At 42.1% G+C, this 144,179-nt stretch overlaps 3 protein-coding genes and 2 pseudogenes across 10 annotated transcripts; 4 read left to right on the top strand and 1 right to left on the bottom strand.

Moving 5' to 3' along the window:
• The first annotated feature begins 23,526 nt into the window (after window positions 1-23,526).
• On the top strand, window positions 23,527-25,472 carry LOC109438866 (phosphoglycerate kinase 1-like; annotated as a pseudogene).
• A 28,714-nt stretch (window positions 25,473-54,186) lies between these two features.
• Window positions 54,187-56,456, top strand: LOC109437761 (peroxiredoxin-1 pseudogene; annotated as a pseudogene).
• A 2,673-nt stretch (window positions 56,457-59,129) lies between these two features.
• COPG1 (coat protein complex I subunit gamma 1) lies at window positions 59,130-82,279 on the top strand. Of its 2 annotated transcripts, XM_019717192.3 has the most exons (24): window positions 59,131-59,283; window positions 60,231-60,283; window positions 60,725-60,805; window positions 61,074-61,145; window positions 61,334-61,413; window positions 62,581-62,656; window positions 62,921-63,013; window positions 63,457-63,543; window positions 64,831-64,988; window positions 65,097-65,230; window positions 67,192-67,259; window positions 67,507-67,695; window positions 69,085-69,180; window positions 69,798-70,041; window positions 71,250-71,325; window positions 72,433-72,536; window positions 73,007-73,132; window positions 73,436-73,504; window positions 76,435-76,577; window positions 76,901-77,072; window positions 77,767-77,864; window positions 79,618-79,756; window positions 79,964-80,062; window positions 81,780-82,279. In XM_019717192.3, exons 1-24 carry the CDS (start codon window positions 59,247-59,249, stop codon window positions 81,908-81,910), a joined length of 2,625 nt encoding a protein of 874 aa, XP_019572751.1. In that variant the 5' UTR covers window positions 59,131-59,246; the 3' UTR covers window positions 81,911-82,279. The 2 variants fall into 2 exon arrangements, with proteins under 2 accessions (XP_074196588.1, XP_019572751.1); XM_074340487.2 differs by lacking the exons at window positions 76,435-76,577; window positions 76,901-77,072 and having other exon boundaries at window positions 59,130-59,283.
• Window positions 82,280-83,752: 1,473 nt separating this feature from the next.
• Window positions 83,753-117,530, top strand: HMCES (5-hydroxymethylcytosine binding, ES cell specific). 7 transcript variants are annotated; one of them, XM_074340490.2, is made up of 8 exons: window positions 83,753-83,871; window positions 84,925-85,129; window positions 92,608-92,751; window positions 93,590-93,715; window positions 102,683-102,864; window positions 115,091-115,283; window positions 115,709-115,783; window positions 116,747-117,530. In XM_074340490.2, exons 2-8 carry the CDS (start codon window positions 84,947-84,949, stop codon window positions 116,981-116,983), a joined length of 1,140 nt encoding a protein of 379 aa, XP_074196591.2. In that variant the 5' UTR covers window positions 83,753-83,871; window positions 84,925-84,946; the 3' UTR covers window positions 116,984-117,530. The 7 variants fall into 7 exon arrangements, with proteins under 7 accessions (XP_074196591.2, XP_019572758.1, XP_019572755.1 ...); XM_074340489.2 differs by having other exon boundaries at window positions 83,832-83,968; XM_074340491.2 differs by lacking the exon at window positions 83,753-83,871 and adding an exon at window positions 84,325-84,453.
• Window positions 117,531-125,073: 7,543 nt separating this feature from the next.
• Window positions 125,074-126,786, bottom strand: H1-10 (H1.10 linker histone). Its single transcript, XM_019717194.3, has one exon. It carries the CDS (start codon window positions 126,084-126,086, stop codon window positions 125,454-125,456), a length of 633 nt encoding a protein of 210 aa, XP_019572753.1. The 5' UTR covers window positions 126,087-126,786; the 3' UTR covers window positions 125,074-125,453.
• Between the last annotated feature and the right edge of the window lie 17,393 nt (window positions 126,787-144,179).

The following is a 144,179-nucleotide window of genomic DNA, read 5'->3' on the forward strand; positions in this document are numbered from 1 at the left end:
TTGGAAAATATAATCAATAATGTTGTAAAGATTTTGTAGGGTATCCAATGGACACTTGTCTTATTAGGGAGACCACTTCATGGACAGTATAGATGCCTGACCACTGCACTGTACACCTGAAGCTGAAACTGAATAATACTGAATGTCAATAATAATTATATATATATATATATATATATATATATATATATATATATATATATATATGGTCACAGGATGTGGATTACAGCATAGGCAATAGAGTCAGTGGAATTGTAACAGCTATATACGATGTCAGAGAGGTAGTAGATTGGGGGATGGGGGTTATCATTTTGTGAGGGGTATAAATGTCTAACTATTACATTGTTTTGTACACCTGAAACTAACCAAAAAAAAAAAAAAAAGAAGAAGAAGAGGAGAAGGAGGAATAGGCAGAGGAGGAGGAAGGGGAAAAAAAGAACATAAATATGAGTAATAAAATGACAATAACTATATACCTATCAATAATCACATTAATTATAAATGGATTAAATGCTCTGATGAAAAAACATAGGGTGGATGAATACATAAGAAAATAAAACCCATACATATGCTTTATCCAAGAGACTCATTTCAGATAGAAAGACACACACAGGATGAAAATAAAGGGATGGAAAAGATATTTTATGCAAATGGAAATGAAAAATTAGCTGGGGTAACTATATTTATACCAGAAAAAGTAGACTTTATAACAAAGGGTATAACAAGCGAAAAAGAACACTACAAAATGATAAAGAGCTTATCAAACAAGAGGATATAACCCTTGCAAACATTTATGCATCCAACCTAGGAGCACCTAAAATTATAAAGCAAATATTGATGGACATAAAAGGAAAGATTGACAAAATAAAGTAATTGTAGAGGACTGTAACACTCCATTGACATATGGATAGACCTTCCAGACAGAAAATCAATACAGAAACAGTGGCCTTAGGTGACACATTAGACCAGATGGGCTTAGTTGATATTTTTCAGGATATTTCACCCCAAAGCAGCAGAATATACATTCTTTTCAAGTGCATAGGGAATATTTTCCACAATAGACAACATGTTAGGTCACAAAACAAGTCTCAATAAATTAAAGAAGGTTGAAATCATACCAACTACAATAGTATAAAACTAGAAATCAATTACGAGAAGAAAACTGAAAAACCCACAAACACATGGAGGCTAAAAAACATTCTAGTAAACAATGAATGGGTTAACAGTGAGATCAAGGAAGAAATCAAAAGATACCTTAAGAGAAATGAAAATGAAAATACAATGACCCCCAAACCTATGGGACACAGCGAAAGCAATCCTAAGAGGGAAGTTCGTAGCTGTAGAGGCCTACGTCAGGAAACAAGAAAAATCGCAAATAAACAATCTAACCCTACAACTAAAGGAACTAGAAAAAGAACAGCTAACAAACCCAAAGTGAGTAGAAGGAAGGAAATAATAAAGATTAGATCAGAAATAAATGAAGTAGGTCCAACCAAAAAATACAAAATATCAATGAAACCAATAACTGTTTATTTGAAAAGATAAACAAAATTGATAAACCTTTAACAAGACTCAACAAGAAAATGGGCGAAGACCCAAATAAATAAAATCAGAAATGAAAGAGAAGTGATAACTGGCACTACAGAAATACAAAGGATTATAATAAAATATTACAAAGAATGTATGCCAACAAATTGGACAATCTGGATGAAATTGATAAATTCCTAGAAACAATTTTCCAAGATTGAGTCAAGAAGAAACAGAAAATCTAAACAGACCAATAACTACTAATGAAATCAAATCAGTAACCAAAAAACAAAAGTCCTGGACCAGATGGCTTCCCAGGTAAATTTTGCCAAACATTCAAAGAAGAATTAACATCTATCCTTCTCAAACTATTCCAAAAAATTCAAGAGGTGGTAAGGCTCTTAAATTTATTATGCAAAGCCAGTATTATCCTGATTTCAAAACCAAATACATTGCGAAAAAAGAAAATTATAGGCCAATATCCATGCAGAATATAGATGCAAAAATCCTTAACAAAATATTAGCAAACAGAATCCCAGCAATATATTAAAAAGATTATTCACCATAATCAAGTGGGATTTATTCCTGCGATGCAAGGTTGATTCCATATGCACAAATCAATTAATGTGATACACCACAGAAATGAAATAAAGGATAAAATCGTATAATTATATCAATAGATGCAGAAAAAGCATTTGACAAAATCCAGCATCCATTTATGATAAAGTGGGAATAGAGGGACCATACCTCAATGTAATGAATGATATATATTACAAAACCTTAGCTAACATCACTCTCAATGGGCAAAAGCTAAAAGTGTTTTCCTTAAGATGAGGAACAAGACAAGGATGTCCCCTGTCACCATTTCATTCAACATAGTACTGGAAGTCCTAGTCACAGCAATCAGTCAAGAAAAAGAAATAAAAGTCATCCACATTGCAAAGGAAGAAGTAAAACTGTCATTATTTGCAGAGAGAAACCTGAAATCTCCACAAAAGTACAATTAGAACTGATAAATGAATTCAGAAAAGTAGTAGGATACAAAATTGATATTCAGAAATCAGTTGCATTTCATACAGGAATAATGAGCTATTAGAAACAGAAATTAAGAAAACAACCCCATTTACAATGGCATAAAGAAAATACCTAGGCATAAATTTAACCCGAGTTAAAAGACCTGTACTCAGATAATTATAAGACATTGAAGAAAGAAACTGAAGAAGATACAAATCAGTGGATGAATATACCCTGCCATGGGTAGGAAGAATTAAAATTGTTAAAATGTCCATATTTTCCAAGGTACATAGATTTGATGAAATCGCTATCAAAATACCAATGGCTTTTTTCACAGAACTAGGACAAATAAATCTAAAATTTATAAGGAACCACAAAAGATCCTCAATAGCCATATCATTCTTGAGAAAGAAAAACAAAGCTGGAGGTATCATGCTACCTGATATCAAACTATACTACAATGCTATAGTAATCAAAACAGTATAGTACTGGCATAAAAATAGACACATACATCAATGGAATAGAACAGAGAGCCCAGAAATAAACCCACGCCTAAATGGTCATCTAATCTATGACAAAAGAGGCAAGAATATCCAATGGGGTAAAGATAGTCTCCTCAATAAATGGTGCTGGGAAAACTGGACAAATACATGTAAAAAAAATGAAAGTAGACCTCCTTCCTACACTACATACAAGAATAAACTCAAAATGGATTAAAGGCTTAAATCTAAGTCCCCAAACCACAAAACTCTTAGAAGAAAACATACGCAGTAAAGTCTCTGACATTGCTCTTAGTAATGTCTTTTCCAGATGTGTCTCCTCAGGCAAGCGAACCAAAAGAAAAAATATACAAATTGGACTTCATCAACCTAAAAAGTTTTTGCATAGCAAAGGAAACCATCAACAAAATGAAAAGACAACCTATCAATTGGGAGAAGATATTTGCCAATGATACATCTAAAAAGGGGTTAATATCCAAAATTTATAAAGAACTCATACAACTTAACCCCAAAAAGACAAACAAGCCAATTAAAACATGGGTGAGGATCTGAATGGACATTTCTCCAAAGAGACATACAGGTGACCAAGAACCATATGAAAAGATGCTCAACATCACTAATCATCAGAGAAATGCAAATTAAAACCACAATGAGATATCATCTCACACTGTCAGAATGGCTGTCATCAATAAATCAAGAAACAAAAAGTGTTGATGAGGATGTAGAGAAAGGGAACCCTTGTGCACTGTTGGTGAGATTGCAAATTGATGCAGCCACTATGGAAAACATTATGGAGGATCCTCTAAAAGTTAAAAATAGAACTACCTTGTGACCCAGCAATTTTTCATCTGAGTATTTACGAAAGAAATCCAAAATACTAATTTGAAAAGATATATACACCCCCATGTTCATTTAAGCATTATTTACAATAGCCAAATATGTAAGCAGTTTAAATGCATATCAGTAGATGATTGGATAAAAAAAAAGATTTGGTACATATATACAATGGAATATTACTGTCATAAAAATAATGAAATCTTGCCATCTGCAACAACTGGATGGACCTAAAGGATATTAAGTTAAGTGAAATAAATCAGACAGAGTAAGACAAATACCACATGATTGCACTTATATGTGGAATCTAAAGAACAGAATAAACAAGCAAACAAAACAGAAATAGACTCAGATATACAGAGAAAAAAACTGATGGTTGCTAGATGGGAGGGGTGCAAAAGGTGAAGGTGTTAAGAAGTACAAATTGACAGTTACAAAATGGTCATGGGGATGTAAATGATAGCATAGGGAATATAGTCAATAATATTGTAATGACTATGTATGGTGCTAAACTTGTCAGCGGGATCTCTTTGTAAATTATGTGTCTAACCACTATGCTGTGCTTCTGAAACTAATATAAAATAATATTGAATGTCAACTGCAATTGAAAATAAAATAAATTCATGTATGGTAAAACAAAGAAAGAGACATGTAGAAATGTGTTCCTATTTTGGCATAGTAGAAACAATTGTATAGAGAAAGACTAAGATAGACTAAGTTCTGACAATGAAGTTTGTAAACTCATCCTAGAAAAAGTACTACATGCCTCATTGATGAATATCACTATGGTCACCTTCGAAGTACTCCCCTTGGGAAGCTATGCATTGATGCCAGTGCCTACCCTGTTCCCCGAAAACAAGACCTAGCTGGACCATCAGCTCTAATGTGTCTTTTGGAAAAATTATAGTAAAATAAGACCAGGTCTTATAACATATATAATATAATATAATATAATATAATATAATATAATATAATATAATATAATATAATATAATATATATATAATATACCGGGTCTTATATTAATTTTTTGCTCCAAAAGACGTAAATAGAGCTGATTGTCTGGCTAGGTCTCATTTTCAGGGAACATGGTAATCCACCCTTCAAAGCAATTTTGGAACTCTTTTTCTGGAATGGTCATCAGAGCTGTCGTCGTATTACCCTTGATGTCCTGAATGTCATCAAAATGTCTTCCTTTCAATATTTCCTTTATCTTTGGGTAAAGAAAGAAGTCATTGGGGGCCAGATCAGGTGAGTAGAGAAGGTGTTCCAATGCAGTTATTTGTTTACTGGCTAAAAACTCCCTCACAGACAGTGCCGTGTGAGCTGGTGCATTGTCGTGATGCAAGAGCCATGAATTGTTGGCGAAAAGTTCAGGTCATCTAACTTTTTCATGCAGCCTTTTCAGCACTTTCAAATAGCAAATTTGGCTAACTGTTTGTGCAGTTGGTACAAATTCATAATGAATAATCCCTCTGATATCAAAAAAGGTTAGCAACATTGTTGCAACAAGTTCGCGAATTTAATTGTCAGCCCTTGTATATTTAAAAATGATTTTTTTTTTTTTTTTATTGTGGAATATTGGGGAACAGTGTGTTTCTCCAGGGCCCATCAGCTCCAAGTCGTTGTCCTTCAATCTAGTTGTGGAGGGCACAGCTCAGCTTTAAGTCCAGTCACCGTTTTCAATCTTAGTTGCAGAGGGCACAGCCCACCATCCCATGTGGGAATCGAACACGCGACCTTGGTGTTTAGAGCACCGCACTCTAACCTGGTCGCCCCTCTGGAAGCTCAGCAGCAGCTCGTTGTCTTCAATCTAGTTGTAGAGGGCACAGCTTACTGGCCCATGTGGGAATTGAACTGGCAACCCTGTTGTTCAGAGCTCGAGCTCTAACCAACTGAGCCATTTGGCCCCCCTAAAAATTATTTTTAAGTGACTTGATTTCAAAGCCACTATTAAGGATTCTTTTTACTATCCCTATTTATCCATATATAAGATGACCACAATATTAACAATTTTAAGTGGATTTGGAAACAAAGCCATTGACAGTAAAATTGTTTGCATTAAATTTTGTAATATTTTTTAAAAAGCATAGTACAATATTACAATCTGGATATTGAAATTAATACAGCCCACCAATTTTGTTCAGATTTCCCCCGTTTTACTTGCATTCTGTGTGCGTGTGTGTGTTTTACTTAGTTTTATACAATTGTATCTCACATGTCGGTCTGTATATCCACCTCTACACTCCAGATACAGAACAGTTACACCACAACATTCACTCCTAATGCCCCTTTATAGCCACGTTCCTTCCACCCCCTCCTGTTCTCCAGTTCCAGTATGTCGTCCTTTCAAAAATGTTATATAAACGGAATCATGCAGTATGTAACCTTTTGGGATTGGCTTTTTTTCACTCAGCATAATTCCCTGGAGAGTCACTGAGTTGTGTGTATCAAGAGTCCATTCCTTTTCTTGTTGAGTAGTGTTCAGTGGTATGAATCGACCAGTTTGTTTAACCATCATCCATGGAAGTACTCCTACGCTGTTTCCAGTTTTTGGATATTACAAATACAACTGTACAATATTCGTGTACAGTTTTTTGGTTTGGACATGAATTTTTATTTGGTATCTCATTTTTTCATTTATTTCCAGTTACCAGTGAGGTTGAACATCTCTTCTTATATTTGTAGGCTATTCAAGTTTCCTCTTTTGAGAAGGGCCAATTTTGCTCATTTTTTTCATTGGGTTATTGCCTTTTTCTTACTGCATTGAATGAGCTCCTTATATATTTTCGATACCAATCCTTTGTCAGTTATACAAGATTGTATGTGTTGACATTTTGGTGAGCATTTTTTCTCAAAGTGATGTGAAGTTTAGGAATTGACAGAGAATTTCTGAAACTTGGATTTGGATCACTGATGATGAGACAGAGAAGTTCCACTTAGTGAATGTCATTCAGGGTTTCCCACATTGAGTTTGGGGAGACTGCTGCACTCCTACAATTTGTAGCATTGCCTTCACATCTGTTAAATGCCAGCAATGTGCTTAAATGGTGGCATGTTGGATGCTAGGCAAAACTTATCAAAACTTCTGCCTGCTTGAGGACAAATGCCATGAGCCCTTAGGTTTGTTTTTAGCAAATCCTTTACATAATTTTTGGAGGACATTCAGATGTATTTACTGCATTACATAACCATATTTTTCAACATTTTGACCAGCCCTCAGAAACTGCTGACATCGTGATTTACTATTTCACTGGTGTTTCCATTTTCCCAGCACTGCAGGCAGAATTTAGAATTCTGACTCACCCTTCAGAGAGCCACAGAGAATGCCAATTATTCTGGTATGGTCAATGCTCACAAAGCGACTTTGAAAGGGGAAATCACTCTTAGACATGCCAAAGTCAGTGCAATTTCAGGTAATAGTGAGGCTTTTTCTTTTCTTTCTCATCTGCTCAGCGGCTTATTCTTTCTCCCTTGACAGAAGCAGAAGCCACGTTTCTGTAATCCTGGCCACAAAGCTGTGGATTATACAAGCTGGCTTGGCCAGTACTGTCCTGAGCTCAGTGAGTTGTCTTTTCCATTTAAACCAAGAGCACACTGAGTCCTGCTGTGGCATGATGCCTACAGTAAAATGGTCTGCACAGCTCAGTTAACAGTTCCAAATTTAGCTCTCATTTTGATATATTACTTTATAAAACTTTCCCTGATAAAATTATCTTGACTAGTTTATTTATATGAACATTGCAATTCCCCAAATTACTGACAGAAAAAACTGATATACAAAGTTTCTTGTAATTCCCCTCAAACCAAAGCAAAAACTATAGCAAGTACTAGGATTTCTAGGAGTGTGAGGTTTATACCTATGTTATACAAATAAATGTTAAGGAAAACAGGCTTTGGACATTTTCAGTAGATTGTGGTGAGGAATAAATAAGGTATAATACATGAAAATCCTTTGCAAATTCCAAAGTGTTTTATGAATGTAAAATAATATTAAGATCAGTTTCTGTCAGCCTGCTACATCTGAGTCACACAATTCCTTTTATCCACTGATTTATTATATATAAAGAAAATACTTTGGACACATGAACAGTCAAGCATAGTATTTCTCTTGCATATGCAGAATCATTAGAAGTAATTTTTCCCTTTATTTAGATGTTGCTTTCCCCATTTGAAGCAATAAAAGTTCTCAGGGAGACTAAAACTGACTCTAACAGCCAAAGATTTATCCAAAATGAAGTTATCTTTGGGTGATACAGAATTCAAAGACAGCTCTGGAGTAAACTGGATAGTTAATTTGATCTTTTCTGTGCTTACTCTTTTCTTCCTTTTGGCCACTTCAAATACACGTCTTGTTTTCTAGGGATTTCCTGAGTTGATCAGGGCCACTTCTTTCTCTTTTCAAGGTTGACCTGCCCTGTTCCATCACAGACAGAATCGCACAGATTCAAGCACAACCTCTCTGGGTAAGAGCTATATATTTAAGTAGGAGGCATTAGTATCCTAACCTACTGTTTTTCACAGGGTAGGATGCATGTAATGCTTTTAGGTTGTATATGGCAGAGCATCAATTAAAATTGCATTACATAGTAATAAAGTCTTTTTCAATCCTCTGATCCATCTCAGGGAGAAAGTCTGAGTTTGCTGTTTACCAACCTTTAACTCCTTTATAACTTTTCATATGGAGGAGAGCATAGGTTGAGTAGCCATTTAGAACATTCATTTTATTATGATAACACAATATACAAGTTATACTGTTTTCTCACTTGTACAGTAAAGTTTCCTCTTTTTTGCCCATACACACATACATATTTTATTTTATTGCTAAATAGCTGAAAAGTGGCAGACTTTGTGCATTTTTAACAGATATTATTGATATATAAAATTATATTAGTTTCAGGTGTACTATATAATGATTCAATGTTTGTACAAGGAGTAATCAAGAAATACAGTGAATGTTCAAATTTAAAAATTTATTACAGTAAAAGACACATTGCCATTAATCCCCCTCAAAATACTCCCCCATCATTTCAAACATATTTATCCCGTCGTTTTTGCCACTTTCTGAAGCAGTTCTGGAAGTCCTCTTTCATGAGTGTTTTTAGTTGCACTGTTGTGACTGCCTCAATGTCCTGAATCGATTCAAAATGTTTACCTTTCATGGTCATTTTGACTTTGAGGAAGAGCAAGAAGTCGCACGGTGACAGATCCAGTGAATAAGGTGGATAAGGACACACCATGATGTTCTTATTTGACAGAAATTGCCATATACTGGAAGCGACATATGATACAGAGTCTTTCCTTGTGATCAAAAACTACAGTGAATGCTGCTGCTAAGTGCCATCCAATGGAAAGGCAGGGATCTTCAATACAGGAAGTGGCACACTGAACCTTAGTAACAGTGTGTGACAAGTTTCAACTTGTTCAGTGCAGTCGGCTGGGTGTGAGCTACGGTTGAGAGAAGGTATGTTTTAAAGTGTGCGGTAGGTGACGTCATAGGAATGGCAGCAGCAAGGTGGTCTGCTTGAGTTCTCCTCCGGAAATTACCACAAATTGAACATCTATAACCCACCAAAGGACTTTCTGCTCATCACACAGAACAGCTAAGAGACTCATACAGGATTACTTGAAGGTGGGCAAATTGGGCGAACAGGGGAACAGGGAAGGGAGCTGAGTGGAAACGCTGCCCACACCCATGGGTACAGAGACACAGGGGTTCCCAGGACAGAACAGAGACCACAAGAGCTAGGAGGTGGGCTCTTTCCCTGCATCCCACAGCTGATCTCTCCTGCCGAGAGAGCAGCATATCCAGCATTTGAGGCAGTAACCTCAGCTGAAACCACCAGCTGGGCTCTAGGTCAGACAAAGGACATAAACATCATATCTGGGCCCCTCCTCCCACTCTCCTAATCCTACCTCCACCCTTCCAGAGACTCAAACTGGCCCCTGAACTGAGGAGCAGTGTCAGATTACAGAGGAGCCACAGTGCTCAGGATCTGGGAAGACCTGGCTTGCAGCTCTGACCCAGGGAAGAGGCTGGGAAGAGTTGACACTGCTGGACTGGGAGAGAGAAGACTCCTCCATCCCCAGCGCCCACCTTTTCTGGCCTGCCTAGGGCAGGGCAATTACACTGCGGAGATACACCTAGTCAGCATAAGGTGGCAGATGCAACTCTGGGCTTTCAGCAGCTCAGAAATCTCCCGCCCTCCACACACACACACACACACACACACACACACACACACACGGAAGAAGTGCCCTAAGACTCAGGAGACCTGGGCACAGGGCTGGTTGAGTTACTCTCAGTGTGCATATGTGCAGGCAAGAGCACAAACTGCACTGACTTTGTAGAAACTACCATCCAGACCCCATAGCCCCACTTGTCTAGAACTGCAGTCCCAGGGTCACTCTGGTGACCAGGTGACTGGCTCTGCCTGCACAAGAGGCAGAGGACTCTGGTACAGCAGAGGACAACTTGGAGATTACTTGGTGGGCTTGAGCCAAGACTGGCACTGCTTTTTTTGTTTTGTTTTTGTATTTTTGATATTTTTGCCTGTGTTGAGTGTGGGTTATTGGTTGTTTTTACATGTGAGTGTATTTGGTTTTTTCGTTGTTGTTGTTGTTGTGCTTGGTGATTTGCTTTGTTCTGAAATTGCCCTACACCAGGGCCCAGCTCAAGAGGCAGAAGATTCAACACACCCAGAGGCCAACTCCAGATCAAACCACAGTACTACCGGGTTTGAACTACAAGTGACACATCCAGAGGAAGTTCTCTACAGGCAAAAGAGCCCATAGGGGCCAAGCCTCATTTGAGCGGTCAATCCACATGCAGAAGAACATCCGCTTTGGGCAGAGCTAAGTCTCACAACTAGTCAGCCTAGGAGTCAATCCCACCTACTTACAAGCCAAAAGCAATTAAAGATCAACTTTAACAGGACAATATACACAAAAGTCACCTTTGGAGCACACGCACAGGAGAACAAGCAAGTGGTGCAAGTTAAATATAAAGGTCACATACTACATAAGATAACCCAGCAAAAAACAAAAACCCTAAGGGACCTACTTAGTACATCGAAGCAAACACAGAGAGTCAGCAAGAATGGGGAAACAAAGAAACATGTCCCAAATAAAAGAACAGAAGAAACCTCCAGAAATGGAACCAAATGAAACAGAGGTAACCAACCTATGAGAGACAGAGTTCAGAACACTGATGATAGGAAAGTTCAAGGAGCTTAGTGACGACATAAAGAAGGATAGAGAAATCATAATGAACAATCAGTTAGAACTAAAGAATATAATAACTGAAATAAAGAACTCACTTGAAGGAATTACCAGCAGGTTAGATGAACCAGAGGATCAAATCAGCGACATAGAAGACAAGTTAGCAGAGATCACCCAAATGAAACACCAAAAAGAAAAAAGAATAAAAAACAATGAAGATGGTTTAAGAGACCTCTGGTATAACATCAAGCGCAACAACATGAGCATCATAGGAATACCAGAAGGTGAAGAGAGGAAACAAGGGATTGAGAACATATTTGAAGTAATAATGTCCAAAAACTTCCCTAGCCTGATGAAGGAAACCATCATACAAACCCAGGAAGTGCAGAGAGTTACAACCAGGATAAACCCAAACAGTTCCACACCAAGACACATTATAGTTAAAATGGGAAAGGTTAAAGACAAAGAGAGAATCCTAAAAGCAGCAAGAGAAAGACAGCACGTTACATACAAGGGAACTCCTATAAGACTATCAAATGACTTCTCTACAGAAACATTGCAGGCCAGGAGGGAGTGGCAGGAGGTACTCAAAGTAATGGAAAACAAAAATGTACAACCTAGATTGCTTTATCCAGCAAGGCTATCATTTAAAATTGAAGGAGAGATAAAGAGCTACCCAGAAAAGAATAAGTTAAAGGAATTCATTAACACCAAGCCAGCACTGCAGGAAATATTAAAAGGGCGTCTGTAAACAGAAGAAAGATGAAAACAATCTAACCACAAATTTTTAAAAATGGCAATAACTATGTACCTATCACTAATCACTTTAAATGTAAATGGATTAAATGCTCCAATCAAGAGACATAGGGTGGGCCGGCCTGGTGGCTCAGGCAGTTAGACCTCCGTGCTCTTAACTCCAAAGGCTGCCCGTTCGATTCCCACATAGGCCAGTGGGCTCTCAACCACAAGGTTGCCAGTTCAGTTCCTCAAGTCCCGCAAGGAATGGTGGGTAGGGCCCCTGCAACTAAGATTGAACACAGCACCTTGAGCTGAGCTGCCGCTGAGCTCCCAGATGGCTCAGTTTGTTGGCGCGCCACCTCTCAACCACAAGGTTGCCGGTTCGATTCCTGCAAGGGATGGTGAGCTGCACCCCCTGCAACTAGCAATGGCAACTGGACCTGGAGCTGAGCTGCGCCCTCCACAACTAAGACTGAAAGGACAACAACTTGAAGCTGAACGGCACCCTTCACAACTAGGATTGAAAGGACAACAACTTGACTTGGAAAAAAAAATCCTGGAAGTACATACTGTTCCCCAATAAAGTCCTGTTCCCCTTAAAAAAAAAAAGACATAGGGTGACTGAGTGAATATGAAAGCAAGACCCTTGTATATGCTGTATACAAGAGACTCACCTCAGATCAAAAGACACACACAGGCTGAAAGTGAAGGATTGGAGTAAGATATTTCATGCAAATGGAAATGAGAAAAAAGCTGGAGTTGCAATACTTATATCTGACATAGTAGACTTTAAAATGAAGACTATATTAAAAGACAAAGATGGGCACTACATAATAATAAAGGGATCCATCCGACAAGAGGACATAACCCTAGTAAACATCTATGCACCCAACAATGGAGCACCTAAATATATAAAACAGATACTGACTGACATAAAGACAGAGATCAACAGTAACACTATCATAGTAGGGGACTTCAACACACCTCTGACAACAAGGGACAGGTCTTCCAGACAGAAAATCAATACGGAAACAATGGCCTTAAATGACACATTGGACCAGTTCAATTTAATAGATATTTTCAGAGCACTTCACCCCAATGCTACAGAATATACATTCTTCTCAAGCGCACATGGAACATTTTCCAAGTTAGACCACATGTTATGTCACAAAACAAGTCTTGATAAATTTAAGAAAATTGAAATCATACCAATTGTCTTCTCTGACCACAGTGCTATGAAATTAGAATTCAACTACAGCACAAAAACTGGACGACACACAAATTCATGGAGGCTGAATAACATGTTACTAAATAATGAATGGGTCAAGCAGGAGATCAAGGAAGAAATCAAAAGATATCTCGAGACAAACGAAAATGAAAACACAATGACCCAAAATCTATGGGATGCAGCAAAAGCATTCCTAAGAGGAAAATTCATAGCATTGCAGGCCTACCTAAAGAAACAAGAAAAATCACTATCAACAGTTTATCTTCACACTTAAGGGATCTGGAAGGAGAACAGCAAAATAAGCCCAAAGGGAGTACAGGAAGGAGAGAATAAAGATCAGAGTGGAAATAAATGAAGTAGAAACCAGAAAAACAATACAAAACATCAATGAATCCAAGAGTTGGTTTTTAGAGAAGATAAACAAAATCGACAAACGTTTAGCCAGATTCATTAAAAAAAGAGAGACAGAGGACCCAAATTAATAAAATCAGAAACGAAAGAGAGGTGACAACAGACACCACAGAAATACAAAAAAATTATAAGAAATTACTGTGAGCAACTATATGCCAACAAATTAGACAATCTGGAAGAAATGGACAATTTTCTACAAGCATACAACCTTCCAGGGCTAACTCAAGAAGAAACGGTAAACCTGAATAGACTGATTACCACCAGGGAAATTGAATCAGTAATCAACAAGCTCCCAACAAACAAAAGCCCTGGACCAGATGGCTTTACAGGTGAATTTCACAAAACATTCAAAAAAGAATTATCACCTATTCTCCTCAAGCGATTCCAAAAACTCCAGAAGGAGGGAAGGCTCCCAAACACTTTTTGCACAGCCACTATCACCCTGATCCCAACATCAGACAAAGACACTACCAAAAAAGAAAACTGCAGGCCGATAACTCTAATGAATATACATGCAAAAATCCTCAACAAAGTGTTAGCAAACAGAATTCAGCAATGTATTAAAAAGATCATACACCATGATCAAGTGGGATTCACTCCTGGCATGTAACATTGGTTCAACATCCGTAAATCAATTAATGAGATACACCACATTAACAAAAGGAAAAATAAGAATCATGTGATCATATCAATAGATGCAGAAAAAGCATTTGACAAAATCCAGCAGCCATTTATGATAAAAACCCTTAAGAAAGTGGGGCTAGAGGGACCACATTTCAACATAGTAAAGGCCACATATGATAAACCCACAGCTAACATCATACTCAACAGGGAAAAGCTAAAACTATTCCCCTTAAGATCAGGAACCAGGCAAGTTTGTCCACTTTCTCCACTTCTATTCAACATAGTGCTGGAAGTTCTAGTCACAACAAACAGACAAGAAAAAGAAATAAAAGGCATCCAAATCGGTAAGGAGGAAGTAAAATTGTCATTATATGCAGATGACATGTTACTATATATAGAGAACCCTAAAGTACCCACCAAAAACCTATTAGAACTGATAAATGAATTTAGTAAAGTAGCAGAATACAAAATTAATATTCAGAAATTAGTTGCATTTGTATATACCAATAATAAAATATCAGAAGGAGAAATTAAGAAAACAATCCCATTTACAATTGCTTCAAAGGCTACAAAATACCTGGGAATAAATTTAACCAAAGAAGTAAAAGATCTGTACTCAGAAAATTATAACACACTGAAGAGAGACATTAAAGAAGATACAAATAAATGGAAACACATCCCATGTTCATGGATAGGAAGAATTAATATAGTTAAAATGTCCATACTGCCTAAGGCAATATACAGATTCAGTGCAATTCCTATCAAACTACCAAGGACATTTTTCACAGAAACAGAACATATAATCCTAAAATTTATATGGAACTATAAAAGAACCCGGATAGCCCCAGCAATCTTGAGAAATAAGAACAAAGTGGGAGGTATAATGACACCTGACATCAAATTATACTACAAGGCTACAGTAACCAAAACAGCATGGTATTGGCATAAAATCAGACCCATAGATCAATGGAACAGAATAGAGAGCCCAGAAATAAATCCAGGCCTATATGGTCATTTAATCTATGACAATGCAAGCAATAATGTATGGCGGGGTAAAGACAGTCTATTCAATAAATGGTGCTGGGAAACCTGGACAGACACATGCAAAAAAATGAAGCTGGACCACCTCCTTACACCATATACAAGAATAAATTCAAAATGGATTAAAGACTTAAATGTAAGATCTGAAACCATAAAATTCCTAGAAGAATATATAGGAAGAAACTTTACAAACATTACCTGGAGTAAGATTTTTACTGGTATATCCCCTCGGGCAAGGGAAGTAAGAGAAAAAATAAACATGTGGGATTACATCAAACTAAAAATTTTTTTCACAGCAAAGGAAACCATCAATAAAACAAAACGGGATCCTACTGAATGGGAGAAGATATTTGCCAATGATATATCTGATATGGGGTTAATATCACAAATTTATAAAAAACTCACTCAACTCAACTCCAAAAAAACAAACAAACTAACAACCCAATTAAAAAATGGGCAGAGGACACGAAGAGACATTTTTTTAAAATGGACATACAGATGGCAGACACATGAAAAAATGCTCAAACTCACTAATCATTAGAGAAATGCAAATAAAAACCACAATGAGATACCACCTCACCCCAAAATGGCTATCCTCAATAAATCAACAAACAAGTGCTGGCAAGGATGTGGAGAAAAGGGAACCCTTGTGCACTGTTGGTGGGATTGCAGATTGGTGCAGCCACTATGGAAAACAGTATGGAGGTATCTCAAAAATCTGAAAATGGAACTACCTTATGACCCAGCAATTCCACTCCTAGGTATCTATCTGGAGAAATCCAAAACTCTAATTTAAAAAACTTTATGCACTCCTATGTTTACTGCAGCACTATACACAATAGCCAAGACATGGAAACAACCGATATGCCCATCAGTAGACGACTAGATTAAGAAACTGGTACATTTATACAATGAAGTATTACGCAGCCATAAAGAAGAAAGAAATCTTACCATTTGCAATAACATGCATGGACCTAGAGAACATTATGTTAAGTGAAATAAGTCAGACAGAGAAAGACAAATACTATATGATCTCACTTATATGTGGAATCTAAAGAAAAGAATAAATGACTGAACTAATCAGAAACAGTTTCAGAGACATAGAGGAAAAACTGAGGGCTGCTAGATGGGCGGAGGGGGTGGGGATAAAGCAGAAGGTGAGGGGGTTAGAAAGCACAATCAGTAACCACAAGATTGCTACGGGGATACGACAGTCAATTTGGGGAATGTAATCAACAATGTTGTAAAGATTTTGTAGGGTATCCGATGGACACTTGTCTCTAAGGAGACCACCTCAGGGATGATGTAGATGCCTCATCACTGCACTGTACTCCTGAAGCTGAAGTTGAACAATAATGAACGTCAGCTACAATTTATATATATATATATATATATAGTTGAAATAAATAAATAGCATAAAAATAATAGAGTGTGCGGTAAATCATGGATTGCAAACAATGCATTAACATGAAATAGGCAAACAGTTTCATCCTCCATCATAGCAATGCTCTGTGTCACACATCGCTCCTGGTATAAGGCAATTTCTGTCAAATAAAAAAATTACAGTGTGTCCTCATCCACCTTATTCTCCTGATCTGGTACGATGCAAATTATGGCTCTTCCCCAAAGTCAAAATGATTCAAGACATCAAGGCACCCACGACAGTGCAACTAAAGACACTCATGAAAGAGGACTTTCAGAACTGCTTCAGAAAGTGGCAAGAATGATGGGATAAGTGTGTTCATAGTGAGGGGGAGAATGTTGAGGAAGATTAATGGCAATGTATCTTTTACTGTAATACATTTTTAAAAAAAAGACCTCAAAGAAATACACTATTACCATTAAAAGTAAAACATAAAATTGTTTTCTCCCTTGACTGTGGCAAGAATGCTGTTGAGTAATCATAACAATTTAACCAGCTATCCTTGGGGATTAACAATGTTTTTAAGTTGGGGGAAGACAGAACTAAGTACTTATTTCTGATTCCTTTTGTGTGCAGAATCTTCAGAGCAGAAGAATCTGGAGTACATGACGGATGCCAGGACATTTGAATGTCTGTAGACTCCCTGTTCAACCAACTTTTCCTGTTGGCTTGTTATTCTGAGGAAACTGTCTATGAGGCTTTTTGGGGGGGGTGGGAGGAGAGGAGGGAATGAAGGGCAAATAGAAGTGACATGTGAGAGTTTCAGTATCTGAATGGTATGTATGTCTTAAAAATTTAGTGTAGGTGGCAGGTCTTTTTAGCCACAGGGAGCATCCCAAGTTCAGAGCAACAATCTCACTCTGTGAGTGTGTGTGTGTGCATGTGCATGTGTGTGTGTGTTTGTGTGTACCTTCATGCAGCACCTTACATGCCCCTGATTATTGGAAGATTGGAAGAATAACACAGGAGGTTAAAGCCTCCTCTGGAGAAAAATAATCCCAAGGGTGCTGACGGCCTGAGGGGAATCTAAGACCCAATCGGGGGGTGAAAACTGTCTGTTATTGCTGTCCCTCTTCATGTTTTAAATTAGTTTCAGGTGTACAAAACAATGTAATAGTTAGGCATTTACATCCCTCACAAAGTGATAACCTCCCTTCCCCAATCTCCCACCTCTCTGACATGGTATATAGCTGTTACAATTCCATTGATTCTATTCCTATGCTGTACTCCACATCCTGTGACTGTATATATATATATATTAAATTATAGTTGATATTCAGTATTATTCAGCTTTAGTTTCAGGTGTACAGTGCAGTGGCCAGCCATCTACACAGTGCATGAAGTGGTGTCCCTCTTCCTTTTCACTACTCCCTTTCCCCTTATTAGTATCTTTCCAGTACTCGCAGGTAGTGGTACCAACTGAATACAAGCCAATAAATAACTTCCCCTTAAGAAGTTAGGGGACATTAGTCAAGGGTCTTAGCTTTTCCCAGTTTTTCCCCTGGGTCCTTCTTGAAGATTTCATTATGTCCTTTGTGGTAGATTTCATAGAGAGACTAATAAAGTACAGTCTTCTCAAGGTTCCTCACATCATATCCATAAACCTTACCTACTTTTTCCTCCTACCAACTTTTAAGACCTTTATATATTCCTATGTAAGGGACAATACATTGGGTTATTATATAGGACATAAAATATGAAACTATAGTTTAAGATCCACAATGGAGAAAAGAGATAACTCTGAAAAGTAAAATCACAGGAAATCTTTGAAATCATGCCTTAACTTCATTATACGATTCTAAACTGTAGATCCTCCAAGGTCAAGGTTTGGCAAGGTCTGACTAATTTTTATGGTCCCAGTACCTAACAGAGTACCTGGAACATAAGCCATCAATTAATTTTTATTGAGTGAATGAAAATTTCATTTTCCCTCTTGGCATCACACCTGAGATTGCCCAAATTGCTCATTGTCTTCAGAGCCAGCATTTATTATATCTCATTCTGAAGTTGCTAAGACAAGGCATTTTCCACAGGCCTGTCCTGTTTTCTAAATACCTTTAAACTTTGATTTTCTGGTGACAATATCATTTGGTATGTATTGTATGTGGGCCTTTGTTACAACACAGTAAACAGAATCTGGAATCTCCAGAATCAATGTTAATACTAACAGAACTACCACACACAGGGAAGGTTGATACTTATTTCACCAGAGGGTTATGAGTGTATGTAATTAAGAAGCACTTTTTTACACTGTAAAGTGCTATCTATATGTTAGTTATTATTACTAGCATATCAGAAAACACATAGGACCTGACAAAGAGCAATTATTTCAGGTCATTTTTACTCTATGTCACTAAGTAGTGGTTCTCCAGTATTTTTGGTCAGTAAATCATTTTGGCAAAATACCTCAAGACTTGCTATCTCAATTCACTCTTACTATCCAATCCAAAAGTTTTACCACAGTGAATGGGAAGGACAGAGCTCTTTTTCAGTTTCCAATAACCTTCTACTGGGAAAAACAAAAAGGAATAGACGAAGTGTGTAAAGACGTTCCAAGTAGAAGATCAACTTAGATTAGATTCTTGATGAACTCCTAGCTCCTCCAAGATCAACTATGATTAGATTCTTAATGAAGCAACAAGAAATCAAGCAAAGCATTAGGGAAAACTAGATAAGGACCTGAAAATGGAAGGACTAGCAAACACAAGACCTAGCACTGCCTGCTTTCACCTCTTAATCTTTAGTGGTTGGTGTTCCTGAAGGGTCCATCCTTGGCTGCTTTCTCTTCTCACTCCTTAATCTCCCTGTTTCAACTACCATCTACCTAAGATGAAAGAAGTCTACTAACTTTGGTGTGAGGTAGAATGAAAATGATTAAACAGACCTGAGCACAGGTTTTAAAATTTGGTCTGTTTCTGTTTTGTTTGTTTGTAATTGTTTTTTTGAATTCCATATATAAATGAATTTGTATGAGCATCTTTATAACCAGTGTTTTGAACTCTGTGTCTGGTAGATTCTTGTCTCTATCTCATTTAGTTCTTTTTCTGAGCTTTGTCCTGTTCCTTCATTTGGGACATGTTTCTTTGTGTCCTAATTTTGCCTGCCTCCCTGTGTTTATTTCTATGTATTAGGTAGATCTGCTATGTCTCCCAATCTTAGTAGAGTGGCCTTATGTAGTAGGTGTCCCGTGGGGCACAGTGGTGCAGTCTCCCTTGTCACTTGAGCCAGATGCTCCAGGTGTGTCCCTTGTGTGGGTTGTGTGTGCTCTGATATTATACTTGAGCCTTGATTGCTGTTGGCATGTTAATGGGAGGGATTAACCCTCAGGCTGTCTGTGAGGACTTGCTGTGACTACAGTGGACAAGATGTTGTGCAGGGGCTGACCCCATGGAGCAGGATTCACTTTAGTGGGGCTCTGGTGCCTGCAGAGTCCACTGTTTGGGTGTGTCATTTGTGGTGCTAATTGGGTGGTGCTGTAGTGTGGTCTGAAGTTGGCCACCAGGTATGTTGGTTCTGGGGCTTCTTGGGAGAGGTTCTGGTGCAAATCAAGTTTAGCCACTGCCTGTGTCTGGCTTAGAGCAACCTGGTAGAAACTACAGCATGATCAATGATTTATAGCTGTCTGTGCTAGGTTTGAGGCCACTTAGGAAGAAGTACAGGGCATGTTAAGTTCAGCTATTCATTGTTTGGAGTTTGTGGCCCTTCAGTAAATTTTAGGAAAGTCTGCAGCACAGGCCCAGGCCAGCTCCTTGTGTGGATTAGCCTCTGAAAGTGGTTTAGGCTGGTCCATGAATTGGGTGGAGTGGGGTCTCAGAGAATCACCAGGGTAGGGTGGAGTGGTGTTAGTGAGTTTAAAGGAGACTCAGTTGGTGCCCACCTGGGCCTGCTGGCTTGGTAGAGGAAGGGTTCAAAAAAGGAACAATGGCACTTGCAACCACTCTAGAGAGATCTGCCCAGAGAGATCTGCCCCTCCACCCCATGCCCTAAAGCCAGACAATTAATCTCCTTCCTATGTGTTCCTGATGCTTTTTGAGCTGCTGTCCCATCACTGGAGCTTAGGGCGAGTGTTTGTGAGTGAGTCTGTGTGTGGACACTTTAAGAAGATGCCTTGGTGTACAGCAGCCTCTGTCTCATTTGGACTGAGTCCTTGCTTATTTTCACAGCCAGCTATGGACTCCTCCTCCTGGCACTGGTGCTTCGGGTTGGGGAGCCCATTGTGGGGCTGGGATCCCTTGCTCCTCAGTGGGAACCTCTGTTGCCAAGATATCCTTTTGATTATTAACCACCACACATGGGTGTGGGGCCTGCTCATTTTCTACCAGTCTCCACCCTTCCTACCAGTCTCTATGTGGCTTCTTTTTTATATCCTTAATTATAGGAGTTCTGTTCAGCTAGCCTTCAGGTGGTTCTCAGGGTGGTTGTTCTGCAATTTAGTTGTAATTTTGAGGAGGTCATGGGAGAAGCCAAGCACAGTATCTACCTGCTCTATCATCTTGACCGGAGTCCCTGAAGTAGATTTTCTATCTAAATTTTTGTGTGTGTGATAAAATGTGCCTAACATAAAACTTACCATCCTTAATATTTTTTGGTATACAGTTCAACAGCTTTAAGTACATTCACATTGTTGTACAACCATAACTCCCATCCATCTCCAGAACTTTTCATCTTACCCACTGAAACTCTACACCCATGAAACCACAACTCTATATTTCCCCTCCCCAGCCTCTGGAAACCAGTTTTACTTTCTGTCCCTATGAGTTTGATGGCTCTAGTAAGAGAGTAGAATATTCCTCATATAAGTGGAATCATGCAGTATTTGTCTTTTTGTAACTGCTCATTTCACTAAACACAATGTTCTCAAGGTTTATCCATATTGTAGCATGAATTAGAATTTCTTTCCTTTTTAAGTCTGTATCTGAATTTTTATTTCTTCATTTTGTTTCAAATTAAAACCATAACAGTGTAAGCTAATCCTGATTTTACAAACAAACGTGTCCTGACGAGGTGATCTAAAGACACAGCACAGCCTGATAGGGGTATCTGGTATGATGTATCCACACAGGCTTTCTGGCCCTTCTTTCCAGAAGCTGCCTTTGCAATGATGTTCATTTGAACAAGGACCTCAAAGCTCTCTATTGACCATGGCTGAGAAGTAGAAGAGCCGTTATTTAGTTTTATTTGCCAAAGAGAATCTAAATTGTGTTGCATCAGAGTAACTATAAACATTGCTTGCTTTTAGATAGTTCACTTTACCCAGCAGGCCCTGAAATAATCAGACTGTGTTCTGGAGCTGTGTTTCTGAAAAATAGATACAAATGAGCTGGCAGAGTCCATAAACAACATATTTTAGAACTTCCCAATCTAAGAAAGACCAATTAATATAAACTCTAGATTGCTATATTCTGGTGCATTATTTTAATATTGTACTATATGTACTTTTTCATATAATACTTTCTAAGTACAATAATTTTATCACCTCTTCCTATTGTAAATTTATCACACTAAAGTCAAAGCAATAACTGCTGGGGCATCTAGAAAACAATCGAACCAGAAAACACTGCTTTCTTACATTGTGTTACTATAATGAACATATTCTATATTTATAAATATGTATAAGTAAAGTATATTATATATATTAATATTACTATAAAGAATATATATTTATATACGTAAAATTACATGGTATTTACTGGTTTTGAACAAATTTTAAAAATTATCCCCAAATGTATAAATTGTGACAAATATAAGCTGCTTTGATGGTCTTATGTGTATCCACCATAGGAGGAAAATTCAAGAAAAGATAAACATTATTATTTAAAAATTAATAATAATAATAGTAATCACATTTCAAAACCATGTGGAATGTGAATTTGAATGATTCCACATGGATTGTAGAAAAAATGTTTTAAGACATAAACCACCCTGGGATTTGGACATAAAAGTTTAAATGTAATTAGGACCTCAGTTTTAAAAGTTCAACATCAAGATTGAGAATATAAGAAGTATTGCAAAGATATGGTGGGAACAGAGCCCCAGAGAGCAGTTTCCAGGCTCTTGGCCTCACGTGGAAAGGTGCTGGCTCAGGTAGTTAGATGGCCGTCGGCTGTGGCTAGTTGGCTGGTTAGCCAATTGGCCACTGATATAACTGCCGCGTCTGTGCTGGTTGGTTAGTTGAGTGGAGTCGGTCAGTTGTCAGGCAGAAAAGCGGACAGCAGGCCGCACGTCATGTGAATCCAGCCTCCAGTGAGACTATAGTGGTATGACTCCCCTACCTATGGCTCTGTAGGTGTTCCTTTTTGGCCTAGCCACATCCTGCGTTCTTATGTGGGGAGCAGGAGCTGAGACCCCGCAGGCCGCCTCCCACGACAGATATACTATATAACTTTGCTCCTTTTATCCCAAGTTTTAAGATAGTCTTCTGAAAAAAGTCTTCAGACATCACATTTCCCAACATCCTCCACAAGGCAACAAGCCTAGAAAATTTCCGTGACTTGCTGATGGTCACAAAGCCAAGATACTAACTCTTTCCCTGAATCCAATAAGAAAGCTTTCAAGGAGAGGAGAAAATATACAGCAAAGCAGAAATATGCTAGAATGAGGGAGATCCAATTGTTTTGCTGAAAATTTTCATACGTTGGGATGTATTAGGATTAAGGAGAGAAGTAATCAGTGAAGAATTAAATACCTACACGAAAAAGAAACAATCAGGAGTGCATTGCAATAGCCCAGAAGCAGGCAGTTTACATAGGAGTAGTCATTTCCTAATCCCTGAAGAATACTGCAGCAGTCCAGTAGAGGAGGTGGCTTGTGGAGGGTTATCTTATTCCAGCATTGCTCAAACCCTTCCAGTGGTTCTTGTACATTGCTGGTGGGAATATAAAATGGTGCAGCTGCTGTGGAAAAAATTTTGGTGGTTCTTCAAAAAGTTAAACATAGAATTACCATATAACCCAGAAATTCCCCTCCTAGGTATATACTCGTAGATTCTGCACACAACCTCCAGTGCAAGTCAGCTGCTCTCTCTGCCGCTGTCTGAGCCCCTAGCCTCTCACCACTGCTACACAGTATATTGCCAAGATGTCGCTTTTTAACAAGCTGACTGTGGACAAGCTGGACATGAAGAGAAAGCGGGTTTTTTTATTTTTATTTTTAAATTTATTGGGGTGACAGTTGTTAGTAAAGTTACATAGATTCAGGTGTACAATTCTGTATTACATCTTCTATAAATCTCATTGTGTGTTCACCACCCAGAGTCAGTTCTCCTTCCATCACCATATATTTGGAAAGCGGGTTGTTTTGAGAGTGGACTTCAATGTTCCTATGAAGAACAACCAGGTAACAAACAATCAGAGGCTCAAGGCTGCCATCCCAAGCATCAAATTCTGCTTGGAAAATGGAGTCAGTTGTTCTTATGAGTCACCCGGGCCAGTCTGATGGCATCCCCATGCCTGACAAGTACTCCTTGGAGCCAGTTGCTGTGGAACTCAAATCTCTGCTGGGAAAGGATGTTTTGTTCCTGAAGGACTGCGTGGGCCCTGAAGTGGAGAAAGTGAAGTCTTCTGTTGACCCAACTGCTGGGTCGGTCATCCTGCTGGAGAGCCTTTGCTTTCATGGGTAGGAAGAAGGAAAGGGAAAAGATGCTTCTGGGGACAAGATTAAAGCCAAGCCAGCTAAAGCAGACAGATTCCAAACGTCACTTCCAAGCTAGGGCATGTCTATTCCAATGATGCTTTGGCACTGCTCACAGAGCCCACACTCCATGGTGGGAGTCAGTCTGCCACATAAAGATGTATGTTTTTATTTTTTATTGGGGAATATTGGGGAACAGTGTGGTTCTCCAGGACCCATCAGCTCCACATCAAGTCATTGTCCTTCAATCTAGCTGTGGGGAGTGCAGCTCAGCTCCACATCAAGTCGTTGTTTTCAATCTAGTTGTGGAGGGCGCAGCTCTGCTCCAAGTCAAGTCATTGCTTCTCACTGGGCTGTGTGGGAATTGAACCTACGACCTTGATGTTAGGAACACCATGCTTCAACCACTGAGCCAACAAGCTACCCCACCCCGGCGGCTCAGCTCCAAGCTCAAGCTGTTGTTTTCAATCTAGTTGTGGAAGGCACAGCTCACTGGCCCATGTGGGAATTGAACCGGCAACCTTGTTGTTAAGAGACCGTGCTCTAACCAACTGAACCGTCTGACCACACCAGTGGAAGTTTTTTAATGAAGAAGGAGCTAAACTACTTTGCCAAGGCCTTGGAGATCACAGAGCAACCCTTCCTGGCCATCCTGTGTGGAGCTAAAGTTGAAGACAAGATTCAACTTATCAAAAAGTCGTTATGATGATTATTGGTGGTGAAATAACTTTAACCTTCCTGAAGATGCTCAATAACATGGAGAGATTGGCACTTCTCTGTTTGATGAAGAGGGAGCCAAGATCATCAAAGACCTGGTGTCCAAAGCTGAGAAAAAAGGTGTGAAAATTACCTTGCTTGTTGGCTTTGTCACTGATAAGAAGTTTGAGGAGAATGCCAAGACTGGCCAAGCCATTGTGACCTCTGGCACAACGGCTGGCTGGATGGACTTAGACTGTGGTCCTGAGAGCAGCAAGGGCTAAGCAGATTATGTGGAATGGACCTGTGGGCGTATTTGAATGGGAAGCTTTTGCCTGAGGGACCAAAGTCCTCATGGACGAGGTGGTGAAAGCCACTTCCAGGGGCTGCATCATCATTATAGGTAGTGGAGACACTGTCACTTGCTTTGCCAAATGGAACACTGGAGGATAAAGTCAGCCATGTGAGCACTGGGGGTGGTGCCAATTTAGAGCTCCTGGAAGGTAAAGTCCTTCCTAGGGTGGGTGCTCTCAGCAATGTATAGTACTTTCCTGTCTTTTGGTTCCTGTTCCCATCCCCTAAGTCAATTCCGTATCTGCACTTGGCATTAGCTAAAATCTTCCCCCATGTCAAGATTCAGCTAGTGGCCAAGAGATGCAGCATCAGGAACCCTTACACAGTTGCACAGCATCTCAGCTCATCTTTACTGGATTTGCCTACATCCTTCAAGATCCCATTTGAATTTCTTAGTGACTGAACCATTATGCATTCTAAAGTGCATATATTTATATTTTGCCTGTTGAAAGAAAGTCAGCTGTTGGCTTAGTTCTGTTTTTGAAGTAGCTTATTCTGATTAGCTTTGTCATTGTTTCACTACTCAGCATGGAAACAAGATGAAGTTCCAATTGTTGGGAGGGAGGGAGATGAAGTTGGTGATCTATGAAATAAATAATAAAAGTATCCACTGAAACTAGAAAAGAAAATAAAATAGCAAAAATAGCAAATTTTATATATATTTTCCAAACAAAACAAACAAACAAACAAACACAGAAGCCCTTCAGTGGCTCCACAGCTTTGCAGAACTAAAATCCACACCCCTATGGCGGGAAGCAGGGCCCTCCATTCTGCCTTTCCAGACTTTTCTTCCACTAGACCTTCTTATACAGCTCCTAGGCTGCTACTGGCTTAAGCCCAATCCTGTTGGCCCAACTCCACAAGGCCTTCTCCAGTTCCTAATCTGAGAATAACTGGCCACTCCTTCACCACCTACCACCCAACCCTGACCCCTCCCAGGCCTCAACTCTGCATTATCTAGACTCACACAGGGCTGTCTACTCAGTAATCGTATGGACTGAGAGAGAAAGGAGCTGGCCAAGGTCACACCGTGGGAAAAACAGTGTGCTCAAGCAGAAATGCCACTGGACTTGGCATCAGAAGACAGAACTTCCAGTTCTACCTCTGCCACCAGCTAAGGATGACTGTAGACAAACCACTGCCCCTCTCTGGACCTGCTTTCTCTTCTGTAAAATGAAAGAGCTGAACTGGAATTTCCAAGGGTGTTTTCAGTTCCAGGGTTTAGGGACTAAACTTAGGTATAGAATGCAGCAAGATAGAAGTAACCTTCTTCAAACGAGAAAATTTTCCTAAAATTTTCAGTTGATGATTTTATTCTCATTGGGGCACATTGGGCAGTCTTTAAAGATTTCTTGAGAGATAAATGAAAAAAAATTAACACACCTACGTTAAGAGTTTTGAGCCTGACTAGTATAATAATTTGTGTTCATTATCATTTAGGATTTTCACATAAGAAATTATCCTCAGGAAGTAACAATTATTTTATCTACTCTTAGCCACAAACGTAAGTCTAACCTATTGAGTAGAATCTGGATATCAGTAACACATAGTTAAATGTAGAAGCAACTAAAAGGAGGCAGTAAAATAGGTGTGGCAGTGGAATAGTGGCAGTGGAATAGTATTCAGCAATAAAAAGTAACTAAGCACAACTCCCTGCCACAGCACTGATGAGTCTCACAGTCATTCAGAAGTGAGTGAAACCAACCAATGATGCTTTTCCTGATTCTGCTGAATTCCAGCTTGTGTGAACACTTGGTATTTAAAATGAAATATATAACAACTGCAAAAAATATTTAAGACATTATTTTATTTAAATCATCATGTTCACTTCTGGGAATTTATCCTAATGAAATATTCAATGATGTATGTAATTATTTAGCTGTAAGAATGTTCACTGAAGTATTGTTGTTAGGGACTGAATGCATCCCCCCCTGAAAAGCTCATATGTTGAAACCCTAATTCCCATTGTGATGGTATTTGGAAGTTGGTTCTTTGGAAGGTAGTTATGAGGGTGGAGCCCTCATAAAGGGATAAATGCCCTTATGAGAAGAGGCCAGAGAGCTAATTTGCTCCCTTTCTGCCATGTGAAGATACTATGAGAAGACATCTATCTGCAAACCAAAAAGTGGGTCTTCACTGGATCTGCCAGCACCTCTATCTTGGACTTTCCAGCGGCTAGAACTGTGAAAAATAAATATTTGTTGTGTAAGCCTCCTGGTCTACGATAATTTATTATAGCAGACCAAATGGACTAAGACTATTATTTATAACACTGAAAAAAGAAGAAACAAACTAAATATCTAGATATAATTAATTGATGTTATATATATAACAAATATGTATTGATATAATAGCATATGTATGAGTAAACATATGCCATTTATACATATGCCACTTATCGGTACATCAATGCACATCCCAGATATATATCATGTGTATAAATAATATATAACATAATATATATTTATAATATAATTACAATATAAATATAATATACACATTTTATACAATATAAATACCATATTATAAATATAATTTATAATTGTAACATAAATATAATATATTTACAATGTATGTAACATATGTCAGTGTATCAATACAATGGAATGCTATACAGCCATTTAATATTTTGGAGAAGAATATTTAATCACTTATTAAGAGTAACATTTACTGCACCCAAATTAAGCATTCCAAATGTATTATCTCCTTATAATACATTTAATCCTTACATTTAATCCTTACACTATAACTCCCTGTGATAAAATACTCATATTTTCGTTTTTATAGATGAAAACATTGAAGTATGGGAGATTAAGTAACTCACTCAAGATTACCTAGTTAATAAGTGGCAAACCCAGAAATATGTCCATTAATTTATGTTTAATTGAAAAAAAGGTATGCAACAGTATTTATAGTATTATCTCACTCTATTGCTATAGTTTTATTTTTTAAAATTACATATCTGCACAAATATATAAAACATCATACACACAAACACCCCACACACACACACATATCCCCCCCACACACCTCATGCATAACCTCAACAAAAGGCTAGCAGTGGTGGGATTATGAAAAATTGTAATTTTCTTCTTTTTTGTTTATGTGTATAGAGCGGGTATGTATATGAACTATGACTCTAAGTCCCAGTTCTGGGTACAGTAATTAATTACCAACATATATCCTATGTCAGGGAGGGTCAACACATAGTATTAGTACATATCAGCACATATTGGCGTTGCCTACTTGCATATTCATAAGACACAGCAGAACTAAATGTGCACCAGTCATACCTAGGATCAACATGCTAGGGTTTGCTCATTTGCATGCAGCCCATCAGATCAGGAAGGCAATAACCCTGAAAATCAATCTCAGAAAGCCTCCCCACTCCAGAGTACAAGAGCCATGAGCTTGTAGAAGTTGATGACATTTGTGCCTACTATGGCAAGGATGACATACTGTCCTCCCACTTTCTAGCCCTTGAAGGTGGAGGGATTCTCAAGCTGAAGGCTCTGGCCCTCCCCCTCTGATTGGGGAGCCATTATCCTGGATTCCAATCCACAGTGAACACCTAAGCAGCTGTGGGGAGAATGCATCCTAACATGACACTCACCTAGATGGTAAAGTACTATATATGGCCTCTGCCTCTCCCCCACAGAAATTTGCCTGTGTGGGCTGTTGTTTCAATAGGAAGCTTGGATAGATTAGATAATTTTATATTGCACAATCTTTTGTTATATTGAATAATTTTATAATAAATAGAAGTAATTTGAAAAAGTTGACTAAGTTTCCACATCATTCTATCAAAACCAGTGGAGTGGTTATAATTCAACTCACTAAATAGGTTTGACAATGTCTATTTTCTAAAGTTTCTTTAATAAATGGGTAAAATTTTTGCAATGAGTGTTTCTTAATAAAATAATAATTTTTTTTAATTTTATTAAATTTATTGGGGTGACAATTGTTAGTAAAATTACATAGATTTCAGGTGTACAATTCTGTATTACATCATCTATAAATCCCATTGTGTGTTCATCACCCAGAGTCAGTTCTCCTTCCATCACCATATATTCGATCCCCCTTACCCTCATCTCCCACCCCCCACCCCCCACCCCCCTTACCCTCTGGCAACCACTAAACTATTGTCTATGTCTATGAGTTTCTGTTTCTCATAAAATAATAATTTTAACAAAATTTTGAAAATATGTAAAAAATATTTTGGAAGCTTTCATTCATTTAACAAATATTTTGGAGCTGACCATCTGCTGGAAGAAATGAGATTTGTAAGTCATGAGTTTACAGTATGCACATTGAAAACCCATTTTTCTCTACTCCCCACAAACCCAGAAAGACCCTAGATTCTCTCTGTGTCTCTGTTCTCTCAGCAGACCCATCCCCTAAGCCACTCTTATGAAGTCTTTGGCTGCCCCAGACCAATGTGAGCACTCCCTTCTCTGGGTTAACTTGTAATATTCTTATAATCATAATAGCTTATATTTATTGAGTGCTCATTATGTTCCAAGCATTTTACATTCCTTAGCTCTTACTCCTCCCAACAATGCAATGAGATACATATTCTCACTTTAAAGATGAAAACAACTAAGACATAAAAAGGTCAGGTAACTTTCATGTGGTCATTCATCAGGATTTGAGCTCAGGTAGACCAGCTCAGAGCCTGCCAACATTCTCAACCATTTTTCTTGCTTTGCCATATCCATCTTTTTTTTTTTTTTTTTTTGATACAGTACTTCCTTATCATGTTGGATTTTTATTTTATGTTTTTTAAACTTGGTTAAACATAGATTTTAAAATTATATATCACTTGCCATATCGATCTTGTTTTGCACACATACACACCACCCTGGCTGGCTTGTAAAATTCTTGAGGGAGAAATAAGTCCAAATGATCCTGAATAGCAGTAGACACAACAGTGGCCAAGACTCATTGTTTCAAAATCCAGTTTTTCTCTGGAATCCAGACCTATATTTTTCTTTTGTCCCAGCTGCCTCTGCTAGGCCTTCACTCTGTCATCAGCCTGCACATAACCACCATTTACCCGAGTCTGATCATATTTAAGCCCCTCCATTGGCTCCACACTCAGCATGGGATCAAGTCCAGCCTCTTGCATGGCTAGTGAGGCTCTTGGTGACTCAGACCCAGCAAACCTTACGAGCTCCGTTGCCTACCTCTATCCTGCTCCCATGTGGATCTTACCACACTGGACTCATCACCAGTCTTAATTTGCAGAGACACTTCCAGCCCTTCTCATAAACCCAAAGTGAACAGAGGAGATAGGTTTAGTCAGGAAGATGGACATAAATGATGAATTAAAATATAGTGTGCTACAGAAGTAGAACAAATAATCCTAAATTTATATCAAACCACAAAAGACCCGATTAGCCAAAGCATCTAGAGAAAGAAGAACAAAGTTGGAGGAATCATGCTACCTGATATCAAACAGTACTATAAGGTTATGGTAAGGAAAACAGCATGGTACTGGCATAAAAATGGACACATGGATCAAAGGAACAGAATAGAGAGCCCAGAAATAAACCCACGCCTATATGGTCAACTAATCTATGACAAAAGAGGCAAAAATATACAATGGGGTAAAGACAGTCTATTCAATAAATGATGTTGGAAAACCTAAACAGATACATGCAAAAAGAATGAAACTAGGGCCGGCCTGGTGGCGCAGGCGGTTAGAGCTCCGTGCTCCTAACTCTGAAGGCTGCCAGTTCGATTCCCACATGGCCCAGTTTTCTCTCAACCACAAGGTTGCCAGTTCAACTCCTCAAGTCCCGCAAGGGATGGTGGGCTCCGCCCCCTGCAACTAAGATTGAACACGGCACCTTGAGCTGAGCTGCCGCTGAGCTCCTGGATGACTCAGTTGGTTGGAGCGCATCCTCTCAACCACAAGGTTGCCAGTTCGATTCCTCGACTCCCACAAGGGATGGTGGGCTGTGCCCCATGCAACTAGAAAATGGCAACTGGACCTGGAACTGAGCTGCGCCCTCCACAACTAAGACTGAAAGGACAACAACTTGAAGCTGAATGGCACCCTCCACAACTAAGATTGAAATGACAACAACTTAACTTGGAAAAAAGGCCTCGAGGAAAAAATAAAAAAGAAACTAAACCACCACCTTACACCATATATAAGAATAAACCAAAAATGGATTAAGACTTAAATGTAAGACCTGAAACAATAAAATTTCTAGAAGAAAACCTAAGTAGTAAACTCTCTGACATTGTTCTTACTAATATATTTTTTTGGAAATATCTCCTTAGGCAAGGGAAACAAAAGAAAAAGTAAACAAATGGAACTACATCAAACTAAAAAGTTTTTGCTCAGCAAAGGAAACCAACAACAAAGTGAGAAGAATCTACCAATTGGGAGAAGATATTCACCAATGATACATCTGATAAGGTGTTAATATCCAAAATTTATAAAGAACTCATACAACACCAAAAAGACAAACAAGCCAATTAAAATATGAGCAGAGGACCTGAACAGACATTTAACCAAAGAGGAGATACAAATGGCCAACAGACATATGAACAGATGTTCAACGCCACTAATCATCAGAGAAATGAAAATAAAAACCAAAATGTGATATCATCTCACACCTGTCAGCATGGCTATCATCAATAAATCAACAAAGAGCAAGTGTTGGCACGGATGCGGAGAAAAATGCAACAGTGTGTATTATAGCATTGCAAATTGATGCAGTCAGTATGGAGAACAGTATGGAGGTTCCTCAAAAAATGATGACCCAGCCAATTCACTTCTGAGTATTTCTCTGAAGAAATCCAGAACACTAATTTGGAAAGATATATGCATGCCTATGTTCATTGCAGCATTATTTACAATAGCCAAGATATAGAATCAACCTAAGTGCCCATAAATAGAAGACTGGATAAAGAAGATGTGGTACATACCGGGGGTACCAAAAAATATGTACACAAGTGGACACTTTGGTGAGTGTTGCTCAAGCAGTAGTTCGCCGTAATCAGAAGTGTTTGGATGCTGATGGTAACCACTTTGTAATTGCGCAAGTCAAACGTGACTTGTAGTCATCTTTTGTTATCAGTATACATTAAGTATTACAATTTTAATACAGTTTTTCTTTCTTAAAATGTGTACACATTTTTTTGCACCCTCTGTATATACAATTGAATATTAGTCATAAAAAAAATACAATGTTGGGGATGTCATCAAAATGGCGGCGTGAGGTAAGCATCTGGAAATCTCCCCTGGAATGTACAACAAATCTAACAACTATAACTCCACAAAGGACTCCCTGCACAGCAGACAGGCAAGATGAAGAGGCTCACTACTGAATTCACTTAAAGATGGGCAAATTGCGCAATCAGGGGAGGGGGAAGGGAGAAGTGCGGAGACGGAGACGTGCGGGTGCAGGACGCAGACCTAGCTCAGTGCTCCAAGCTCGCTGCATCCCGGAACTACTGCAGCTGCAGGAGAGGGAAGAACTCGGACTGCTAGGGCTCCGCTTATGGACCACAGGGCTGAGGGGACAGCATATAACACGGCTGAACCCAACGCTCACGGCAGAGACCTCAGAGCAAAGACTGAGGGAAGAACGCTGACGACAGAGATTTAAGCCTTTACTGCCAAGCAGAGAACGGAAGGCTTAGGCACTGAGACTAGCCGCCCCCTCCCTACCGTCCCAGAGTTTGGCCCTCCCCCACCTGCCCAGTGCTAGAAACAGAACAGCAGCAGTGTCTGATCAAAACAACAGAATATTTGCAGTTCTGAGAAGGGTGGTCCGCAGACACAGATTCGCAGACCAACTAATTCCGGCAAAGGAGAGGGAGCTGTGGAAGCAAGACCGGCTGTGGTGGTGGTCGCTGCCATTGCTCTGGGCCACCTCTAATAACCACCCCACCCCTGACCCCACCTATCTGGCCGGATTCCTGCAGGAGTGAACAGAACAGCTGAAACACACGGGCTCTGAATCTGGTACAGGAAGAGCTTTGGAACTTCAAAATCTCTCCACATCCCTACACGGATGCGGTGCCCTATGACCCAGGCGAACTGTTAACAGGAGAGAAGCCCGACTTCCAGGGAATCTTCCCACTCTGTGATAAGCTGGAACAGTGCAGAGAAAACGTAACACTACAGTGTGAGAGAGAAAATAAGGCTGCAGTTGGAGATAAAATAAAACATTCTACAACACGCACTGGAAAACAAAAGAAAGACCTCTTCCTATCAACCTGTTGCAGAAGTCAATCCTGTAGATGTCTCGGAAGAGAGATAATAAATTATTAATTGCCATGAATAACCAAGGCAACAAGACAGCTCAGAAAGAAAATGAAACGTCTCCAGAAAATGAACTTAAAGATATGGAAATATGTGACTTAAAAGACAAAGAATTCAAGATTGGAGTTCTGAAAAAACTCAACGAAAAGCAAGAAAACACAGAAAGGCAGTTTAATGAACTCAGAAACACAATCAAAGAACAACATGAACATTTTACCAAAGAGATTGAAATTTTGAAAAAAAACAACCAAACAGAATTTCTGGAGATTAAGAACATAATAGAAGAAATGAAGAAAGAAATAGCCAGCTGAGGTTGTAGAGTTAACCACATGGAGGAAAGAATCAGTGACATCGAAGATAGAAACCTGGAAATGACACAGATGGAAGAAGAAAGAGACTTGAGACGTAAAAGAAATGAAAGAATCCTACAAGAACTTTCTGATTCCATCAGAAAGAGCAATATAAGAATAATGGGCATACCAGAAGGGGAAAAAGGGAGCAGGGAACACAGAGTATATTCAAACAAATAGTTGATGAGAACTTCCCAAATTTCTTTCCAGTGGAAAGAACTGGATCCTCGAAACCGAGAAGCAAATAGAACACCTAATTACTTCAAACTCAACAGGACTTCTCCAAGGCACATTTTATCGAAGCTGTCAAAAATCAACGACAAAAAAAGAATCCTCAAGGCAGCCAGGGAAAAGAAGACGGTAACCTACAAAGGAAAGCCCATTAGATTATCATCAGATTTTTCAGCAGAAACTCTACAAGCCAGGAGGGAGTGGAACCAAATAGTCAAACTACTGAAAGACAGAAATTATGAGCCAAGAATAATATACACAGGAAAGATATCCTTTAGATATGAAGGAGGAATAAAGACCTTTCCAGACACACAGAAGCTGAGGGAATTTTCAAACACGACCTGCACTACAGGAAATACTAAAGGAGGCTATTCGACCACCATCAACAGGGACAATTTGTGGCAACCGAAACATAAAAAGGGGGAGAGTAAAGGCCTGAACCAGAACATGGGAATGGAGAAAGTAAGCGTGCTGAAGAAAACGGAATACTCTAAATATCAAACTTTCTTTTACATAAACTTAATGGTAACCACTCAAAAAAAATCCAGAACTGAAATATGTACTGTAATAAAAGAAGAAACAGAGGGAAACATCATAGAATACAACCACACAGAAATAATGAACAACAATAAAAAGGCAAAGAAACAATGGAGACACAGCCTTACCAGAAAACTAAAGATAGAACGATAGGAAAGCCTCCCATACCAATAATCACCCTAAATGTAAATGGACTGAACTCATCAATAAAAAGGCACAGATAGCAGACTGGATCAAAAACCTAAACCCAGCCATATGCTGTCTCCAAGAGACACATCTCAGCTACAAGGACAAGCATAGACTCAAAGTGAAAGGGTGGAAATTGAAACTCCAAGCAAAAGGTATCCAGAGAAAATCAGGTGTAGCCATAATGATATCAGATGAAACAGACTTCAGGGTGAAAAAGATAACACTAGACAAAGATGGACATTTCATAATGGTAAAGGGGACTATACAACAAGAGGACATAATAGTCATCAATATTTATGCCCCGAATCAGGGAGCACAAAAATATACGAAGCAACTAATAACAGAACTAAAGGGAGAAATTGACCAAAACACAATTATACTAGGGGATTTAATACATCATTGACAGCTATGGATAGATCATCCAAACAGAAAATAAATAGCGGAATAGCAGTCCTAAATGCACATTAGATGAAATGGACATAATTGACATTTCTAGAGCACTTCATCCTAAAACATCAGAATATACATTTTTTTCCAGTGCATATGGAACATTCTCAAGGATAGACCATACATTGGGACATAAAATTAACCTCAGCAAATTTAAGAAGATTGAAATCATACCAAGCATATTCTCTGTTCACAAGGCTTTGAAATTGGATATCAACTGCAAAAAGAAAGCAGGAAAAAACACAGATACATGGACATTAAACAACATACTATTAAAGAATGACCAGGTCAAAGAAATTAAAAGGAGAGATCAAAAGATACATAGAAACAAATGAGAATGAAAATACATCCTACAAAAACTTTTGGGATGCAGCAAAAGCAGGTTCAAGAGGGAGATTTATATCATTACAGGCTTATCTCAAGAAACAAGAAAAATCTCAAATAAATAACCTCACATTAACCTTAAAGAACTAGAAAAAGAAGAACAAATGAAACCCAAGGTCAGCAGAAGAAAGGAAATATTAAAAATCAGAGCAGAACTAAATAAAATAGAGAACAAAAAGACAATAGAAAAAAATTAATGTGACAAAGAGCTGGTTCCTTGAAAAGATTAACAAAACTAACAAACCCTTGGCTAGACTCACTAAGATAAAAAGAGAGAAGACACTAATAAACAAAATCAGAAATGAAAAAGGGGAAATTATAACGGATGCCACAGAAATACAAAGGATCATCCAAGAATACTATGAAGGACTATATGCCACTAAATTCAATAACCTAGAAGAAATGGACAAGTTCTTAGAAACATGTAGCCCTTCCTAGGCTGAATCATGAAGAATTGGAAAATCTAAACGGACCAATCACCAGTAATGAAATTGAATCAATCATCCAAAACCTTCCCAAAAGCAAAAGTCTGGGATCAGATGGCTTCACTAGTGAATTCTACCAAACCTTCAAAGAGGATCTAGTACCAATCCTGCTCAAACTCTTCCAAAAAACTGAAGAAGAGACAGTACTCCCTAACTCATTTTATGAGGCCAACATTACCCTGATACCAAAACCTGGTAAGGACAATACAAAAAAAGAAAACTGCAGACCAGTATCTCTGATGAATACAGATGCAAAAATCCTAGACAAAATTCTAGCAAATCAAATGTAACAATGCATTAAAAAGATTATAACCATGACCAAGTGGGGTTCATCCCAGGCGCACCAGGATGCTTCAACATACACAAATCCATCAATGTGACACATTACATAAACAAAATAAAGGACAAAAATCATGATTATATCAATTATCGCAGAAAAAGCATTTGACAAGAAATAACATCGATTTATGATAAAACACTTGATAAAATATATATAGAAGGAAAATACCTTAACATAATAAAGACCATATATGACAAACCCTCAGATAATGTCATAATTAACCATGAAAAACTGAAGCCCTTTGTTCTACATTCAGGAACACGACGGGGCTGTCCCCTATCACCTCTGGTTTTCAACAGTGTTGGAAGTCCTCGCCAGAGTAATCAGGCAAGAGAAAGAAATAAAAGGCATCCAAATTGGGAATGAAGAAGTTAAACTGTCACTTTTTGCAGATGACATGATAGTATATATAGAAAACCCTAACGACTCCCTCAAAAAGCTATTAGAAACAATCAACGAATACAGGAAAGTTGCCGGCTACAAAATCAACGTACAAAAGTCCATTGCAGAGACTGCCAGCTTCCCGGGAAGACGATGCCTCACAGGTAAAAAGCTGACTATCCTCCAGCCTTCCTCTCAAAGTCTCACAACTCAGTCTTCCCTCCATATGTCTCCAACAACTCCTGAATTATTGTCCCTCCACGGATGCTCAAGGGCCCAGCTTAAGAGGCACAGATTCAACACACCCAGAGGCCAACTCCAGACCAAACCAGAGTACTACTGGGTTTGACCTACAAGTGACACACCCAGAGGGAATTCTCTATAGGCACAAGAGCCCATAGAGGCCAAACCACATTTAAGCGGTCAACCCTCATGCAACAGAGCACCCTGCGGTGGGCAGAGCCAAGTCTCACAACTAGTCGGCCTAGGAGTTAACCCCACCTACTCACAAGCGAAAAGCAATTAAAGATCTTCTTTAACAGGACAATATACACAACGGAAGAGTCACCTTTGGAACTCACGCAGAGGAGAAGAACGAAGTAGTGCAAGTCAAATATAAAGGACACATAGTACATAAGATAACCCAGCAAGAACTAAGAACTCTAGGGGATCTACCTAATACATCAAAGCAAATACAGAGAGTCAGCCAGAATGGGGAAACAAAGAAACACGTGCCAAACAAAAGAACAGAAGAAACCTCCAGAAATGGAACCATATGAAACAGAGGTAACCAACCTATCAGAGACAGAGTTCAGAACACTGATGATAAGAATGTTTAAGGAGCTTAGAGACGACATCAAGAAGGATGTAGAAATCATAATGAGCAACGAGTTAGAAATAAAGAACACAATTACTGAAATAAAGAACTCACTTGAAGGAATTAACAGCAGGTTAGATGAAGCAGAGGATCGAATCAGCGACTTAAAAGACAAGTTAGCAGAGATCACCCAAACAGAACAACAGAAAGAAAAAAGAATAGAAAACAATGAAGATGGTTTAAGAGACCTCTGGGATAACATCAAGCACAACAACATGCGCATCATAAGAATACCAGAAAGTGAAGAGAGGAAGCAAGAGATTGAGAACATATTTGAAGTAATAATGTCCGAAAACTTCCCTAACCTGATGAAGGAAACCAACATACAAGCCCAGGAAGTGCAGAGAGTTCTAACCAGGATAAACCCAAACAGGTCCACACCAAGACACATTATATTTAAAATGGCAAAGGTTAAAGACAAAGAGAGAATCCTAAAAGCAGCAAGAGAAAGACAGAGGGTTACATACAAGGGAACTCCCATAAGACTATCAAATGACTTTTCTACAGAAACATTGAAGGCCAGGAGGGAGTGGCAGAAGACACTCAAAGTGATGGAAAACGAAGGCCTACAACTTAGATTGCTTTATCCAGCAAGGCTATCATTTAAAGTTGATGGAGAGATAAAGAGCTTCCCAGAAAAGGATAAGCTAAAGGAATTTATTACCACCAAGCCAGCATTGCAAAAAATACTAAAAGGACTTCTGTAAATAGAAGATGAAAACAATCTAACTACAGATTTAAAAATGGCAATAACTATGTACCTATCAATAATCACTTTAATGTAAATGGATTAAATGCTCCAATCAAGAGACATAGGGTGGCTGAGTGGATAATAAAGCAAGACCCTTGTATATGCTGTATACAAGAGACTCACCTCAGATCAAAAGACACACACAGGCTGAAAGTGAAGGGTTGGAGTAAGATATTTCATGCAAATGGAAATGAGAAAAAAGCTGGAGTTGCAATACTTATATCTCACAAAATAGACTTTAAAATAAAGAACATATTAAAAGACAAAGATGGGCACTATATAATAATAAAGGGATCGATCCGACAAGAGGACATAACCCTAGTAAACACCTATACACCCAACATAGGAGCACCTAAATATATAAAACAGATAATGACTGACATAAAGACAGAGATCAACAGTAACACTATCATAGTAGGGGACTTCAACACACCTCTGACAACAAGGGACAGGTCGACAGGTCTTCCAGACAGAAAATCAATATGGAAACAACGGCCTTAAATGACACATTGGACCACTTGGATTTAATCAATATTTTCAGAGCATTTCACCCCAATGCTACAGAATACATGTTCTTCTCAAGCGCACATGGAACATTTTCCAAGATAGACCATATGTTAGGCCACAAAACAAGTCTTGATAAATTTAAGAAAATTGAAATCATACCAATTGTCTTCTCTGACCACAGTGCTATGAAATTAGAATTCAACTACAGCACAAAAACTGGACGACACACAAATTCATGGAGGCTGAATAACATGTTACTAAATAATGAATGGGTCAAGCAGGAGATCAAGGAAGAAATCAAAAGATATCTCGAGACAAACGAAAATGAAAACACAACGACCCAAAATCTATGGGATGCCGCGAAAACAGTCCTAAGAGGGAAATTCATAGCATTGCAGGCCTACCTAAAGAAACAAGAAACATCACTAATCAACAGTTTATCTTCACACTTAAGGGATCTGAAAAAGAACAGCAAAATAAGCCCAAAGGGAGTACAAGGAAGGAGATGATAAATATCAGAGCGGAAATAAATGAAATAGAAACCAGAAAAACAATACAAAAGAGCAATGAATCCAAGAGTTGGTTCTTAGCGAAGATAAACAAAATTGACAAACCTTTAGCCAGACTCATTAAAAAGAGAGAGAGAACCCACATTAATAAAATCAGAAATAAAAGAGAAGTGCAACACGCACCTCAGAAATACAAAAGATTTTAAGAAAATACTATTAGCAACTATATGCCAACAAATTTGACAAACTGGAAGAAATGCACAATTTTCTAGAGGTGTACAACCTTCCAAGGCTAACTCAAGAAGAAACAGAAAACCTGAATAGACTGATTACCACCACGGAAATTGAATCAGTAATCAACAATCTCCCAACAAACAAAAGCCCTGGACCAGATGGCTTTACAGGTGAATTTTACAAAACGTTCAAAAAAGAATTATCACCTATTCTCCTCAAGCTCTTCCAAAAAATCCATTAGGAGGGATTTTTACGAAGCCACTATCACCCTGATCCCAGAATCAGACAAAGACACCACAAAAAAAAGAAAACTACAGGCCAATATCTCTAATGAACATAGATGCAAAAATCCTCAACAAAATATTAGTGAACAGAATTCAGCAATACATTAAGAAGATCATACCCCATGATCAAGTGGGAGTCATCCCTGGTATGCAAGGGTGGTTCAACATCCGCAAATCAATTAATGTGATACACCACATTAATAAAATGAAAAATAAAAATCACATGATCATATTGATAGATGCAGAAAAAGCATTTGATAAAATCCAGCCACCATTTATGATAAAAACTCTTAAGAAAGTGGGAATAGAGGGATCATATCTCAACATAATAAAGGCCATATATGATAAACCCACAGCTAACATCATACTCAATGGGGAAAAGCTAAAACCATTCCCGCTAAGATCAGGAACAAGGCAAGGTTGCCCACTTTCTCCACTTCTATTCAACACAGTGCTGGAAGTTCTAGCCACAGCAATCAGACAAGAAAAAGAAATAAAAGGCATCCAAATTGGTAAGGAAGAAATAAAATTCTCATTATATGCAGATGACATGATACTATATATAGAGAACCCTAAAGACTCCACCAAGAAACTATTAGAGCTGATAGATGAATTTAGTAAAGTACCAGGACACAAAATTAATATTCAGAAATCAGCTGCATTTGTATATATCAATAATAAAACATCAGAAGGAGAAATTTAAAAAGCAATCCCATTTACAATTGCTCCAAAGACTATAAAATACCTGGGAATAAACTTAATCAAAGAAGTAAAAGTTCTGTACTCAGAAAATTATAAGACACTGAAAAAAGAAATGAAAGAAGATACAAATAGATGGAAACACATACCATGTTCATGGATAGGAAGAATTAATATAGTTAAAATGTCCATACTGCCTAAGGCAATATACATATTCAACGCAATTCCTATCAAACTACCAACGATGTTTTTCACAGAAATAGAACATATAATCCTAAAATTTATCTGGGACCATAAAAGACCCCGGATAGCCTCAGCAATCTTGAGAAATAAGAACAAAGTAGGAGGTATAACAATACCTGACATCAAATTATACTACAAGGCTACAGTAATCAAAACAGCATGGTACTGGCATAAAAACAGACACATAGATCAATGGAACAGAGTAGAGAGTCCAGAAATAAATCCATGCCTTTATGGCCATTTTTCTACGACAATGGAAGCAAGAATGTACGGTGGGGTAAAGACAGTCTATTCAATAAATGGTGCTGGGAGACCTGGACAGACACATGCAAAAAAATGAAGCTGGACCACCTCCTTACACCATATACAAAAATAAATTCAAAATGGATTAAAGACTTAAATGTAAGATCTGAAACCATAAAAATCCTAGAAGAAAATATAGGAACAAACTTCACAGACATTACCCGGAGTATGATTTTTACTGATATATCCCCTTGCATGAGGGAAGTAAGAGAAAAAATAAACATGTGGGATTACATCAAACTAAAAAGTTTTTTCACAGCAAAGGAAACCATCAATAAAAGAAAAAGGGACCCAACTGAATGGGAAAAGATATTTGCCAATGATATATCTGATAAGAGGTTACTATCACAAATTTATAAAAAACTCACTCAACTCAACTCCAAAAAAACAAACAACCCAATTAAAAAATGGGCAGAGGACATGAAGAGACATTTTTTAAAAAAGGACATACGGATGGCAAACAGACATATGAAAAAATGTTCAAACTCACTAATCATTAGAGAAATGCAAATAAAAACCACAATGAGATACCACCTCACCCCAGTGAAAATGGCTATCATCAATAAATCAACAAACAACAAGTGTTGGCGCGGATGTGGAGAAAAGGGAATCCTTGTGCACTGTTGGTGGGATTGCAGATTGGTGCAGCCACTATGGAAAACAGTATGGAGGTATGTCAAATTTCTGAAAATTGAACTATCTTATGATCCAGCAATTCCACTCCTAGGTATCTATCCAAAGAAATCCAAAACTCTAACTCAAAAAACTTTATGCACTCCTCTGTTTATTGCAGCACTATACACAATAGCCAAGACATGGAAACAACCGAAATGCCCATCGGTAGATGACTGGATTAAGAAACTATGATACATTTATACAATGGAGTATTATTCCGCCATAAAGAAGAAAGAAATCTTACCATTTGCAACAGCATGGATGGACCTAGAGAACATTATGTTAAGTGAAATAAGTCAGACAAAGACAAATACCATATGATCTCATTTATATGTGGAATCTAAAGAAAATAATAAGTGAATGAACTAATCAGAAACTCTTTTGGAGACATAGAGGAAAAACTGAGGGCTGCTAGATGGGAGGGGGGTGGGGATAAGGGGGAAGATGAGGGGATTAGAAAACGGTCAGCAACCACAAGATGGCCACGGTGCTCTGAAAATTAATTTGGGGAATGTAATCAATAATGTAAAGATTGTGTAGGGTATCCGATGGACACTTGTCTCATTAGGGAGACCACTTCAGGGATGATGTAGATGCCTAATCACTGCATTGTACACCTGAAGCTGAAGCTGAACAATAATGAATGTCAACTACAAGTTTGTATGTATATATATGAGTGTGTATATGTATGTACTTAGAAGAAGCGGAGTACAGCATTAGGAATAGAGACAGTGGAAATGTAATGGCTCTGTGCGATGTCAGAGGGTTAGTGGATGGGGGATATAAATGTGAGGGATATAAAAGATAAACGTCTAAATATTACTTTGTCTTGTGCACCTGAAACTAATAAAAAAAAGTGGCTTTGGGAAAAAAAAAGTCCATTGCATTCCTATATACTAACAATGAAATCTCAGAAAAAGAAATAAAAACAACAATTCCTTTTGCAATTGCAGCAAAAAGAATAAAATACCTAGAAATAAACATAACCAAGGATACGAAAGACCTATATGCTGAAAATTACAAGACATTTTTAAAAGAAATTGAAGAAGACACAGAGAAATGGAAAGACATTCCGTGATCATGGATTGGAAGAATCAACATAGTTAAAATGGCCATATTACCCAAAGCAATATACAGATTTAATGCAATCCCCATCAAAATCCCAATGGCATTTTTTTAAAGAAATAGAACAAAAAAATCATCCAATTTGTTTGGAACGCGAAAGACCCTGAATAGACAAAGCAATCTTAAGAAAAAAGAACAATGCTGGAGGTATCACACTCCCTGACTTTAGCTTGTACTACAGGGCAATAATAATCAAAACAGTACGGCATTGGCAGAAAAACAGACACTTAGACCAATGGAATAGAATTGAGAACTCAGAAATAAAACCACATATATATATGGACAGATAATTTTTGACAAAGAAGCAAAAAACACACAAGGAGAAAAGACAGCCACTTCAATAAATGGTGCTAGCAGAATTGGAAAGCCACGTGCAAAAGAATGAAATTGGAATGCTATCTGTCACCGTGTACCAAAACTAATTCAAAATGGATCAAAGACTTAAGCATAAGACCTGACACAATAAACTGCATAGAAGAAAACATAGGTACTAAACTTATGGACCTTGGGTTCAAAGAGCATTTTATGAATTTGACTCCAAAGGCAAGGGAAGTAAAAGCTAAAATAAATGAATGGGACTATATCAAACTTAAAAGCTTCTGCACAGCAAAAGAAACCATTGACAAAATAAAGAGGCAACCAACTGAATGGGAGAAGATTTCTGCAAACAGTGCCTCTGATAAGGGGCTGATACCCAAAATATACAAGGAACTCATGAAACTCAACAACAAAAAACAAAAAACCCAATTTAAAATTGGGCAGAGGACCTGAAGAGGCATTTCTCCGAAGAGGACATACAAATGGCAAATAGACATATGAAAAAATTCTCAACATGACTAACCATCTGAGAAATGCAAATAAAAACCACAATGAGATATCACCTCACCCCAGTCAGAATGGCTATCATCAACAAGACAAATAATAACAAGTGTTGGAGAGGCTGTGGAGAAAAAGGAACCTTCATACACTGTTGGTGGGAATGCAGACTGGTGAGGCCACTATGGAAGGCAGTGTGGAGGTTCCTCACAAAACTACGAATAGAATTGTCATATGACCCAGCAATCCCTCTCCTGGGTATCTACCAAAAAAATCTGAAAACATTTATCCATCAAGTCATGTGTGCTCCAATGTTCATTGCAGCTTTATTTACGGTGGCCAAGACATAGAAACAACCAAAGTTTCCTTCGATAGATGAATAGATAAAGAAGTTGTGGTGTATATACACAATGGAATACTATGCGGCGGTAAGAAAAGATGAAATAGGACCATTTGTGACAACATGGGTGGATCTTGAGATTATAATGGGAAGTGAAATAAGTCAGACAGAAAAGCAGAGAACCGTATGATTTCACTGATATGTGGTAATAAACCAAAACAACAAAAGAACAAGACAAACAAATAAGAAACAGAAACTCATAGACACAGACAATAGTTTAGTGGTTACCAGGGGGTAAGGGGGGAGAGGTGTAGTAGATGAGGGTAAAGGGGATCAAATATATGGTGATGGAAGGAGAACTGACTCTGGGTGGTGAACACACAATGGGATTTATAGATGATGTAATACAGAATTGTACACCTGAAATGTATGTAAGTTTACGAACAATTGTCACCCCACTAAACTTTAATTAAAAAATAAATAAAGTAAATGAAAAATTAAAATTAAAAAAAAAATTTGTGTTGCAAAGGATACTTTAAAGAAAGTGAGAAGAAAATCCACAGAATGGGAGAAAATATTAGGAAATCATATATCTGATAAGGGTCTAGTATCAGAATATATAAATAACTCTTAAAACTCTACAATAAAAGGATAAATAACCCAGTCCAAAAGTGAGCAAAGGATTTGAATAGACATTTCTTTAAAGATGATATACAAATTGACCAGTAAGGACCTGAAAAGATGTTCAATTTCACTAGCCATGAGGGAATGCAAACCAAAATCACAACAAGATACCACTTTACCCTTACTATGATGGCTGTAATAAAAAAGACAACATGTGGACAAACTGGAATCCTTATACATTGCTGAAAGGAATGTAAAGTGGTACACATGCTTTGGAAAACCCGCAGTTTCTAAAACAGCTAAACATAGAGTTATTGTACAACCACCATTTCTACTCCTAGGTATATGCTCAAGAGACATGAAAACATGTTATACAAAAACTTGTACACAAAATGTTGATAGCAGCATTATTTACAAGAGCCAAAAAGTAGAAACAATGTCCATCAACTGATAAATGGATAAAGAAAATGTATATCCAGGAAATGGCGGCATAAGGAGTGCTTCTTGAAATCTCCTGTGGAAGTTAAAACAAATTGAACAGCTATAATTCAACAAAGGACTCCCTGCACATCACACAAGTATGCCTGAGATATTTGCACTGTGAATCAGCTGAAGGTGGGCAAATAGGGTTAGTGGGGGAGGGGAGAAGGGGGAAGGGCAAAGATGAGGGCCCCAGGCCGGGCCACAGGGCCTGTCATGCAGGGTGTCATGCAGGGTCTCAGCTCCCACTCCCCACATAAGAACGCAGGATATGGTGAACCCAAAAAGGAACACCCACGGAGCTATAGATAGGGGAGTCACACCACTATAGTCTCACTGGTGGCTGGTTTGGAGACACAGGAAGCCGGAGCCACATGATCCGCAATCCGTCATCCGCTTCTCTGCCAACCGACCTCATTTGCTAGCTGCAATCCACTCTTGCTAGCTCAGCCACCATCTTCTTGCTAGCCCCCATTTGCTGCTAGCGTAGCCACAGCAGTTATATTAGTGGCCAATGGCTCACTGGTTACAGCTGACGGCCAACTAGCCACAGCTGATGGCCATCCAATCACAGTTGATGGCCATTTACTACTCGAGTGAGCACCTTTCCATGTAAGAGCGAGAGCCTGGAAACTGCACGCCTAGTTCTGTCCCCAAAGGGCCCCATGACGCAGACCAGAGCCACAACCTCAGATGAGGGAAGAATTCAGGCTCCAGGCGCACCCCTTGTGACCCACAGTCCTGCCTGAGGGATCAGAATACAAGGCAGCCGACTCCAGAGATTGAACCAGAGACATCAGGTGAGAACAGTGGTGTCATTGTCGTGCGGGAGACCCTGCTCGCCGTGCCATTTTTCAGGCGGAGCAGCCTGCGGGGTCTCTGCTCCCGCTCCCCACACAAGAACGCAGGATATGGTGAGGCCGAAAAGGAACACCCACGGAGACATAGGTAGGGGAGTCATACCACTATGGTCTCACTGGAGGCTGGGTTCACCGGACGTGCAACCTGCCGTCCGCCTTTCCGCCAACCGACCGACCGACTCTCCTCTCCTCTCCTCGACTCTGTTCCTCTCCTCTCTTCTGCTCTCTTCAGCTCTCCTCTTCCGCTCTCCTCGGCTCTGCTCGGCTCCTCGGCAATCCTCGGCAGTTCTCGGCTCTCCTCCGTAGCCGCAGCAGTTATATCGGCGGCCAATCAGCTAACCGGCCACAGCCGTCGGCCAATCAGCCACAGCCTACGGCCATCCACCACCCTAGCCAGCACCCTTCCACGTGAGGCCGAGAGCCTGTAAACTACTTTCTGGGGCTCTGTCCCCACAGTCATGCAGGGTCTCTGGTCCCGCTCCCCGCACAAGAACGCAGGACATGGCGAGGCCAAAAAGGAACACCCACGGAGCTATGGATAGGGGAGTCATACCACTATCCTCTCGCTGGCGGCTGGGTTGGAGACACAGGAAGCAGGAGCCACATGATCCGCAATCCGCCGATCACTTCTCTGCCAACCAACCCACCAACGTAGCCACAGCAGTTATATCAGTGGCTAATGGCTAACTGGTTACAGCTGATGGCCAACTAGTCACAGCTGATGGCCATCTACTACCCGAGCCAGCACTTTTCCACGTGAGGCCGAGAGCCTGGAAACTGCTCTCTGGGACTCTGTCCCCACAAGTGGTATAAGCCCGCACCGCCAGGCAGAAATCAGAAAACAAAGTCACAGAGCCTGGCTGCCTCCCTCCCATCCTCACAGAGCTCGCCCTTCCCAAAGTTATAAGTAAGCTTCAGAAAAGACAGGTAGCAGTGTTGGATTAAAGAACAAAATATCGACAACCCTGACAACTGCACTGATAGTCCCATGCACTCCTGCGACAAGGAAATTGCTGCGGGAAGACGAGACAGCTCTGGCCTTGTGAGAGCCACAAACACCAGCCGCCTTTCCACACACCTCCCTACCCCCACCTTTCCAGGCAGTTCCCTGTGGGGTAATTAGAGCCTGGGAGACACACGGACTCAGCATTGAGCTGCAGGGAAAGCTCAATTTCAGAAGCTCTGGCCCTGGTGTTCTCTGTGTGTTTTCGAGGGCTGAGGCAGAAACTGCACTGACTGTACAAGCAACTAACCACACCCCATAGCACACTGGAAGCCCGCCCTGCCCATCTACAGCTGCGTTGCCAGGGGCACTCTGGGCACCTGGTGGCTGGCCCCGCCTCTGCAAGCTGCACAGAGGTTTGACATAGCAGAGGACAGCCTCCAACAGCCTGGGGAGACTGCTAAACGGTGTTAAGCCAAGAACTGCTCTGCAACATAGACAGGTGGTGGCTGGACTTAGTGTATTTTTTTTTCTCTTTTCTTTCTTTCTCTCGTTTCCTTTCCTCTTGTCTTTCTTTCTCTTTCTTTTTCTTCCTTTTTTTTCTCTTCTTTTTGTTGTTCTGTTTTCTTTGTTTTGTTTTTTGGGTGTTTTTTAGTTTTTTTCCTGTTTTTTGTTGGCTTATTTGTTTTCCTTTTGCTTTGTTGTTTTAGTATTTTTGTTTATTTTGTTTGTTGTGTGTGGTTTTTGAGTGTGTGTGTATTTGGTTTTTGTTGTTGGTTTTTGTTTTATCTTGTTTTGTGGGGTGGTCATAGTCCAGGAGACGAGATTACACCAAATTTGTAGAAACCACCAACCACAACCTGTAGCCCCTGTAACCTACAGCTGCGTTGCCAGGGGCACTTAGGGCACCTGGGTGACTGGCCCCATACCCACAAACAGTGGAGGATGTTCTTTATAGCAGCAAACAATCTGCAACGTCCCGGGGAGATTCTGGTGGTGAACAGTGACACAAACACTGCACCGTGGGGCAACCAGTTGCCTCAGTTGGTTAGAGCACAGTGCTCATGACGCCAAGGTCACCAGTTCGATTCCCCCATGGGCCACTGAGCTGCACCCTCCACAACTAGGTTGAAAACAATGACTTGACTTGGAGCTGGGCTGCCAGTGGGCTGCTGGTTGGCTCAGCTGGTTAGAGCGCAGTGCTCATAACACCAAAGTTGCTGGTTGGATTCCAACATGGGCCAATGAGCTGCGCCCTCCACAACCAGATTGAAAACAATGACTTCACTTGGAGTTGAGCTGTGCCCTCCACAACTAGATTGAAAACAACGACTTGACTTGGAGCTGATGGGTCCTGGAAAAATACACTGTTCCCCAATTTGAAAAAAAAAACACAAAAAACAAAACAAACTGCACCGCAACCACTAAGAAGCAGCTCTCGGGAATTTAGGAGCCTGAAGTGGAGGCTAGCGGCAGTGTCCTTGGAGCGAGATACAAGGTGGTCACAGGCCAAGTACAGGCATGAAATCTGAAACTCTATTAACATTGTAAAAACCACCGGTCACATTTTATGACTCACTTGAACTCCACCCCACCCAGCTAGTGCCACATCACCGAGAGCACTCTTAACATCAGGTCAACCAGCCAGACACACACTCCTAAAGAGCCTCTTTCAACAGTTGGGCCTTACGGGCAACTGACAGGTGGCAACAGGCATAGGGGGCCCTGGGCCTTTTGCTAAACTGCCTCAGGCCCAATATTGGTGGCAGCCAGCCTCAATTCACAGAGAGGCCACCTCCACATGCCTCCAGGTCCAGCACAAGCAGCAGCCAACCACTTATAGCTTTGAGGCACCTACCAGAAAGCCATGGGCTGGTAACAGGCAGGACTGAAATTGCCCTGCATGGGAGCCCCACCCAAGAGACACCAGAAACAATATACCCAGAGGCCAGCTTCAGACAACACCAGAAAACTACCTGGTTTGACCTACAAGCGGCACACCCAAAGGATATTCTCAACAGGCACAAGAGCCAGCAGGGGCAAAGCCTCCACTTACACAGCAGCTCAGGCACTGTGTGCATTGCCAGCTCTCATAGCTAGTCAACCTGGGAATCAATGCCACCCACTGACACGCCCAAAGCAGTCAAGGTTCAGCTGCAACAGGAGAACACTCACAACACAAAGGACACCTCTGGAACACACACACAGGACATAACCGTGTTTCCCTGAAAATAAGACCTAGCTGGACCATCAGCTCTAATGCATCTTTTGGAGCAAAAATTAATATAAGATCCAGTATTATATTATATTATATTATATTATATTATATTATATTATATTATATTATATTATAATGTTATATTATACCTGGTCTTATATTAAAATAAGACCGGGTCTTTTTTTTTAATTAAAGTTTATTGGAGTGACAAATTGTTAGTAAAGTTACATAGATTTCTGGTGTACAATTCTGTAATACATTATCTACATCTCACATTGTGTGTTCACCATCCAGAGTCAGTTCTTTTTCCATCACCATATATTAGATCCCGTTAACCCTCTTCTAGAGCCCGCCATCCCCCTTCGCCTCTGGTAACCCCTAAACTATTGTTTATGTCTTCATTTGTTTGTCTTGTTATTTTGTTGTTTTCAGTTTTATATACCACATATCAGTGAAATCATATGGTTCTCTACTTTTTCTGTCTGACTTATTTTGCTTAGCATTATAATCTCAAGACCCATCCATGTTGTCACAAATGGTACTATTGCATCTTTTCTTACTGCCAAATAGTATTCCATTGTGTATATATACCATAACTTCTTTATCCATTCATCTATCGAAGGACATTTTGGTTGTTTCCATATCTTGGCCACTGTAAATAAAGCTGCAATGAACATTGGAGCACACATAAAACCGGGTCTTATATTAATTTTTATTATATTAATATTTTATTAATATTAATATAACTTATATTAATATTAATATAAGATGCATTAGAGCTGATGGTCCAGCTAGGTCTTATTTTGGGGAAACACGGTAGGGAGACTGAGAAATTTTACTTCAAAGAACACATACTACATAAGGTCACCAAGTAAAGACTGAGAGACATAGGTGATCTACCTAATACATAGAATCAAACACAGAGCGACAGACAGAATGAGGAAACAAAGAAACATGTCCCAAATAAAAGAATAGAAGAAACTTCCAGAAATGGAACTAAATGAAGGCAGTCAACCTACCAGATACAGCATTTAAAGTACTGATAAGCATGGTGAAGGAACTTAGTGAGAATTTCAACAAAGAGATACCAAGCATAGAGAAGGACATAGAAACCATGAAGAGTAACCAGTCAAAAATAAAGAATACAATAACTAAAGTGAAGAATATGCTAGAGGGAATCACCAGTATATTAGATGAAGCAGAGGATCAAATCAGTGATTTAGAAGACAAAGTCGTAAAATTCACCCAATCAGAACAACAAAAAGAAAAAAGAAAAAACAATGAAAATAGTTTAAGAGACCTATGGGACATCAAGCACAACAGCATTCACATCATAGGAATACCAGAAGGAGAAGAGAGGGAGCAAGGGATTGAGAACATATATGACCAAAAACTTCCCTAACCTGGTGAAGGAAAATGGCATACAAGCCCAGGAAGTGCAGAGCTCCAGATAAGATGAACCCAAACAGGCCCACACCAATACAAATTATAGTTAAAATGGCAAAGGTTGAAGACAAAGAGAGAATCCTAAAAGCAGCAAGAGACAGACAGTGAATTACTTACAAGGGTGCTCACATTAAGACTATTAGCTGACTTTTCTACAGAAACTTTGTAGGCCCGAAGGGAGTGGCAGGAAGTATTCAAAATGATGAAAAACAAAGGCCTACAACCAAGATTGTTCTACCCAGTAAGGCTAGCATTTAAAATTGAAGGAGAGAAAAAGAGCTTCCCAGAAAAGAATGAACTAAAGGAATTAATCACCATTAAGCCAGTATTGCAGGAAATGTTAAAAGGGCTTCTTTAAGCAGAAGAAAGGTGAAAACAAACTAATGAACACCAGAAATATGAATAATAAAATGGCAATAACTATGTACCTATCAATAATCACTTTAAATGTAAATGGTGAAATGCTCCAATCAAAAGATATAGGGTAGCTAGCTGAGTGGATAAGAAAACAAGACTGTAGTATATGCTGTTTACAACACACCCATGTCAGATCAAAAGTCACAGACTGAAAGTAAAGGGATAGAATAAAATATTTCATGCAAATGGAAATGAGAAAAAAATTGGGGTAGCAATACTTATATCTGACAAAATAGACTTTAAAATGAAGACTATAATAAAAGACAAAGAAGGGCACTACATAATAATAAAGGGATCGGTCCAAAAAGAAGACATAACCCTAGTAAACATCTATGCACCCAACATAGGAGCATCTAAATATATAAAACAGATACTGACTATCATAAAGACAGAGATCAACAGTGACACTATCATAGTAGAGGACTTCAACACACCTCTGACACCAAGGGACAGATCCTCCGGACAGAAAATCAATACTGAAATAGTGAACTTAAATGACACATTAGACCAGTTGACTTCAGTTAATATTTTTAGAGCATTTCACCCCAAAACAGCAGAATATACACTCTTCTCAAGTGCACATGGAACATTTTCCAAGATAGACCTCATGCTAGGACACAAAACAAGCCTCAAAAATTTAAGAAGACTGAAATCATATCAAGCATCTTCTCTGACCACAGTGCTATAAAATTAGAAAATGAATTACAAGAAGAAAATCAGAAAACACACAAACACATGGAGGTTGAATAACATGTTACTAAATAATGAATGGATCAACAATGAAATCAGGGAATAAATCAATACCTTGAGACAAATGAAAATGAAAACACAATGACCCTAAATCTATGGGATGCAGTGAAGGTAGTCCTAAAAGGGAAATTCATAGCAATGTAGGTCTACCTAAAGAAACAAGAAAAATCTCAAGTTAACAGTCTATTTTGGGGCAGCCGGATGGCTCAGTTGGTGAGAGCATGAGCTCTGAACAACAGCGTTGCCAGTTCGATTCCCACATGGGCCAGTGAGCTGTGCCCTCCACAACTAGACTGAAGACAACGAGCTGCCGCTGAGCTTCCGGGGGGGGCGGGGGGGGGCGGGGGAGGGGAGGGCGGGGCAGCTGGATGGCTCAGTTGGTTAGAGAGCGAGCTCTTAACAACAAGGTTCCTGGTTCAATTCTGCATGGGATGGTGGGCTGCACCCCCGCAACTAGACTGAAAACAGCGGCTGGACTTGGAGCTGTCCCTCCACAAGATTAAAGGACAACAACTAAGGAAACTGGAAAAGGAAGAGCAAACTAAGCCCAAAGGGAGTACAAGAAGGAAATAATGATCAGAGAGAAAATAAATGAAATAGAGACCAAAAAAATAATACAAAATATCAATGAAACCAAGAGCTGGTTGTTTGAAAAGATAAACAACATCGACAAACCTTTAGCCAGAGTCACCAAGAAAAAGACAGAAATCACCCAAATTAATAAAATAAGAAATGAAAGAGAAGAAATGACAACAGACACCAAAGAAATACAAAAAATTTTAAGAAAATACTACAAGCAACTATACACCAACAAATTAGACAATCTGGAAGAAATGGATAAATTTCTAGAAGCATACAATCTTTCAAGGCTGAATCAAGAAAAAACAGAAACTCTGAACAGACCAATTACTACCAATGAAATTGAATAAGTAATCACCAAGCTCTTCCCAACTAATAGAAATCCTGGACCAGATGGCTTCACAAGTGAATTTTACCAAACATTCAAAAAAGAATTATCACCTATTCTTCTCAAACTATGCCAAAACATCCAGAAGAAGGGAAGGCTCCCAAGCTCATTTTATCAGGCCACTATCACCCTGATCCCAAAATCAGACACAGGCATTACAAATAAAGAAAACTATAAGCCAATATCTCTAATGAACATAGATGCAAAAATCCTCAACAAAATATTAGCGAACAGAATTCAGCAATACATTAAAAAGATTATACACCACGACCAAGTGGGATTTATTTCTGGTATGCAAGGGTGGTTCAACATCTACAAATCAATTAATGTGATACACCCCATTAACAAAATGCAAAATAAAAATCATATGGTCGTACCACTATATGTAGAAAAGCCTTTGACAAAATCCTGCATCCATTTATGATAAAAACTCTCAGCAAAGTGGGAATAAAGGGATCATATCTCAACATAATAAAGGCCATATATGATAAACCCACAGCTAACATCATACTCAATGGGGAAAAGCTAAACACATTCCCCTTAAGATCAGGAACAAGACAAGGTGGCCCACTTTCAACATAGTACTGGAAGTTCCAGCCACAGCAATCAGGCAACAAGAAATAAAAGGCATTCAAATTGGAAAGGAGGAAGTAAAATTGTCATTACATACAGAAAACATGATACTATATATAGAGGACACCAAAGATTCCACCCGCAGATTATTAGAACTGATAAATGAATTTAGTAAAATAGCAGGATGTAAAATTAATATTCAGAAATCAGTTGCATTTGTATACACCAATAACAAACTATCAGAGGGAGAAATTAAGAAAACAATCCCATTCACAATTGCTTCAAAAACAATAAAATACTTAGGAATAAATTTAATCAAGGAAGTTTTAGACCTGTATTCAGAAAATTATAAGACATTGAAGAGAGAAATTAAAGAAGATACAAATAAATGGAAACATATATCATGCTCATAGATAGGAAGAATTAATATAGTTCTTAGGTGGTCCATACTATACATAAGGCAATATATAGATTCAATGCAATCCCTATCAAATTACCAATGATATTTTTTCACAGAAGTAGAACACATAATCCTAAAATTCATATGGTACCATAAAAGAATCCAAATAGCCATGGCTATCTTGAGAAATAAGAAGAAAGTGGAAGGTATAATGCTACTTGACATCAGTTCACACTACAAGGCTACAGTAATCAGAACAGCATGGTACTGGCAGAAAAACAGACACATAGATCAATGGAACAGAATAGAAAGCCCAGAAATAAATCCATACCTATATGGTCATTTAATCTATGACAATGGAAGCAAGAACTTACATTGGAGTAAAGCAGTCTGTTTAATAAAAGCGTCTGGGGAATCTGCAAAAAAATGAAGCTGGACCACATTCTTATTCCATATACAAGAATAAATTCAAAATGGATTAAAGACTTAAATGTAAGACCCAAAACCATAAAACTCCTAGAAGAAAATATAGGAAGTAAATTTGCAGACATTACCCTTAGTAATATTTTTACTGATATATCCCCTTGGGCAAGGGAAGCAAAAGAAAAAAATAAACATGTGGGATTACATCAAACTGAAAAGTTTTATCTCAGCAAAGGAAACCATCAATAAAATAAAAAGGCATCCTACTGAATGGGAGAAGATATTTGTAAATGATACATCTGATAAGGGGTTAATATTCAAAATTTATAAAAAGAAACTCATACCAAAACAAAACAAACAACCCAATTAAAAAATGGGCAGGTCCTCTTCCTGACTGGTTTTGGTGCCTTAGAGCTGCTGATAGCAAGATGTCTTCAGGAAATGCTAAAATTGGGCACCCTGTCCCCAACTTCAACTACAGCTGTTATGCCAGATGGTCAGTTCAAAGATATCAGTCTATCTGAATACAAAGGAAAATATGTTGTGTTCTTCTTTTACCCTCTTGACTTTACCTTTTTTGTGCCCCACGGAGATCATTGCTTTCAGTGACAGGGCAGAAGAATTTAAGAAACTCAACTGCCAAGTGATTGGTGCTTCTGTGGATTCTCACTTCTGTCACCTGGCATGGATCAATACATCCAAGAAACAAGGAGGACTGGGACCCATGAACATTCACTTGTTGTCAGACCTCAAGTGCACCATTGCTCAGGACTATGGGGTCTTAAAGGCTGATGAAGGCATCTCGTTCAGGAGCCTCTTTATCATTGATGATAAAGGTATCCTTCAGCAGATCACTGTAAATGACCTCCCTGTCGGCCGCTCTGTGGATGAAACTCTGAGATTAGTTCAGGCCTTCCAGTTCACTGACAAACATTGAGAAGTGTGCCCAGCTGGTTGGAAGCCTGGCAGTGATATCATCAAGCCTGATGTCCAGAAGAGCAAAGAATATTTCTCTAAGCAGAAATGAGTGCTGGGCTAGTGGATAGCCATGAGACAAAACCTCTTGTACTACTGTCATGCTTAAAACACAAGTCCTTAGATTTAGCCCAGATGTGGTATGGGATAGAAAGGCCTTTATTCCTGTGGAGGAAATGGCCTGAACTTTGCTATGAGGCAGACCAATTGATATGTACAGTAGTGAGGCATCACTTTTGATCTTTTGTAGTTTCTATTAAACTGGAACTGAGACCTTGTTTCTTCATTTAAAAAAAAAATGGGCAGAGGACACGAAGAGACTTTTCTCTAAAGAGGATATACAGGTGGCCAAGAGACATATGAAAAAAATGCTCAATGTCACTAATCATTAGAGAAATGCAAATAAAAGCCATAATGAATTACCACCTCATCCCAGTCAGAATGGCTATCATCAATAATCAACAAACAGCAAGTGCTGGCGAGGATGTGGAGAAAAGGGAACCCTCGTGTACTGTTGTGGGGATTGCAGACTGATGCAGCCACTACGAAAAATAGTATGGAGGTACCTCAAAAAACTGAAAATGGAACTATTTTATGACCCAGAAATTCCACTCCTGAGTATCTAACCAAAGAAATTCAAAACACTAATTCAAAAAAATATGTGCACCCCTATGTTTATTGCAGCACTATTCACAATAGCCAAGATATGGAAACAACAGAAATGCCCATTGATAGACAACTGGATAAAGAAACTGTGGTACATTTATACAATGCAGTATTACTTGGCCATAAAGAAGAATGAAATCTTACCATTTGCAAAGACATGGATGAACCTAGAGTGAAATAAGTCAGACAGAGAAAGACAAATACCATATGAATCTAAAGAACAGAATAAACGAACAAACAAAACAGAAATAGACTCAGACACATAGGGAAAAAAATCTGATGGTTGCTAAATTGGAGGGGTGTTGGGGGACTGGGGGAGAAAGTAAAGGGATTAGAAAGTACGAATTAGTAGTCACAATATAGCCACGGCGATCCAAAATACAGTTTGGGGAATATAATCAATAATGTTGTAAAGATTATGTAGGTTGCCAGATAGGCACTGTACTTCATAGACTGTGTAATGCCTGACCACTGTGCTATATACCTGAAGCTGAAGTTGAATACTATTGAATGTCAACTATAATTAAATATATATATACCGTGTTTCCCCCAAAATAAGACCTAGCCGGACAATCTGCGCTAATACGTCTTTTGGAGCAAACAATATAAGACCGGTCTTATTTTACGGTAAGACTAGGTCTTATATAACACCGGGTCTTTTATTAATGTTTGCTCCAAAAGATGTATTAGAGCTGACTGTCCAGCTAGGTCTTATTTTCGGGGACACAGGATATATATGGTCATGGGAGGTGGAGTACAACATTGGGAATATAGTCAGTGGAATTGTAACAGCTATATTCGATGTCAGAGGGGTAGTAGATTGGGGGGTGTTATCACTTTGTGAGGGGTGTAAATGTCTAACTATTAAATTTTTTATAACAAAAAAAGACACTTAAAAATGTATATCCATAAAATGTAATATTATCCAGCAATTAAAAAGACTGAAGTACTGATTCATACTACGGCATGGATGCACCTTGAAAACATTGTGTAAGTGAAAGAAGCCAGACACACAAAAGGCCACATATTGTATGATTCAATTTATATGAAATATCTAGAATAGATAAATCCATAGAGACACAAAGTAGATTAATTAATAAAAAGTAGACACAAAGTAAGTTGGAGGGGGGATCTAGGGAGGGGTATGAGGAATGGAGAATGAATGCTAATGGATATGAATTTCTTATGATGAAAATATTCTGGAATTAGTGGTAATGAGAACACAATCTTTTGAATATACTGAAAACCACTGAATTGTACACTTTAAAAAGGTGAATTTTAAAGTATGTAGATTTTTGTCTCAATTTTTAAAATGCAGTAAAATTAATAAAAATAATATCACAGCTAGGATATTGATATTGGTATAATCTACCAATGTTATTCAGATTTCCCTAGTTTCTCCTGTGCTTTCAGTATTGTGTTTCTACAAAGGACTTAGCAATTATGAAGAATTATATTACTTTTAAAAATAATAAAAACCCTACTATTATACGTAAGCCCATACTTAGAGCTAGAGTTACAACCCACAATTCTCATTGTAATTTCATTACAAAAATTGCCCTTCATATATAGTTTTATAGAATTAATGTCATAACATAAAAGGCTATTTTAACCCAACACAATTTATCTGTATATCACGTTCTTAACACAACAATATAAATTTCCAGGGTTCTTTTCTGGTTTTTAACCATGAGGCATACTTATTTCATCTTAATTATGAAGACTTTCACACCCTGCTTTTCTTTTTTAATGTCTCATTTATTATAAGAAGTTTGCATATTGCCTCCCAAGACATTAGAAATATCCCTTTGTCTATTCACTACGTGTACACTTAAAACTAACATATTGAATGCCAACTATAATTTAAAAAAATAAAAACCAAATAAACAGAAAAGAAATACTCCTTTATAAAGGGGACAGAATATTTCATCCGATGGCTGTACCATAATTCCCAAAATTATCCCCTTATTACTGGACATTTTGGATGTGTCCAATTTTCTTGCTGCAAACTGCTGCAGTGGGCAACTTAATTTTCTTCTTTTGTGTGATTTCCTCCGGGTAAGGGGTGGGGTTACTGGTTCAAGATGTTGAACATCTTTTTGGCTCTTGGCTATTTCACCTTGGCGCATCATCTGCTCTCAGCCTCCCCTGCTTCCTGCTAGGCCACAGCCTCACGCAGCAAAGCATGACCCTAAAGGCTGGCGCCTCCCCCCACATACCCCTTTCTCCTGCCCTGCTGTCACCCTTACCTTCCTCACCTGCGGGCCTCTGCTCCACATGCTCAGCAGGGCTCCTTCTCCTCCCCGCAGGTCTTGGGGCTGCCCCCTCCCGAGGCAAGTTGGTGGTCGCAGCGCAGGGCTATCCTGACTCAGCTTTGCCATAACTAGTGCAATTTGGCACGTCGGTTCTCACCATCCTTTCCTTGGCCTCAAGGTGTCCCCAGGAAGACAAACCCTGAGTGGTGTTTCATTTTCCCCTTCCCATGCTTTCCCGCCCCCAGCACTAGGCATATCTAGTAGGCCGTCGATAAATACCCAAAGTATTTTAAAAGCACATTGAACTTTCCATGCTGATCTTTTACTTTAGTTAGATCCCTTAAAATACAAAACAATCTGCACCAGGAGCAGACATGAATTATAAGAGCAAGTTCATGCATTAATTCATTCAACAAGAATTTACTGAGCACCTACTACATGCCAACATTATCCAGGCCAGTGAATAAAAGACAGTAAAAGCAATATAGTGAAAATAGTGTGTTAGATGGTGATTCGAACTAGGGAGAAACATCAGGCAGTGAAGAGTGAGGAGTGGCTAGTGAGGCCTCCCGAATAAGGTGACAATAGTAAGAAATGGTAACATTAATTGGGGTCTATTGTGGGACAGTGTACTAGGGCCCTCACTTCCAAAAGCCGTTTAAACTCACGCCACAGCGCAATGAGGCAAAGATGACTACTACTCCCATTGAACAGATAAGGAGGGAGTAAGGGCAAAGCTGGGGTGCCGGTCAGTCCTGAGTCTAAGGCCTCGGCAGTCCCCCAAGGCCTCCACGTCCGCCTGTCCCCGACCTCCGGACCTACCCCGGCAGGGACAGGGTTAACGCCAGACGCGACCGCCCCAGCCGGAATCTGCGCTTGCGCAAAGCGCGGCGTGCGCCTGCGCAGAGCGCGGTGTGACGTGGCCGGCCGGAAGTGGCTTAAACAGAACTGTCACCAGACTGAGCTAGCCGCGGAAGTCCAGCACAGGGCTGCTGCTTTGCGCCCCCGACGGAACGACCATGCTGAAGAAATTCGACAAGAAAGACGAGGAATCGGGTGAGAGAGCCTAGGCCTGGGTCAGGCTGGACCATCGTGCAGGACCATCGTGTCAGCACCCTTCCTAGGAGCCCTCCTTTGGGATTTCTGTCCTCACCCGAGGTCGAGGCCCAGTGAGGCAGGGGCTTGGGCAAAGGTCCGCAGCTGGTCAGTGGCAGGCCTCGGAGAGCCCGAGCATGTTCCACTGCCCTCCTTTCTTAAGCTCGGACCGCGATTCGCTGGGTGACCATGGGGCAGGTCACGCGCGTCTCAGCGCCTTAGCTTCTCCATCCGTACGGGCAGTCGCAGGTGCTCCTTTATTACTTTCCCATCGACCTCTTGGGATTCGCCGGGGATATGTTGGTGCTGGCCAAACTAGTGTATTATCTGTGGAGCTAATGTCTTGTGGTTGAGAACCTTGACTCATTCATTTATTTAGCGAATATGTACTGAGCACTTCCTACATGCCAGGAATTGGCATGTGTCCAGCACTTAACTGCAGTGCCCTGATACTGCAGTAGGACAAGTGAGACACTCAATGCCTAAGCATGGACTATTAGAATGGTCACAGGTATAATGGAGGAGACAGACAGCAACCAAATAGTAACACATGTAATTAATTGCAAAGTGACATCTGCTGTGAAGAAATACTAATCACTAGGAGGTGGTGGTCCCCCTACATGGTAGGGACTCGGTTTAAGTACCATTTGCTTAAAGGAATGCAAGACATGACACTATGAAAGGCAAAAAAGGACGGTACCAGGGTTGTTGGGTGACTAAGTGGTTTATGGTAGAGGGCGCCCCCTTGCAGGAGAGTGATAAGATCTATATGCAGGTTGTGGTTGCCATTCTGAGTTTAGACTTGACTAGGTAGACAATAGGGACATCTGTCCCTTCTCTATGGGAGAGTTTTGCAATTCAGGGTCACAACTTATACTCACTCAGTCTTTTCTGCTCTCCAACCGCAGGTGGAGGCTCCAACCCATTCCAGCACCTTGAGAAGAGTGCAGTACTCCAGGAGGCAAGTATCATTTGCTCCCCTCCATCTTTCATCATAATGTTTACTATCGATGCAGTTTAAATACTAACACATTGAAAGTTCTGGTTTAAAGAATAATAGGAGAGAAAACCTGTTTCTGGAAAGACAGGAAAGCTGGAGAGAGTTCATCATGCTTACATTTTTGTAGTGGTTCTTCATTTCTCTTTCTAGTTAACAAGCATTTAATAATTATCTTTTAGTCAATAAGTCAGTACATTCTTAACTGATATTTAAATTTAAGGACGATTTCAGCAGTTGTTAATAAATTAAAGAAAAAAACTGTTTTCTTATGAAAATAAGCTTGTCTAAGCAAGTGTATTTATTTACCCTGGGACTTCCCAGCCCTTGAATGTGCTTGAGGGCAGTCAATGGAAGGGAAATAAATTGGGCTAGAAGATAATATCCTTGGTCCCTTCTTCTTAGGCCCGTGTATTTAATGAAACTCCCATCAACCCTCGGAAATGTGCCCACATCCTCACCAAGATCCTTTACCTCATAAACCAGGTAACAGGGTTAGGCTTAGGGGTGGAGAAATGGTGTTGGGGGATGTTGCGGGTAGGGGGGAGAAAGTCAAACAGCCCTTAGGCTATTCAACAGCCGCTGTGTGGTTGTAGCCAACAGCCTAGCTCTGGGTCCCCTCAGCATCCAACTCTGATGTTTTGGCTTCGATGGAGCCTCTGCAGGATCTGAGAATTTGGCCTAGGATGATCCATCAGGAAGAACCTTCTGGACCATCTGTTCGAAATTGAAACTTCTTTCTTGGTTGAAATAGGGGGAGCACCTGGGGACCACTGAAGCAACGGAAGCCTTTTTTGCCATGACCAAGCTCTTTCAATCCAACGATGTAAGTGCTCCAACCCCAGCTTTCCTTGAGAGGGGACAGCTATGACAGGGTGGTAGGAGCACCAAGGGAAAGTGACCCCACCAGTCAGTGTGGATGGACTGCCTTTACATCTTCTGGAGTTTTCTTTTCCTCACCCTGACCCTCATACTGGGCTAAATATTATAGCATGTTTCCTATCTCTTTCCCAGCACACCCTCCGTCGGATGTGCTACTTGACCATCAAGGAGATGTCTAGCATTGCAGAGGATGTCATCATCGTCACCAGTAGGCAAGTCTAGGGTCTGTGGATGGCTGTTCTGATGGGTTCCATTGATACAGAGGCCATTTTTTCTCATGTGTACTAGACAATGAGACTTTTGCTTGACATATTGCCAAGTGTCCTTTCATTTTCTGTCTCCCTCATTCTTCAGTTACTGCTGCCCACCCCATGGCAGCCTCCAGAGTGTGCTGTTTCCCTTTTAATTTTCTGGCCTTAGCTTGGGCACAAACCTTTCTTTCCCTTGAGTCCTCTTAGTCAGCTGAGCCAGACTGCAACTCTCACAACGACTTTAGTGAGTATCAAGAGAGAACATGAGAAAAATAGACATAGAGAATGCAAGAGGTATACAAATAGGCCTCCTTACTAAGTATGTCTTTCTACCGTAGGCTGAGTGATTTAGGAGACAGATGTGACTAAAGTACAATCCCTGCCTTTAAGAACTGGGGCACAATTCTCTCATTTCTTCTTGTCACAATTTTTTGGGGGGAGGAAGGAGGTGTTATATATTCATTTGTAGGTTCATTTAGAAAATATTTTTTTGACTGTCTACCAGTCCCTGTGTGTAGCTCTTGGAATAGAGCAGTAAACAAGACAAATATGGCCTCTGCAGCATCCCCAGAATTGACAGAGAAATAATCAGATAGTCAGGCGTTAAAATAGGATATAATATGGTTTACCATGGGATGTGTGATGGGCTGTGAGAGCAGATCAGAAGGGCCCCCAACTTGAATTTGGATCAGGAAAGGCCTCCTAGAAGAACTCTCTGAGTGGAGTCCTGAAAGGAGTGAGAAATAGCAGGCCAGAGGTGGGGGGGTCAAGGAGTTCCGGGCTAAGGAAACAGCATACCCAAACACCTGGAGAGGAGAAACACATGCCCTACTTGGGGACTTCTTTGTTGAAGAGTTTATGCTTAATGCTAATGGCAGTAGGAAGCCTTGGAAATGTTTCAGTAAAAGCAGGGGAGTGACCTGGTCAGTTTTAAGGTTTATAAAAATCCCTCTGGCTGCTTTGTGAAGTTTGGCTTAGAAGGGGCAAAAACAAAGAAAATAGTTAGGAGACTTGTATAGTAATCCAGGCAAGTGTGGTGCTGGGAGCTAGAGAGGAGTAGACCGGGACTTGGGCTTGGGGAAGGCAGGCCAGGCTCCTGTGTAGGGACAACACCTTCTCCCCCTGCAGCCTGACAAAGGATATGACCGGGAAAGAAGACAACTACCGGGGCCCAGCCGTGCGAGCCCTCTGCCAGATCACTGATGTGAGTCTGCTCCCCCACCCAGCCATCCTGCTCTTTCCCTGCTTTTCAGTAAAGGTTCAGTTTCATCCTTGGCACGCTTTAGGTTGTCCCCCACCTCCGGGGCAAAGCACTGAGCCAGGTGATGGGGGGTGAGAGTTGAGGTGCACAGGAAACGTGTTTGCTTCCTTCCTCCTTGCCTCACTCACCCACACCGCATCATCTGCATTCCTAAAGGTTGCTGAGAATTGATTGTGTCCCCTCTTGCCCCATTCCTTGTCCCCTCAGAGCACCATGCTGCAGGCTATTGAGCGCTACATGAAACAGGCTATCGTGGACAAGGTGCCGAGTGTCTCCAGCTCTGCCTTGGTGTCTTCCCTGGTGTGTAGCTGCAGCCAGGGCCCTGCATGGCTGGGGGTGGCGGTGGAGATCAAGAACTGAAGAAAATATCAGAGTCACTTTCCAGTAGGAAATAAAAAGTATTTCTGTATCCTCAGATCTTAGAGTCCCAACCTCCTTCTCAGTGAAGAGCACTAAGGAACTGAGTTGATTGAGGAGGAGCCAGTTGGATGGCCTTTGACCCATCCTTTGTGGTGACAGATTATTGGAGTTTGGGCATGGCAGGAAATCTGCTAGGGCAGGGAGAGTGAAGGTGGGAGCCACCCTATGCTTGTGTACCATCTCAAAGGAGCAAGACAATGGAGAGGTCCTGGGCTTTGTCTGAGGAAAGAACCAGGGCCCAGCTGAACTGCGAGCCGGGCCCAGGAGATGCGATGGGAGAGTCTCCTGCCTGCATGCTACTTAATGTACCCCGTTGCCCACAGCACCTGCTGAAGTGCAGCTTTGACATGGTCAAGCGCTGGGTGAATGAGGCCCAGGAGGCAGCATCCAGTGATAACATCATGGTCCAGGTGAGGTGTGAGTGGAGCAGTAATGTTTAAAATACTTAGGGAAAAAAAATACTTAGGCAGATGGCATGCCATTGGCCAGTCAGAATGGACTCTCACTGCAGAGATCCTGGTGGCCCCTAGACAGAGCAGGTTTTAAATCTTTTGTCATTGGATTGTGGCGAGATTTGGGAGGTTTGGGGAAAGAATCTAGGCCACCACTTGGGACGACCCAAGTGGAGTGCGGGGCTTGGGTTAGAGACTGCTTACCACTTGATGCCAAAATAGTCAAGTCTTTTGATAAACAGCTGAGTATTATTTTGAGGTATGTGATGTAGAAAACCTGACCCTGACAGGCAGAGGGCCTTTGCCAAGCTGGCTGTTAGTGATGCACGGAAATACCTTGGTGGGACTTTTGTCTGCCTAACTCTTCTTTAGTGAGCTAGGCCAGGAATGCCTTTTATCTCAGTTTGCTTGTCTATAAAATGGGAATAAAAGTTTCTGCCTCACAGAGCTGTGAGGATAAAATGAGACAGCATCCATAACATCTGACCCATCTGGAGTATACCTATAGGCGGTCCCTGTGTGTTTATCTCTTTCTCCTCACCCTCTGCACTGATTCTCATCTCCAGGGCCAGCTATGGCCCCTCAAAACACTTCCAGGGCCAGAGAAATTTCCCATATAGAGGGCACCCACAACATTCTTAGTGCTTAAATACTACTCTGGTAAGGAAACAGAAAAGAGCAGAAAGGACAGGAAATAACTCTGTGCACCTTACATATCCAGAAGGGAGTCCCTGGATTTCAGGTCCTCCAGACCTTGCTTTGCTAGTACCTGCCATGAGTCCCGGGGCGAGTCAGTGGGCTAAGAATATGTACCTTCAGGGGTGTCGTAGGGTTTATCATGGTAAGGTCTCATGTCTGAGGTGTCTTGCATAACACCTTATGTACAATACATGTCCATGCTCAGGGCCCATTCCCTCCTTTTTCCTGTCGAAAGACACCAGGTCTCCTCCCATTTTTTTCATCTCTGTGGTGTCTGTTGTCTCCCTTCACATCTGTACTCATGATGCCTGTCAGGGCCCTTGCCAGAATCGGAGGTGGGAACAAGAACTATAGATACACTCATGTGATTTGTTGAGCACTGTGCCAGGAGCTATTTGTACAGACCATCTGGGGGAATTGTCACAGCCACTCTGTGAGGCAGCTACTATTTTAGCAATGAGAAGGCTGAAGCCCAGAGAGACACAGTGGGCTGCCCATGGCCACGCAGCTAGCAGACCTGGGCTTCACATGCATCCTGTCCTCTAGTACCATGCACTGGGACTCCTGTACCACGTGCGTAAGAATGACCGCCTGGCTGTTAATAAGATGATCAGCAAGTTCACCCGACATGGCCTCAAGTCTCCCTTTGCCTACTGCATGATGATCCGGGTGGCCAGCAAGCAGCTGGAGGAGGAGGACGGCAGGTAACAGCTTTTGTCTTCCCTGGCTCGATGGGACCTACCATGGGGCATATCATTCAACCTACCATGCTGAGCCATTTCAAACTTCTTGCTGCCTGTGTTCTTTCATAGTCGTGACAGCCCAATGTTTGACTTCATCGAGAGCTGCTTGCGCAACAAGCATGAGATGGTGGTGTACGAGGCCGCCTCAGCCATCGTCAATCTACCAGGCTGCAGTGCCAAAGAGCTGGCCCCGGCTGTGTCAGGTTACCAGACATTCCTTTACCCTAGCCTCACACATTTGTGACTTCTGGGAACTAGACCCTGAGCTAGGGGTCAGGAGGAGAAAGAAAATGCCCTCAAATAGGCCACAGTCTAATGTTAAGAAAGGGAGTCAGTACCTACTAATCACCTGCTCTGTGCCAGGCACTGTATTGGGGACTCTCATATGTGTTACATTTTGGGGATGCAGTACTTTTAGTTCCATCTTACCATTAAAGAAGCTGGGACTCTGGTAAGTGACAGAGGTGAGATTCACATCTGCTCTGCAGCCTGTCTGGCTGGGTAGCCTTGGCAAGAGGGCCTGGTGGAGGAACCCAGGAATTATGAAAATAGTACATGCTCCCTTGGGGCTGAGCTATCTCAGGTAAAAGAGAATGCAATTCAGAGGGGTCATTCAGAGCCTGGACACAGGAGCCTGATAGCCCAGGTCAGAGTCCTGGCTCCACCACTTAGCATCTGAGTGAGCTTGGGCAGGTCATCCATCCTCTCCATACTTCACCTTCTCTGTAATGTGGAGAGTAATCATTCCTGTTACATAGGGTTACAGTAGGCTGTAAACTTGTGTGATCTATACAAATAGCTTAGAATAGTGCCTAGCACCAAGGTTCTTTGCTATTATTAAGAAGAATCCACTGCCTCAAATTGTTTCACATCTAGTCATTCAGCATTCTGTGCCTTGTTTGTGCAGGTCCCTGTGCTAGGTATTGAGATCTCACTATATGTCAGAGTAGCAAGCATATGATGATGTACTAAGTGTTTGGTACCAGAAGTGGGCACATTGAGAGGTTAGAAAAGGAGAGGTTCTTAGGGGTGCTAAACCTAGATTCAAAGAGTAGGAGAGGGGGAGAGTGTTCTAGGACAAACCCAGTGAATGATAAGATATGGCAGGAGAGTTCAAGTTGCAAGTATTTTAGAATTAATGGACCTCCTGTTTTTCTAATCTCCATAATAGTGGAGCAACCTGGTCAGGCAGAAAGATGGGGTTCATGTTTAAGAGATAAGTCTCCCTTCTTGGAGACAAAAATACAAGAACTAAATGAATTCATTCACTGATTTGGGTGTTCGTTCATTCTTATTGTATTCCCCATATTTCCAAAATAATGAAATACATAAATAAGATAGAGCCTTCAAAATAAGAGTTATTTTAAGAAAAACAAAAGTAAGGCCTGAAAAACTATAAAAGAATAAAAGCCAAATTATATAAAGGAACATGGATACTTCAGAAAACAGTAGTCATGTTCACTACTACGGCCAGAACAGAATTGAGCCCTGAGATTCCTGACAACCAAAGCACAGGGCCAAATATGCTGCCTGACATGTGCCCATGTTGTATAGGAACCGAGGCTGTTGTTTAAACCAGGACTGAGGAAGTTCTGTTAGTTTCTGTGTGTACCTCAGGAGAGTGGAGTGGATTTCTATTTCACACAGGTCCAGGGGTCAGGCTTCAGATTCAGGGAGTCCTGGATTTCAGTCCTGGTTCTGCCATTTATTGACTGCTAATGTGGAGTTACTTTAGTTGCTTTATCCCTGTGTGCCCTAGTCTCCTTATCTGTTAAATGGGGATAATAACAGTAGCTGCTTCATAAGGCTGTGAGGAATCAGTGAGAAAAGGTACAGCAGCTTCTCAGCACAGTGCCTGGCACACAGCAGGTGCTCAGTAAATAGCAGCTGTCATCATTCACGAGACCCACTGGGCTGTCATATGCATATTAAGAACTCTGTGCTCATGGATCAGGTACCAAGGGAGAAGAGAGTTCGCTTCCTTAGTTGAGGTGGGGATGCCAGCAGGGAAATGAGCTGAGCAGAGGATTTGGGTATGGACAACCTCAGAGCTCTTGTACACAATCAATGCCCTGTTCCTGTCCCTCCCCTGGAGGCCTACCTGGGTTTTCCCAGCAGCTGAACAGTGAGGGCAGCCTGGCACATAGCATCTGTCTCCCCACAGTGCTCCAGCTTTTCTGCAGCTCACCCAAGGCTGCTCTCCGCTACGCTGCTGTCCGCACCCTCAATAAGGTAAGGGTTCAAGGGTAAGCAGAATGCGAGCCTGGCTTTCTAAGAGGGTCGGAGGAGGTGGCTTGATCCAGTTGGAGGTGTTTCCTAGCTCCTGACTTGACCTGGATGGGTGTAACCCTGGTCACTGTTACTTTCCACCAGATAGTGAGATACACTCTGACTGAGCCAGACCCATCTAGTGGAATGACAGAAGTTCTATTTTGTATCTTTTGTCCCTGTCCTCTTTATCTCCTTCCTCCCAAAACAGGTTGCCATGAAGCATCCGTCAGCAGTGACAGCCTGTAATCTGGACCTGGAGAACCTGGTCACAGATTCAAATCGCAGCATTGCCACACTGGCCATCACCACCCTCCTCAAGACTGGCAGCGAGAGCAGCATTGACCGCCTCATGAAGCAGATCTCCTCTTTTATGTCAGAGATCTCAGATGAGTTCAAGGTACCTGGGGTACCTTGGGAACACCCACAGTCCCCAGAGTCAGGAAGATGCTCTGTGCCCCCTCTCCATGTTCCCTAGCCTCTGGGCTAGTACTGACCTGACAGATTGTTCAGGCTTGAGGCTTCAGTGGAGAAGGCTGGCACATCACCTTTCAACAGGCACCCTGGGAGATGTGCACAGCCCTGTCTCTGGTGTTTGTCTGTATTGTTCCTTTGTATAGTCAGTTGGCAGGGCATGATATAAGGGCTGAGGGAGTGAATGTTGTCAAATGTGATGCTGTTTTTCAAAGTCTGGGTGATGGTGGTGCCGTTGATCAGTTTGGGGAAGGAAGGAGAGGGTCAGGTCTTGGAAGAAGGAAGGGGAAAGGTAATGATGGTGACTGCAGAAATGTTGAGTTCGTGAGCACCATGTGGAGCTCAGACAAGAGATAAACATCTGGGAGTCAGTGGCGAAGCTGAATATTGAATGTCAACTATAATTAAATATCGGCGGTGCCAAAAAAATGTATACAAGTGGACATTTTAGTCAACGTTGCTCAAGCAGTAGTTCGCCATAATCAGAAATATCTGGATGCTCGTTGTAACCACTTTGAGCACTTCTTGTCATTGCAGAAGTCAAACGTGAACTTGTATTCATCTTTTGTTTTCAGTATATATTGAGTATTACAATTTTAATACAGTTTTCCTTTCTTAAAATATGTATACATTTTTTTGGCACCCTCTGTACATATATGTATGCATATATAGTTACAGGACATGGCGTACAGCATAGGAAAGATAGCCAGTGGTATAGAAACAGTTATGTATGATGTCAGAAGGGTAATAGATTGGGGGGGGTATCACTTTGTGAGGGATGTAAATGTCTATTGCTTTGTACACCTGAAATAAATAAATAAATAAATAAATAAATAAATAAATAAAACTCTAAAAAAAAAAACCACACACACAAAAAAACCACGGGATGAGATAAGATTGCCAAAGAGACTGTGTGAGAAGAATAGAGGACCAAGGACAGAATACTCAAAGAGGAGCCAGAAAAGCTGATGGGGAGGAATCACAGTGGAGTGTGATGGGGGATAGGAAGAGAAGCAGGATAAGTGGATGGAAAGGGGGCTCATAGACTTACCTTGAGGTCTGAGTAGCAAAGCAGAGTTTGGGGGACCTAGAGTCTGGATCTGGGACTGTTGGGACTGCTCTGCCTAACACCCTGCGCTGGATGGGCTCAGGGACTGCGTACTCCCTGTGGGGATGGAGTTCCTCTGTCTCTCTGCTCTGTGTCATGTCCAGAACCTGGCCTTGCCTACGGAAGGACTCCATTGGCACTTAGTGAACTAAGTAAATTGACTCTGGTGATAGGACGCTGCTGCTCACACATATTTGTTTGACTCAGGTGGTGGTTGTCCAAGCCATCAGTGCCCTGTGTCAGAAGTATCCTCGCAAACATGCTGTCCTCATGAACTTCCTGTTTACCATGCTACGGGAAGAGGTAAGAATAGGAGGCATGCAGGGCATGCCAGGGCCCCTGGTGCAGGAAGTGCCTTGGCTGCTGGCTCTATGCTCAGCTTGGAGCCAAAAGACCATTTTTGGGTGTACCATGATCAACCAGTTAACCAGGTAGATTTCCTGGTGCCTCCGGTCCCTTAAACTTGTCATAGACTAAGAGATAAACATGCAACAATTACTAGTAATTACAGTAATAACTATAATGACTCGCTACTCTGGCTTTAAAGACACAATACGTGCCCTGAGGCGATGCTTGTGCAGAAGATGGGAAACGGTGTTCTATACTATTTAAAAAAAATTTTTGAGGAACCCCCATACTGTTTTCCATAGCATCTGCATCACCCATTTTGCCTTTTATCTCAAAGTTGGGAAGATAATAAGACTCAAAATGTTTCTTTTAAACCAAATACTGTTGGAACTGGAAAGACCCCAGTGAGCATTCCATCCAAGCCTTTTACCCAAAAAGGAGATTGAGTACAGAGAGTCAGGTCCCTTGTCTCCAGGTTCTGTGTTTGGACCACTGTCCCTGGTAGGCTCTGAGCCTCACAGCTCATTTCTGGAGAGAGCAGTATCCTTGTTCAGCTCAATCTCCTGCTGCAGGGTGGCTTTGAGTACAAGCGGGCCATCGTGGACTGCATCATCAGCATCATTGAGGAGAACTCAGAGAGCAAGGAGACGGGGCTGTCGCACTTGTGCGAATTCATCGAGGACTGCGAATTCACTGTGCTGGCCACCCGCATCCTGCATCTCCTGGGCCAGGAGGGGCCCAAGACCAACAACCCCTCCAAGTACATCCGCTTCATCTATAACCGAGTGGTCTTAGAGCATGAGGAGGTCCGGGCAGGTGGGTCTGAGCCAAGGCTGAAGTTGGGCTCCTAGCTTGTTCATGAGTAGACAGCCTTGGCAAAGGGGCCTAAGCCACCAGTGGGGAACAGGATACTTGGTGTTCTTGCCTCATAAGCTCAGTTTTTAATAATATTGTAGAAGGACCTGAGATGCTTGGAGGTCATCTGGTTGAATGGTTCTTAGCCTCTCATTTGTTTTTTAAGTTTCACCTTATATTAGTGTCTAATTTCTTTCTTTCTTTAATAATAGCTTTATTGAGATATAACTCACATACCATAAAATTCACTCTTTTAAATGAGTGTGCAATTCAATGTGTAACCATCATTATTTATTTATTTATTTATTTTTATTTATTTATATTTATTTATTTTTTTAAGGGGTATAGGACTTTATTGGGGAACAGTGTGTACTTCCAGGACTCTTTTCCAAGTCAAGTTGTTGTCCTTTCAATCTTAGTTGTGGAGGGTGCCGTTCAGCTTCAAGTTGTTGTCCTTTCAGTCTTAGTTGTGGAGGGTGCAGCTCAGCTCCAGGTCCAGTTGCCATTGCTAGTTGCAGGGGGCGCAGCCCACCATCCCTTAGGGGAGTTGACCCGGCAACCTTGTGGTTGAGAGGGCGCACTCCAACCAACTGAGCCATCTGGGAGCTCAGCGGCAGCTCAGCGGCAGCTCAGCTCAAGGTGCCGTGTTCAATCTTAGTTGCAGGGGCGCTGCCCACCATCCCTTGTGGGACTCAAGGAATTGAACTGGCAACCTTGTGGTTGAGAGCCCACTGGCCCATGTGGGAATCGAACCGGCAGCCTTCGGAGTTAGGAGCATAGAGCTCTAACCGCCTGAGCCACTGGGCCGGCCCCATCATTATTTATTTTTAATTTACTGTTATTTTCTCCCTATGCCCACTGGACAGATTTTCCGCTTTCAGCAGTTGATAGTCATTAAGTATTGATTTTCCCATTGATATTAATCTAATGCTTAACTGTGAATTAAGGCTATTTGGATACAGAAGCTGAGAAGCCTGACATTGTGGCCAGCTCCTGGGGGCCTCATCATAGTTCATGCTGAAAATGCCTCCTGGAACTCTACATTGAGTCTGCATTCTCCATGAAATAGACAAGGAAGTTGAAGCTGGGTGGTACCAAGATCCACCTAGAGCCACTCGTGGCATTGGCTCTGGTGTATCAAGTATTTCATCTGTGCTTCATAAATACAGGTGCTGTGAGTGCTCTGGCCAAGTTTGGAGCCCAGAATGAAGCGATGTTACCCAGTATTTTGGTGTTGCTGAAGAGGTGAGTCTAGGCCTGAGGACCCCGATGGATGACATAGTTCCCTCAGGCCCAGGCAGCTTTTTTTGTCTCTTTTTTAACTAAAATGGGGTGGTGATGGGGAGGTGAGTTATACAAGTATGGATTGTAGGGGAAAAATAGAAGGCACAGAAGAGCATGAAAAATAATGTCATATAAAAATCTCTTCACCCAGATGTGATTGTTGTTCATTTGAGTTTATTTTTTTTAAAACAGCCTTATGGAGATACAATTCATGAACCATACAATTCACTCATTTAAAATGTATAATATGATGGTTTTTAGTGTATTCACAGAGTTGTAACAGCCATCACCACAATCTAAAGTTTAAAAGATTTTTATTGCTCCAAAAAGAAACCCCGTGTCCATTAGTAGTCATTCTCTAATCCCCCTACTACCTCCCTGCCACACACACACACACACACACACACACACACACACACACCAGCCCTAGACAACCACTAATCTACTCTCTATCTCTACAAATTTGCCTATTCTGGATATTTCATATAAATGTCATCATGCAATTTTACGGCCTTTCATGTGTCTGGCTTCTTCAAAATGTTTTCAAGGTTCTTCCACGTTGCAACATGTACCAGTGCTTCATTCCTTTTTATTGCCAAATAATATGTCATTGTATGGCTATACCACATTTTATTTATCCATTCATGAGTTCATGGATATTTGGGTTGTTTCTACTTTTTGGCTCATGTGAATAATGCTCCTATGAACATTCCTATACAAATTTTGTGTATACATAGGTTTCCAGTTGTCTTGAAAATATAACTAGGAGTGAAATTGCTGTGTCATATTAAATTCTTTTTTGACATATGCTGTTGGATACAGAAGATTGCCTCCCTCACTGGGTGGCCTTTAGGAAGAGGATCCAGGAAATATGATTATGTTTACCTCCTAGTTAGAGTCTTATGGACTCTTCTGTGGGTTTGATGGCTGGATACCACATCTGGGGACTGAGCTTTCAGAGCTTTAAGAGACCTTCTTTCTCTTACCACCCTCTGATGAAGCCCTGCAGGATCCCTCCTGCCACCCCTGTGGGCCCCGCATCAGGGCTACCTTGTGTTCTGGCTGCAGGTGTGTGATGGATGATGACAATGAAGTCAGGGACCGAGCCACCTTCTATCTCAATGTTCTGGAGCAGAAGCAGAAGGCCCTCAATGCAGGCTATATCCTAAATGGTGAGTCTTTCCCTGTCTGTCTTTGACCCAGCCCGCTACCAGAGCTGTGACCGTTCTTGTCACTCCAGAGTAGACACATCCTCCCTGGTTCGGAGTAATCTGAGGCAAGACACTCTTAGCTGCACTTCCATGGCAAGTTCAGGGCATCCCTGTGACCTTAGGAGATCTCAGGTCATGTGGTTCACACCAGTGTGCGTAGACACAGCCCAGTGAATGGAAACACTAGTCATTAATATAAACCTCTATTTGTATAGTGCTTTACCCTTTATCAGTCATTCCTGTGTGTATGTTTACACAGCAATCCCATGAGGGAGGGTTTGGATGAGGAAGTGGAGGCTCAGAGAGTTAAGTGGCTTTCTCAGGGTCATACAACCTAGACGCCAGGACCTCAGTTTTCCATGAGAGATTCCTGGTGTTCATTCTGTCATACATGCCAAACAGAGTGACCTCTCTCTCCCACTGGCCTCTAGGTCTGACTGTGTCCATCCCTGGTTTAGAGAGGGCTCTACAGCAGTACACCCTAGAACCATCGGAAAAACCTTTTGACCTCAAGTCTGTGCCCCTGGCCACCACACCCATGGCAGAGCAAAGAACAGGTAAGTAACACCTATACGCCTTTCAGAGGCCCTCAGGTTCAGGCCTCCATTGGAGGGTCTGCAATGGCCACAAAACCACTAAACCTAACCTGGATGGTGTTTTGCTGGGTGGAGGGATCAACCCCTTCTTGTCTCTGGCTCTAGGAAGTGGAGACACATACACACAAACACTTGCTCTCTTTATCATATGTTCTGTATTTCATACTCTCAGGAAATTACAATCTCTAAGTAGCAGCACCATGCTCAACACGACACTGCTCCACTACTGGAGTTGTTGGTCATAATGTATCTTTGCTTCTGCAGAAAGCACTCCCATTACAGCAGCCAAGCAGCCTGAGAAAATGGCAACTACCCGGCAGGAGATCTTCCAGGGTGAGTAGCAGTGCTTGGTGGAACTCTCAGAAGCAGGGCTCAGCCTCCTCAGCTTTGGAATAGTTGCTCTCCTCAAGGGAATTCAGAGTAAGACTGTTGTTTATCAAGTCTGTCCTGAGTGCTAGGCCCTGAGAGTACTTTAGACAGCACATTTGACCCTCATGTGGAGGATATTAAGTCCATTTGGAATCTGAGGAATTAGAAATTCAGAGAAAGTAGTGATTTGCCCAAGATTGTACAGCAAGGAAGTGGAGGGGCTGGAATTAAGATTCAGCTTAAACTGGCTCAGAGCTGCCTGTCAGCCTTGGTTCTGAAATCTTAAATCCCTGGAGGACAGGCCAGTTCAGGATGTCTGATTTAGCATACTTGAGGTCCAAAGACATTGGAACTTTTTCTTGAATTCCAGATGTATTCCATCCACATTGTATTGTAACATTAGTTTAAGTACTCATCTATTCCTTTGGTCTTGCATTTTTAAGGGGCGAGGCTGTGTATTTAATTGCCAGATCGTCTTATCCGTTGAATTCCTACCTTCAAGGGCTATTACATACCTCTATGCCTTTGTGAAGCTCTCCCTGATCTACTAAGCTCTTCTGTCCAATCACTTCTACTGCAGCTCTTCTGTCTTCTCTTAAACAATTCTATGTGGTTCTTCACATGTTCTGTCTTTTATTTTCTCTATCACCGCACTTAGCACAGTGCCTTCCTTCCTCAGAGTAGGCCCAGTTATTGTTGAATTGAATTAAATCCCCCTTTTCCATTCCATTCCAGAATCCTGTCTACTGTCAACATATTATCTTTCAGATTCAAGAAAACTAGGATCTTGAGCTCACTGGGATCACTCATAACCTGAAACTTTTCATTCTGTATTAATTCCCTCATGCTGCTAAGACACTGAATCACCACAAATTTAGTGTCTTAATACAAGACAAGTTTATTATCTTGGGTCACAAGTCCAAAATGAGTTTCACTGTGTTGGCGGTGCTGAGCTCCCTCTGGAGGCTCTGGGGGAAAATCGTTTCTGCATAGTGATCCCTTTCTCCATCTTCAAAGTCGGCAGCATAGCCTCTTCAAATCACTCTGACCCCCCCCCCGCCTCCCTTTTATAAGGACCCTTGTGATTACATTGGGCCCACCCAACTAATCTAAGATAATCTGCCCATGTCAAGATCCAACTTAATTATATCTGCAAAGTCACTTTTACCGTGTGTGGTAACATATTTACAGGTTCTGGGAATTAGCACATTAATATCCTTGGGGTGATCATTCTGCTACTCCCCCTAAGGTCTTCCTCCAAGGAAGACTCCTCCTAAGCCTCCTAGAGTGTATTGATTCCATTTTTAAACAATCTTCCAAAGCCTAACATTTATTGATCACATGTTAAATTTCAGGAACTTTGCTAGATCTTGACATTTATTGCCTCATTTATCTTCGTAACAACCCTGTGAGCAGTGAGAAAGATTATTGCATCTATTCTATTGATGAAGACTCTGAAACTCGGAGACATTAACTGATAGCTACTGAAAGAATCCCCCAGGTAGTGTAAGGTCTAGAAACTTGAGGCCCAATAAAATGAATTCCCATAGAAAAGCACTCTGTTGGCTGATGATCATGATCATGGTGACCTACATAACAGTTCTTCCTAATAGCTAAGCTGGCTCTTTCTGGGCAGCTGGTAGGGCCTAGGCCTATACCACACAGCCAGGATCCAGCAGTGGGCTGGGACCTATTGCCTGCATATTTGTTAGATAGGGTCCTTCAGGCTTCAGAGGGCTGAAGCAATCATATAGGCTCTTTGTGGTGGAGGGGAAGCAAAATAATAATAATAAGGCCTACTTTCTGTTTCTGTTCCTCAAACATGCATTAAGTGCCTACTAAGTACAGGGCAAAATAACAGATCTCTGGCCTAAGAGTATAATTCCTGTCCTTACAGAGTTCAATTTAATTGGGGAGACAAATTGAAAATATTAGAGCAGTGGTGTTCAAATATTAGTAGACATCAGAGTCATTTGAGAAAAATTGTTAGAAATTCAGATTCCTGGGTCCCAAACAGAGATTATAATAGAGCAGATTTGTGATAGATCCAGGAATTGGAGTTCTTAATGAGCTCTCACACTAGGTAATTCTGACACACATGATCCATGACCCATAGTTTGAGGAATCCTGTCTCTGCTGTAGAATAGGAAGGAGAACAGCAGCTTTAGCCATCATAGGTGGACGCCCTGTGCAGACAGCTTCCAGATGCCTCATTCACCTGGACAGGCCAGGGTGGGGGCCCAGGGGTCAGACCAGAAGACCCAGCCTACTGCTGGAACCTGGCTGTGGAGTGTAGGGCTAGGCCTTACCAGATGCCCACAGACCACTCTAAGTTGAGTTTTCTGCAACACTCTGAATCTGAAATATCTCTTTTTGTTTTATTTTTCAATTATAGTTGATATAAGAATGTTATATTAGTTTCAGCTGTACAGTGAAACTTTTCTTCATTGGCCATTTGTCTTAATGACAAATGTATAGGACCAGATTGTTCTTTTACCCGATTCTAGCTATAACAACATCCAACTCTTCCTCTTAGTCTTTTCGTACTCTTCATCTTAAGAATCCTTGCTGAGCTTCTAAAGTTGAGGGGGGTCTCCAAATGGATTACACCTAGGACATTGGGGTCTCCCAGTCAGTTTATTGCTTCTGAGGTCTTTTCGGGGACAGAGGGGAATTGAGTATTCATGGTGGGTGGTACAATGTGAGCAAAATTAGGGAGATGAGAAAACACATCAATATATTTAGGAAATAGTGAGTAACCAGTTGTACATACATGTCCACCCACTTGGTAGGATGAAAGTCCTTGATAATTGGGCATGAGCATTTACTAGAAACTATCACAAGTTGGTCTGGGAATTGAGAAGCTGAGTAAATGTGTGGCCTGTGGTTTTCAGAGCAGTTGGCCGCAGTGCCAGAGTTTCATGGACTGGGGCCCCTCTTCAAGTCCTCGCCTGAGCCTGTGGCCCTCACTGAATCAGAAACAGAGTATGTCATCCACTGCACCAAACACACCTTCACTGACCACATGGTGTTCCAGGTGAGCAGGAAGAGCTGAGGCCCTGCTGAGGCCTCCTAGGACCAGGGTGTGGTCCTAGGTCTGATGGGTCTTATAGGGTCATGTCATCCCCCACACTGGGTTAGTTGGGAACCCAATTTGATGATGGGGTCTGTCATCAGCTGGTATGTCTCACACACACTTGACCCAGGACTTTTCTGGCTTCTGAGTGTCAGCATGGAGACAAGGAGCCTGGGCAGGGTGACTGGCCCACGGGGTGAGAGATAGAACCTCCTGGCTCTTCCACTGCAACAGGGCTTGGACCTAGAGCAGTGTCTAAGCAACCCCTCTCCTCCCTGCTCCAGTTTGACTGCACGAACACACTCAACGACCAGACCTTGGAATATGTCACGGTGCAGATGGAGCCCACTGAGGCCTATGAGGTCCTCTGTTATGTGCCTGCCCGGAGCCTACCCTACAACCAGCCTGGGACCTGCTACACGCTGGTGGCACTGCCCAAGGAAGACCCCACAGCTGGTGAGCCCCTTTCCAGATACCAACCTGGCTTCGTGGCAGCCCGCAGGATCATAATGAAGAGGGCAGCTTGTGCACCAGCCTTTTGTCACCTGTTAGAGCTTTAATTCCTTGATTTCAGTCCTGAGAAGAAGAAGAATGGCTAAGTGCTGGGTACTTTTCATACATGATCTCATTTCCTCCTCATGGAAGACCTATGGGGATAAGTACTGCCATCCCTATTCATAGATGAGGAAACTGAGACTCAGGTTAAATGACATCTAAGTTCAGATGGCTGATAAGAGGAAGAACCCAGGTCTGTCTGGTCCTCAAACCAGTACCCATTCATCATGCCATGCAAAAGTACAAAGATAGGCACAAAGACAGGCACAAACACTGAAACATTCCAAATCCACTACTCCCAAGGAAAACACCGGCTTCTTTTTCTAGGCCTTGGACAGTGGGCCTGTGACTGTTACATGGATGTAGCTGTCCTGTGTCATTTCTGCTTTCCTCTTCTTCCCTCCCCCACGAGGGGATTTCTTGAACCTATGACTTGACTCCCCTGCCTTTCTACAAGGTCGTGCCTTCTGTCCAGATTTGTAGAGTTGGATGGCATGTTGCCTGGATAATGTGGCCGAGGCCTGGACAGCCAGCTGTGGCTACCTGCCCTATGGAGGAACTTGTACCCTGACCACCCAGCCTTTCTTTCCCACAGTGGCCTGCACATTCAGCTGCATGATGAAGTTCACAGTCAAGGACTGTGACCCCACCACTGGAGAGACCGATGATGAAGGCTATGAGGATGAATATGTGGTAAGAAGTTAGTGTCAGGAGGCTCAGTTTTGTGCCTAAAACTGAGAGCAACTCCCTCCTGGAGCTAACAACCAAATTTGAAGTATTTTCTTGCTTTTTTTGGCTTTATAGCTCTCTTTGAAATAAATTTTTTTTTTAACTTGAAAAAAATACATGCTTATATGTAAAAAGAAAACTTGGGAAATACAAAAATATAAACACACAGGAAAACATTACCCATAGTCCTTGTGAGTTATTTTGGGGTGGGGGGAGAGTTGTATAATTGAGGTCATTCTGTACATTATAGATCTTGCTATTTTCACTTAAAACCATAATGTATTTTCCTGTGTCATTACAAATGCTTCATAAACAGTTTTTAATGGCTTTAAAATAATCTGTTATATAGCAATATCATAACTCACTTGATTCCTTTAATGTTGGGCATTTGGGATTTCACATTCTCACTATTTATAAATGCTGCATTAAACATCCCTTTGGATAAAACTTTTTATCTGCGTCCCAGGTTATTTGCTTAGGATAGATTCCTAGAGGTAGAATAAATCAAAGGGTAAGCATGATTTTAAGACTTTTCAATTCTTTTCAATACTGTCAAATTGCTTTCTAGAGAAATTGGATCAGCTTGCATCTGCCCAGGGGTGTCCAAACTGCGGCCCATGGGCCAACTGCGGCCCGCAATCCATTTTTAATTGGCCCGCAGCAAATTCCAAAAATATATTTAGTTTACTTAAATAAACCAGGTGAGGCAATACATACTTCACCTCGAGTGAGTGGCCCGGCTGTTTGTCCGCATTTTACCGCATATGGCCCTTGGTAAAAAATGTTGAAAAAAGTTTGGACACCCCTGTGCTAGGCAGTCCTTTCATGCACTAAAATAGCTCTTCCAATTCCACCTTTCTGAGCTTAGATGGAATCGTTCTGGGGTTTGACCAGGTGGCAGTGGTTCAGTGCCACCTGACTGTAGACCATGATACTCAATTTAGACATAGAGATTGTTAGAGCTCCTATGACTAGGGGCCAATCACTGTGAAATATAACTGACATCACTGTTGTGTCATCCTAGAACCATTGTTGAGGGGCCTTCCCTGAGGTAGCAATGACCCTATAGGCAGGAACTGGCCTAGGACCAAGTGATTTCCTGGGGAGGGCTGAGTTTGAGGCATTGCTTTTACTGTAGGAGCTGAGTCCTACTTATGCACACCTTAAACATCCACAAGAGTAGGGACTCCTTTAAGAAGGAGGAAACGTACATAAAGGGAAACTTTATGTACATGCAGTCCAAGGTGAGAGTTAATTGTATCATGTTAAGTGAGGACACAGCTAAGATGACAGTGTGGATCAAATATATGTCAGGCCCAGAGGACATAGCTGAAGTAAGGGGGAGGACCTCCTGAGTCATAGGAGGGACAGAGCCATAGCAATCAGACCTCTATGATGTTCCCGTACAGTCTCTGGGTCCTTGAGGCACTGACTTAGGCAGGTTTCAGAAGGGATGTGATTTTGCAGCTGACAACCTAAGGTGTCGGTGTTTTCTACTGAAGGGACTACTTGGTTGTGAGTACCTTGAGGACAGGTACCCAGTCAAGTGGCTGTGTGTCCCCAGAGCCTAGCACATTGCTCAGTGCCTAGCAAGTTCCCGTTGAATGTGTTGCAGGAATGGGTGAGCATTGAGTTCAGAGCAGAGGCCCAGAGGTGTGCAGAGCAAGGATTCTCTCCCCTGAAAGTGGGTGCCTAACTTCCATCTCTGTCTCCCCAGCTGGAAGATCTGGAAGTCACTATAGCTGATCACATCCAAAAAGTCATGAAGCTGAACTTTGAAGCAGCCTGGGATGAGGTAGGGGAAGAGTTTGAAAAGGAGGAAACATTTACCTTGTCTACCATCAAGACACTTGAAGGTAAAATCCTTGGCTGCTGTTGAAGTGCTCCTCATCTTCCCTCCTCTTCCCTGAACCTCAAGGATCTAGGCCCATATCTATAGCACATATTTCAGATACAACTTCATTAAAAGCCCCTCACAACAGGGTTAGGGGATGGGGGAGTTGTGGTGGCACAAAGGGGAGACAAGACATGTGGCTTATTGATACTGTGATTTCTCCCTACAGAGGCTGTGGGAAATATTGTGAAATTCTTGGGAATGCACCCTTGTGAGAGGTCAGACAAAGTGCCGGATAACAAGAATACCCATATGTTGCTCCTGGCTGGTAAGCAGCATTTTCAGGTGGGAAGTGGCTGGGTAGCTTGCAGCCTGGATGCCGCTGCATCCTGGGCTGAGGGCTCCTGCTGGGAACAAGGGACTCAAAATTGGTTTTGAAAATTCACGAAGTGAAAAAAGACCTGCAGTGAAATGTCTCCTTCCCAACCCTTGCTGCCAGTCATCTAGTTCCCTTCCAATAGGCAACCATTGTTACTATTATAGACAATACCAGTATCCCTCTAGCAATTTTTATGGATATAAAAGCCAATATTTCCCCTTTTTAATTCAAATGTTTATGTAAAAATGGTTTTGCTTTTCACTTGACAGTGCATCTTGGAAATCTTCCCTATCAATATGTAGTATTTCCTCATTTAAAAAAAAAAATTGTGGTAAAGTATACATAAAATTTACCATTTTAACCATTTTTAGTTGTACAGTTCACTGGCATTAAATGTATACTCACATTATTGTGCAATTATTGCCACCATCCATCTCCAGAACTTTATTTTCCCAGACTGCATCCTCATTCTTTTTTTGTATCTGCCTCGTATTCCATTGTGTGGATGTACCATATTTTATAGAACCATCCTGTATTGATGAACATTTAGATTGTTCCAGTCTTTGCTATTATAAACAGTGCTACAGTGAATAATCACATACATACATACATCTACACATACCTATTTTATTTTCCTTGTATGCACTGAGGTCAAAGTGAATTTCTCATTTTGATAAATTTTTCCAGTTGCCTTCCTTAGGAATTATATGACTTTCTTCCTACACTCTGGACAATGCATTGTATTATCAAACTTTATGACCTTTGCCAGTCTGGGTGAAAATGGTATCTTAGTATAGTTTTATTTTACATTTCTGGTATGTTGAATAACATTAAACATCTTCTCAAATGTGAAGTACCACTTGTATTTGCTGCTCTGTGAATTATTTTCATAATCTTTGTCTAATTTTCTAATAGGAATGGGATTTTAAGCATTCATCATGGAAATTTTTAAACATACACAAAAATTGAACAGTATAATGAACCCCCATGTGCTGCTTCAACAACCACAGTATTTTAAAGCAAATTACAAATACAGTATTTTGTATGGAAATCTTTCTGTATCTGTGTGTTCCTCTAATACATAATGACTCTGTTTAAAAAGGGGCGACAATACAATTATCACACCTAATACAGTGAACAAAAGGAAATGGGCAATTTTTTTTTTTGCTGAGTGTTTATAAACATGGTTGGGAGTAGCTCTGCTTCAGTGCCCTGTCATAGCTGACAGCCCTGAAGGCCGTGTTTCCGGCCACACTGAAACAACCCAGTCCCCTGGGTTTTGTAGACATCTGCTCTGTGGTTTTGTTATGGTGGGACTGTCCCTTCATATGTGCTCTTAGATTCAGCCAACATATGTGAGAGCCTCTGTGACACCATAAGGTACAGCCTCATATGTCCATTAATTCATTTGGTTTTGGTAGAAGCTTAAAATACGGCTAGTATTATTATCTCCTCCACTTTGTAGCTGAGGATACTACAGCTCAGAGAGGTAAAGTGACTTGTGCAAGGCCTCACTCAAGGATTTCAGCCCAGCTTTTCTGGTCCCAGACCCACTCTCATTTCATTACCCCAGACATGCCTGATCAGTTGCTGCAAATGCCACCTTCAGGATAGCCTTTGCAGCCCACTTCTGACTTATACACCTGTACTTTCTGTTCCCTTCCAGGTGTGTTCCGGGGTGGTCATGACATCCTGGTGCGCTCCCGGCTGCTGCTTTTGGACACAGTTACAATGCAGGTGACAGCCAGAAGTTCAGAGGAGCTGCCAGTAGACATCATTTTGGCATCTGTGGGCTAAGAGGCCAGCCTACATAGGCTTTACTCCTACTCTTTCCCCCCAATGCTATGTAGAAGTCACACCTTCCTCATGTACTCAGTGGAAACTCCTTCCCAAGCTTCTGTATTCAAAAACAATTAGGAGTCATTGCAATTTTTTTTTTAATTTAACCCTTTCCCAAAGACTGTTAGGGGATAACTTGTTTTTTTTTGTGTGTGTTTTTTTTTGTTTGTTTGTTTTTTAAGTAGAGGATGATTTTAGCTTATCCTAGAACTTGCTCCCCTGCCTCCCAGGGAAGGACATTGCAAATTATAGAATGCTTGCATCTCTTGAATTTATCCCCAAAGAAATCAGCTATTGCTATAAATAAATCAGCATGTATTTATTGAATGACTGCTACTTCTGCAGACTCATACTTAGGGACTCCACCTTCCCCTTCTAGGCCTCCCCACCACAAGAACACCTACTCTATCCCTTTGCATCCATACCCCTTTGGTTGCTGTACTTACCATGAGACAGGACGCCCTTCTATTACTCTCTGACCAGCCCCACACTCAGGAACAGAAGCAGTGCAGGTTTGCTGAGGGAATTACAGCAGCTGACAGGCTTTGAGTTCATATACTTATTCTTGCATTTTCACAACCACCTTCCTTTTGTAGGCGATGGATTGGAGCCCCAGAAGGTTTGGGGTTGATGACCTAGGTGTTCCCTAGCATCAGGTCTGAGGTGGAGTGTGTGCTGGGATTTGCATGCTCCCACTTCAGTCTAATTCGCGGAATGCACAAAGGTGAAGAACAGCCCTTAGAGAGCTATTATTGGCTTCAGGTACAGAAATCCCTGGTTTATGTCCCAAGGTAACAGGCTTAAAGACCACCTCAGCAAAATTTTTAAATTCATGCCAGGTAATTTACCAATTTTGTGGCTGAAATACACCTGCAAAGCCCATTTTAAAAAATCTAGGGCAGGTGGGTGGCTCAGTTGGTTAGAGCGCAAGCTCTGGGGAAGCATGGGCTAGCTAGCTGTACATTCCGCAACTAGAATGAAGTCAATGAGCTGCTGCTCAGCCCCCCGGGGTGGCCAGATGGCTCAGTTGGTTGGAGCGTATCCTCTCAACCACAAGGTTTGCCGGTTGGACTCCCACAAGGGATGCTGGGCTGCGCCCTCTGTAACTAACAACTGCAACTGGACTTGGAGCGGAGCTGCACTCCACAACTAAGATTGAAAAGACAACTTGACTTGGAAAAGTCCCAGAAGTACACACTGTTCCCCAATAAAGTCCTGTTCCCCTTCCCCCAATAAAATCTTTAAAAAACAAAAAAAAAATCTTGGCCTCACCCTTAGTAAAGATTCAGATTTGGCTGGGGAGGGGAGGACCCTGAAAGAACTCGTTCTGGTGCCCAGTGAAGTTTGAATGACTTGTGTGATTCTCCAATGGAAGTTTTCCTAATGGTCCAACTTTGGCCCCAAACTATGAGGCAGTTAGTAGGATTGCGAAGTAAAGAAAATGTTTCCTGATTTCACCCGTACAATCACCTGGTGCCCTAGTTATGGCTCCCGCGATAAAAAGGATACTTGAGGCTCCCTGGGACGTATATAGAAACTCTGCCAGGGCCGTGGGGATAAAAGCCTTGTCCTTGCCGATCCTTCCTTACCCCTATTGCTGCGTTTCGCCCTGGTAGGGAAGTTAACCCCGCAGGGGAACAGACGAATATGGAGGAAAGTGGGGCTCGGAGAACCCAAAGGCAATCCTAGTCTCCAGGGGCACTTTTAGAAGATTCGGATTCAGGAGGCCATCTACTGTCTTCATTATTGGGGGTGGGGGGAAGAAGCCCGGACTGCGGAGCTCTTGGAAAGTCGCCCGGACCAACCCCCACTTGGGGGCGGGGCCTGGCGCCTGAGCGCGGGCCTGCGGAATATGAGGGCGGGGCTGGAGGAGAGGTCAGCTGGCGGCCCCGCAGGACTGAAGCGTGGCGGGCTGCTGGGTGAGAGGAGGGAGGCAAAGCGGTCGGCCAGCGCGGGTGAGGCGGGGCGGCCGGCCCGGCAGAATTAGGAGTGAGGCGACGCGGGCGGCCGGCGCGGGTAAAGTGGGACGGGGCGGATGGCCGGACCCGAGGTGGGGGCGAGGCGTGTTGGGGCGGGAGGCCGGACCCCAGCCCCAGCGCGGCGGCGCCAGCGGGAGGTCTTGGGGCCACCTTGACGCCGAGACTTGGGCCAGGAGCCCGGGGCGGTGGGCCGTCTGGAGGCCCCTGGTACTGGGGCAGAAAGGAGCCACGTTCGACAGGAAAGAGGATGAGTTTTGATACTACCAAGGGCTAGCGCCCTCGCCGCCCTGGTCGCCATCATGGAGATTAGCAGTTGCTCGCTCGTGTGAGCCCCTAATTAATCCCAGGAAAGAGAGAAGGAAAAGGAGTGGGGACAAGACTGTGAGGACCAAAACAGTCACCCACAGGAAGGAGTTAGTGGCTCCAGAAGTGACCACAGATGTCCCCTTTTTCCTTCCTTGACTGAAACATTAAGCTGAAGAAATTGACCTCAGAGAAATCAGTTTTCTTGCATTCAGTCAGGTATTTATGGAGCACCTCATAATACTTTATTTAATGCCTTGCAGGGAACTAGTGAACAAAACAGTCATAGGCCTGTTTTCTTGGGGAAAGACTTTCCTGGGGAAAACTTGACAGATGGTTCTGTATTTCCCCGAAAATAAGACCTAACCGGACAATCAGTTCTAGTGCGTCTTTTGGAGCAAAAATTAATATAAGATCCGGTCTTATTTTACTTACAATAAAATGTATATAAAATATAATACTGGGTCTTGTATAATTAATATAATACTGGGTCTTATATTAATTTTTGCTCCAAAAGACGCATTAGAACTGATTGTCCGGCTAGGTCTTATTTTCAGGGAAACACAGTTACATAGAACCACAGTTGGTGGTGGGAAGTAGAATCCTGTGGGAATCTTGAGACAATGCTGTGAATAAAGGAATAAAACCTAACATTTGAGAAATACAAACCTAACGTTTTGTGATCTAAAGGTTGTAAGAGGCAGCGTTGAAGATGTGTGGACGAACATCCTGTCACTTACCTAGAGATGTTCTCACAAGAGCTTGTGCCTATCAGGATCGGCAGGGCCAACAAAGGCTCCCAGAGTGGAGAGACGCTGACAAGTATTGCCCCTCGTACAACAAGAGCCCTCAATCAAACAGCCCAGTGCTTCTATCTCGACTACACTTTGAGAAGGTAATCACTTTGTGTATTAGCTTCTGGCCCAGCATTGTGATGGTCATCTACTTCTGTAGTTAACCCATGAACAATGCAGGGTTTGGAGGCGCCAACCCCTGTGCAATCAAAAACCCAAAAATCTACATATAACTTCTGAGTCTCCAAAAACTTTACTAATAGTGTTGACCAGAAGCCTTAAACCGATAACATAAACTGTAAGTTAACACATATTTTTTTTTTTTTTTTTTTTTTAGTTAACACATATTTTGTATGTTCTGTGTATTGTAAACCATATTCTTACAATGCAGTAAGCTAGAGAAAAGGAAATATTAAGAAAAATCGTAAGGCAAGTAGTACGTTTACTATATTTATTGACAAAAATCCTCATAAGTGGACCTGTGCAGTTCAAACCTGTGTTGTTCAAGGGTCAACTGTATTAGGTTTGGTGTATGCTCAGCCTCTGAGATGACATTAAAAACCAGCCTTTATTTGACCCCCAACTGAGAACCACTCTGGGCCTCACTGAAAGGCGTTGTATTGGTATCTTCCAGTCTTCAAAGATAATTTGGTATTCTTCAGGCTCCTTATTGAAGTGTTCTCTATACAAGGCATACTACCCTTAATGCATGTCAAAGTTACATGAGCCTTGTATTTGAATACATTTTTTAAGACAGCATCTTTCAAACCTCACTGATCATCAGGGTCATTTGAGTATCTTTGGGGGAAAAAAAAAAAAAAAAGATTTCCATGCCCCTTACCAATCCAGCTGAATCAGAATCTCTAGGCATAGGGCAGGATTAAGACTAGCTAATCTAAAACCTCTGATGTTTCTTGAACATTGAAGTTTCTCTTCTTCCTGCTTGTGTTTTCAGTCTTCATGTTTATCTTTTACTGAAGCTATAAACAGATGTATTTGTTATCTGAAGTTTAATTGCATTCGTTGTGTTTATAGTATTTACCCATTGTATTTCTAGAATGATCAATAATTTATAATCATGTTTTGGTTCTTTGCTTTATTTTCATTAAAAACATGTGGTGTGATAAAAATGCTTCATTCCAGATGCATTAATAGTTAATAGTTTCTCCATGTCTTTTTTTTTTTTTTTTTTTTTAATTTTAAATGCTCTTGATACTTTTTTTTAAAATCATGATTGTTTCCATGCTGGATTTTTATTTTATTTGATCCATAATGCTTATATCACTTTATAAATCTGATTATACCCCTGCTACATGTTCTTCAGAACCCTTGTGATAATATGATAGTCAGAAAAGATTCATTTCTACATTACAGGGGTCACATTATTTTGAAATAAGCATACCAAATAATATTGATCTTTTTGATTGAATGGAGCCATTTACATAGAGTAGTATTCTTAAACCATTTTTAATGGATGTATACTTCCCTATTGAAACAAGAATACTTTTTTTTAATGAAGAGGATAATAAAAATAAAATGAATGTCATGGGGAAGCTTGATTGGGAAAGGAAACAATAAAACATGTTTTAAAGATGGTATAATTTGAAGTGAAAAGAGAGAAGGATTAAGTGTATGAGACTTATTCTTTTTTAGCCTCAGCTCTCTGTACCACTGCTTTAGAATTATAGAATGAATGTTAGCTGGAAGAAAATTTGTTTAACAGATGTAAAGACAGAATTGTAGAAAGATTATGCCTTGTCCTAGGTTATGCAATCAGTCTGAGGTTTAGACCACTGTTCCCACCCTAGTGGACACTGCCTGGAACTGAAATAGGGAAGGTAGAGTGCCTAGCGAGCATAGCCCTCCTTTTCTGTTAGTGGTATGAATTCGCTGATTGATGTGGTGATTTGACTCCACATTGCTAATAAATTTTGTTAAGATTGCTAGTATTTCCTAATTTTGATAAATATTTGAGGCTTCATGTTTCTCAAACCTGTAAATTGTAAAGCAAAATTAGAACCATTTCAGCAGCTCGTTAATCCATATATATCATCAACGGCTAGCACATACGTATAGATTGCAACATTTGCATTTGAAACCACTAATTTGCAGATTATTTCCTTTCATGTATATACCCTACCCAGCTGTTCAGGTCGCAAGTCCAAAAAAATAGAGGAAGTGATGACTAATATTGAACAGTATTTTCAGTATTTTGGCTTCACAAGCCACTTTTTATCATACCCAGTAGAGGACAGCCTCATGTTTGGGTTTGATTTATAGATGTCCAGTGAACACATTCAAGTTAAAGGTGATCACTGGAATTTGTAAGAGTAGGATTTCTCAACCTCAGCATTTGACATTTTGTGTGGGATAATTCTTTGTTGTGGGAAGCTGTCCTGTGCATTGTAACATGATTAGCAGGATCACTAGCCTCTATCCACTAGATGCCAGTAGCATTGCCTAGGTCATAACCAAAAACGTCTTCTGATAGTGCCAAATATACCCACTAGATTCCAGGTGATGGTGGTGGTGGTGTGGGTGGGTTTCAAAATTGCCCCATGTTAAGAACCTCAGATTTAGGGGTGGCCAGTTACCTCAGTTGGTTAGAGTGTAGTGCTGATAACACCAAGGTTGCTCATTTGATCCCTGCATGGGCCACTGTGAACTGTGTCCTACTTAAAATAAATAAATTAATTAAATTAAATTAAAATAAAAAAACTAGAAAATAAATGAACTGTAAATTAAAAAAAAAAAGAACCTCAGGTTTAAGAGTATTGTTGTCTTGCAAATTTCTGATGAGAGATCATTTAGTTGGCCATTATGTAATGTTATCTTTCTAATTCTCATTTATGCTTTGGGCAGGGACCCTTCCACTTGGACGGCACATTTGATTCTGGAAGAGAGGATTTACAAAAGCTCTGTGTTTTCAAACTTCTTTCTTCTTCCTCCTATCCCTGATGACGTTAACACTTGGGTTTAGGTCCTCTACCCTACCATTTCTTCCAGGATTGTCTTTCTCTTAGTTATCCTGAACGCTTATTAATTGGTTTTATTTTTTTTCCTCTTGGCATACAATATACCAAGGCTGGGTAAAAATACATACATATACGCATGCAAACACACATACAGTTAGTCCTCATTCATAGATTCCATGTTTGCAAATTTGCCTACTTGCTAAAATTTATTTGTAACCTCCGAAATAATACCCATGTTGCTTTCACAGTCATTCATGGTCAATACCGTGGTGAAAATTTGAGTCATCTGATGTACACATTCCCAGCTGAGATTGAATAAGACAAAGCTCTTAAAAACAAACAAAACAATGAAGTTCTACCTTCTTGTTTCAGCTTTTATACAATAAACAAATATCCTTTTTGCAGTCTATTTAATGCTATATTTTTTGCATTGCTGTGCTTTTTTGTTATTTTCTCTGTTTAAAATTGTTCCCAAGCATAGTGCTAAAGTTCTGGCTAATATTCCTAAATGTAAGAAGACTGTAATATGCTTTACAGAGAAATACATGTGTTAGGTAAGCTTCATTCAGGCATGAGTTACTGTGCTGTTGGTTGTGAATTCAATATTAATGAATCAGCAATATATATGAAATAAAGTGTCTTTAAACAGAAATACACATTAAACAAGGTGATGTATTAATCAATTGATGAAAATATTGTCACCATAGGCTCATAGGAAACTAATCCAGTATTTCCCCTAAGAGCAGCAGTTCAGTATTCAATGTTCACAGCAACTTTGTAGAATCTAACTGCCGTGAATAGTGAGAATGGACTCTGTGTGTGTGTGTGTGTGTGTGTGTGTGTGTGTGTGTGTGTGTGTGTGTCTGTGTGTGTTTATAGAAAGGGGATTAACTAATATAAGCAAGATTTTTAAAGAAACAGGATAGGATCTTTCAAGAGCACTGTGGAGGGATTAGCTTTAAGCAAAAGGGAAGCCCTTCTGAAACACTACTACTGATGACATGTTTCTTGGCATTCCATCCTTTCTTGACTTCTTATTCTATTTTTTTTCTCCCTAGATACTTTTTATTAGACTCTACTTCCTCGTTTCTCCTTTTTTCTTTGTGTACCCCCAGGTTAAATCCTATGCTTGATTTACTCCCTAAGAAACTTTATCCTAATGGCTTTAACAATCACCTTTATATAGAAAATTTTACCATTTTTAATTCTAACCTTATAAAATATTAAACTACAATTTGTGTGCCTATTCCATTCCACATATTTTAATGATTCTACAAGGTAGGTATTGTTCACTCTATTTTGACAGAAAAGAAGGTTGAGGGTCTAGGAAGTTGAGACTAGTCAGACTTCATAAGTAGCAGAGAAGGGATTTTTGAACCAGGATCTTCTTGCAAAGGCCTTATTCTTTCCTTCGTACCAGAGATTGGCAAACTGTAGTCCTCAGACCAAATCTGGCCCACTGCCTGTTTTTGTAAATAAAGTTTTATTAGAGCACAGCCATACTCATTTATTGTTCTTTGGCTGCTTTCACACTACCAATAGTGGCAGAGTTCAGTTTTGAGTCATTACAACAGAGACTATATGGACTCACAAAGCCAAAAATATTTACTATCTGACCTGTTACAAAAAAAGTTTGGTGATCCATCCTGCTACCATGCTATCTCTCTCCTAAGCTTTAATTTCACATGCTTTTTTGACATAGTAAACAGCTCTACTTGGATTTTATTCTAGTGACTTAAAACAATCTTTATTAAATTCACCTGTGAGGAAGAATTAGGACAAGGTATTGTAGATATGATTTATCGTTTCCCTGAAGTCTGGGGCCTCAGTTGAAAAGACTTGGCATCTGGGGCTAGAATCATCTAGAGCAGGAATCAGAAAACTAGGGCCCCCCTGACCATTTCTTTAAATGAAATTTTATGGAATACAGCAATATCCATTTATTTACCTATTGTCTATGGATGCTTTGTTCCTATAACAACAGAGTTGTAACAGAGACTTTATGGCCTGCAAAGTTTTTAGTATCTGGCCTTTTATGGAAAAGTTTGCCAACATCTGATCTAGAGGCATCTTCAGTTACTTATCTGGCAATTGATGTTGGCTCTTATACTGGTCTGTTGACCACAATACCTACATGTGACCTCCCTATGCAACCTGAGCTTTTTCACAGCATGGCAGTCTTAGATTTCACAGCATGGCAGTCTTAGATTTCACAGCATGGCAGTCTTGGATTTCTTACATGGCGGCTCAGAGCTCCAAAAGCAGTGTCTCAGCAAACAAGGAGGAAGCTGAAAACCCTTTTCTGACCTAGCCTTAGAAATCATAGTGTCACTTGTGCCACATTGTGCATGTCACAACCCATCCATATTCAAGGGAAATGGAACATAGATCCCCAGCTCTCAATGGGAGGAATGGTAGAGATTTTGCGACCATTTCTTTCAAAATGCCATAGACTTGCCACTATTATCGGAAATTCAACATGTGATCTCTCCCCAAACCAAACCCCTCCTCTTTTTTTTTCTTGTTTGTTCAATAGTACCATCATTATTTCATTCTTCTAGGCCTGAAAACTTAATCATCCCTGTTTTCTTTTTCCATTTACACCACCACGGTTTCTTTTTTTTTTTCTATCTTTTGGATGTATTTTAGTCTCTACTGTCACCAAACCTCTGAAACATTGTAGTAGCACCCAAAATGCACTCTAATACTGGTTTATTCCAACCTATAGTATACTATGCCATGCAAAATAGTGTATATGTGCATTTTAATATGGAGATTTCATCAAATTCTCAAGGGCTAATTACCCAAAAAAAGTTTAACCATGTGTTGGGGGACCCAAGACTACCCCCACGTTTGAAAATTCATTAGAAGGACTCAACATATAAGGCATATAGTGACTAAGGTTTATTACAGTGAAAGTATACACAATAGAATCAGTAAGGGAAAAAGACACAAGTAGAAATCTAGAAAAATCCATGCACAGGTTTCTTTTTGTTCTCTCCTTCCTGTGAAGAGGTACACTAAGCATGTCCCTTCTCCATCAATGGAAAATGTAGTAACATGCAGTGTTTGCTCAGGGAAGCCCATTAGAAACCTCAGGACCAAGGTTTGGGGGCTGGTCATGTAAGCACTCTGCTTAGCAAGTACCAAAATTCCAGACTCTCACAAGGAAAGCAGGTGTTCAGCATAAATCTCATCTTTTGCACAAACTAGTCACAATAAACCGTGCTTATCAGTAATGTAAAGTTGGGAATACTCAAAGTCCAAGTTCCCAGATGCTAACCAAAAACCAACCTTATGAGCAAACCCTCCTAAAAATAGCTTCCTCACAATTGCTTTTGTGCACAAAACCACTTCCTACACATTCTTGACATGGCCTCTTTGCTCATCTAATTTCGTACCTGATCTTTCCTCCCATCTCTTCTCTGTCTGAATTCTATACAGCTTGTGGGATCCAATTCAAGAATGAACCCACCCTACCCCGTCCCCTGTTGCCTCTTCTGAGGATCTGATACTTCTCCATTCTATCCTTCACAGATCACTCCACAGAACTGCTTTGACACTCATTGTATGTCATGGCCCACAGCCTATAATATTTTATATTATTACTTAATATTTTTATGTTTGTGTGGCCTCACATATTCTAGTGCAAGCCTTTTGAGGCTGAGCATTCCTCCACATGCCCCCATAGCACCATGTCCCTTAATCACAGCACATACCTTATTGTATTATGGTTGTCTGTAACATGTGCTTCTTTTTTTTTTTTTAATAGGTTACTTCATTTTTTTTTTAATTGGGGAAGGGGTACAGGACTTTATTGGGGGACAGTGTGTACTTCCAGGACTTTTTTCCAAGTCAAATTGTTGTCCTTTCAATCTTACTTGTGGAGGGTGCCTTTCAGCTTCAAGTTGTTGTCCTTTCAGTCTTAGTTGTGGAGGGCGCAGCTCAGCTCCAGGTCCAGTTGCCATCGCTAGTTGCAGGAGGCACAGCCCACCATCCCTTGTGGGAGTCGAACCGGCAACCTTGTGGTTGAGAGGATGCGCTCCAACCAACTGAGCCATCTGAGAGCTCAGCGGCAGCTCAGTTCAAGGTGCCGTGTTCAATTTTAGTTGCAGGGGGCAGAGCCCACCATCCCTTGTGGGACTTAAGGAATTGAACTGGCAACCTTGTGGTTGAGAGCCCACTCGCCCATGTGGGAATCGAACCGGCAGCCTTCGGAGTTAGGAGCATGGAGCTCTAACCGCCTAAGCCACCGGGCCGGCCCCTGTAACATGTGCTTCTTGAGAGCTTGAGACCACATGAAGTGCAGGGCCTAGAACTATGTCTCCCACAGTGGGCACTAATTAGAAGTTTACAGGAATGAAACCTCTTTGAATCCCTTAACCTACCCAAGCAGAATGTCTTACATTCTGATAAATATGATTGCTAAAGAATACAAGTTATATCATAAATCACTAAAATTGTTTTCACATGGAATCTTTTTAATAATCTTTTCTCTATTATTTGTATTTCAATATTAATAGTAATGTAATGCATATGCTAAATTTGGTTTTTTAAATTTCATTATTATCCCCTCATTGGATCTTAACCTTTCTCCATGGCAGGGTGCAGACTCATCTGAGCGTATCATTGCTCCCATGCGATGGGGCTTGGTCCCATCTTGGTTCAAAGAAAGTGATCCTTCCAAACTGCAGTTCAACACCACCAACTGTCGTAGTGATACCATAATGGAGAAACGGTCCTTCAAGGTAAGTAGCTTACCTAGGGAAAAGGCACATATCCTGTACTTTTTTTCTAACAGAGCTAATAGTACCTGAGAAATGACATAAACCTCTCCTTCCTTGGAAACTTCCTTAAGGTCCCAAAACGTGTTCCCAGTTGTTAATGTTGAGTGCTGTTTTATTTATTACTGTGTAACAAATCATGCCGAAACTTAGTGGTTTAAAACAAAACTATATTATTTCCTATATTCTGTGGGTTGACTGGGCTCAACTGGACAGTTTTCACTTGGAGGTTCTTGTGTAGTTATAATCAAATGACAGGTGGGGCTGGATGTCTAAGATGGCTTCTTCACCAACATGTCTTACACCCCAGCTGGGATGAGTAGAACAACTACAAGCCTTTCCACATGCTTAGCTGGGGGTTGTCAGGGTAATTAGTCTTCTTACATGGCATCTGGCTTACCCAAAGCTCATGATCCAAGATAGCAGGGCTGAAGCTGCAAGGCTTTGTGACCTATCCTTGGAAGTCATACAGCATAACTCTGCAGCATTCTGTTGGCCCAGCCCAAAATCAGTGTGGAGGGGACTACATGGGGTGTGAATACTGGGATGCATGGCTTACTGGGGAGCCAACTTTGGAGACTGGCTACCACAAGTGCCTATTTGTTAGAGAGCTATTGCTGTTATGTACATTATTGAATCTTTTCAACATCTGTGTGAATGGTGACTATACAGATGAAAAGTGAGGTACATAGAATTAAATAACTGCTCTAAGGTCACACATTGGTAGACCTAAGATTTTAACTCAAGTCCATGAAACATGATTCTATCACTAAGACCATATCTTGCTCACATTTTCCCTCAGATGCCTCTGGGAAAGGGAAGACGCTGTGTTGTTTTAGCAGATGGATTCTACGAGTGGCAGCGATGTCAGGGAACAAGCGAGAGGCAGCCATACTTCATCTACTTCCCCCAAATCAAAACAGAAAAGGTATCATCATCAGCACTCACAATATATATTTAGAAAGGTACAGAGAAACGAATTCAAGAAGGACATTTTTTTCTTTTCCTAACAGTTTTTTTTTTAGCTTTATTGAGATATAATTCATCTTTCAAAGTATGCAAGTCAGTGAATTTTTAGTATATTTAAAGTTGTGCCACTGTCTAATTCCAGAACATTTTCATCATCCCAAAAAGAAATCGCGTATCCATTAACAGTCACTTTCTAGTCCCTACTCCTCCCAGCCCTGGCAACCACTAATAAATCTACTTTCTATCTCTGTAGATTTACTTATTTTGGATGTTTCACATATATGGGATCATATAATATGTGATCTTTTGTATCTGGCTTCTTTTACTCAGCAGAATATTTTCAAGGTTCATCTATGTTGTAGCATGTATCAGTACTTCATTCCATTTTATGGCTGAATAATCCATTGTGTGTATATACAACATTTTGCTTATTCATTCACCATTTGGTGGACATGTGGGTTATTTCTCCTTTTTGGCTGTTACGAATAATGTTGCTATGGACATTCATGTACATGTTCTGGCATAGATATGGGTTTCAATTTCTCTTGGGTTTGTGCCTAGGAGTGTATTTGCTAGGTCATATGGTAACTCTGTGTTTAACATTTCCCTCATAGAACTTCCATTTTAAGACACACGATAAACTTAGTCTGTTCACGTAATATTTTAAGGAGTTTGAAAATAAATCAGACATGCCATCATCATGTTTTCTTTTTAAGTAGATTTATTACTCTGACACTGCTAAAGCATTTGCATTCTCACCACAGTTTGCTTTGTTAAAATTGAGAATTGTTTGTTCTTCAGATGATGTCATCTCATTTTGGGGACTTCTCATAGTTAAGAGTGTTTGCCTTACCCTCAGAAAATTCCCTCTCTAGCCAATCTAGTAACACACAAATGATTTGGTAGAGGAAAAGGTTATTAAATCTATAAAAATTGTTAATTATAATAGTTAAATATTAAGCACTCACTGTGAGCCAGATACTCTTTCTAGGAACTTAATTGTATTAATTTATTTAGTACTTCTAATAACCTGTGAAGAAAATACTGTTCTTCTCATTTTTCAGATGAAGAGACTGAGACACAAGAGAGAAAATGTAAAAATTGTCCTGTTCTCCAAGACTCTTATTTTAACTTCACCTAATAACCTTTCATTCATCATACAACCATTATTAAAGCCCTTGCTTCTGAGTGGCATGGTCAAGAAATAGAAATTTGTACTATTTTATAATAAGAAAGCAGTGTACGAAAGTGATCATTAAGTATTAGGGAAAGACCTAGAATTAGACTGTTTAAATCCAATCCTATGACTCCCTAACTCAGTGTTTTAACATTGGTTTACAGTATGAAATCTTTTTGTCCCTAATGGTTAATCCTAAATGTGGTTGGTCAGTAATATTCTGTCTCTTCATGTTGTTTTGGGGTAAAAGATTATTGGTTTGTCTGGAGGCAATCACTGTGATGCTTTGTCAGGATATTTAGCTTTCAAATAGTTATTGATTACTTTTTTCCCCCTTAAGGGTTTTCCTATACTCAGGAGCATTTCTATCATAAGAGGAGGATACTGGCTTAGGTGGAGATTAAATTTTCAGAGAGGAAGAAATACCATTTCAAAGAATGGTCTATAGTATCTCTTTTTCCCGTTTAATTCCAGGTTACCACTCTTGTTTGTATTCAGATTAATATCTTTTCTTGAGGTAAAAATTCACATAAAATGCACCATTATAACCATTTTAAAGTGTGTAATTCAGGGTTCTTAGTATACTCACAATATTTTGCAAGCATCACTACTATCTAATTCCAGAACATTTTCATCAACCCCCAAAGAAACCCTGTGCCCATTGAGCAGTCCCTCTCTATCTCTCCTTTCCTCTAGCCCCTGGCAACCGTTAATCTACTTTCTCTGTCTACAGATTTGCCTCTTCTGGACATTTCATATAAATGGAATCATACAATATGTGTCCTTTTATGCATCTAGCCTCTTAGCATGATGTTTTCAAAGTTTATACATGTAGCAATATCAGTACTTCATTCCTTTTTATTGCCAAATAATATTGGCAATAAAAAGGAATTTTATCATATGAATAATACCACATTTTGTTTCTCCATTCATCAGTTGATGGACATGTGGGTGTTTCTACTTTTTGGCTATTATGAATAATGCTGCTATGGACATTGTCATACAAGTATCTGTTTGAGTCCTTCAGTTATTTCGGGTTACATTCCTACCCACAGTGTATGAGGGTTCTGGTTTTTCCACATCCTTGTTAACACTTATTATTTTTTGTTTTAATTATAACCATCCTAGTGGAGATGAAGTAGTATTCATTTTGGTTTTGATTTGCATTTTCCTAATGACTAATGACATTTGACGATCTTTTCATGTGCCTCTTGGCCATTTATGTTATCTTTGGAGAAATACCTATTCAAGTTTTTTAAATTGTTTGTCTTTTTGTTGTTGAGTTGTAAGCCTTTTTTATATAATCTGGCTACTACACCCTTTCCAGCTTTATGATTTGCAAATATTTTCTCTCATTCTTTGAATTGTCTTTTACTGTCTTGACAGTGTCCTTTAAAGCATAAAAGTTTTAAATTTTGATGAAGTCCAGTGTATCTGTTTTTTCCTTCATTGTGCCTGTGGTTATCGTATTTAAGAATCCATTGTCAAACTCAAGGTCATGAAGATTTACCCCTCTGTTTTCTCCTAAAGGTTTTTCAGTTTTAGCTTTACATTTAGATCTTGGCTATATTTTGAATTAATCTTTGTATATGGTTTGCGATTAAAGTCCAACTTTATTCTTTTGCATGTGGTTATCCAGTCATCCCAGTACCATTTGTTGAGAAGACTGTTCTGTCTCCACTGCATAGCCTTGGTACGCTGTCAAAAATCAGTTGACCGTAGATATATAGGTTTATCTCTGGAATCTAGATTCTATCCATTGATTTATGTCCATTGTTATGCAATATCACACTGTAGCTTTGTAGTAAGTTTTTAAATGGGGAATTTTGAGTCCTCCAACGTTGTTCTTCTTTTTCAAGATTGTTTTGGTTATTCAGGTTTCCTTGAAGTTCCATATAAATTTTAGGATCAGCTTATTTTTTTCCTGCAAAAAGGACAATTGGAATTTTGATAGAAATTGCATTGAATCTGTAGAACAATTTGGGCTTGTGCCCATTTTGCCATCTTTATAATATTAAATCTTTTAATCCATGAACACAGAATGTCTTTCCATTTATTTAGGTCTTTAATTTCTTTTCAACAGTATTTTATAGTTTTCAGTATACACGTCTCATACTTCTTTTCTAAGTCTAGTATAAATAATACTTTCACATCTTCTTGGACAATGCAAGAACTTTAGAAAACTTTATTCTCAGGTCAGTATACACAAATCAACAATATTTCTATATACTAACAACAAACAATTGGAAATAACAGCATTTTTGTAAGCTGTTGGAAATAATCCAGTAGAGACCAGGGAGAAAGTGTAAGTCACTGGAGGGATGTGCTTGCATATGTGAGAGGAAATGGGATCTAGTGCACCAGTGGAGAAGTTGACCTAGCAAAAAGCATAGACCATTAGAAAGTGGAGGAAAGGCAACATATATGGTACGTGGGAGGTGCATTGATAGGAAGCAAGGGAAGCTCTCTTCTGAATGCTTCTGTTTTGCCAGTGAAATAGGAAGCAAAGTCATCAGCTGAGAGTGAGGATGGGGGAAAAGTATTGAATGATTGTCAATAAATGGACAAGAGAAATGTACTAGGATTGCCAAATCATTGATCCATCTGGGTTTTGTTTTAAGGAAGAAAGTAGGGGTTTAACTTTCTTTTTCCTAGTATCTACCCAGTTATCCCACATCTATTCATTGAACTCTTTCATTACTTTTTTTGTTATTTTTCTTTCTCCCGTTAGCTCTTCTTTACTTCAACTCAGCCTCTTCTCTTCCATTTACCAAATCCCTCTACATAGGCTAGAATTTTTCTTTGCCATCTTGAGGCAGTGCATGCCTCAATATACCTTACTATATTTATGGTCTTCCAATAGTGGCAAGCTACCAGGCTATAAGATGGTAGAGCTATTTCTGGTTTTGTATCCAGTCGATGCATTAGCCAAATGTTACCCATCTTTCAAGGATAGGGAAGGAAACCTCTCTCTCTACAGCCGCTTCTCTCCCAACTGCAGAGATGAGCCCCTCTAAGGACCCTGCATAGCAAATAGACAGGTATTGCTCCTCTGAGAGAATCCCCAGGCTTCTTTCTACTCTCTTCAGGCAGCTGCTAAATGCAGGATCCTTGCCCCAGACCTTCTTCACACTGGTGGACCTTGCTCTTGCCTTAGAGGAGCCAGCATGTTTGTCCTGGCTATTTTGTTATTCTAGGGATGGGGGCGAGGCTGTGTATTCAGGCTGTCACCTTCCTAGATTCTCTTCTGTGATTTTTTCCATTTAAAATTAACAGTAAGTCAGAACTCCTGGGGCTGTTTTTTGAGGGAACCACTACATAACATTTCCATTCCTTTACTCTTCTCCATCTTTAAACTAGAATTGTATATCTAAAAAGAGAATTTTCCTCTGGCAGTCTTCTTGTGAGATTATTAGGCACTTGTGTGGACTAGGATAGCATATTCCTCAATTCTATACAATTAGTCTCTTATCTATAAAAATTTATGTCTATTCAAAAGACATTTATTAAGCATATAACATATATCATGCTAGGCTCTTGGAAATTTTCATATTTTTCAAAGAAATGATTTGTATCCTTGAAGCTTTACAGCTAAGACACAAATAAATCAGCAATCACAGACCAGTGATGAATGCCCATGGAAGGCATGTTTGTGAGGTTATGGGAGCACAGAGGACGGACTGGGGCATCATAGACGAATTCCCAGAGGAGGGAATTTTGTAGACTGCAAATTGTTGTGTCTTTTTTTTTTTTTATCCAATTTGACAATCACTCTTTTAATTTGTGTTCAGAACACTTAACGTTTAATGTAGTTATTTATATAATAGGGTTAAAAATTCATTATTTTGCTAGTTTTCTGTTTGTTTTATCAGCTCTTTTTTCCTTTTCTCCTGTATTTTCTGACTGCTTTTGGGTTGGATGTTTTTATGATTTCATTTTATCTCTACCATTGGCTTATTATTTTCTCTTTTTAAAAAAAGTATTTACTAGCTGCTCTATAATATACATTTTAAATTAATAACAGTCTACTTTCAAATAATATACTGCTTGTGTAGTGTAAGGACCTGACAACACTGTATTCCCAGTTCCTCCCATCTTTTGGTATATTGTCATACATTTTACTTTTTAATATGCTTTAAACTCACAATATATTGCTGCCATTTTGCTTTCGACAGTCAATTGTATTTTAGAGGGATAAAAACTAAGAAATTTTACATTTACCTGCATTTTAGCCATTTTCATGGATCTTAACTTCATTGTGTAGATTCAGGTTTATTTCTATCTGGCATCATATTCCTTCTGCCTAAAGAACTTCCTTTTAATATTTTATGTAGTGCAGGTCTGCTGGTACTTGTTGATTGGACAAAATAGCCTTTTAGATAGTCTGCCAGAAAGAGGGTTTATGTGGGAAAAGGAAAAAAACAAAACCACCACAGCATTGTGAGAACACGCACCTCTGGCTGGCTGCCCCAGTGCTGAGAGAGAGCCCTCCAAAAATGGCCCTTATATATACCACCCTACCGTCGCAGGAAGTCTGGACTACAGAGTAACAGGAAGCTCCCCTCCATCCATAGACCCCGCCCCCCCCCCCCCCAGCTCCCTGGTCAGTTTTCTTAAAGTGCCAGTTTGTTTTTATCATAATGGATTCCATTTTTGTTTGTCAAAAATCTAGTTCTTGGGGCGGCCGGTTAGCTCAGTTGGTTAAAGCGTGGTGCTGATAACACCAAGGTTGCCGGTTAGATCCCCATATGGGCATCTGGGAGCTGCGCCCCCTTAAGATAGATAGACAGACAGACAGACAGCCATAGCGATTTAAAAACAAAAAATCTACTTCATTTTTTTAATAATAACGATTTTATTTATTGAGATATAATTCACATACCATAAAATGTACCCTTTTAAAATATATGTGCGTTTTTAGGTTATTCAAAATGTTTAGCAACCATCATCACTATCTAACTTCAGAACATTATAATCACACCCCCCCCCAAGAAAAAACTCCATACCCATTATTAGTCATTCCCTGCCCCCAGCAGCTGGCAGCTACTATCTGCATTTTTGATAGGTATTGTCACTGTCTATAGAATTTTGGTTTGGTAGTTTTTTTTGGTTTTTCTTTCAGCACTTAAAAAGAAATGGTACTTAATTTTCTCTTGCTCTCATATTTTCTTTTGAGAAGTCTACTGTAATTCGTGTGTGTGTGTGTGTGTGTGTGTGTGTGTGTGTTTTCTGTTTGTAATACTTCTACCACTTCTTACTTCTACCATTCCTCATTCCCCAGTGCTTTTGAGATTTTCTTTGGTTTTTAGAAGTTTGATTATGTGTGTAGGGTGTGTGTGTGTGTGTTTGGCATGTTCTTTGAGCTACTTGGAGTCTTTCATAATTTTTGCAAAATTCTTAGCTATTATTTAAATATTTCTTTTGCCGTATTTTCTTTCTATTTCTGGGATTCTAATTATACATGTGTTAGACAAAGTAATATTGTCCATAGTTCTTGGATGTTCTCTTCTATATGCTTCATTAATTTTTCTCTGTGTTTCATTTGGGTAATTTTTATTGACCTGGTTTTTTTGTTTGTTTGTTTTTGTTTTTTAATGTGGGATTTTTTTTTTTTAATTGAGGAATATTGGGGAACCGTGTGTTTCTCCAGGGCCCATCAGCTCCAAGTCGTTGTCCTTCAAGCTAGTTGTGGAGGGCACAGCTCAGCTCCAAGTCCAGTCGTCCTTTTCAAGCTTAGTTGCAGGGGGCGCAGCCCATCATCGCATGCGGGAATTGAACCAGCAACCTTATTGTTAAGAGCTCCCGCTTTAACCAACTGAGCTATCTGGCCGCCCCTCCAGCAGCTCTGCGGCAGCTCGTTGTCTTCTATCTAGTTGTAGAGGGCGCAGTTTCACTGGCCCATGTGGGAATGAAACCGGCAACCCTGTTCAGAGCTCACGCTCTAACCAACTGAGCCATCCTGCCGCCCTTTTTTTGACCTGTTTTTAAGTTCACTGATTTTAATTTCACAAAAATTCCTTATCTGTTCATCCATATTGCCTGCCTTTTCTACAGGAGCCTTTAACATATCAATTATACTTATTTTAAATTCCCTGGAATTTACAGCATTTGGAAAATGTGATCTTTTGAGTCTGGTTCTGTTTATTTCTATAGCTCTTGGAAGTTGATTGTTTGTTTTGGCTTTTTTATGTGTTTTATAATTTTTGATTCATTGCCATAGTGTGTAGGACAGAGACTGAGATAAATAATATTTATGCCTGGAAATGGATACAATTATTTTTCTATTAGGCCATTAACGTGTGAGATTAAGTCGATCTTGTCAGGAACTGAACTAGGTTTGGGTTTTTGTCGTTATGATTACCTTTGTTCACCACTGCTTTTAAATTCTCTGGTATCACTTTGTGTTTATGGTAAGTGTTGGTTCTCTAGATGGTTTTTCTCAGTAGTCCTACTCCCTTCAGCTGTAGTATTTCCCTTTGAGCCTGTGCCTTAGAGAGGCTCTCTCCATGCTCTTGCTCCTGCTCCAGAATTAGACTACTGTTGCTTATCACTTGTTGCCACTAATCTGAAGGGGGTTAGAGAGCATTCTCTGTTGTCTTTGCTGAGTCTCCATGTTAGGCAGAATTATGCACCTGGCTCTCAGGCTCAGTCTTTCTCAGTGATCTTGCTCCTTCCCCAGGGCAATAGAGGGTTTTTTTTCTTTTACCCAGCCTCAGTGAGTCTTTACCTGTATCTTAGGGTTGATAGGGTTTATTACCCTTAAGGCTTTTATCCGCTGGCCCCTTAAGGCTTTTATTCCTTAGAGGAGAAGTGATCAGGTGAGGCTTCCTGCCTTTCCTGAAAAAGAAGAGCTCCGCTCCTCTAGGCATGCTCCCGCAAGGAAACCTTTCTCCACTGTTCTGCCCTGCTCCCAGTCTTTCGTGTGAGCGCCTAGGGAGCTCTGTGGAGAAGAGTCTGCAAGCTAATGCAAACACCGCTGATGTCTATAGGTCCCAGGGATTCTGTACTCTTAGGCTAGCCCACACTCTGCATTTAGCAATTTGGCAATAATTTTGTCTGAATTCTTATCTGCTGTTTGAAGGCCTTGCCTTCCTCCTGTTGCCACTGGTAAGCCAGTGCATGTGTCTCATCTCCCCTTGGAGGCCCCTGTCTTTCTATAAAGTCCAGGCTAATTCGTTGCCCTGTGACCTCAGTTCTCTAATATGTTTAAGAAAAGTTATGATTTTGTAGATTATCTAGCTTTTTCTCTTCTTGTTAAGGTGGAGGTGACACCTGTTTACTTTCTGTATTCTAGACCTTGAACTGAATCTTAAATGACAAGTAGGATTTGGCATGATAAGAAAGGGTGGGAAGAATGTTTTGGGCAGGGAAGGTTGCTTCAGCAAGACACAGTGGGAACAAAATTGCATGAGAGCTTCATTTAGAAACAGCTGGGTTTGGTTCAGATTAACACTGTAAGTGAAAGCTGGAATGATGGACCAGATCATAGAAGGCCTGAATGCCTAGTGAAGGTGTTAAATTGTATTCTGAAAGCATTTAAGAAGCCATATATCTATAGCTTTGGTGGGTACTTGCCATCAAGCCTCTTCCTTCGATGACAGTGGATCAACAGGAGTTAATAAGGCTTCAGCTACATTACCTTTGAAATGACTGCAGTGCTTGTAAGTCTGTAGTGATTGTTAAGATGCCCATCCTGCATGTAGAAGAAGGCTATTGAGTATCTAATCTGCCAATGTATTTTGCTTCCAGTCAGCCAGCATTGGTGCTGCCAGGAGTCCTGAGGACTGGGAGAAAATCTGGGACGACTGGAGGCTGCTAACAATGGCCGGGATCTTTGACTGCTGGGAGCCACCAGAGGGAGGAGACTGCCTGTATTCCTATACCATTATCACAGTGGATTCCTGCAAAGGCTTGAATGACATCCACCATAGGCAAGTCACACTTCTTATCCGTAGGTACAAAAGGATTCGGGGAAAGGTTTGTTCTCTCTGCTTGTAGATAGGTAGCTTTTGGAATTTAAAGTTTCTATATAGACACATCTAGAGAGTAGGGAACTAAGACAGTTGCTTTGCAAAATAGGGTTACAGCCAGTTTGACTGTAATATGACATGCATTCCTAAAAATCACCACATAATGCAAAATTGTACAATGAAAACCACAGAACTTATGGGAAAAGTGGGGTTAAGAGGGCAACACTTAAAAACTTTGTCAGAGACACATTAAAAAATAATAGGAATCTATTAAAAACTACCACTTTTATACATTAAGTGGTTAAGATATACATAGATACTATATATAATAAATATGGCACTTTACCTTAAAAAGACCCATTTGCTTGTGGAAGCGAGTGTCAAAAGAGTTGCAGCTTGTGGGTTATTGTGAAATGGTGGAAGGAAGATTATGCAAAGTTTATGATATTTTGTGGTCTTAAATCCTAGGCTTTTTTCCCTTTGGAATATAAAAACATGCATTTATAATATACATATTTAATCAAAATTAAAGATTTTGATCCAATGCATAGCCTTCTCCTTCAATTAACTTTTGTATCACTGCTGGAAGTTCTGTAGTAGCATTTTCATCTGTGCTCATGTTTTCTCCCAATTGCTGAAAGCTTTGGAAATTGCATCAGTGTTTGAAACCACCAAACCGGCCATTAGTAACACTAAAAGGAGCCACTTCTGTGGTTTTTGGGTCTTTATGTACAGATAGTGCTTTCTCCCTCATTTTTTTCTCCTTTCATTTTTTTCACTGTTTGGCATTCAATCCATATGTTAAAGAATCTTCCCATTGCTTCTATTCCTTTAGGCCTGATTGGTGTTGACTTCACAATACTTCTTAAAGTTGTCCCAGCTATGGACGTTCCTTTTGTTTTCACAACGTTGTCATTTATGTGGATTCCTTTATGTCTGTTGCTCAGGAGATAGCACATGTTCTCTTTTTACTTTCAAGATGCTTTGGTTATTTCAAGCTTCTCCTTAATACTTAAAAGTATCCATTACCATGCATTGCTTAGCATGCACTGAGCTAGGAAGCTTAGAGGTGTTTGAGATGTTAAATGAATAGTTTTTGTTTGTTTTTTCAGAGAGAGAGAGAAGTTCACAAATGCACAATAAAAGTAAACACGACTTTGGAGGATAGTATGTAGTGAACCAAGATAGCTGTCAATGTTTGAGATTTGTGGATGTGTGTATTTTGTGAATTCCTAGAAGGCTCATTTCAGCAGGGTGCAGTTTTCTGTGTTCACTTTGTCTTTCTCACAGACAAAACTGTGCATAAGCAAACACAAGTATGCATTTTGTTTAAATTGCTCTCTAATATACATACCAATCACATTGGAATAGATTCCCATTTTTAAAATGAGTACTAGCAGGACTGACTATACTGTGTAGCAGTTTCACAATTTTTGCCAGATATGAGTGCCCTCAGAAGTGATTTTGATGTTTTGCTGAAAAGAATGCAATGCTACACATACGAAGATTACCTATTTTATCTTGTCCTAAGTGTTCTTTGTGAAAGTAGGCTATCATGTGATAAAGTGGTTCTGTTTTTTGCTAATTCACCTTAAAATAAATTCCCATTTCATCTAAGACACCATCAATTTTGAAATGTACCATTATTTTTCATGCTGCTAAGAAATGTGAAGTGCTGAAAATTATTTCCTGCTGAATTATATTACAATGCAGAGATGCCATTCATCATAAAATGCATCTGGATTTCAGAGATTGTAAAATATTTTGGGGAGCATTGCGTCAACTTTATTGTTTTGGTATTTTTTTAATTTTTTTAATTTTTCAATTACAGTTGACATTGAATATATTAGTTTCAGGTGTATAGCATAGTGATTAGACATTTATATAACTTAAAAAGTGATCCCCTTGATAAGTCTAGTACCCACCTGGCACCATACATAGTTACTACAATATTATCAACTATATTAACTAAGCTGTACTTTATAACCCCGTAAATATTTTGTAACTGCCAATTTGTACTTCTTAATCCCTTCAACTTTTTCACCCAGTCCCTCAGCCCCCTCCCATCTGGCAACCATCAGTTTGTTCTCAGTATGTATGAGTTTGTTTCTGCCTTGCTTATTCGTTTTTTAGACTCTACATATAAGTGAAATCACATGGTATTTGTCATTCTCTGTCTGATTTATTTCACTTAACACAATACCCTCTAGGTCCATCCTTGTTGTCACAAATGGTAAGATTTCATTCTTTTTTATGGCTGAGTAACATCCATTGTATATATGTACTACTTCTTCTTTATCAGTTCGTCTTTTGGTTGGAGCATTTAATCCATTTACATTTAAAGAAATCATTGATCGGTATGTATTACAGTTATTGCCATTTTATAGTTTTCTGATTGTTTTTGTAGTTCTTCTCTGTTCCTTTCTTATTATTTCACTCTCTGTTGTATGTTGATGACTTTCTGTCACGGTGTGTTCAGATTCCATTCCCTTTTTTTCTTGTATATTTCTTGTAGATTTTTGCTTTGTGGTTACCATTTGCTTCATATTTATAAAGCTATGTTTACAGTAGTCTATTTTAAGCTGAATGTCACTTAAGTTTGAACACATTCTATAATCACTATTTTTATTCACCCCCTCCATATTTACATTTTTTTCATTGTTTTTTACTTCTTTTGTGTGCGTTTGTATGTGTGCCTTAATTTACTGTGGTAATTACACATGATCTTCTGGCTTTTTTTGCCTTTTTATCTTAGTACTAGTTTTAGTGTTGGTTGATATACTACTTTTTTTTTTTTTAATTTATTGGGGTGAAAATTGTTAGTAAAATTACATAGATTTCAGGTGTACAATTCTGTATTACATCCTCTATAAATCCCATTGTGTGTTCATCACCCAGAGTCAGTTCTCCTTGCATTACCATATATTCGATCCCCCTTACCCTCATCTCCCACCCCCCACCCCCCAACCCCCTTACCCTCTGGCAACCACTAAACTATTGTCTGTGTCTATGAGTTTCTGTTTCTCATTTGTTTGTCTTGTTCTTTTGTTGTTTTTGATTTATATACCACATATCAGTGAAATCACATGGTTCTCTGCTTTTTCTGTCTGACTTATTTCGCTCAGCATTACTCTCTCAAGATCCATCCATGTTGTCACAAATGTACCTATATCATCTTTTCTTACCACTGAATAGTATTCCATTGTGTATATATACCACAACTTCTTTATCCATTCATCTATCGAAGGACATTTTGGTTGTTTCCATGTCTTGGCCACCGTAAACAAAGCTGCAATGAACATTGGAGCACACGTGTCTTTATCTCTAAATGTTTTCAGATTTTTTGGGTAGATACCCAGGAGAGGGATTGCTGGGTCATATGGCAATTCTATTCGTAATTTTTTGAGGAACCTCCACACTGCCTTCCATAGCGGCTGCACCAGTCTGCATTCCCACCAACAGTGTATGAGGGTTCCTTTTCTCCACAGCCTCTCCAACACTTGTTACTATTTGTCTTGTTGATGATAGCCATTCTGAGTGGGGTGAGGTGATATCTCATTGTGGTTTTGATTTGCATTTCTTTGATGATTAGTGATGTTGAGCATTTTTTCATATGTCTATTTGCCATTTGTATGTCCTCTTTGGAGAAATGTCTCTTCAAGTCCTCTGCCCATTTTTCAATTGGGTTGTTTGTTTTTTTGTTGTTGAGTTGCATGAGTTCCTTGTATATTCTGGATATTAGGCCCTTATCGGAGGCACTGTTTGCAAAAATCTTCTCCCATTCAGTTGGTGGCCTCTTTATTTTGTCGATGGTTTCTTTTGCTGTGCAGAAGCTTTTAAGTTTCATATAGTCCCATTCGTTTCTTTTAGCTTTTACTTCCATTGCCTTTGGAGTCAAGTTCATAAAATGCTCTTTGAACCCAAGGTCCATAAGTTTAGTACCTATGTTTTCTTCTATGCAGTTTATTGTGTCAGGTCTTATGCTTAAGTCTTTGATCCATTTTGAATTAACTTTGGTACATGGTGACAAATAGCAGTCCAGTTTCATTCTTTTGCACGTGGCTATCCAATTCTCCCAGCACCATTTATTGAAGAGGCTGTCTTGCTCCATTGTATGTTTTTAGCTTCTTTGTCAAAAATTATCTGTCCATATTTATGTGGTTTGATTTCTGGGTTCTCAATTCTATTCCATTGGTCTATGTGTCTGTTTTTCTGCCAATACCATGCTGTTTTGATTATTGTAGCCCTGTAGTACAAGCCAAAGTCAGGAAGTGTGATACCTCCATTATAGTTCTTTTTTCTTAAGATTGCTTTGGCTATTCGGGGTCTTTTGTGGTTCCAAACAAATCTGATGATTTTTTGTTCTATTTCTTTAAAATATGCCATTGGGATTTTGATGGGGATTGCATTGAATCTGTATATTGCTTTGGGTAATATGGCCATTTTAACTATGTTGATTCTTCCAATCCATGAGCACAGAATGTCTTTCCATTTCTTTGTGTCTTCTTCAATTTCTTTCAAAAATGTCTTATAGTTTTCAGCATATAGGTCTTTCACATCCTTGGTTAAGTTTATTCCTAGGTATTTTATTCTTTTTGCTGCAATTGCAAAAGGAATTGTTTTTTGTATTTCTTTTTCTGAGATTCCATTGTTAGTATATAGGAAGGCAATGGACTTTTGTGCGTTGATTTTGTAGCCAGCAACTTTACTGTATTCGTTGATTGTTTCTAATAGCTTTTTGGTGGAGTCTTTAGGGTTTTCTATATCATCATGTCATCTGCAAAGAGTGATAATTTAACTTCTTCATTCCCAATTTGGACGCCTTTTATTTCTTTCTCTTGCCTGATTGTTCTGGCAAGGACTTCCAACACTATGTTGAAAAGCAGAGGTGATAGGGGACATCCCTGTTGTGTTCCTGAACGTAGAGCAAAGGGCTTCAGTTTTGCTCCATTAATTATGAGATTAGCAGAGGGCTTGTCATATATGGCCTGTATTATGTTAAGGTATTTTCCTTCTATACCCATTTTATTAAGTGTTTTAATCATAAATGGATGTTGCATCTTGTCAAATGCTTTTTCTGCATCAATTGTTATAATCATATGATTTTTGTCCTTTATTTTGTTTATGTGATGTATCACATTGATGGATTTGCGTATGTTGAACCATCCTTGTGCCCCAGGGATGAACCCCAGTTGGTCGTGATGAATAATCTTTTTAATGCATTGTTGTATTCGATTTGCTAGAATTTTATTTAGGATTTTTGCATCGGTATTCATCAGAGATATTGGTCTGTAGTTTTCTTTTTTTGTGCTGTCCTTACCAGGTTTTGGTATCAGGGTAATGTTGGTCTCATAAAATGAGTTAGGGAGTATTGTCTCTTCTTCAATTTTTTGGAAGAGTTTGTGCAGGATTGGTATTAGATCCTCTTTGAAGGTTTGGTAGAATTCACTAGTGAAGCCATCTGGTCCCGGACTTTTGCTTTTGGGAAGGTTTTGGATGACTGATTCAATTTCGTTACTGGTGATCGGTCTGTTTAGATTTTCCAGTTCTTCATGGTTCAGCCTTGGAAGGCTATATGTTTCTAAGAACTTGTCCATTTCTTCTAGGTTGTTGAATTTGGTGGCATATAGTCCTTCATGGTATTCTTGGATGATCCTTTGTATTTCTGTGGTGTCCGTGATAACTTCCCCTTTTACGTTTCTGATTTTGTTAATCAGTGTCTTCTCTCTTTTTATCTTAGTAAGTCTAGCCAAGGGTTTGTCAATTTTGTTAATCTTTTCAAAGAACCAGCTCTTTGTCACATTAATGTTTTCTATTGTCTTTTTGTTCTCTATTTCATTTAGTTCTGCTCTAATTTTTGTTATTTCCTTTCTTCTGCTGACCTTAGGTTTTACTTGTTCTTCTTTTTCTAGTTCTTTAAGGTGTAACGTGAGGTTATTTATTTGGGAGTTTTCTTGTTTCTTGAGATAGGCCTGTAATGAGATAAATTTCCCTCTTAAAACTGCTTTCGCTGCATCACAAAAATGTTGGTAGGATGTATTTTCATTGTCATTTGTTTCTATGTATCTTTTGATCTCTCCTCTAACTTCTTCTTTGACCCAGTCGTTCTTTAAAAGTATGTTGTTTAATCTCCATGTATTTGTGTTTTTTCCCGCTTTCTTTTTACAGTTGATATCCAATTTCAAAGCCTTGTGATCAGAGAATATGCATGGTATGATTTCAATCTTCTTAAATTTGCTCAGGCTGATTTTATGTCCCAATATATGGTCTATCCTTGAGAATGTTCTGTGTACACTAGAAAAGAATGTATAGTCTGATGTTTTAGGATGAAGTGCTCTATATATGTCAATTATGTCCATTTCATCTAATGTGTCATTTAGGGCTACTATTTCGTTATTTATTTTCTGTTTGGATGATCTATCCATAGCTGTCAATGACGTATTTAAGTCCCCTAGTATAATTGTGTTTTGGTCAATTTCTCCCTTTAGTTCTGTTAGTAGTTGCTTGGTGTATTTCGGTGCTCCCTGATTGGGGGCATAAATATTGATGTCTGTTATGTCTTCTTGTTGTACAGTCCCCTTCACCATTATGAAATGTCCATCTTTGTCTCTTGTTATCTTTTTCACCTTGAAGTCTGTTTCATCTGATATCATTATGGCTACACCTGATTTTCTCTGGGTACCATTTGCTTGTAGTGTCAATTTCCACCCTTTCACTTTGAGTCTATGCTTGTCCTTGTAGCTGAGATGTGTCTCTTGGAGACAGCATATGGTTGGATTGAGTTTTTGATCCAATCTGCTACTCTGTGCCTTTTTATTGGTGAGTTCAGTCCATTTACATTTAGGGTGATTATTGATATGTGAGGATTTCCTGTCATTCTATCTTTAGTTTTCTGGTAAGGCGGTGTCTCCATTGTTTCTTTGCCTTTTTGTTGTTGTCTGTTATTTCTGTGTGGTGGTATTCTATGATGTTTCCCTCTGTTTCTTCTTTTATTTCAGTATATATTTCAGTTCTGGGTTTATTTTGAGTGGTTACCCTTAAGTTTATGTAAAAGAAAGTTTGATATTTAGAGTATTCCATTTTCTTCAGCACGCTTACTTTCTCCATTCCCATATTCCGGTTCAGGCCTTTACTCTTCCCCTTTTTGAGTTTTGGTTGTCACAAATTGTCCCTGTTGATGGTGGTCGAATAGCCTCCTTTAGTATTTCTTGTAGTGCAGGTCGTGTATTAGAAAATTCCCTCAGCTTCTGTATGTCTGGAAAGGTCTTTATTCCTCCTTCATATCTAAAGGCTATCTTTGTTGGGTATATTATTCTTGGCTCATAATTTCTCTCTTTCAATAGTTTGAATATTTGGTTCCACTCCCTCCTGGCTTGTAGAGTTTCTGCTGAAAAATCTGATGATAATCTAATGGGCTTTCCTTTGTAGGTTACCGTGTTCTTTTCCCTGGCTGCCTTGAGGATTCTTTCTCTGTCGTTGATTTTAGACAGCTTCAATACAATGTGCCTTGGAGAAGGCCTGTTGCGATTGAGGTAACTAGGTGTTCTATTTGCGTCTTGGATTCGAGGGTCCAGTTCTGTCCACAAATTTGGGAAGTTCTCATCGACAATTTGTTTGAATATATTCTCTGTTCCCTTCTCTCTTTCTTCTCCTTCTGGTATGCCCATTATTCTTATATTGCTCCTTCTGATGGAGTCAGAAAGTTCTTGTAGAGTTCTTTCATTTCTTTTAAGTCTCAAGTCTCTTTCTTCTTCTATCTGTGTCATTTCCAGGTTTCTGTCTTCAATGTCACTGATTCTTTCCTCCATCTGGTCAACTCTACTACCTAAGCTGGTTATTTCATTCTTAATTTCTTCTATTGAGTTCTTAATCTCCAGAAATTCTATTTGGTTCTTTTTTAAAATTTCAATCTCTTACGTAAAATGCTCATGCTGTTCTTTGATTGAGTTTCTGAGTTCATTTAACTGCCTATCTGTGTTTTCTTGTATCTCGTTGAGTTTTTTCAGAACTGCAATCTTGAATTGTCTGTCATTTAAATCACTTATTTCTGTATCTTTAAGTGCCTTCTCTGGAGATTTTTCACTTTCTTTCTGAGCTATCTTGTTGCCTTGGTTATTCATGGCGATTACTGTTTTACTATTTCTCTTCCTAGACATCTACAGGAGTGACTTCTGCAACAGGTTGATAGGAAGAGGTCTTTCTTTTGTTTTCCAGTACTTGTTGGTAGAATGTTTTATTATTTCTCCAACTGCAACTTATTTTTCTTCTCCCACACGGTAGTGCTATGTTTTCTCTGCACTATTCCTGCTTCTCACATAATGGGGGGATTCCCTGGGAGACGGGCTTCTCCTCTGTTAATAGTTCGTCTAGGTCACAGGGCGCAGTGTCCCGGTGGGTATGCGGAGAGCTTTTGATGTTCCAAAGCTCTTCCAGCTCCTGATTCAGAGCCCGTATGTTTCAGCAGTTCTGTTTACTCCTGCAGGGATCCGCCCAGATAGGTGGGGCCAGGTGCGGGGTGAGCTGTCAGAGGTGGCCCAGAGCAATGGTGGCAACCACCACCACAGCCGGTCCTGCTTCCACAGCTCTCTCCCCTTTGCCAGAACTAGTTGGGCTGTGAATTTGTGTCTGTGGGCCACAGTTCTCAAAACAGCAAATTTTCTGTTGTTTTGATCTGACACTGCTACTGTTTCGCTTCTAGCACCGGGCAGGTGGGGGCCGGGCGAGCTCTGGGAGGGGAGGGAGGGGGCGGCTAGTCTCAGTGCCTAAGGTTCCGTTCTCTGCTCGGCAGTGAGGGCTTAAACCACCGTTTTCAGCCTTTTTCCCTCAGTCTTTTCTCTGAGGTCTCTGCCGTGATCGTTGGGTTCAGCCATGTTATATGCTGTCCCCTCAGCCCTGTGGAGCCCTGGAGGAGCCCTAGCAGTCCGATCTCCCGCAGCTGCAGTAGTTTCAGGAAGCAGCGAGCTTGGCACACTGAGCGAGGTCTGCGTCCTGCGCCCCGCACGCGCAGCTCCGTCTCCGCACACTTCTCCCTTTCCTCCTCCCCCCACTCGCACGAATCTCCCACCTGTAGGTGATTTCAGTCGGTAGTGGGCCTCTTCGTCTTGCCTGTCTGCTGTGCAGGGAGTCCTTTGTGGAGTTTTTGTTGTTCGATTCTTTGTAAATTCCAGGGGAGCTTTACAGAGGCTCACCTCACGCCGCCATTTTTCCGGAAGTCCTGATATACTACTTTTATTATGTATTTTCCTTTGTCAGTGAGATTTTTTTCTTCTTCATGATGTTTTCTTCTTCATATTTTTCTTCTCCTTCTTTTTACCGCCCCCCACCTCCCAACATTTCTTGTGATACTGGTTTGGTAGTGATGAACCCCTTCAGCGTTTTCTTGTCTGAGAAGCTCTTTATCCTTCAATTCTAAACGATAGCCTTGTTACATAGAGTGATCTTGGTTGTAGGTCCTTTATTTTCATCACTTTGAATATTTTGTACTGATCCCTTCTGGCCTGCAAAATTTCTGTTGAGAAATCAGCTGACAGTCTTATGGGCCCTCCCTACTATGTAACTAACTGATTTTTCTCTTGCTGCGTTTAAGATTTTTTCTTTGTCCTTAAACTTTGGTGTGTTAATTATGATGTTTCTTGGTGTGAGCCTCTTTGGGTTCATATGTTTGGGACTCTCTTCACTTATTGGACTTGTGTGTCTATTTTCTTTGCCAGGTTAGGGAAGTTTTCTGTCATTATTTCTTCAAATAGGTTTTCAATTTCTTGCTCTCTCTTTTCTCCTTCTGGTACCCCTATGACGCGAATGTTGTTACACTTGATGTTGTCCCAGAGGCGCCTTCAACCATCCTCACTTTTTTGGGTTCTTTTTTTCTTTTTCTTGTTCTGATTGGGTGTTTTCTACTTCCTTGTCTTCCAAATTTGTGATTTGATCCTCTGCTTCATCCAATCTACTGTTGATTCCATCTAATGTATTCTTCATTTCAATTATTGTACTCTTCATTTCTGACTGGTTCTTTTTTATGGTTTCTATGCCCTTTTTTATGCTTGCTATCTCTTTGTTGAAGTTCTCACTGAGTTCATCTACTCTTCCTCTGAGTCCATCAAGCATCCTTTTAGCCAGTGTTTTGAACTCTATATCTAGTAGATTACTTGCCTCCATTTGCTTTTGTTTTGTTTTTTTTGGGGGGGTTTTGTTTGTTTGTTTGTTTTTTAGTTTTGTCCTTTCATTTGGGGCATGTTTCTTTATGTCCTCATTTTGGGTGCATCCCTGTGTTTATTTCTGTGTACTAGGTAAAGATCAGCCCTGTCTTGGTAGAGTGGCGTTATGTAGTAGGTGTGCTGTGGGGCACAGTGGCCACCTGAGCTTGTGTAGGTTGTGTGTGCTCTCTTGTTGTAGTTCAGCCTTGACTGCTGTTGGCACATCAGTGGGTGGAATTGACCCTCCAACTGACCAGATGTGAGGATTGGCCATGACTACAGCAGAAGAGCTGTTATGTGGGATTCACTTTAGCAGGGCTCTGGTGCCTGCTGAGTCCACCCTTTGGGTGTGTCATTTATTATGTTAATTGGGTGGTGCTTTGGTGTGGTCAAAGCCAGCCACCAGGTGTGTTGGTTCTGGGGCCTTTTGGGAGGATCTTCAGTGCCGTCCAAGGTCAGCTGCTGCTTGTTTCTGGCCTAGAGCCACCTGGTAGGGGTGACAGGTGCCTGGAAGTGGTTATGCTATGAACCAAGGCCAGCAATCACTAGTGCCAGGCTTGGGGTCACTTAGCAAGAGGTACAGGGCATGCCGAGGCCAGCAGCTCCTCGTTTGGGGTTTGTGGACTTTTGAGAGGTTTAAGGAAAGTCTGCAGCAAAGGCCAAGACTGGCCAATTGTAAGAAACAGCCACTGAAAGAGGTTCGGGCCAGCCCATGAATTTGGGTGGAGTCTGAGCGAATCACCATGGAGGTATGAGAGCAGTGTTAGGTTAAAGGAGACTCAAATTTGGTGCCCGCCTGGGCCTGCCAGCAGGGTAGGGAAAAAGTTCAAACAAAGGAATAGTGGTTCCTGTGGGAGAAAGCTGCCCCTCTAGCCCTCACTCTGAAGCCAGACAATTCAGTTCCTCCCTGTAAATTCCTAGTACTTTGCAAGCTGCTGTCGCTTCGCTGGAGCTTAGGGCGAGTATTTGTGAATGAATGAGTCTGTGTTTGGGCCCTTTTAAAGGATGTCTGGGTCTACAGCAACCGTCCATCTCACCCGGACTGAGTCCCCACTGATTTTCACAGCCAAATGTTGTGGGGACTCCTCTTCCCGGCACTGTTGCTCCAGGCTGGGGAGCCTAGTGTGGGCTGAGATATCCCTCCCAATTCTTAACCATCACACATGGTTGTGGGGCCTGCCCATTCTTCATCTCCACCCCTCCTACCATTCTTGACGTGGCTTCTTTATATCCTTATAGGAGTTCTGTTCAGCTAGTCTTCAGGTGGTTCTCAAGGGTGGTTGTTTCATAGTTTAGTTGTAATTTTGATGTGGTCGTGGGAGGAGGCGAGCACAGTGTTTACCTACTCTCGGTAAAATATTTTTTTTTGAAGTATGTTTGATTTGTTGAAGCGACAGTAATGATTAAAATCAATGTTTATGCATTTATCTCCTAAAATCAGCTGTACCACCCCACCACTGAAGTGTGTACCATGCTTTGCATTGGCCTAGCACATAGAACTGGAAGCTAAACATAGGCTCTTTCCTAACGTCTTCCTGGGTATCAGGAGTCGTCTTAGACAGCCTCTTTGCTTTCTGAGGTATAGTTTCCTTTTGTTCACAATTATGTGACTCATTCTTTCTTACTGTAAATCTGTCATAGGTGGTAAGGCTGGAGATTATTTTTTATAGACAAGTTTTCCAGGACCTATTTTCCCTTTAATTCTAGGCTGGAGCATCATAGAAAGGTCACCAGTTTGCTAACGGGTACACTGGAGTGCACTAGATCCAGTCTAGCACTATTCACTGTCTTTGCCATACAACTTTATAAGCTGGCTCTCCTAGTGTTGAATATTGTTCCCTGTCAAGTTGATCAGGGAGTACATGGCAGCAGTCAGCATGTGAGGCACAGAGGGATGATGAGCTTCTCCTTGTGATGATTTGTGGTACCTGTCAACTAATTAAAGTGTCTCTGTCTTCTCTCCCTATCCTCAATGTCTTGACCTCACTGGCTAGGATGCCTGCCATATTAGATGGAGAGGAGGCAGTCTCTAAATGGCTTGACTTTGGCAAGGTCTCAACTCAGGATGCTCTGAAGTTAATCCACCCAACAGAGAACATCACCTTCCATCCAGTCTCTACCGTGGTGAACAACTCCCAAAACAACACTCCTGAGTGTCTGGTTCCTGTCAACTTATTGGTCAAAAAGGTAGGGGCCTGTGACTCTGCCAGTCCTTTTTGAGCTTTCTGTCTTCTGCCAGGATAGCATTTTCTTTTAGAACCAGAGCTTTACAATCAGAGCTTTAATTCATATACCTTATTCACAGCAAGGTCAAGCAGAACAGTGAATCAAAGCTGGCTATAACTTTGAGTACTTAGAGCGCTTTCAACATGTAAGTGCCAGACTCTATCTAGACCTTCTGAGTTAATCAATGTTCAGGACTGAGCTTGGCTCCTGTAGCATAAGAAGCTTTTTCGGTGAGTCTGGTAATAAGCCAAGTTTGAGGACCCCTAATCTAGAGGGCTATTGTGAGAAAGACAAAGGAGCCCTTGACCGTAACTGTATCTCTGTCTAACCAACTGGAATTTTTATTCTCTTCTCTGTTCCTCTGCTTTCCCAACTACACATTGGAGGAGTTTCGATCTTTGTTCTCTCCTTCAACACAATTTGAGAACATTCCTGCCATAAACTTTAATTTCTTAGAATTGGTAAGCATCCAGAAGATATATTCTGAAGCGAAGGTGAACAAGCAAAAGGCCTGCAATGGGGGAGGGGGAGCTCCAGAGCAAAAAGCTGCCCCTGCTGACATTTGGGAATAAAGGTTTAGGAGTAGCAACTGTTTTTAAGTGGCATAGAGGGACATGAAGTAGGACATGGCTCTGAGTGTTCCTAGAACAGGCATCTTAGAATGCCCAATAAGTGGTAAGGATGATGATTGCAAGAAAAGCTACCCTCCATTTTGCTTTAAGTTTTTAAAGTTTTCCACACCTACAGTCAATGTTATCTTTTTTCTTTTGTTTCAGTTCTCTGTAAACTCCTACAACCCTGACTTTTTTATTAGATGTCGCTAAAAATGATTCATTTTGCACTAGACACTTTCCCATTTACACCATGGTCTTAACTCCAGAAAAATCCACATTCTGGAGAAGTGGCATAATTCGAATTCAGAACCGTCAGTTCAGGAATAGGGTGTAGGTAAGGAAATCAGAAGAGCAGTGCCAGGCAAGGAGAGGCTGTGCTGTGGGGCTGCACGGTAGGGAAACAGCCTGTTCAGCCCTAGGCTGAATCCCCTCATCATGGGGTCTGTTTGAAGCCACATCTCCCCAGCTTCATTTCTCAATACTCTGCCTGGTCACAATGAATTGCACTCTTTTCCCTGAGAATGCCTCATTCTCTGCATGTTTGAATGCCTGCCAGTTCTCTTCTCTGACTGGCTCCACACACCTCCTCTGTAAAGCCTTCTCTAAGAGCTACTCCCTACCCCCTTGCATCCCTTGGAACACACTCAGTTGTTCTTCTCTTCCCACTCCTGACTAGTGGGGCCTATCTGGCTCTTAGTAACATTTTCGAAATCTGTTAGTACCTAATGCCTCTTCCCGTTTCTTCCTTGGAGTTGGCCTTTTCCCAAGAGCTTGAGCTGGGTAGTTTGAGCTTATTTGTCTTTTTCCTAGGATCTCAAGGCAAGTGGCAGCAGCCAGAAGATGTTGCAGTGGCTGGCCACAAAATCACCCAAAAAGGAATGCCCCAAAATACCCCAAAAGGCAGAGTTAGATGTGCCCCAGTGGTCCATCCAGTCCCTGCAGAAGAGGCCATTCCCCACCAAGAGAGGTGGCACTGGACTCCTGGAGCGATGGCTGAAGCAAGAGAAGGAGGAGGAACCAGTGGCCAAACGACCTCACAGCCAGTAATGCAGGACTTTCAGAGACCAAGGTCATGGTTTCCTGTACTAAATACTGCTCTTGGTAACAGATGCTTGCATTGTGTGCTTATGGATTGCTTTGGGAAAGGGTAACACAATGTTAGTTGACAGTTGTGAGTTCATGGGGGAATGGCTATCCTGGCTATGACCAGTAACAGTGGGGCTGTGAGCAGCCTAGGAAGAAGAGGGGCCACCTCCATCAACTCATAGGGGTACATTATGTCTGTAGCCCTTTCCTGGTAGGACTAGTAGAACCTTCCCTCAAAGCCTGACCCTACTGGCAGTTCTCAGCCCCAACCTGACCTGATACTGCTAGCAAAGGTTATTTTCTGCTCAGCCTTTAGGCTCTTTCACTCTTTTACAGCTAAGTTCTTAAAACATTGTCTTTGGGTTTTTTTCTGAATAAATTGTATTTGATAAACTGTCTACATTTCAGAAAATGCTGCTACAGGTAGGGAGAGTTCTGGATCTTGCTGTTTTGGGCTTTCTGTGGACAAAACTGCTTTTTTGGAAATAATAAAAAGACTTAGTGGGGGGTTCTTTGTTGAGTCTCTTTTCTCTCAATCTTGGAAGTTGTCTGAATCCTTTAGCTTAAAATCAACCTGACTGAGTGTTTGCCAAATACAAGTGGCTGGGGGAAGAACAGGGTACAGAGGCCAAGACCCTGTCCTTACACAGGGAGCACAGGGTCTGGGTGAGGAGAAGTTCCAGTCACAGCCCTCCAGCCCTATCCAGAGCCGCAGAATCTGGGTAGAACAGGACACACAGGATGACTTGGGCTTGTCGGAGGGTGGGAGTTTACCATCTGTCTGCCCCAGCACGGTCAGAACACCTGTGATTTGCTCTGTAGGCCCCTCCTTGGCATTGAATTACTTAATAATTAGATATTTATTGGGGGTGGTTATCTCTTGTCCCTCTCCCCACCCAGATCATTAGTTTCATGAAAGCAGGGACAGCTTTTTCACCATTTTTTTCTCCCAATGTTAATAGTAGGTGTGCAAATATTTGTTAGATGAATGTGAACACTTACTGTATGCCCTGCCCTGTGCTAGACAAGGAGTCACAGGCATTAACCAGGTGCCACACCTGGCAATTAAGCAGTTATATGCACAAACAGGGCACTGATTTGACAGGAGGGGGCCTTCCCAGGGATCCTGGAGGAAGGAGTAGATGAATCTCCAGAAGCACCAGGGCTGGTCTGCTTTTGCCTCTTTGGGGCATCTGGGAGACAAGGCCCTGTAAAATGTTAGGTGGCTGGACAGAAGCAGGTGCTGAGATGACCACAGGATAGGGCTGTGCCAGCCCCAGCTTCCACAGAACCTACCACTGGTGGGACACTTGTCCAGGACCTATGCAAATTAGGGGTCAGAATTTCCACCAATCAGAGGGCAGCTCTGGCACCTCACAGCAGGTCCTGGGTGGGGCATGATCTCTGGCACTGATTCCTGCGGTGACCGGACCAGCCTTCCTTGTCTCTAAATTCCTCATGCGTTCACCCTTCCAGCTGAGGAGGCAAGGTTGGCTGGTGGTGGTGGTGGTTAGTATTCAGGCACTGTGCACTGAGGGCCAGGGGCACTTTTACCATCACTTCCAGTTTTGTTTTGGGCTGATTTGCATGGGGTGTTGGTTATTTTACAAGAGATTTTAAAAATACATGTAACTTGCCAGAAGGTTGACTGTTAGGACTTTTATCATATTTACTTCAGGCTTAATAGCGACAAAAATGAAATACCCTTTATTTTTCATTACTATTTCCCCATTGTCCGGGTTGTAAATCAGTTTGGTAGGATCTTTTCATTTTAATGTGAAAGAATAGAATGTCTTCAGGAATGTGTCGTTTTCATTTAGGTTTTTATACTTTCACCTAAGTGTCGTGTTAAAAGCACGTTGTTATATCTGAGAACATATCTTGTGATTTCAGGTTTACATAAATGATGTTATCTTGGGTATTTCATTCTGCATTTTTTTTCTATGTGGATCATGAGCTTTACTTGGTATTGCCAAATTGTTCTCCAAATTTTCACCTATTTCTTAAGCATATGAATCCCCTTTTTACCACCTTTTGCTGATACTCAATCTTGCTTACTAGAGCAATGGAGCATCAGTCCTATCCTTTAACAAATCTCAGGGACATAAAGGGTAGCCTTCTCCGCCTGTCTGGGTGTAGCCAAGTCAGGCCAGGACCCCAGCTTTCCTCTGGGGCAGGTGGGACAGCCCTGGGATATGGCTGTCTGGTCTCTGGGCTGGGTTCCCAGATGGCAGCTGTTCCCAACTCCCCAGCCAGCTTAGTGACCAAGCTTGATTCCAGGCCTAATTTAGGGGATTGTTTCCTGCTCTGTTGCCTTAGAGGAGGCAGAAGGTCTCCAGCACTCCAGGTCCTAATAGGCAGGTGTCCACCCTCCACACCTTTCTGCAGTCCATCTAGATCCATCTCCAGGTGCTAAGCTCATGTGCCTAAAGCCCGAACCTGCTTTGTACAGAGGCTGAACAGACCCAGGCAAGGGAGGGGCTTGGCCAAGGGTATACAGTTTGGCATAGGTAAGTTGAGGACAAATCCAAGAGGCTCCTGGTTTGGGAGGGGTATCTAAGCTTGGAGTTTGCACAAGATCCTGCTTGCTGCCTGGAAAGCTCACAGGGCAGGTTGGTGGTGGGAACCACAGAGAGTAATGGGTGGCTTCAGACTCCTAGATCCCCACCTGGGCCTGTACACCCTTCCCCTTAACCAGAGCAAGGAGCAAGTGATTGAAAGGGTGAAACCTCATTCCTTGGGGAAAGGAACTTTGGCTTAGGTTGTATGGGAGGGTTCCCAGTACATGAAAAACTGACCAAGTCCTTTGTTCTGAGACTTCGTTTGCCCATCTTTGAATCATGAGAGTGGGTGCTCACAATCGAACTCCCAATGGAAGACCCAGAGCAACAGATGCTGGTTGATGGAGACTCGGAACCTGCATTTGGGCTGGTGTCCCTCATGTGGAGATAGATGAGGACCCCCTACCCCCCAACGTTGCATCCCAGGTCTTCAGGGAGGGGAGGCATGCTGCAGGCTCTGCAGGCAAAACTCCCAGTGGGCAGTAGAAGTTAGAGGATTAGTTGGAAAAACTGGAAGCATCAGTGAAAGGGGTTGGACCATCAAGCTGAACAACACAAATTTTAAAGGGCAGCCAGGCTGGGGCAGGGCCCCATTACCACACTCCTTAGCCCCTAATGGAGGCAGCCACGAGAAAGATAGGAGCTGGGAGGAAGGCAACAGAAGGTGGGCAAGAAAAGGTGGGCCTCTGGAAGCACGTATCTGTAGGGTGCATTGCACAACACTCTGGAATCCTGATCTCTGCATGGAGAGGTTGTTACCTCTGGTGCAGACCCTCAAGACCGGAAGGTTGGGTGTCTGGCTTTCACCATTTAAGGCTTCCTTTGTCTCAGTCTTCTTCAGGACACCACCATCCAAGGCTTATTTTGTGAAGCAGCCAGAAGGACCCTCATAGAAGATCGAGTGATAAAGGGGAGACTGCAGGCCACACTGAGCTCACACATGATTTTCTTTGGCCCATACAGTATTTATTTTTAATTGGGGTAAGATACACATAACATAAACTTGACCGACTTAACCATTTTTAAGTGTACAGTTCAGTAACGTTAAGTATATTCACATTGTTGTGCAACCAATCTCCAGAACTTTTTCATCTTGCAAAACTGAAACTCTGTACCCATTAAACACTAACTCTTTATTTCCTCCTCTCCCCAGCCCCTGACAACCACCTTCTACTTTCTATCTCTATGAATTTGCCTTTTCTAGATACTTCATATAAGTGGAGTTATACAGTATTTGTCTTTTTTGTGTCTGGCTTATTTCACTTAGCATAATGTCTACAGGATTTATCCCCTGTTGTAGCATGTGTCAGAATTCACTTCCCCTTTAAGGCTGAATAATATTCCATTGTACATGTAGACCACATTTTGTTTATCCATCTGTTGGACACTTGGGGTGCTTCTACCTCTCGGCTACTGTGAATAATTCTATTTCAGTTATTTTGGGTGTATACCCAGAAGCTGGGTCATAGTAATTCTATGTTTAATTTTTTTGAAAAACTTCCATACTGTTTTCCACAGCAGTTCCACCATCCTACGTTCCCACAATAATGCACAAGGGTTCCAGTTGCTCCACATCCTCACCGACACTTGTTCTTTTTTTTTTTTTATAGTAGCTATCCTAATAGGAGTGAGATAGAATATATTTTTGTGCCCACATCTTAAAAATGGGAGGTTTCACAAAAAAATTAAAGTTTGTAGTTTCCACATAAAAAATTCTTGAGAGGTGCCTCGCCTCAGATGACCAAGCCTCCTGTGAGACCACTGCCAGGCTGATGCACTCTCCCACACACCTGAGTGGCCCAGGACACAACATTCCCTCTGCCTCTGGAGGGAGTATTTAGAAACATTTCATGAGGTGCTTTCTGAAAAAATGGGAAACTCTGTCCACACTGAGCCACTATGCTGTTAGGTTGGTGCAAAAGTAATTGCGGTTTAAAAGGTTAAAAATAATTGCAAAAACTGCAATTACTTTTGCTCCAACCTAATACCTAGCAACAATCATCAGGACTGGGTAGTCACTACCCCCATTTAGCTGCAGTCTGTCTTCCAGTTGGCCAAACTGCCCTGTCTGGCCTGGTTCCTGTGCACCTCTGTGTGTGAGACCCTGGTCTGGTCTCCCCTCATCCTCATCACACACAGACCCATTTTATAACGGAGAACTATAATGGCTTCGTAATGGGTCAGCTTGTCTAGACTGAACTACATTTCCCAGAACTCCCTTACATGTATGTTTTCTGTGAAGGGTGGGTCACAGGGCAGATACTTGCCAGATTTGGAAGGAAGCAACCATTTTGGTTGCTGACCTGCTGATGTACCTCCTTGGTGTAGAGTAGCAACTAGGTCTGAAATTATATTTTTCCATGGATTCTCCTTCAGTTTTTCTGAAGGAAACCCTCATCACCAGAGGCAACAAGAATGGACACGTGTTATTCCATCCTGGGGTTACAGCTTGTGCTACTGGATTTCAGCCTCATGATCTGTACCTCCTGTCTGGGTACCTCAAGCTCCAGCATCAGTCAGAGATCCAGACTTACAGAAACTGCTTAATCAGTCCCACAAGTGTGAAGTCTGCAGGCCAGTTCCCTTTAGCAAATCAAATAGATAGGTGTGTGCCTATATCCCTTTTGGTTCTGCTTCTCCATTGAACTCTGATATGGGAAACTAAAGACACACTGACAGTTCTTGCCTCATGATCTCTCAGTCGACTCGCTGCTTTCACCATTCCCCAAACTCAGGAGCTTTTTCCATACCTGGGGGCCTGTGCTTGTGCTGCTCCGGCCTGGAATGTCTTTACCTGGAAGCTCCTGGTTTATCTGTCCTTCATGTGGCTGAGCTCCTCCAGAATAGGGAGCAGTTCTAATAGGTCTCCATCCCTGCCTCTGCTCGGCTAGTATGTGCTGAATGAACAGCTGTGGACTAGGCCCTTGATATGAGACTGCAATCTGTTCTCCCAATACCTCTGCAAGTGTCACTACCCCTTTTGCAAGTGCAAGTGGCCCCAATAGCAGTTGCTGCCTTATGACTTACAGAGCACCTCATTAAGTAACATCACCTAGTCTGATGCCTGGGACACAGAGATTTCCGTACCCTTTTGTTGAGTGCTCAGACCTCCCCAACAGGTCTTGTGCTTCAGTGTTAAGCCCTGCCCTGGCAGAGGGACAGGTTCAGTTAGTTTGGTCCATGGGAGTTAACTGGGTGAGTTGCTAAGGCTGGCTATGTCTTTGGGTCACACAACCATCCCTGGGACTGAAGAGGTCAGACTCCCAGAGCCATGTGGCCTAAGAGTAGGGTGGGTAGTATCCCCAGGGGGAAATTAAATTGTTCTTTATTATGAGAAGAGTGGGAGGCCTGCCCCAAGGGCTGGTCCACTTAAGGTAAGCCTTAGGGTGGTGTAGACAGCAAGCTAGGGGCCCAAGTCATCAAGGAACTGAGAGGGGGTGACAGGAGATAGGGGTGCAGCAGCATCAAAGCAGGAGGCCACTGGGAGAGCCAGGAGGTGTGAGCAGTAAAGGGAGGACTTTGGTGGGAAATATGGAAAGGCAATGTGGAATAAGGATGACCTGAAAAGGTATTTGGGGGAATCCTGGAGCTCACTGGATATCCTTAAAGGACAACTGGTCATCAGGGTGGGTGGTTTTGGTTAGGGAGGGTTCCAAGAATGGGATGAAATTCAGTGTGAATTGTTGGGCAGGATGGAGCAGTATGCAAGTGCCAAGGTCCCCTGCAGTAGCCCTTCCCAACCCTCTCTGAATCTCAGAGCCACCAGGAAGCTGATCGAAAAGCCAAGTCCCAGGCCTCAGCCCCAGATTCTGACTTGGACAACTGGAGTGAGCCCAGGTGGCATCTGGGCTAGGTTTCTGGTTTAAGGAAGGAGGGTGAATTCTGAGGAATCACATTTGACTGGTCAGGAGCAGCATGCCACAGAATCCTGGGTAGGCTGAGGCCTTTCATGGTCTCTAGCTACTGGTAGCCTGCTGGCTGGCCCTGCAGGCAGTATGGGACAGGACCTGGGCTGACACAATGTCTTTACAGCTTGGAACCGAGCACATTGCCCTCCCCTCCCCCGCAGTCAAAGCTGCAAAGTAGATGAAGCTGTTACTAATCAGCAAGTGGCCAGGACATGGGCTGGCAGGGTGGGTGGAACTGTCAGCCCTGGCCTACTACTGTTCCAGTCTCTAACTGAGGCCTACCTGTTTCCTGGATGCCCAGTTCCCCAGAACCAAAACAGCCACAGCTAAGTCTAACATCACATTTCCTCCTCTGCCCTAATAACAGTGCTTCCTGCTACCAAGAGTTACAAGTCTCCACACCCAGGTCAGAAACCCATCTTCTCTCTGAACTTCTGCCTAGAGAATAATGTTATGTTTTAAGCAGTGTGTGTGATGGGAAGGTCAAGCAGGGCAGGCACTTGTGCTGGTTTTACCCACTGTTGTGTCCTCTGGGCACAACATAGGAGACAGGTAAGACTCAACATTAGCACCTGGGCCTGCAGTTCCCTGAGGCAGGAAGCAGTGGGAGGAGCCCCCACACAGAACATTAAGAGACTTAAAGAGGGAGTGGAGTGGCCACTTGCCCCATGTAGGGTCTGAAAGGTGGTAAGTGGTTGCAATCTGCCCTGTGATGACCCCACTTTGTCTGCCAAGGAAGGATAGTAGCTGCCATGCTTGGCTCAGGGTTACCAGCAGGCCAGGGGCTCTTCCCCAGTGGTGCTCATTCTCCTCCCAACGTATTGCCCTTCCTCCACCCACCACCTGTATAGTCTCCTACACAGGGACCAAAAGATCCTCTGCATTTCTCACCTAACCTCAACCCAAGCCTGCCCAGCTTGATATGTACTGCCCACTGTTCTAGAACATTCCCTAGGTTTTAGGATTGTCTAAAACCTGTTTTGCGGGGTTCTTTTCATAGGAACATACCAGAATAGGCCTCAGCCTGCTGCCCAACTGGACAAACTATTCCAGGGCTGAGGGTCATTCTTCCCAATTTTCCCAGTAACCCTCCAGTCCATCAGCCCTCCAGATTGGCCAACAGAGAGGATCAGTGCCTTTCAGGCCACACCTCAGATTGTGATCAGTGAGCCAGAGCCCAGGGCCTCATCCCCACTATCTCTGCCACATCAACATAAAGTCACACAGAACTCTGAATAACTAGTCTGTGAGAAAGCCCACCCTGATGTGCCTTTGTAAAAGCTGAGGGGCCCTAATCAGTTAACCCTGAAAGAGCTCCGTTTCCCCCACACCATGGTGGGGAGGGAGGATCCTTGTCGGGACCGGACTAGCTTATCGCCAGCATCTTTCCAACTGTACTCCCAGGTCTGTCTCCTGAGGATCCCTTCGAGTCAATCAGCAGCCCCCCCACCCCCACTCCGAGCTCCTGGCCTACCTCCCTAACGGATGAAGCCTGTGGAGGACTCCTGGAAGTCCATCATCCCATTCAAGATGCGCTCCGATCACGCCCATTCCTATTTCACTCGTAAGAAAACAAGAGCGGTTCAAAGGTTTAAACGATTTATTGTGCCCCCCAAAAGGCTAACAGGATGAAGGGAAGCGCCGCGTAGGCCCGCGCGATTGTTTGTCGCACACCCAAAGGGGGAGAGAATGGGGAGCCGGAAAGGGCGCCTAGAGGCCGGTAACCATAGTGACAGCCGTTGCCACCGGCGAAGAGCCAATGAAGGCGTCGCCAGAGCCGTTTCAAAATCTAAAAGCAAACACACAAAAAAAAGCTACCACGGCGGGCGGGGGATGGGAAGGAAGGAGCGACCCCGGGCCCTTCGCTGCGCTCAAGCGGCCCGGACCGGGGTAACCGTACAAAACTACATACACTTGGGGTACAAAAATCGAACACCATGCCGACCATGCAGGCCCGCGCGCTCACTTGCGGCCCTTCGGCACTTTAGGGACGCTGGGCTTGGCCGCCTTCTTCACCTTCTTGCCCGCAGCCGCCGCAGCCTTAGCCTTGCCGCCTTTGTCCTTCGAGGCGACGCCCTTCTTGTGCGAGCGCTTCTCAGGCTTCTGGCTCTTGGCAGGATTCTGGTCTGAGCATCGGGTGCCGGCTGCGCCTGGGGCCGCCTTCTTGGCCTTGTGCACCGCGGCCGCGGGTACAGTGGCGGCCGCCGGGACCCCGCGCCGCTCACCGCTGCCATCCAGCTTCTTGCGGTTGAGCTTAAAGGAGCCATTGGCGCCGGTCCCCTTCACCTGCAGAAGCGTGTCGTTTTGCACCAAGGCCTTGATGGAGTACTTGAGGTAGGTGCGCCCGTTCTGCTGGTCGAACCACGCTACCTTCTTGGCTTCCGTATAGATCTTGGCCAGCGACGAGCCGTTGCGCTCGCCCAGCCTGCGGATGGTCTCCACCACCAGCTGGCTGTATTTGCCAGGCTGATTCTTCTTCTTGTTTTTCTTCTTCTTAGACGGAGACAGCGCCGCCGAACCACCAGCTTTAGCTGCCTTTTTGGCCGCCCCATCGGCTGTAGTCAGCGGCAGGGCCTCCTCGAGCTCCACAGACATGGTGGCGAGCGGGTTGGTGGCGGGAGGAGCGCGGAAGCCCGGGGGCCGCGCGGGAAAAAGGAAGGCGAGGGGCCGAGGGGGTGCCGGGGGGCTGGGGGCGCGCGGCGGCTCCAGGCGGGAGCGGCCGCGGCCGGGCCTAGGGCCGGGCGGCAGGGCTGGGGTGGGGTGGGGACCCGGCCAGCCGGAGCGGGCGTCCCGGGCTGGGCCTGGGCGGGAGCCGAGGAAAGCGTTGGGGTAGTCGGGTCGAAGCCGAAAAACTGTCTAGGAAGGTTGCTGCTACCGCTGCCAGAAACCGCTGGGCGTGCGCGCTGCGCTCTGGCGAGGAGGGCGCCCCTCTCCTCTTTTATAGCTCCGCGGCGGACCACGTTGAGAACAACAACAGCCTGGTCCGAGCCAGCCCTGACTTGTGCTTTTTGGAGCCCCTTCCCCGGCTGCTGGATTCCTGGACCGCCCCTCCCCCGCACTGCTGTGATCCACCTTTGCGACCCGGGCAGGCCCCGAGCCCGAGGCGCCGCGAAGAAGCGTCCTGCGCCCGGGAAGGGCCCGCCATTAGGGAACGGAGGAGTGAACCCTAGGCTGCTGGAGCGCTAGTGGAGGGGGGCATCAGGTTTGGGGGCGAATAGCGCGGGTTCCGGGGGAGGCCCCAAGGCTCTGAGCTTTGCGTCCGGCAGCCAAGAGTGCTTCACGGGCACCTAAGCCATGACCGCGTCCCGGGAGCCCCAGGCTTGCCCACAGGACCAGCTTTAATTTGTCCGAACTAACACAGGGCACGCCCTCACGTGGTCGGCTGGGGCAGTGTGACGCGAGGTAGGACATCTAGGGGGCCTCCGCCTTCCAGCCACGCACCCGCGCGGTCTTGTTATGCCTCTCGGGGCCCGGGTACAACACGGGAGGAAGCAGGGGAAGACTGCAGTACTTGTCTAGGGAGATTTCCTTGCCCCCTTCACCTCCCACTGCTGATGCTCCAAGTACCCTATTTTCTCGTGCTCAAGTACCCGCCAACTGTCCCCCCCAAAGCCAAGTGTGGAGGCTTTTCCCAGCCACACCCCTCCCCCTCTCGCTTGGGGTGGGAAATTGAGAGACAGCTCTTCTGGCAAACTCCCACACACACACACACCGCCGATCCCGGGTACCAGAAGAAGCCCTCCGCGCCGAGGATGGTGACTGTGAGCTCTGCTGGACCCAGTATTGGGGGTACAGAGGAGACGCGGGACAGTCTCCAAGCCAAAGAAGCCTCCACTTTGAGGAAGCTGAGACTGGGAAGACACTCAGGGAGGACAGCTGAACCCTTTGGAGTAAGTGATTAGCCCCACGACCGTGGGGGCCAGTGACATCGGTGCAAACAAGAAACAGTCCCCTGAGGCCCGTGTATGGAGGATGGGTGGGTAGGACGGGAGGCTAGATAATTAAGGATCCAGGGTGGGGAAAGGAGGAGGCAGTGAGGTCCGTAAAAGGTGAAGGTGCGTTTTGGGGACTTATGTTCCAGTAGACCCCTTTGATCAGGTGTGGTGGTCCCCTCCTCTCGTGGGAACTCACCCCATTCACAGTGTTTGCACAGCCCCCATTTGCCCTCGGAAAAGCTAGTGAAATGAATAAGCCCCAGAAGAGATATTGAGGCTCCGAAAGGTGGGGTTTTTCTTGAGGGAGGGTTCAGGAGCATGGAGCTAGGAAAGGGCTTCTGACCCCACGACAGTGAATACACTCCATAGGAGAGAGAAGATAGATTGTATACCAGGTCCCTGCAAAGAAGTCCACAAAACCCTCTCCCAGGAAGGAGAACCCCCTGAGTGGACTGTCTGCTGGTGTTCTGAAAGTGCCACTGAGCTGAGCCCTGGAGGTGGCACTGGGGAGTGGGAAGCATCTTGCAGAGACTGCACTGCTTAAGCAAAGACCGAGTTCTGAAAATTCAAGTTGTGTAGGGGCTGGGGTTTGGGGGCCCAGCTTCATGGAGGATGAGAAAGAAGCTGCAAGATGGGGATGCCTTGGCCCATGGACAAGTGTCTGCCCAGGAGCTGGAGAGGTGCATGAGGGCCCTCTTGAGGTGGACCAGAGTACCTGGAGATGGGATGGGAACAGGGAACAGAGCAGCTGGCCTGAGGTGGAGGGGAGGTGGACAGTGACTACCTAAGAGGGGCACAAGCTTGAGTCTCAGAGCAGAGGGAATGTTCTTGAGCCCTGGGGGAGGCCTGGCCATGATTGGAGGAGAAAAATAAGTGGAGGGGGGCACAGCAGGCAGGCAGCATAGCCCAGGCCATGGGAGAGAGGATACACAAGACATGGCTCATAGTCCATGCCAGCCTGGATGAGTTCCTTGGCCTGCCACTGAAGGGGGTGCTTTTGTCAAGAGGGGGGCTGCCTGTGGACCAGGGTGCAGGAAGGCTAATTCTAGGCTTTGGGAGCTGGCAGGAACCAAGTGGTTTCATCCCACTGGCCTCATTATACAGATGAGGAAACAGGCCCGGAAGAAGGGTTAGTTAGTGGCTAGGGTTTGGGGTGCTGCCAGCCTTCAGGGATGCCTCTCAAACTCCACACTCCCAGGTAGGTAACTCCCTTGCCACCTTTAAGGAAATCATGGGCGGAAAGCCTGAAGTGGCCAATGAAAAATTATAAAATGTGAGAAAATGAGCACCTGGAAATGTCAGGGCCTAGCAGACACCCCTTCCCCAGGGCCTGGCCAGTCTGGAGTGCGCTCAGGGAATGAGTCCTCTCTCCCTAGGTGAGCTCATCCAGTCCTGGGACTCCAAACACCACCATATATATTGATGACACCCTGTTTCTGTCCCCAGCCCTGACTTCTGTGTGTCTCCTGACCAATAGACTCCGGCATCCAGCTGCCTGCTGCTGTCTCCACATATGTGTCTTGGCTAAAACAACTGATTTTCTCTTGCAAACCTGCTTCCCCAAACTTTCACAAACTGTTCTAGCCAGAAAGCAAGACACCCCTCTGATTTCTTTTTTCCTCTACCCTCTCACCCAACCCATTGTCAGGTCGAGCCCCACATTCGTCCACTTCTCCCCAAGCCACTGTGCTCTCCACCCTTCCCCTCTGGCCTCTGTAGTCCGCAGCAGCAGAGGGAGCAGCTAACAGAAGTCCAGTCCTGTGCATCCTGCCTCTGCTAAAAGGCCTCCAATTCTTATCAGACTTAGGATAAATCTGCACTCAGCCACACTGGCCTTTATCCTCATACCCAGGGGGCTCCCACCTCAGGGCCTTTGCACTTGCTGTATGGCTCCTTTCATTCAGATATCAATCCTTAAATACCTCTTCAGAGCAGCCTCCTCGGGCAGCTGTGCTAAAATACCTCCCTAGAATTCCTATTATCACCTTTTATTTTCTTCATAGCACTTACCATCTAACCCTATTTTGCCTATTGAGTATTGGGAGTTCTCTTAAGAGCAAAGCTGGATCTGCCTTGCTCCCTGCTGGACCCCAATCCTGGGCACACCCTGCCTGCCTGATGCAGCACCTGCTCACTCTTGTCTAGGCCTGAAGACACAGGTTTGCCCGAGCAGCAGCAACAGGAAGGTGGACTGGGAGTCAGGAGCCCCTGGTTTGGCTTGGACCTTGGCTCTCCCACAAACTCCACGTGTGATCCACAACTCCCCCCATACTGCCCAGCCTCTGTTCCCATTTGTGAAAAGGAGTTGGATGTGTAGAGTTTGAATAACCCAGCTTTGACACTTTGATTCTGGACTTCTGAATAGAAATATATGGCCTCGAGAGACGTGGACCCACGGAATACAGCCTGGCTGGAGGACAGGACAAACCAGAGGCCCAGGTGTCAGGGGAGCAAGTCGGCAGGGCCTAGTGGAAAGCCCAGGATTGGAATTACAAAACTGGGCTCTGCGCAGGCTCCTGTGTCTCTGTGGGCCTCAGTGTTATCTGTGAAAGGGTTATATGCATAAGAGCTCACACAGAGTCACCTTCACCTGCAAGGGTTTCTGAAAGCGTGGGCAGGAACCCTGGGGTGGGAGGGCGCAGGAGGCAGAGAGGTGCTGCAGGAGTCACCAGCCCTGGGGATGGGGTTCAGAGGCCCTGCCACCTGACGGCCCCTGGCCAGGGAAGACGCAGTAGGCTTGGACCAGGCTGCTGAGAATAACAGATGAGGGCCACAGTATGTCTCCCCAAAATGTGTTTTAAATTGAGAGGTTGGCTCTAGCCCATGTCTAGGATGGGAGGTAGGGTAGCAGGACCCAGTTTGGGATTTAAAATGTGAATAGGCATTTAATACTTTTCAGGGTTTAAGGAGAGACAAAAGGAAATAACCAAACAAGACTATGGGGAAGGTTGCCTTTAAGATGCAAGTGTATATCGTGAAACCCTAAATGGGGACATTGTTAGGGGCCCTGGCCGCTGACACCCTGTGAGACCTTCAAGGGGCTTGCAGGTCTGACTAAATGGGGCGGATGAGTTGCTGCTCAGGCTGAGAGGATGCGAAATGGGACTGGGATAAAACAGAGTTCTTGGAGGTCCGGCTTGGAGGGAGCCTGATGGTGCCTCTTGTCTGAGTGGGGGTACGGGTTAAAGAAGTGCTGGGCCCCACCTCTGCAGGGTACTGAGAAAGGGGCTGGGAATTGAGTGCTCCATCCACCTCCCCTTCTCGTACCTGCTGGTTTCCAACTGCCCAAGCTTAGGGCACCAGCAAAGTAGGGGCCCTCCAAAGGGTTCTCATATAATAGGGTGTTTTTGTTTTGTTTTAAAGAATGGATTTAGTAGTACTCATTATGAAGAAACCAGACCTTGCAGGAGTTCACACAGCATCAGTGCTATCTTTACTTGGAATCATTGAGAAGGCCTGTGTCCCAGTCTCCGTTTACTGCAGACCCACCCGCACAAGTCTGCATTATTCAGCCTCAAGGGAGGTCTGCATCCCAGGGACTATGGGTGCCAAGTAAGAATCCCCAACCTAGACATAGGGCCTGATTACTGTAAAAGTTGTGGATGATTGAAGATTTGAACCTGTCACCTTGAACACGAACAGTTACTCATCTCCAGAAATAATTTAACCACCTCCTCTTCTTGGTTCTCCAAGAACTGTAAAGGTGACTGGACTGGGCAGAGTGGTGGCACAGAAGAAAAGGGAGGTGGGGGCCCCAGCCTGCCTTGGGCCCAGTTCTGCTATAAATTACACTGTCTTTCCCCAGGCATTTTTTTTCTTTTTACTTCTTTGAAAGCCAGTTAGTTTTTTCTCAGTTATTCATGGTATGAAACCCAAGTGGTGTAGAAGGATATGAAGCGAAAACAAAGTCTCGACCCTCAGCCCCACTGCCTTGATAATGGCCACAGCTCATGTTGGGCTTACAAGCTGGACCTGTCCATATGCATACATCTGAGAATGGCACTTTTGTGCTACTTGCAAATGAGAGATAACACATGCACTTCTGCATCCTGCTTTTGTTTATTCTGGGCATCTCCATCACTTCATCTGGGTGTAACTTGTTCTTTTGAATAGATGCAGAGTCCCACAGCTGGTTATGTTAAATAAACTCAGAGTTTATTTAACCAGTCTTCTTGATAGTCATGCAGTGCTTGTACAATGGGGCAACTACTATCCTTTATTGACTGGCCCTGAAATATCTACAGGATTTATCCTTACCAATGGGTTTCTCTTTCAAAGTGAAAAGTTAATTCTTGATGATGTGTGACCAGGTTACCCTCAGAGCATGCACCCCCTTTTCCTCCTACCCATGCTTGCGTCCCCATCTGGGGCCTGTTGCCACACATCATGCCACCTTGGTGTGAGACCTCAGGATTTGTTTTTCATCCCTTTCACATTTTGTGACCAACCAGCTTGGTTTGCCTGCATCCTTCCCTGGGCCCCCATTTCAGGCGCTGCTATCACTGCCAAACCCTCAGTGACCCAGCCTCTTTCTTCTCCTCAGGGCCTTCCTCTTCATCCCCACCCCTCGCCCCCACTGCCATCTCTTCTGGGCCAGGCACAGTCTCAGCCACCAGCCTTTTTGGGGGGCTTGAAAGCATGTGATTTCATGCCCCCTTGGCAGTCTGACTTCTGCCTGGTTTTCTAACTTCATCTCCCATTCTTCATTCCCACAAGAAGTCAGCCTCCTTGCCCTCTGTAGCAACGCTGAGGAACCCAGCCTGACTACCTTTCACTCTGTCTCACCAGAGACTTGACTCAGAAGCCTCCCCTGCCCTAGTTGTCCTGGGGCTTTTGCCCAGCTCTCTGGCCTGTGGGTGGCACAGGGCCTGGTGCTGGAGCTCAAAAAGCTTGGACCAGGGGTGAGGGGTGAATGAGGGAATGAGAGGAGGAAACTAGAAAATGGCTTCTCCAGAGCCCACCCTTAAACAACTGCCCAGACTCCTGCTCAGGTTCACCCTTGGGTGGGAACAGTGGCAAGAGAAGCTCAGAGTAGCTCAGTCATTTAGGAAGCATTTATGGAATAAAAGGCCTCTGGAGGAGAGGGAAGCCCCCACTGTGTCTGCTTTGAAGGGATTTCCTTTACTTTGGGGGCCAAGGTCTCCTAGGTACAATCCCGAACCTTCCCCTACCTGAATGCCAGTTTAGAGGCTCAGAGAGAACACTAGCCCAGGAAATCTCATGGACCCACACAGCCTGTCGGTAGCAGCCTCGCCTCTGTGGGAAGGAGGCTCCCCTCAGGCATGGCTGCCACTATTGAGCCAGGAATGTCTTCTAGCCTCAGACCTGTGGTAGAGCTTGACATCTCTTCTCCAGAACCCCCAAGGTTTGAGGCCCGGGGAGCCAGGACAGGATCAAGAGACCATTCTGACCAGGGGCTCCAGGCGACCAGGACAAAACTTGATAGAGAAACAATCTTCCAGTGTCTTCCTGTGCAGTCAGCTCCAGGCAGCCTGCTCTGGCCACTGCTGCAGCAGGATCCGTCTTGGCTGAGGTGCAGGCAAGGGAAGCTTGGCTTTATCTCTCTTATAAGCAGCCTCAGTTTGTGGAGACTGTCTTCCTGGGGAAGAACTGAAAGCCATAAAGGGTGTGTGAGTAGCCTGAAGCCCAATGCTCAGCAGAGTCGGGGACACCACGCAGCATGGCCCACTTGCCAGGAATTGCACATTCTCATGGTGGGGGTATTTCTATCTCCACTGTCCCGAGGAGGAAACAGGCTTAAGAGAGATTGGGTAATACTCCCAGTGTATCTGGCCAGGAAAAGATAGCAAAGCATTTGCTGTTTACCCCATTTCAAGTCACCCCTCTGCCATCCTCAGTGTACTTTCTAGTATTTTGTTTTATACCATTTATCACTTTCTGAAGTTATCCTATTTCATGCCTGTCACCCCACTAAAGCAGGGACCCTAACTCACTTGCTGCTCAGTGTCTGGCACACAGTAGACACTCAATAAATATTTGTGGAATGAATGAGTTGGGATTCAAACCCAGCTAGGGCTTGGTGCATTTGTGCTTCCTGTCATAGCACTAACTACTTACACAGGTTCCCAACTCAAAGTGTCTGTGCTAGGCTCACTAGGCCACCTGGTAGAGCAGAGGCCCCACAGGGAGTGACACTTTTGAAAAGCCTAGTAGAAAGCCTGCTGTGACCTTTGCAAGGCTTACAATTTTATTTCAGTTATTGGCTTGTCCAATCTTGTGGAATCATGGAATTCTCTACTAGTCAAGGACGGTGAACAGCTGCCCTAAGAGTTTCCTCCTGAAATGAATTGCACAACCTCAAACCAGATTCTGTTCCCTGCCATCATCTGAGGGGGGCTGGAAGGATGGGGATGCTATGGCTCCATGGGGTAGGGAGTAGCAAATGGACTTGCCACTTCAGGAGGCCACTGGCCTCCATCATCATCTGTCTGGTCTCCCTGCTTCCTCCGCCCTGCCCTCAGTTCAATCCAGTCCTTTCTCCACTTAGAGGCAGCCAAGGTAGCCTTTTAAAAAGTGAACCAGAGGGCGGCTGGTTAGCTCAGTTGGTTAGATCGTGGTGCTAATAACACCAAGGTTACCGGTTCAATACCCGCATGGGCCATGTGAACTGTGCCCTCCTTAAAAGAAAAAAAAAGTGAACCAGAGCTTGTTCCTCTCCTGTTCAAAACCCTTCAACAGCTCCCCCACCAGGCCCTGCAGCATCCGGGCCCTGCTGACCTCTTCGACTTTATCTCCCTGTGCTCCTACCCACCCCCGGCCTTCTTTCACTGTCAGGTTCATCTTTAACTGACACCATGTTCCCTGTGCTATGGCACCAGCTGTCCTGCCTACCTGAATCTTCCTCCATTTCTCCAACTCTCGATCTCCACAAGCTCCTTCAATCCTGTTATCCTGATTTCTCATAAGTTTTCTCTAACTGAATTATCTTTTATTTACTTGCTTAATATCTGTCCCCCTACTCCCAAGACCTTGTCTGTCTTGTGTAGCATCAAATGATGAGAATCTAGAAATTAATCTAACTCTTGGCCCGAATCAGGACTCAGAATTGTATTTGTGGTAGGGGGGAAAAAAACAACCAAACCAACACCTAATCTAGAGCCTGACTTAAATGACTCTCAAAATGTGTTCCTTTATTCCCCTCTAATCAGGTAATAATTTTGAGGAATCTTATATATAATTTTGTGGCCCTTGAGGAACGCTTTGGGACCATTGAGGTGTTAAATGGTAAGGGTCCTCAGGCCTGTCTTACTGACCCATCTGCCCACCCTCCATATTTCACATGAAGCAGTTGAGGCCCAGAGAAGAGGCAGGCACCAGCCAGTACGTTTGGATTATACTCCAAGTCTAGTTCCCAGTCCAGTGCTCTGGCCCCACCTGACTTCTCATCTGTCCATTTCGCTGGACCCTGTGAAGGGGAAAGCAAGGCCAAAGAGAAACCACAGGATGGGAACAGGCACCCAGCTGAGTGACTCCCTTCTCCGGGTGTAGCCGACAAGCATCGGAAGGCTGTCCATCCAGGCCAGGCCCCAGAACCTCGCTTTACTGGGAATGTCTCAGAGAGCTGTTTAGCCTAAAGAAGAATGTGAGGCATGTCTGAGCACTCTTCTGACATCTAAACTGCCTTCTGGACCTGCCCATCTTGTACCATCTGTCCCCAGAAGATTGAGAAAGCTTCAAAGTGGGTCTTCTTGTTGCCAGATCTTCACAGAGGCCAAGGTTTTCAAAGCCCTCATTGGATCCTGTCTGCCCCCACTTAAAACACTCAGGCAGCTTCCCATCACACTTAGAATAAAATCCAAACATCTCCCCACAATTCTGAAGGCCTAACAAGGTTTGGGCCTTGCCAACCTCACTCCCATTCCTTCCCCATGCCCCTTCATGGCCTGCTTTTCTGTCCATGCGGTGGACAGCTGAGCCCAACCCCACTGTGCTGCCTTTGCACTGCTGTTCCCTCTCTTCGCAGACTTTCACAGGTCCCACCCCTTGTTGTTACTATCACCTCTTCAGGGAAGCCCTCCCTAAATACCCCATCTGAAGTAGAGTTACCCCCTCCCATCTTTCACCATCACTTTTCCATGTTTTTCTTCATAGCATTATAGCTACTTGGAGTTTTTGCATTTATCCTGGTCTCTCCATCCCACATGAAGGTCAGCTCCTCTGTTTTATGTACCACCAAATCCTCTGTACCTGGCACACAGTAGATGCTCAATAAACATGTTTGAATAAATGAAATATGAAGAGCCCTCATGGAGTACAAAGATTTGGCCTGTTCTTTTCTGCCCAAAGTATTGAACTGGGTGTCTGGAGAGCCTGGTGGTGAGGAACAAGACAGCATCTTCCCTCGTCCTCCCATCTGACATCTTAGGATTGTGGGTGAGCAGCTCACCCTAGTTGAGGACTGAGGGTTTACAAGGTGGAGATGACTTGTATTGGTCTATCTTCCCATCCCCACTGTACGCTCCCCTGCAGAGAGACAGGCAGTCTATGCTGGGCCCATGTCTTCTGCCCAGTGCCCATTTGAAGGGTGGCTTGGTGTGGATGTTGATAGTATATGCACGCCAAGTGTGGTCTTATGAACAGCTTTGGATCTGGGGAGCTGGAATGGTTCTCGGGATGGACAAGATCTTCAACCCTAGAGTTAAAAACGACCCATGAGCATGTTGCATAGTTCGGGTAAGTAACAACCAGGGCCAGAATCAATCGTTTTGGAGGCCTTTGGGGACATAATGAAAAAGATCTCTGGTATACATCTGGAAGATGTTTAATGCTGACTTGGGAGATTCTGGACCTCTGAAAGGATGGTGCCACTCATTCTCTTTTTCAGGGGGATATGGTAGTAGGTTCCCAGCTATCTCCATTTTCAGCTGCCTAAGTCCAGAGCCTCACCAGAGTGGGAGGGCTGGTCTCCCAAATAGCCCCTGCAGTTTCAAGGGTATGCCCACATAGTTTTCAATTCGGTGCTCTGGCACGCGGGAGGCGCGGCCCTTTCTGGTCTTTGCCCAGCGAGGCCGCAGAGCCGGCGCTGGCTGCGCGGGCAGTGGCAAGACCGCCACCCAGGTTGTTGGGCTCCGCACAGCCGTTAGGCGTTGGGCGCGCGCCTCCCCAAACGTCACCGCACCGCTGCCTGGCCCCACCCATCGTCTCCACTGAGACCCGCACGCTCTCTGGCGCCCACCTCTCAATGACAGTGTCCGAGGCTATGTTCCCCGGAGCTGCGCGCCCTGCACCGGTCGACTTTCTCGGCTTCTGGAACGCCTGCCAGCTTAGTGGGCTGGCATCTCGAAGACTTGACAAATCCTAAAACCACCGGAGTCCCTTATTGACATGCAGACTCCCTTCTCTAAGGAGTCAATAGGTCCAGGGAGGGACGTGGGAGGCTCTATTTTAACAAGGTGATCCTTATGATTGATGATCGGCCAGGGTTGGTAAAGAACTGATCCAAAGCCTAGAGAGTTGGGAGCCGTGGGTGGTGTTACTAGTGATCCCGGACCTGCATTAGAGCTTTCCCTGGTGGGGGCCCCAAAGCCAAACCTCAGGGGTTTGTCCCCTGGACACAGATGCTCCTGATAACTTGCCCCACCATGGGGCTGCAGTGACAAGGATAGAAGTCCCAGGGAAAGCAGTCCTGCTTCGGGGACTGCTTCCCCTAACTCCCTTAAATCCTGGCCAGCCCATCACAGAAGTTCTGCAAAGCTGACCATTGTCTTTGATCTCTGCTGGGAGTCTGAAAGAACATTGTAGCACCCACCTGTGGTCCCTCCCACCTCAGGCTAAGCCACATCTAAGCCTGCCAAGGAGAACACTTGTCATTTCACAAGACCCCCTTCACAGATTTGTAGATGGCCAGAGTTCCAATAGAAGACCCAGTGAGTTAAAAATATACTGGGGCTCGCTGGCCTGGAAGCTGACTTCTAGGGTGATCTGGTGAAGTGAAAGCTGGTACATACATGACTTACCTACCACAGTGCCAGGTAACAAAGCTGGCTTCCAGAATGACCGTTTAACCAGTACCCTGACCATTCCTGAGGCTGCCTTCAAAGCCTGTGCAGTTGGACCGCCAGCCCCTGTGGTTACACTGGACACTGGGAACCGGTGCTTCCCAGACCTGCCTGATCATAAAACCACCAAAGACATCTTCACAGGTAGAACTACCACACTCCACACCTCAGTGCCTTTCTTGTTCATGCTGCCCGTACATCTGTCTGGGATGCTTTTTAAATGTTGTCCCAGGAAGCCAAAAGAAAAAACCAAAACAGAAGACAAAAATATTTATTTTATGTGTCCCAGGGTCCACAAACTCGTAGGCCTACCTGGACAGGTAGATAATATAAAGAATGAAGTGGTTTGTGAGGGATTTGTGACCTGGAGGTAATTGTGGGCCCATGAGGGGGCAACTGAGGCCAGTCCTACTTGCTGTGTCAAGCAGAACGTACCGTGTTTACCCGAAAATAAGACTTAGCTGGACCATCAGCTCTAATGTGTTTTTTGGAGCAAAAATTAATATAAGACCCGGCCTTATTTTAATATAAGACCAGGTCATAATATAATATAATAGCTGGTATAATATAATATAATAATATAATATAATATAATGTAATATAATATAATAAATACTGGGTCTTATATTAATTTTTGCTCGAAAAGACGCATTAGAGCTGATGATCCAGCTAGGTCTTATTTTCGGGGAAACACGGTAGGCCCAGGGCTGCAAGATATTCTAAGGAGAAGTGGAAAAACAGTGTTTTAAATATGTAATCGCTTGTTTTGTTTTTTAAGCATTGGAATATTCAAAATTTAGATTAAAGAAAAAATTGCAAGAAGTAAAACAAAACACTTCTGCAGCTCAGGGTTGCCCCATAGGCATATTAGCAACTTTGGACTTTGTGCAGATTCAACCCTGTCTGCCCATGACCTTATTGAAACTTCATTTAAACACCCTGTGTGCAGATCCCTGGACACCCTTTTGCATGTGAATGGTGCCACAAAGATTCCTCCATGTTACTGGGGCTGTCTGCCCCATAAGTCTGTGAGCCCCCTGCCTTACTCAGTTTCCTGACATTGTTCTCCACTTCGTGAATGCCAGGAAACTTACTGCTGACCGGGGACAAGTGGCTGGCCAAAGATTCTTTACCAAACTCATCTTGCAACCCAGCCTGGAAGAAGATGCCCCATGAGAAGGAACCAGCCCTGAGGCCGGCCCCTCCACATCTGGGCCTCTTACCACTACGTGCCACTCAGCATTGCCAGGCTGACCACCAGGGTGCTCTCTTCTCCCTTTAACTTTCTGCCCCAGACTTGGAAGCAAACTTTCTCCAAGGCTTTTCTTGCACTTCCAAACCAAGAGATCAGGGGAGAAAGCAACAGTGTAGCAGTCTGTCTTCCAGTGATGCTCCTGGCAACTTCCACAGGTCTGGTTCACAGCTAGCTCTGACACTCCCAAACCCAGTGCCAAAAAGCTGCAACTAGTTCTTGGACCCATTTTTAATTGGCATACGTGCTAAGTAGCAACTGTCTTTGTTCATCATCCAGCACCCTACTCAAGTGCACCAGTGGTCAGCTCAGGGACCACATTGTTCGAGAGAGCCCTTGCCTCCTCCAGATCCAGCTGTGGCTTCCCAAAGGGATGTGACAGCCACAATTTCCTCCAGTCACCATACTCGTATGCACACAGTAAGGGGCATGTGAAGAGCAGTTCTGCAGGCTTCCCACCTTGATTAAGAAAGGAGAAGGGATTTCTCTTTTTCTACACAGAAATACACAAAGCAGAAATAGAAATAAAACTCTGTGCTCACTAATAGTTGTCTCTTGCCAACCTGTCATCTGACAGGACTATAGATGCTGGAATACAGTGACTCCAGCTACTTTCCTAGTTCTGTAAGGAGCCATGAACCCAAAGCTTCTGCATATTCACCACTATTCAAAAGCTTGGTTCTCAACCCCGGCTACACACTCAAATCACTGGGTAAGCTTTAAAGATACCACTGCCTTCTCCTAGGCCAATTAAATCCAAAACACTGAAGGCAGGGCCCTAGCATGAGGATGTTTTAAAATTCTAGCTCTCTAGGCATCCAAGGCATCTCCAGAGTGGAGAACGGCTGCCTTAGGACACGTGGAAATGTAGTTTTGGTAGCTTAGGCTCTGCTGTGTGGAGGAAATGAGCTCCAGGGGCTCCCAGTGGTCAAAGGGGCAAGCTTTCCAGCATCCCAGTTTCCAGAATGCCCATGATGGTGCGAGCCATTCCAATGGTAGTGAGGCTGGGAGAAAAGGGAAGGTGGGGGCACCACACTTTCCTAGACCGTTTCACAGGGAGGGAAGGGTGCCTGAGTGTCATTCTCTTTACCCCTCTGCTCCCAGCTCCTTCCAGAAGCAAAGCTGGTAGTCTTGCCCATAGGTTATCTTAAAGCAATAGCCAAAGAAATCAATCCCTCCTTACTCCTCCCCCCAAATATTGAAAATATCTCACACTTTCTATTCACACAAGGGAGTTGCAGTGGAAGGCAAAGCAGTCAGAACTCAGTAGCTCTCTCTACCCGGGTTGAGGTGGTCAGGTAGATGGAAGTCTCCAGCTGGGGAGAAAAACCTTGAGCCACATCCCCTGGCCAATAAGCAACAATGGGCAGACAGAACCAATGGGCAGGAGAGATAAACGGGACCAGGGAAAGTTTCTAAAGTCCTGCAGGCCCACTAGTTAAAAGAGCTGTGTGTGTGTTTGGGGGTGGGAGGGTGGGGCAGGAGGGGAGAGCTGTCCTATAGTTAACTCTAACTCATTATCATAATAAACACTTCCCTAGGCAGCGATTTAAGATGCCAATGAGACATGTGACACATGAAGTAGGTACCCTGAGTAGGCTCAGTGCAGGACCCAACTCAACATATTTTGGGGAGGGGGGAAAAAAAGAGGAAGTGGTGGCCCCCAACCCCAAGAGCCTATAAAAGCCATGGTACCTGTAAGCCTCTGAACAACACACCATTCTTTTTTGGAGTGTATTCTTCTTTGGTATATCAAGCTTTCACTTTAATAAGCATTTCTCTTTGCAAAACTGTTTTGTCCACTCTCTTGATTTCTATCCTGACAGGGGCAAGGACCCCTGCGCTGCTAACAGAAGGATTTACAGTGGTATCTCGGTTTCTAACGTAATCCGTTCCGGAAGACCGTTTGAGTTCTGAAATATTCGAAAACAGCCGACAGTTAGGTCTCAGGATCTTACACTCAGCCGAAGCCGCACGACATGTTTGACTTCCGAAGCGTGTTCGAAAACCGAAGCATTTACTTGCGGTTTTACAACGTTCGTAAACCGAAATGTTCGTCAACGGAGACATTCGAAAACCGAGGTACTATTGTATATCCCTTAGTCTTGTATGCTGTGTGATTTTGAGCTGACACTGAAAAGGTGTCCATTCTGGGAAAAAGCACAGAGTATGGAGGAAGTTTGAGAGCAGTTGCAGAGGAAGCTGGGGTTTTATTGTGCGGCTAAGCCCTATTTTCAGGTTCATGGACTTTAGGAACTAATCGCCTTTGACCTTTTTAGATCAGCAGTTTCCTTTTTTTAAAAATAAATTGTACGTAACATAAATTTTACCATTTAAAAACCTTTTAAGTGTACAATTCAGTGGCAGTAAGTATATTCACAATATTGTGCAACCATCACTATTTATTTCCAGAACTTTTTCCATCATCCCAAACAGAAACTCTTTAACAACTAAATACTAACAATCCATTCCCCTTGCACCCAACTTCTGTTCTATTATTAGTCTCTTGTGATTTTTCCTATTCTAGGTGCTTTCATGGTAAGTGGAATCATATATTTATCTTTCTATGTCAGACTTATTTTACTTAAAATAATGTCTTCAAGTTTCATCCATATCATAGCATGATTCAGAATTTCATTCCTTTTTGTAGCTGGATAGTAGCATTCCATTGTATATATAGACCACATTTTGTTTATCCATTCATCTGTTGAATCTTGGATTGTTTCCACCCTGGCTATTGTGAATAATGGTGCTATGAACATGGTGTATGAGTATCTCTCTGAGTCATCAGCTTTCAATTCTTTTGGGTATATATGTAGGAGTGGAATTGGGTCATATGGTAGTTCTATGTTTAACTTTTTGAGGAATGGTACAACTATTTTCCACAGCAGCCACACCATTTTACATTTCCTCCAGCATGCACAAGTGTTCCAACTTCTCCACATCCTTGCAAACATGTTTGGTTTTTGTTTTGAATGATAACCATACTGATGGGTGTGAAGTGGTTTTCATTTGCATTTCCCAAGTGACTAATGACATTGAACATCTTTGCATGTCCTTACTGCCTATATATCTTTTTTGGAAAAATGTCTATTCAAATGTTTTGACCATTTTTGAATTGCATTGTTTGAATTTTTGGTTATTGAGTTGTAGGAGTTCTTTGCATATTCTGATATTAATCCCTTATCAGATACATGATTTACAAAAGTTTTTTTTAATTCTTATTTTTTTCAATTTTTTATGAATTAAAGTTTATTGGGGTGACAATTGTTAGTAAAGTTACACAGATTTCAGGTGTACAATTCTGTAATACATTATCTATATCTCACATTGTGTGTTCACCACCCAGAGTCAGTTCTCCTTCCATCATCATATATTTGATCCCCTTTACCCTCATCTACCAGCCCCCTCCCCCCTTACCCTCTGGTAACCACTAAACTATTGTCTGTGTCTGTGAGTTTTTGTTTCTCATTTGTTTGTCTTGTTCTTTTGTTGTTTTTGGTTTATTACCACATATCAGTGAAATCATATGGTTCTCTGCTTTTTCTGTCTGACTTATTTCGCTTAGTATTATAATCTCGAGATCCATCCAAGTTGTCAGAAATGGTACTATTTCATCTTTCCTTACCACCGAAAAGTATTCCATTGTGTATGTATACCACAACTTTATCCATTCATCTATCAAAGCACATTTTGGTTGTTTCCATGTCTTAGCCACCATAAGTAAAGCTGCAGTGAACATTGGAGCACACATGTCTTTATGGATAAATGTTTTCAGATTTTTTGGGTAGATACCCAGGAGAGGGATTGCTGGGTCGTATGGCAATTCTATTCGTAATTTTTTGAGGAACCTCCACACTGCCTTCCATAGTGGCTGCACCAGTCTGCATTCCCACCAACAGTGTATGAGGGTTCCTTTTTCTCCACAGCCTCTCCAACACTTATTACTATTTGCCTTGTTGATGGTAGCCATTTTAACTGGGGTGAGGTGGTATCTCGTTGTGGCTTTTATTTGCATTTCTCTGATGATTAGTGATGTTGAGCGATTTTTCATATGTCTATTTGCCATTTGTATGTCCTCTTTGGAGAAATCTCTCTTCAGGTCCTCTGCCCATTTTACAATTGGGTTGCTTTTTGTTGTTGTTGTTGAGATGTATGAGTTCCTTGTATATTTTGCATATTAGCCCCTTATCGGAGGCGTTGTTTGCAAAAATCTTCTCCCGTTCAGTTGGCTGTCTCCTTGTTTTGTCTATGATTTCTTTTGCTGTGCAGAAGCTTTTAAATTTGATACAGTCCTATTCATTTATTTTAGCTTTTATTTCCCTTGCCTTTGGAGTCAAATTCATAAAATGCTCTTTGAACCCAAGGTCCATAAGTTTAGTACCTATGTTTTCTTCTATGTAGTTTATTATTTCAGGTCTTATGCTTAGGACTCTGATCCATTTTGAATTAATTTTGGTACATGGTGACAGATATCAGTCCAGTTTCATTCTTTTGCACGTGGCTTTCCAATTCTCCCAGCACCATTTATTGAAGAGGTTGTATTTTCTCCAATGTATATTTTCGGCTTCTTTGTCAGATTATCTGTCCGTATTTATGTGGGTTTATTTCTGAGTTCTCAATTCTATTCCATTGGTCCGTGTGTCTGTTTTTCTGCCAATACCATGCTGTTTTGATTATTGCTGCCCTGTAGTACAAGCTGAAGTCAGGGAGTGTGATAACCTCCAGCACTGTTCTTTTTTCTTAGGATTGCTTTGGCTATTCGGGGCTTTTGTGGTTCCATACAAATCTGAAGATTTTTTTGTTATATTACTTCAAAAAACGCGATTGGTATTTTGATGAGAATTGTATTCAATCTGTATCTTGCTTTGAGTAATACGGCCAATTTAACTATGTTGATTCTTCCAATCCATGAGCACAGAATGTCTTTCCATTTCTTTGTCTCTTCATTTTTTTTAAAAAAATGTCATAGTTTTCAGTATATAGGTCTTTCACATCCTTGATTAAGTTTATGCCAAGGTATTTTATTCTTTTTGCTCCAATTGCAAAAGGAATTGTTTTTTTAATTTCTTTTTCTGAGATTTTATTGTTAGTATATAGGAATACAATGGACTTTGTACGTTGATTTTGAAGCCAGCAACTTTAATGTATTAATTGATTGTTTCTAATAGCTTTTTGGTGGAGTCTTTATGGTTTTGTATATATAGCATCATGTCATCTGCAAAGAATGACAATTTAACTTCCTCATTCCCAATTTCGATGCCTTCTATTTCTTTCTCTTGCCTGATTGCTCTGGCAAGGACTTCCAACACTATGTTGAAAAGCAGAGGTGATAGGGGACAGCCCTGTCGTGTTCCTGAACATAGAGCAAAGGGCTTCAGTTTTTCACCATTAATTATGAGATTAGCTAAGGGCTTGTCATATATGGCCTTTATTATGTTAAGGTATTTTCCTTCTATTTTATTAAGTGTTTTAATTATAA

Source organism: Rhinolophus sinicus, chromosome 4, assembly GCF_057876585.1.
Source record: "Rhinolophus sinicus isolate RSI-liver-muscle chromosome 4, RSI-T2T, whole genome shotgun sequence".
NCBI lineage: Eukaryota > Metazoa > Chordata > Mammalia > Chiroptera > Rhinolophidae > Rhinolophus > Rhinolophus sinicus.

What these genes read in the sequence shown, in the direction of transcription:
- COPG1 (XM_019717192.3), top strand. Translation starts at nt 59,247, where the DNA reads ATGCTGAAGAAATTCGACAAGAAAGACGAGGAATCGG. An exon ending in GTGATAACATCATGGTCCAG is followed by an intron (nt 63,544 to 64,830) that starts GTGAGGTGTGAG and finishes CCTGTCCTCTAG; the next exon opens with TACCATGCACTGGGACTCCT. An exon ending in CCATATGTTGCTCCTGGCTG is followed by an intron (nt 80,063 to 81,779) that starts GTAAGCAGCATT and finishes GTTCCCTTCCAG; the next exon opens with GTGTGTTCCGGGGTGGTCAT.
- HMCES (XM_074340490.2), top strand. Translation starts at nt 84,947, where the DNA reads ATGTGTGGACGAACATCCTGTCACTTACCTAGAGATGTTCTCACAAGA. An exon ending in CTCGACTACACTTTGAGAAG is followed by an intron (nt 85,130 to 92,607) that starts GTAATCACTTTG and finishes TCTCCATGGCAG; the next exon opens with GGTGCAGACTCATCTGAGCG. An exon ending in TTGAATGACATCCACCATAG is followed by an intron (nt 102,865 to 115,090) that starts GCAAGTCACACT and finishes CTCACTGGCTAG; the next exon opens with GATGCCTGCCATATTAGATG.
- H1-10 (XM_019717194.3), bottom strand. Translation starts at nt 126,086, where the DNA reads ATGTCTGTGGAGCTCGAGGAGGCCCTGCCGCTGACTACAGCCGATGGG.